The sequence below is a fragment of the Mobula hypostoma genome, chromosome 3 (genome assembly GCF_963921235.1).
Source record: "Mobula hypostoma chromosome 3, sMobHyp1.1, whole genome shotgun sequence".
Taxonomy (NCBI): Eukaryota; Metazoa; Chordata; class Chondrichthyes; order Myliobatiformes; family Myliobatidae; genus Mobula; species Mobula hypostoma.
The window spans coordinates 131,916,947-132,061,125 of NC_086099.1; the positions used below are offsets into that span (position 1 = coordinate 131,916,947).

At 41.6% G+C, this 144,179-nt stretch overlaps 1 protein-coding gene across 4 annotated transcripts; it reads left to right on the plus strand.

Moving 5' to 3' along the window:
- The first annotated feature begins 5,502 nt into the window (after positions 1-5,502).
- macc1 (MET transcriptional regulator MACC1) lies at positions 5,503-65,774 on the plus strand. 4 transcript variants are annotated; one of them, XM_063043750.1, is made up of 6 exons: positions 5,503-5,559; positions 47,325-47,442; positions 47,770-47,880; positions 48,593-50,655; positions 63,972-64,160; positions 64,256-65,774. In XM_063043750.1, exons 3-6 carry the CDS (start codon positions 47,781-47,783, stop codon positions 64,463-64,465), a joined length of 2,562 nt encoding a protein of 853 aa, XP_062899820.1. In that variant the 5' UTR covers positions 5,503-5,559; positions 47,325-47,442; positions 47,770-47,780; the 3' UTR covers positions 64,466-65,774. The 4 variants fall into 4 exon arrangements, with proteins under 4 accessions (XP_062899820.1, XP_062899818.1, XP_062899817.1 ...); XM_063043748.1 differs by lacking the exon at positions 5,503-5,559 and adding an exon at positions 5,601-5,772; XM_063043749.1 differs by lacking the exon at positions 5,503-5,559 and adding an exon at positions 28,439-28,462.
- Positions 65,775-144,179: the final 78,405 nt, after the last annotated feature.

Below are 144,179 nucleotides of genomic sequence, written 5' to 3' on the forward strand. Positions count from 1 at the left end.
TCAGGACTTCATCAAGGAGTCCAATCCTGAGCATGCATGCTTACCCACTGCTCTACTGAGCCGCTACCTTCTTGTTGTTCTCATTGCAGTCTTCCAAGATATTTTCAGGCTTCAATCTCTCACTGCTGCAGTTGAATGTTCCCACCTGCTTCAAAAGGGTGACAATTATACCTGAGGAGCAGGGTGAGCTGTCTCAATGACTATCGCCCAGCAGTACTCACATCCAACGTGATGAAGTGCTGGGAGGTTAGTGATAGCCAGAACCAACTCTTTCTTAAGCATGGACATGGACTCTCTGCAATTTGCTTACCCTCACAATAGGTCTACAGAAGATGCGCTCTCACTGTCTCCCTACTTGGCCTTGGGTCACCTGGATGTTAGCAACACCTGCTGTTTATTGATTATAGCTCAGCATTCAACACAATCATACCCGCAGTTCTAACCAACAAGCTCCAAATCCTGCATCTATGTTGCTCCCTCAGCAAATGGATCCTTGAGGACACCTTCAAAACCCAGGCCTCAAAAAGGCAGCATCCTTCATTAAGAACCTCCATCTGCCAGGACATGCCCTGCCAGTGTGGAATGCACTGCCAGCAGAGGTGGTAGAGGTAGATACAAGAGGGTCTTTTAAGAGACTCTTAGATAGGTACATGGAGCTTAGAAAAATAGAGGGCTATGCAATAGGGAAATTCTACGCTGTTTCCATAGTAGGTTACATGGTTGGCACAACATTATGGGCCGAAGGGCCTGTAATGTGCTGTAGATTTCTAAGTTTCTATGTCTGGTTAATAAGAATCGAGATAGCAGAGAAAGTAAGGAAGGGTGTTTCAAGGAACAGAGAGAATTTCTCTGACAGGATGAAATAAGGGGGCAGTGAAGATAAAACTAGGCTCCTTTGTCTGTTTGATGTGTGGCTAATGTTGTACAGACTGCCTATACAAAATAGATGGAAAGGGGGAAAAAAAGGATGGCGAAACTGGTCAGTTGTCAGACCAAAAGAAAGAAAGAGCAAGTTATCTAGAGTTGGAGAATTTGATATTGAGTCCTGCAAACTAATCTGTTAACCTTAAGTAAAGACATTTCACTTCAGAATCAGGAATTCTGGCCTGTGGGCACTTACTAAAATATTCGCTCATCAGGATTTCTGCAACACTGGTGGTAGTCACATTTTAAGCCCAAGTACATTGATAAGGGCAGGGGACAGGTCCCAACACCACAACATTGAAATACCACAGTGCTGAAGCAATTACTTTTAAGATAATAATGGTCAGAACGAAGTGCAGACATCCCATAAGAGTTTTGAGGGCGGTGGAGATTACACTAATATGGAGGGATGAGATCCTAGCCTAGAAGGAGGTGAGAACAAGGATAAGAATTTTAAAATAAAGTCAGTGCTTAACCAGCAATTAATGTAGGTCAGCAAAGGGATACTGGTATGAGTTAGGACATGGACAGTACAATTTTGGATAGCACAGGTTTATGAGAAATAGAATGGAAACTCAACAAGTAATGAAATGGAATAAACAAGTCTACACATAAAGTATAGATGATGGCTTAAACAGCAAATTATCTCTGAAAGTGCATAATGGGAGTAAGGTTACTGAAGAAAATGTGGATGATTTTAACAATGACCTGGTTACAGGATCCAAAATTTTATCAGGGTCAAATAAAATTCAAAACTGTGTATGATCTGGATCTGCTTCATTTAGTTGCCAAAGGATTAGGTGAGGCTGATGGTTGGGGCACAATAGTGACAAAGTGGAGCAATCATGACTGGGCAAAAATTCTTTAGCTCCATCTCCTAACAGTAAAATATAACAGTAAATATGTGCTAACCTCCAATTATCAATGCAATGGTCAATGATACAAACCTCATTTTCTTTGTTTCCTAAGAATATTTTCTTCTATCAATGATTTTTTAAATAATAATTTGGCTGGATATTGAAGGAGACTAGAAAATAAAAATCAAGAGTCATTTATAAGCTGTAAGAGACATATTGTCTTCTGTATATTTTTTCTAATGAGATAAAAGCCTCCCAACTGGTATGACAGTAATAAAATCATTTCCAAGTTTGTGGTAATATAATTACGTACATGGCAAGACATTAGTTTCCTTTTCTGGGAATCTAATATGTAACCACATATGAACTAAATTTAATTTAATTATCTAAACTAATTAAGAAATGGTTCAAAACAAACAACATGCTAATAATACAAACATTTCATTGTAAATTGAATTCCATAATTATCCATAGCTCTTGGTGCAGCTTTGTATCTGTGCAGGCCTTTGCCTCCTGAGTCAACAATAATTTAGGTATGACAATGATATAAAGGGACACTGAAAATCTGATCGAATGGTGCCACAATAGCAACTTCTCTCTCTCTGTGTCAGCAAAACTAAAGAGCTAATTATTGACTAATAAGGAGGCAAAATCTGGAGGTCACTGAGCCATACTCATCAGGGGATCAGAGGTGGAGAGGGTCAGCAACTTTAAATTCCTTGGCATTATCTTCTCAGAGGATCTTTCCCGTGACCAGCAAGTAAGTGCCATTACAAAACAAGCAAGAGAGTACTTCTGCTTTATTAGAAGTTTGTGCGGATTAAGCATTTCACCTAAAATTTGCCAAACTCCTAGAGATGCACCAGAGAGCGTATCTTTACTGGTTGCATCACGGCCTGGTATGGGAACACAAATGCCCAAGTACACGCCTTTTAAGGGTGTTGATGGGGTTAGCACATATCGCAAATAACTTAAGCAACTAACTTCAGCCAACAACCTTCAAATATAAATGTTAGCTGTAGATTAAATTTAAAATTCAGCTCTGAACAGTAGTTTCCTAAGAACCATGGACCACGTTTAATTGGAAGACCAGACAATGCTGATTTAAAATATTTGAGTGCCATTTTGGTGTCTTTGGGGCACTCTTTTCGTGGATGTTTCAAGATGTATATTGTATACATTTCTCTGACATTAAATGTACCTATTGGAACCTATTGAGATGAAAAGACAGAAATGATAGTGTGGTTAACCACGTTCTAGTCAAGTAATATGGGCAGCACATGGGAAGGACATACTGGAAGCATTAGCCTTGGGAGCTAATTTATTCAGGAACCATTTTGAGCTTCTCTTTGTTGAACTGACATAGTGATAGAAACGCATTACTCTCGAATCTGCTCAATAACTGAATAAGTGTCTTCAATAAACCAAAGGCAAAATTTATTTCTTTTGAGGTGGCAAAACATTTACTTTATTTTGGATAGTGTGCAGAATCTCTCCTGGTAAACATGTTTTACAGCACGAATAGTGTCAAGTTACTTATGTCACAAAGTCATACGGAACAGCACAAAAACCAAGACCATCTACATTATTCTCGTACTTACATCAGGTCTGAAGCCTTCAATAGCTTTGTCATTCAGTTACTTGTCCACATGCTTCTTAAATATTGTAAGAGTACCTGCCTCCATCACCTCTTCAGGTAACATAATCCAGACTCCAAGTACCCTAGTGTGAAAAAAAATCTCTCTGACCTCACTAAACTTCCTATCTCTTACCTTATACATATGCCCACTTGGACACCACCACCATTACAAAGAGATTTTTAAAGTCTTCCATGTCCACAGGACAAATAATTTTATATACCTCTATCAGTTCATCTACAGCCTCCCTTCAATAGGGAAAACAAACTTAGTCTGTGAAACATCAATTACTCGAACTTCTGGTAATGCCCCTCCTCTTCTTCACCAATCCTCATCCCCTTTTTCCTCTCTCACCTTATCTTCTTGCCTACACCTCTCTGGTGCTTCTACCTCTCTTTTCTTTCTTCCAGGGCCTTCTGTCCTCTCCTATGAGATTCCCCCTTCTCCAGCCCTGTACCTCTTTCACCAACTTCCCAGCTCTTTACTTCACCCCTCCCCCTCCCAGTCTCACTTATCACCTTGTGTTTCTCCCTCCCCTTCCCCCACCTTTTAACACTACTCCTCATCATTTTTTTCTCCAGTCCTACTGAAGGGTCTAGGCCTGAAACGTCGACTGTACTCTTTTCCACAGATGCTACCAGGCACGCCGAGTTCCTCCAGCATTTTGAGTGTTGCTTGGATTTCCAGCATCTGCAGATTTTCTGCTGTTCTTCCATCCAGTCTCTACTGAGAAATGCTCCAATCTGGGCAGATGTCCCAGTGAGTCCCCACTGCATATTCTCCAACACAATCATATGCTTTCTATACTGTGGCAACCAGAACTGCTCATAATACTCCAGTTGTGGCCTAAGCCATGTTTAATGAAGTCATAAGATTATGTTCTATACCACATGAAGACAAGCATACTATGAACCTGTTTTTCCACTTTCAGAGATCAGTAAACTTTTAACAGTAAACTTAAACAGTCTCTCTGTTCATCAACACTACCTAGGGCCTATTCAGTTACTGTGTGTCTACTATGCTCGGTTCCCCTCCCAAAATGACTCCCCTCATACTTCACATATAAGAACAAACATTGCTTGCTAACTTTTCTGATAATGGAAAATATAGAGCTAATGAGTACGTCTGAGGTTGTTCACAATTAATTTACTATTATTGCAACAACTTGGTTAAGCTGATTGCCCCTCAGGGGTTTTGCACAAGATCTAAATGAATTGACATTAGAAAATAAAATGTGCTCATTTTTAACCACGACTTCAGATTTTACCTTTTGCTTTGCTTTCCTGCCCCCACAAACCCCGTGCACAGAACCAAAATCAATGAAAGCATAACGAGTTCAGAAGGTTGAATAAACTGATGTTTCAAAATGTTTTTAACTAACGAAGGAAATATAGTAAATAAGTTATTTTTGTTTAAGTTTTAACAAGTTCTATTATCAACTAAAGGATGAAAGCTTTGAGAAGAAAATTTACAGCAATCCAGTCTTGTAGGCCATATTCAGGTCCTTAAGGAAGGAAAATGACATTATTTTGGATGCTTTAGGACTTCGGAAGATCAGAAAAGATAAGAATGGAACAGGATATAGGTTAAGACAAAAGAAAAGTAGATGCTGAAATCATGATGCCAAATTTTGAATAGGCTTACGAGGGAAGCGTTCAGGAAGATTACATTAATGTTTTAAAGTTTTGAACTAACGGACGTGTGGATAAGAAATCTGAACAAAAATTAACAAACTTTGCTACAACTCCACAAAGCCTGGCTGAGCTCACATATGCAGTAAAGTATAAAGAGTTACAAAGTGAATTACTTTAGTGTGGTCGCTGCTGGAGTGAAAAAATATATTTCTTTTTAAAATCCAAACTACTATTATTCCTTCTCCCCGACAGAACGACATATTTCATACAGTAGAGTATGTGACTCATCCTTGTTTCTCCCGACCATAATTGACTAGTGCCGATAATGTACTTCAGTGGCACGTAACAAAAGTTCTCCGATGCCCAGCCCATTTCCAGGTGTGTTACTACGTCGCGCAGAGGATCCTGGGATTTGTAGTTTGAATCTGACGAATGGCGATGCGGTTCCGCTCAGCGGATCAATGTGAATGAACTCTAAGTTCCACAATGCATCTGGGCGCGATGCAGGTAGGCAGGCGCCGTGAGCGGGGTGCGGTTGGCACATTCACCTGGATTTGGGTGCGTTCACTGTTGTCAGTACTGCGGTGAAACGAAAATCTGCATACCACGAGGAAATCACCATGGCGGAAACCACACCTTGAGGGACTCTTCCTCATTGAAGTGGAAAAAACATCGCGAGTGAGAGGGGGTGGGGGTGAACGATGGGGTTTTAGATGTGAGGTAAGTCCCGGGAAGCAGTCTCCGCGCTGCAGAGTGGTATTTAATCTACCAGAACACTGAGTTTAAAGTTAGTCTATGAAGAACTCTTTGTAGTAAGGAGAATGGTGAACTACGACATTGCTGCCTGCTTCTCGTCAATTCTATGTTTTTAACGTTGTGTTTGTGATCGGAAATTGATTTTAAAATATTCTATGTAAATTTGAAGTGAAAATTACTCTGGATTAATGACAGCTGTAGTGGTAACGAGGAGGCGATTAGTTCGGTTCCCTTTTTTTTGGACGTCTGGGTTTTCAGCCACTTTTCCAAACTTTCCTTTCTTGTATGTTGCCAAGATCGTTTTAAATGATTTGGGTGTTTTTTAAGATCTGAAATACAAAATGAAAGACTACCGTATTACTGTGCTGGTCGAAAACAAATCTCGTACTTTTTTCAGGTTATTACAACATGGCACGTTCTGTCAACAACAGGCCGAGTCACTTTCTGCTTTTTCTGTGAAGTTAGTAAATGAGGATGGATTGTATTGGAGTTCACTTTAATCGTGCAAGAGTTGACAATTAAATAACCGGAGATTTTAAACATTTGCATTGAAAGGAAAATTTATATATCATTTCAGAAAGTCCATCAACTGTTAGGCTTTTGTATCTAGCGGTACGGATGCCGTCTGATTTTATTTCCTAAGATATTTGTGTAGAACATCTATTTATCAATCAGGATGTGATGTAAGTGTAGAGGTATTGTCCAACAAGACGGACAAACTTGTACTTAATCCCTTTCTTGGATCTTGTTTTGTGCTATAGAAAGGAGGAGCAAGGGTAATTTAAAATTCATGACGTAATTCTGGATTATTCTGAGTTTATTACTGCTTAGTGTAGTTATCGAGGTGACTTTATTTTAGTACTAGACCAGGAATTTTGACATTGTGTTACCTCGTAAAATAACTTTGGTAAATTTCTACATGGAAGACAAAGTTCTGAAGTATTCAGGCAAATGTAGAACTTAGCCTGATTCCCAACTTTACACCGTCTAATTTCCATTATAAGTGCAGGAAATGTTAATTTGTATGTTTGTGTGGGCCAATAATTGAGAAACAGATAAATTAATTTCAAAATGTTTGCCATATTTGAAATCAAAACATTCACACCCATTTCTTGAATGGCATTGAAATCCAAGGGGAAAGTTGAAAGAAAGCATTCTGTTATAGAGGGTTCAGTCCAAACACTAGGAAGTTATTGCAGACAATAGGCAACAGTGTCAATCAAAGAATCAGATCTGCAAGAGATTTTACGTGATCTACTCTCCAGGTGTTAGTCTGTTGCTGCTCAAGCTAGGGTTTTTTTTTCCCAGTGCTTGTTCAGATTTTCTTTTAATGATTTTGTTTTTTCTCTCCTTTCAGATGATGCTAATCTTTGGGTGAAAAAAAAACTTTCAAATGCTTCTTCCAATTAATTTTTGGTCTGTGACCCATAGATATTGACCTGCCTGTCAAAGGAGTTAGTTTTCTTGTTTGCAGTTCTAATAATTGTGTTCCTTGTCTATTTTTTTTCCACACTGATCAACAGAAAAAACTCTTTTCATGGCAAAGTGAAAACAAATTTCTACAAATTGGTCTAAATTTATTATAATTATTAAACAAAAGTTGATTTCATAATTGCTCACCCGCTTGAAGTCAGTATTTAGTAGATGCACCTTTGGCAGTAATTACAGCCTTGAGTCTGCGTAGATCAATCTCTGTTAGTTTTGCACAACTGGACATTGCAAGTTTTCCCATTCTTTACAAAACTGTTCAAGCTCTGTCAGATTGCATGGTGATCGTGAGCGAATAGCACTTTTCAAGTCCAGCCACAAATTCTCAATTGGATTGAGGTCTAAACTGTGACTTGGCCACTCCAGGGCATTAACCTAGTTGTTTTGAGCTATTTCTGTGTAGCTTTGGCTTTATGCTTGGGGTTGTCTTGCTGGAAAACAAATCTTCTCCCAAGTCATAGTTCTCTTGCAGACTGCATCAGGTTTTCGTCCAGGACTTCCCTGTATTTTGCTGCATTCATTTTACCCTCTACCTTCACAAGCCTTCCAGGGCCTGCTGCTGTGAAGCATCCCCACAGCATGATACAGCCACCACCATGCTTCACAGTAGGAATCGTGGGTTTTTGATGTGCAGTGCTTAGCTTACCCCAAATATAGCATTTAGTCTGATGGCCGAAAAGCTTAATTTTGGTTTCATCGGACCAGAGAATCTTCTACCGGCTGACTTCAGAGTCTCCCACATGCATTCCAGCAAACTCTTGCCGAGATTTCATGTGATTATTTTTTTTAACAGTTGCTTTCCCTTTGCCACTCTCCCATAAAGCTGCGACTGGTGAAGCACCTGGGCAACAGTTGTTGTATGCGCAGTCTCTCCCATCTCAGCCACTGAAGCCTGCAACTCTTCCAGAGTTTTCTTCTGTTCTCTTGGTGGCCTCCATCACTTGTCCCTCCTTGCACGGTCGCACAGTTTTTGAGGACGGTTTACACTAGGCAGATTTACAGCTGTGCCATGTCTTTCCATTTCTTGATGATTCAATTAACTGTACTTCAAGGGATATACAGGGTCTGGGAAATTTTCTTGTATCCATCTCCTTGACTTGGTGCTTTTCAATACCCATTTCACAGAGTTGCTTCGAGTGTTTTTGACCTCGTGGTGTAGTTGTTGACAGGATACTGACTCACTAGTTGTGGTATATTTTTATTACAATCAGTTGAAATACCTTGACTGCACATAGGTGATCTCCATTTAACTAATTTGACTTCGAAAACCAATTGGCTACACCAGTGATGATTTGGTGTGTCATATTAAAGTGGTGGGAGGGTGAACACTTATGCAATCAATTATTTTGTGTTGTATATTTGTAATTATTTTCGATTACTTTGTAGAGATCTGTTTTCATTGTTACGAGAATACACATAAAATTAAGATGTTTGCTGGCCTGGGCTAGCATCAGTGGCATCAGCAGTTGGTCTGCCACCTGCCCTCAGGGGAAGGAGAGATAAGGAACAATGGAGCAGCGTCTGGAGATGTGTAATGAAGGGATGTGGGAGGAAGAGCTGTCTGGAGCGGCTCCCCCCTTTGAACCCTGAACTGTTTGAAGTGATGGACAGGCGATACCCCAGCAGGGGGATAAAAAGGGACAGGTTCGCTAAGACAGACACACACGCCACCCGAGGTAACGAGACCCTGGAAGCGGTACGCTTCTCACGAGTGGGTGAGAAGTGCCAGACAACGACCAGGGTGGAAAGGTACGATCAGCGGGAACCCGGTGTGTGTCCGCCCTTGCCTGGGTGCCGGGTTCACTGCAGAGGATCGACCGCATCTGGAGGAGGGGTCACAGTCGGTGACCTCAGGTGACATCACCAAGGACCTGCCCAAAAAGCTGTTTGTGAGCCATCTCGCTGGTCTGTGAGCCATCTTGCTGGTCTGTGAGTGAAGCCGTTCTGAATGATGAGTTGTTCCTATTCTATCTCTCTCTTCCCCCACATTGTCCACCGCCATGGCAACGATTACTGCGAACTGAACTACAAACTGGACTGAACTTTGAGTCATTTTGAAATTGGTCATTTACCCCTAGACAACGATAGAGCTTGATTGATGCTGTTATCTTAATTCTGTGCACATGTGTGGTTATCATTGTTGAATTGTTGCATTTATTATCCTTTCGATTAATGTGTTGCTTGTTTCTTTAATAAAACTTTCTTAGTTCTAGTACTCCAGACTCCAACTGAGTGATCCATTTCTGCTGGTTTGGCAACCCAGTTACGGGGTACGTAACATAAGTGGGGTTCTCGTCCGCGATTTTGAACGCTAAATTTGGGACGGAGTAAATTGATTGGGTTAAAATTCCCGAAAGAAAGAAAAGACAAACAGCAGAAATGGAGGTTGAGGAATTTATAAAGGCGCCGACCTTGGAGGCATTAGAGGATGCCAGGAAATCGGAATTGATAGCTGTGGCAAAACGGGTGAATCTTGCTAAGGTGAAGTCGACAATGAGGAGAGAGGAGATACACAGAGCTATTGTAGAGCACTATGTATCTAAAGGTGTGTTTCCCCAAGGTGAGCTGGGGGAGGTGTCTATTGAAAAACCTGCTGGAGACGCGGTACAGGTACAGCTTGAAAAACTGAGACTCGAGCACGAGTTCCGGGTACGGCAGTTAGAAAGGCAGGAGAAAGAGAGAGAGTTAGAAAGGCAGGAGAAAGAGAGAGAGTTAGAAAGGCAGGAGAAAGAGAGAGAGTTAGAAAGGCAGGAGAAAGAGAGAGAGGTAGAAAGGCAGGAGAGGGACAGACAGTTGGAGAGAGAAGAGAGAGAGAGGGACAGGCAGTTGGAGAGAGAGGAGAAACAGAGGGAAAGGGAATTTGAGCTGGAAAAGTTAAGGATAAGGGCCGAGCAGGGGCTCGTGCCGAACCAAGGTGGAGGGTTCCGGGCGACCCAGGAGGTTAGGCTGGTTCCCCCATTTGACGATACCGATGTGGATCGGTACTTTCTCCATTTCGAAAAAGTGGCCATAAGTCAGGAATGGCCGAGGGATAAGTGGGTTGTCTTACTTCAGAGTGTACTGAAAGGGAAGGCCCAACAAGCTTACTCCGCTTTATCCGCGGAAGATGCCCAGAAGTATGAGGTGGTGAAGGAGGCCATCCTCAGGATTTATGAGTTGGTCCCGGAGGCATACCGGCAGAGGTTCCCGAATGCGAGGAAGCGGTGGGACCGCACGTATTTGGAGTTTGCTCGTGAGATGCAAACATATTGTGAGCGTTGGTGCGCCTCGAAAGGGGTAGAGGGGGATTATGACAGACTGCTGCAGCTGATTCTGATTGAGCAGTTTAAAGGTTGTGTCCCTGAGGGTATGAGACCCTACCTCGATGAGAAAGAGGCAGCCACGTTAGCCGCAACTGCTAAGTTAGCGGATGAGTATGCGTTGACGCATAAAATGAAGTTTGCCCCGAGTAAAGGCTACCAGAAGGGTAGTCAGGACGGCGGGGAGAGTCCGCCGGAAAAGTCAGAAAGTAAGCCGGGGACTAGTGAAAAGGATAAGGTAGACCGGGAGCAGTCTGGTAGGAAGTCTCCTGGGGTCGTCTGTTATAATTGTGGGAAAGTCGGACACTTTGCGTCCAGGTGCTTTGCCCCAAGGAAGGAGACGGGGAAAGGAAAAGCGGAAATTTTGAATGGCTGTATTGAGCTGTTAAGCGAACCGCTAGGGAAGGACAGGTCTGAAAAAGTCCAGGAAGGGCGCGAGAGGTTTATCTCGGCCGGATTGGTGTCAGTGAAAAAGAGGTTAAAACCAGTTCCAGTGCGGATCTGGAGAGACACGGGAGCGTGTCAGTCACTAATACTGAAGAGTGTATTAGAGTTTAGCTCAGAGACCCAGACTGGGGAGGTAGAGGTCAAAGGTGTTGGGGAAGGGACAGAGTCAGTCCCTTTGCACCAGATACATTTACAGAGCAACCTGGTCTCTGGACTAGTCACGATCGGGGTGAGGTCCGAATTACCGATGAAAGACGTGGAAGTCTTGCTCGGTAATGACATCGCCGGAGGAATCGTGTTCCCAGTCGTGAGATTGACGGGTCAGCCTGCCAGCATGGAGGCCCCGCCCGCGATGGTGAATTTGGCTGAAACATTTCTGCCAACCTTGTATGAGACAGGGTGTAGTGAGATAAGAGGTAGTGAGGGAGCTGGGACGGACGTAGCAGTAGCCAGGAAAGAATTTGTGCAGACGCAGGAGCGAGACGAGGGGCTGATGGTTTTTGCCGAGACCGCTCTCTCTGACACAGCCTTGACAAGCTATTGTGCGGAGGAGGAAGTGCTAAGGAAGAAAGGGAAATCAAGTACAGCATCCGCAGATGAGGAGTGGGGGGTGGTGCAAAAGAGTTATGGGGATGAGGTTTTTAACATGGCCCACGAGGTACCCCCCAGTGGACATTTTGCGGTGCTGGAGGAAACAGTTGGTGGAATCATGAAAGAGAGTTACCGGCTGCCCAGGGGGAAAAATGTTATTGATCATGACCGACGCGAACTGAGACGGTCACCGGCTTTTGATATGCTAACAAACCTAGTCGGTGTTAGCGTGGAAATCAATGAAGCTAGGGGCCCCCTGCTAAGAGGAAAAAACCATTTTGAAAAGATTAGGATGGGATCGGTCAGATGGGAGAAGGCTATTGTTTTGGCCAGGTCTACTGATAAGGTCTCTCCCTTAATCCCCGAAGGAGTAATTAAACGACTCGCACCCATGTGTTTGATTGTCCCGAGGAAATGCAAAGAACTGGGACGTTGGGTTATGTCTGTTACAATAGGGCAGCCAAGTAAACAACACCCATATTTTTCGAGTAATTCAGTGACTAAAGGGCTGATGAACACAGAGGTGTGTATTGGCAATTTAACACGGCTGTCTGAAGCCAGTTTGATAGTGAACCTTGAAAAAAATGAATTCGGCCACACGAGAGTCACTTACCTGGGAATTGTGGTGACACAGGGGCAGCTGGCAGTGATGCAAGCTACAGTGCAGGCTATCGCTGACCTCCCAACCCCGACAGACAAGAGGGCCCTCAGAAGGCTCTTGGAGATGGTGGGGTACTGCAGGAAGTTTTGCAATAACTCTGCGGTCAATACCCGTCCCCCTCCTACTAAGCCCTTGCGAGAGAAAACTGAGCCGGAATGGGACGACCCTTGTTGTTGTGGTCCGGGACAAAACCAAATGAGAGGTTACATTGGTCGCAATTCATCAGTGTTTTTGGCCACTATGAAGTTTGCTGAGTTGGAGCCTGGTCTAAGGGATTATTAATAACACGTGTAAAAGGAACAGAAAATGTGATGACTGTCTGTCAAGGTGTGGACAGCTTCAAATTCTCTGTATTAGCTAAATAACTGTTAAAGATGTATATTGTGTATGTATCAGATAATGTAGTCCTGTTTGTAATTTTTACCTCCCGGTAAAAATCCTTAAAGGGGGGAAGTGTTACGAGAATACACATAAAATTAAGATGTTTGCTGGCCTGGGCTAGCATCAGTGGCATCAGCAGTTGGTCTGCCACCTGCCCTCAGGGGAAGGAGAGATAAGGAACAATGGAGCAGCGTCTGGAGATGTGTAATGAAGGGATGTGGGAGGAAGAGCTGTCTGGAGCGGCTCCCCCCTTTGAACCCTGAACTGTTTGAAGTGATGGACAGGCGATACCCCAGCAGGGGGATAAAAAGGGACAGGTTCGCTAAGACAGACACACACGCCACCCGAGGTAACGAGACCCTGGAAGCGGTACGCTTCTCACGAGTGGGTGAGAAGTGCCAGACAACGACCAGGGTGGAAAGGTACGATCAGCGGGAACCCGGTGTGTGTCCGCCCTTGCCTGGGTGCCGGGTTCACTGCAGAGGATCGACCGCATCTGGAGGAGGGGTCACAGTCGGTGACCTCAGGTGACATCACCAAGGACCTGCCCAAAAAGCTGTTTGTGAGCCATCTCGCTGGTCTGTGAGCCATCTCGCTGGTCTGTGAGCCATCTTGCTGGTCTGTGAGTGAAGCCGTTCTGAATGATGAGTTGTTCCTATTCTATCTCTCTCTTCCCCCACGTTGTCCACCGCCATGGCAACGATTACTGCGAACTGAACTACAAACTGGACTGAACTTTGAGTCATTTTGAAATTGGTCATTTACCCCTAGACAACGATAGAGCTTGATTGATGCTGTTATCTTAATTCTGTGCACATGTGTGGTTATCATTGTTGAATTGTTGCATTTATTATCCTTTCGATTAATGTGTTGCTTGTTTCTTTAATAAAACTTTCTTAGTTCTAGTACTCCAGACTCCAACTGAGTGATCCATTTCTGCTGGTTTGGCAACCCAGTTACGGGGTACGTAACATCATTTTGACATGAAAGTCTTTTTCTATTGATCAGTGTCAAAAAAAAAGCCAAATGAAATCCACTGTGATTCAATGTTGTAAAGCAATAAAACATGAAAACCTCCAATGGGGTTGAATACTTTTTATAGGCACTGTACCCATGTTTTGAAATTTTTTGTGCTTGAAACTTGTTTGCATTAATGCATTTGTTTCACTGATTGTAGGAAGAAGCAAATTGTTGCATAATGATAATTAAATTATTTTTGAATTATAGTTAGGGTAATGCAAGCGGGCTTTTTCCACTGAAATTGGGTGAGGTGAGAACCGAAGGTCATGGATTAAGGGTGAAAGGTGAAATGTTTAAGGGAGGCATTGGGGGGAACTTCACTCAGAGGGTAGTGGAACAAGCTGCCAGCAGAAATAGTGGATGCAGGTTCATTTTCAATATTTAAAAGAAGTTTGGATAACTATATAGATGAGAGGAGTATGAAGGGCAGCTGAATGGAATGAGGCAGAGTTATAGTTCAGCACAGACTAGATGAGCTGAAGGACCTATTTCTGTGCTGTAGTGCTCTATGACTATAAAAACCTTGTGGTCTCGTTTTCCCTTGTTTCCAGCAGATGTATTGAGCAGAACCTACTGAATCAGTTGAGCGAACTAAGTGATTATGAATTTTTAAATGTTAATGAACTGAACACAAAAGCAATACTGGTTTAAGATTCATTTTGTTGGGATTAGTCATTGGTAAATTGGTCAAACCCCTCAGTCAAAGTTGTCAGATTATGCTGTTGAGGAAGAGTCTTGAAATTGTTCTCAGATGTTAGGAGGTTCATTTAAATAATTGAGTTACTAAGAAACTTTGAGTTTCTTAGAAATTGGTTTCTAAGACAGTGAATATTGTACATTAATGGGGGAAGGGGTTTTGTGAAGCCTTTAAGTCACTTATTTTTATTAAATTGAGTTGTTCTCAGCCAGAGAATTGAACAGCTGTGTTAAAAGCTTGCTCACAAAGGCAAACGTTTCATTTTTGTACCTTAAGATAGAAATGTATGCAAGGTTGGTAATATAACAATTATTTTTATGATCAGTTTCCTGAAAAATCTGATTATTTAAGAGATATCATTGAGATTTGATATTTGCTCATTTACTTGCTACTGTCCAGATGCCATAAACACAGGTATCTGGCAGATTGATTATCCACTAAATGGTTTTGCAACCTCCCTCATGTAAAAAGGTATAATCAGTTAGAAATTTGCACCTACCTTGATTTTGCAATTTACATTCTGTTTAAGGGTTTAGTATTTTAAGGAAGAAATTCTATCATTATAACACATGAAACATCAACTTATAAAAGTTTGCTAATTATTCTTGATTAACTAACTGCACAGAGCGTTTCATTTGTCATTTCTGTTAAAATGCAAAATGTTCAAATGACATTATTTGATTTTGTACTTTATCTATTTTGAGACTACTTACAGAAAATAAACACTTAGACTGCCAAGTTAATAGTCATCAAAATGACACGGCAAACTCTGTAATGTGAAAATCAAACTACAAATATTAGAAAACTGGAGCAAAAGGTGGAGAATACAAGAAATAGTCAGAAGGCAGGCAAGATCTGTGGAAAGAGAAAGAGTTCATGTTACAGGTCATAAACCCTCTGACAGAGCTTTCATCATTTTCATTTGGAAATGTTTATGTTGTGCGTGAGAAAGTCGATGTTCTGTTCAGCACTTGTATCGTTTTAACATTTATTTTGTAATTCTGTTTGTTGTGGGTTCGTAGAACAATCTCACCAGTGTAAATGTAACAAAGGTACCATATACCTAAAGCAATGGTACACAGGACCATACTACTAACACAAATATCAATATTTACTAACAAAAATGTATATATTAAATTGCATGGACATCTGTCACAGAATGACTTGTGAGCTCTGGTACCCAAGCCCACGAAGCCCAAACAACTGTGTTCTATTTGTATCTACATTTCGTGATCAGAAAATTCATTGAATAGCTACACATACCTAGATGTTTGGAAATGTATGTTCTTCATTTGAACATTATGGTAATTTAACATCAGATTAGAATGTGGAGATTTGTTAGTATAGGTTGAGTGCCCCGATCTGAAATTCCAAAACCTGAAAAACCTCCAAAATCCAGATTTTTTAAAAAAAAAGTGCTGACATGACGTCACAAATTTAAAATTCCACAAGGTGCTGGGAACTGCGCGTCCCAGGCGATGCACAGTTCTCTCCACACCACACAGTTCTAAGAAGTGACCTCAAGTATGTAGCAACCAAAAGTTAATGAAAAATAGAAAAACGTAGCATGGAGCGAAAAATGAAGAATCTCAGTCTTGTACCAGTGATCAGTCTTGTACCAATTCACCAGTGCCAGTGATCATAAGCTGCTTAACTGTATGCTGATCATGAAACAAGCAAAGATCTCTCAGGATGAACTGACAATATGAGGTAATTATTTCATTCACAAAATTATTAAGAATATTATACAAAGCTACCCTCCGTTCATAGTTACTATGGAACAGGTGGCTGTTTGGCTTCCTATCAGACACAGATTTCAGTCACAGCTTTGGAACCTGGTAATGATACAGTTGGGGTTAGTCATTCAACCTGGTCTGTGGAGGACCCAGCCCCATCACATAAGACTGTGCTCTGGCTGCAGACTGTGCACTCTGAGCCCCACACCTGCTTTACATATGCTGCATATGTGATGTAAGTTGATTTTGTGTTTAGACTTGGGTCTCATTCCCAAGATATCTCATTATATAGACACAAATGCTCCAAAATCTGAAACACTTCCGGCCTGAAGCACTTTGGACAAGGGATGCTCAACCAGTGCTAGAAACTTAACGTACACAGCATAAAAAGAGAATAGATTTTCAATGTGGCTTGCAAGATGATTTTTTAAAATGAGTGAAACACAATCACCATAGGCTAATAGCGTATTTAGGAGTGAAATAATCCTGTGCAGTGGGCTTAGAATTGAGCCACGTCATATTAAAAAGACATGGTCTGACAATTGGCAGATATCTTTCATGCCACAAAAAATGCCAAACAATGACCACTTAACAAGAGATTTCAGGCATTGACCCTTGATATTTAAAGACACATTATCACTGAATTATTACTATAGGAAAGATGTATTAAACTGGAAGGAGTACGGAAAAGACTTGAGGGTATTGCTGGAACTAGAGAGACTGTGTTATAGGGTTGTTGGACAGGTGAGGACTTTATTTTTCTCTTAGATTGTAGGAGAATGGTGGTGGTTTATAGAGGTGTATAAGATCATGAGGGACAAAGATAGGGTGAATATACTTTGTCTTTTTCCCAGGGTTTGGGACTCAAGAACTAGAAGGCATTGGTTGAAAGTGAGAAAGGAAAGATTTAATAGGAACTTGAGGGGAAAAGTTTTTTTTTTACAAAGAGTGGTATGTCTTCAACTCCAACTATGTGCTTCCTTCACATCATTGAATTTTGCCCTCACCTTTAATTTCAACCATATGTTTTGGTCCTCTTCACCTTTTTATGTGTGTCATCAGTAGTTATAGAATTTTCAGCTATCTCCATCTCGCAACAATTCTCAAAGACTCGGCCCTAATTCCATTTTTATAAAACTTCTTAATCCTGTCTGTTCCCCATCTTGTAGTTTTGTCTCAGTTAAAATGTTTTAGGACAAACTGTATGTTTAATCATCCGTAAAAATATAAAGCAACACAGACAAAATGCTGAAGGAATTTAGCAGGTCGGCAGCATCTATGGACATGAACAGATAGCTGACATTTTGGGCTGAGACCCTTCTTCAGGACTGAGAATGAAGGGAGAAGATTATCTTGGTCCCTGTCCCATTGCTTGTTGACAAGTTGATTCCCTATTGATATGTCAGTCTGACTTATGGTCTTGCAATCATCTTTCTCCTTTTCACTTTTCTGATAGTGAAATTGAGTTAAAGATTCTAAGGTGCTCTTAATATAGTGAGAAGTTTTAGAAATGTTTTTGTTTAGTTACAAATTATCCATTAGAAGAGATTGTGAGAATTAACTGAGATATTGAACTGCATCTTGCTCCCAGATAGTTATCAATAGTTTCAAAGGGAACTGCAGGTATTTCTGAATGGCAGAAAATCTAGGATTTGACACATGCAGAGTTAAAAACACACGTCAGAAACTTAATGAAGGACAGATACCTTCAATTTTATCAGTGCACTTTCTTGCCATGGAAATCAAGAACGTCGCTCTATGTAGCAACGCTGAAGGCAGGGTTCTTTATTCTTTGCATTTTTTGCCAAACTTTTAAAATATTTTTCAATCAATAAATGGGGTACTTAAATTATTTTACAATGTGTCTGAATGTCAAAGAAAGGATTTTGACTCTCAACAGCTTCTATGAATGATTTGGGATTGGAAGTTTAGTTCACCAGCAGGCCTGGATCAGTAATTTCTGATGCATTGTTACCGTAACCACATTGATAATACAGCCCAGCACTCAACAATGGTAACTATTTTGTATAACTTGAACTGACTAATATATGGTTGCAATTCTGGGACTGTCAACAGTGATAGGGAAGCATAGTAATAGCATAAAAATAAAAATACTTGGACTAGTGACAAAATCATGAACGCATAAAAGGTATTTGAGAGTTCTTCCATGCCATTCATCCCCCAGCTGATTGGTTGTAACAATAAACAGTTTAACCAGCATAATATTAGAGTGGTAATGGTAAAATAATTAGTACTAAAAGTCAGTGTTGACCTTCATAACTTGCATTGTATAAATAAAGTCTTCAATATCCTACAACAAACAACATACTGCAAACTGAAAGACTACTGAATCTGAAATGTAAAGAATTTGCAGGAAACATTCAGCACGTTGAACAACAGTGGTAATTGGAGAAATCAGAATCAGGTTTATTATCACTGTCATGTGTTGTGAAATTTGTTAACTCAGCAGCAGCAGTTCAATGCAATACATAATACAGAAGAAAAAATAATGAGTAGATCAATTACAGTATACATATTGAATAGATTAAAAATCATGCAAAAACAGAAATAGTATATTTAAGAAGTGAGGTAGTGTTCACGGGTTCAATGTCCATTTAGGAATCGGACGGCAGAGGGGAAGAAGCTGTTCCTGAATCGCTGAGTGTGTGTTTTCAGGCTTCTATATCACCTACCTGAGGGTACAGTGCAGATTGCTACAATTTTTATGAGTAGTTCCAGTACATTTGGTTTATATCCTTTGCAGCATTGTGTTCTTGTTAATCTAGAGTACAATGTGGTAAAGGATGTTTCAAGTAAAATTTGTGCATGGAAAATCTGGCACCCAATATATGCATATCAAAGGTCAAAGAATATTAACATTACAATGACAGGAAACATGTATGTGGTATTGAACAGGGCAAAAATATTGGTTATACGCTGCAGATATCTTCAGTTCGTCAGCATGGTGATTGAGGATAAATGATGTCTACATTTTAATTTGAACAAATGGTAGCACTTCTGGCAATCCATGTTCCTTTAATATTATATAGGAATATCCTCCAATAGTTTGTTCATATCTGCAAAGGGGGGATTAAACCAATTTTCAGTTAGGCATGAGGCTACCATTCAGTCATGACCGATTCCTAAAAAGAATCTGGTTACGAGCTTGACTTAAAACTTTGCGATTGAAGGACACAGTCTTGACTGTTTTAAAATATAGAGCAAAGAGAAATCTATCGTTAACTGACAGCTCCATGGTCTGAGTTACTGCTGTAAAACAACAAATTTTATGACATATGTCAGTGATAATAAACCAGATTCTAATTCATAGGTTAATTGGTTCTTTCAGCACAGCTAGTGTGACGTAGGAGTGTTTATCACAAGCTCCACAAGTAAGCTTTCAGCCTTTTGCTCAAATCGCCCTTTTATCCTGTCTCTCAGAATTGTACCACAGAAACCACCCTTGTTATGTTGCCGTTGGTAGGGTTGCCTCATGCCACTTGGTTATTCTCCCAAAATACAGATTAGGTAATTCAGTCATTTGCTGGGCTGAAGTCTATAGCAAAATATTTCAATGAAATTTTATCATCAAATGGTTGAGGCTTCTGTTTTCCTGTTCTGTTATTCTAGAAATACTCTTGGTTAGGCAACACTGAAGGAGTGTGAACCAGTCAATGTTTTGAGTTAAAGGCTTTTGATCAAAGCTGGTGCCATCTAACTTGCTGGGTACTCTCAGCATTTTCTGCTTTTATTTCCAATTTCCAGCTTTTGTAGTTGCTTCCTTTCATCTGTCCTTTGCTGATCTTCCACATTCTTCAATTAATAGTTACAACCCAGGAGACCATTCATACCCACACAGGGTCTTTATAAGAGCAAATTTATGGTTCCACACACTAGTGTATTCTTCATAACCTTATCACTTTTTTCCTCCATGTATTTATCCCATTCCCTCTTTAAGGTTGCATTGATCAGAAAGCATTACATTGGGAGGTAAAAAGGTATTCCTTTATAACAGGCATATCCCTTTCCTTTATTCCCATGTTATCTTGTATTCAACTTCTTCAGTTGGTAGAACCTCATTATTTCACTAGATCACAAGTTGTTCCATTAGATCTTTTGTCAGCTTTCTCCTGTCCAATTTATCCCTGAAACTGTAGTTTTTAACCTCAGGAATTACTCTCTTATAATTCTTCTTCAATGCTCACTTCAATGCCTTCATGTCCTTGAGGTCAATGTCTTATAGTGTTGCATTATGTTAGGATTTCCCCCCAGAATTCCAGATTAGGTTATCATTTTTGATATTTTAGCAGGAATTTATTTGCTTCAAATGCTAATATTGGGAAGTTTGAAATAACCATCATCCTTTTTGAGAAATTTCCCCACTGGATTTTGCTCTACAAAAATCCATTGTTGTTTTATCACTAAATTGGAGTTTACAAAAACGTGCTTTCAGTTGGCAAATAGTGCTTATGAATTCTGGAGGTTCAGAGCGACTCAAATGGGTAGGGCAGCTGCCATGTATTTTAAACTGATGTAAACAGCTTTAGGAGTCACAGATAAGTTAAATGGAATGAGCAGGCAGCTGTTTGAATTGTCTAAACTTGCTGGTGTGTATGGTGTTTTTTTTGTAATTTGATATGAAACCAGATATCTAGTGCTATTTTCCCTGTCTAGGCAAATGCCTAGGAGAAATATGAATAAGGTTAATACATTGAGTCCTTGTTATCTGTGAAGGATAAGATGCTTTCCCTAGATAACAAAAATGCGGATATGGCTAATTGCTTCTCCTTTGTACTTCTAAGTGTAAATGTACCCTATCTTGTCCCAAGGGCACATAATGAACATATTAAAGCATTGAAAGGCCTAAAAACAAATGAAACTCACTAACCAACTGTTTGGAGTGAAATTTAGTTCAAAGGCAGTGGTTGTGATTTTTAAGGTGCAGCTGTATAAACAAAAACTAGTTTCTATTGGAAGGAAGCCACTTGACAAAAGTGGTCTGGAAACTAGTCACCATATTTAGACAGAATGTATACATGGCAACAAATTTATTTGTTCAATGTTGTTTGAGGTAGATACAGGAGCCAACCTCAAGTACACAGGACTACAAATAGCAAAGTGGAGTTATTAGTCAACTTAATTTTGCATAACATTCAAATTTGCTGGTATTGTCTGACACATTGGCTATTTGCATTTACTTTCTGCATTTCTTTTCTGTTGTTGGTTTGCCTTATCACTTTATTTGATTGCTTCTGCGATAATGTTTGCGATAATTGCCTGTAATTTGCAGGGTTAGCTCTATTAAAGTGCATCCATCCTATAAGGCAATCATTTTTTTTAAAACAAACATTACAGCATCATAGGCTACAGCATGAAAGAAAGCCAATTAATCCATGAAAGCTTCATGGGCTCTGGACAAGAACAATGTAACACTCTCCTCATGGTGCTGCAAATGTTTCTGTTCTAATATCTTTCCCATTCCGTTTTGAACAGCACAATTGAATCTGCCTCTGCTGCTCCACCTGATGATGCATTTCACATCTTAGACACCCATTATTTTAAGCTTCATGCCATGAAGTTGCTCTTCATCTCCTTTTCATAGATTCTTCACAGTTTTACATGCATCAGCAATTCCTGTTTATCCTGCTTTGTTCCAAGAAAAAACAAGCCCAGTTTCTCTGCACCCAACAAACACAAGTTCTTCATCAACACACACAAAGTGCTGGAGGAACTCAGCAGGCCAGGAGAGTCATAGATGCTGCCTGGCTTGCTGAGTTCCTTTAGTATTCTGTGTATGTTGCTCAGATTTCCAGCATCTGCAGATCTTCTCTTGTTTGTGACAAGTTCCTCATCTCTGGGTTAATTTTAAAAAGCCTCTTCTACACCTTTTATATGACCTTCACATCCATCCAGAGCTTTGGCAAGCAAAACAGAATTCATTTGTGGCTAAACTAATATTTTAAGACCAAACATACAAAATTGAGTTAAGATCATGACTAATCTGATTGTCACATCATCTCTATATGCCCGCTTATCCATGGGAAAGGTTCAACTAATCAACTATCTATGTACCTTTTGCCTTCGCAATATCCTAAAACTCTTGATTCCTCTATCCTTTGAGGAAGGGTTCATTATACTCTTAAATCTCTGAGAGAAAAAGAAAATTCACTGTTTCTGTCATAGACCTTTATCTTTAGGTGGTGACTCCCAAGATCTAGATTTTCTACGAGAAGGAAGGTTTCTTGACACAGTATGTAGACAGGCCGACTAGAGGCAAAGCCGTACTGGTTCTTGTGCTGCGAAATTAACCAGGTCAAGTGTCAGATCTGTTGGGTCAGTGTATTGGAGACTCCCTGACCTTTACCACAGCCTCGGAGAGGGAAATGAGCAGAGGTATGGAAAATATTTAATTGGAGGAGGAGGAATGATAATATTATTAGACAGGAACTTGGGAGCATAAATTGGGAATGGATGTATTTAGGGAAATACATATTTAGAAATGTAGAGATTGCTTATGGGGTTCTGGATACGTTTGTCCAATTGTGAAAGAAGTAAGGTCGTAGGGTGAAGGAACCATGGTTGACAAGAGATCTTGAATATCTAGTCAAGAGGAAGAAGGAAGTTTGCTTAAGGTTTAGGAAACAAGGCTCAGGCAGGGCTCTGGAGAGTTATAAGGTAGACAGGAAGGAGATGAATAACGGTTCTTGAGCAAGAAGGGGGCATGAGAAGGCCCTGGCTAGTACAAATAAGGAAAATACCAAGGCTTTGAAAATATGTACGTGAAGAACAAGAGGATGGCTAGAGTAAGTGTAGGAACTGATCAGCGATAGTGGAAGAAACATGTGCCTGGATTCAGAGGACGTGGGGTGGTCCTTGATGAATACTTTGCTTCAGAGTTCACCAGTGAAGGGATCCTTGATGTTTGTAAGATCAGCATAAAGCAGACTGATATATTAGACCACGTTGACATTAAGAAAGAGGAAGTGCGGCGACTTTTGAAAAATCCCTGGGCCCAAGTTACAATCATCTCATAGGAAAGGTGTGGAAGCTTTAAAGAGGGTGCAGAGGAGATTTACTAGGATGCTGCCTGAATGAGACAGCATCTCTATGATAGGTTCAGTGAGCTAAGGCTTTCCTTTGGAGTGAAGGAGGATGAGAAGTGATTTGATTGAGGTGTACAAAATAAGGGGCATAGATCAAGTGGATAGCCAGAGATGACTTCCAGGGCGAAAGTGGTTAATGCAAGGATGCATAATTTTAACGTGATTCAAAAAAGCATAGGGGAAATGGCAGAGTTAAGTTTTTAACAGAGTGGTTTGTGTGTGTAGCTCCCTGCCAAATGTGGTAGTAGAGGTCAATATATTAGGGGCATTTAAGAAACCCTTAGGCACATGAATGATAGAAAAATTGTGTGCTATGTAGGAGGGAAGGGTTAGATTAGAGTAGTTTAAATGTTGGCATAATATGGTGGGCTGAAAGGCTTGTAGTGTGGTGTAATGTTCATGTTTAAAGAGTAAACATCCTCTCCACATTCAGCTTATCATGATTCCTCAAACTTTAATATTTAAGTGAAAACTCCTGTCATTTTCCTCATTCTAAATTCCAGTAGATTCATGCAGATGCTCCCTAACTTGCTGAATTGTTTTCCCATTGTTTCCGGTTTTCCATTTTCTGCGTTTATATCATGCTGTCTCAATTTTTCTTAGCATGGTTGTTAGGCTAACCGGGCAGATTCAAAAACCTTAACATTAATAGGCCAAGAAATTTGGTGTTGGTAACTTCTGCCCTTTAAGCAATTTCAACTCGCCTCACCACAAACTTTTTGTTTTATATGTCCCTCCTCTACCTTCTCTCTTACTGGAAATTAATTTCTAACTTTTCCCATTTCTGGCGAATTGCTGCTGACCAGGGATGTTGACTGTTTACATGTGAGCAGAATTAAGCCATTTGATTCATTGAGGCTTTGGTTTCAATTCAGAAAATTTTTTGATCTTAATCAATTCGGGTTAGCGATTCCTATTTTAGGTAACATATTTTTTCCTCCCTCTTTTACGGATCGCGCTTTTCAAACTTGGAAGACTAAGGGTATTTTACGGTTTTTGGATTTATTTTTAGATGGTTCCCTTATGTCTTTTGAACAATTATCTAATAAATATAACTTATCAAGAATACATTTTTTTAGATATTTACAAGTTAGAAATTTCCTAAGTACTATACTTTCTTCCTTTCCAATGCTTCCTCCTATATATATTTTAGATTCGATAATTAACCTTAATCCATGTCAGAAAGGTGCATCGGCTATGATTTATAATATTATTATGAAACTTAGGAAAGCTCCATTTGATAAGATTAGGGTAGATTGGGAACAGGAATTGGGGCTTACCATTTCTGTGGATGACTGGGGGCAGATTTTACAATTAGTTAATACTTCCTCTATTTGTGCTAAACATTCCCTAATTCAATTTAAAGTGGTTCATAGAGCACATATGTCCAAAGATAAGTTAGCGCGTTTTTACTCGCATATTAATCCTTTCTGTGATAGATGTTCGGGGCAGATAGCCTCTTTAACTCATATGTTTTGGTCTTGCCCTACTTTGGAAACTTTTTGGAGAGATATTTTCAATATTATTTCTAAGGTATTAAATATAGATATCTCTCCTCACCCTATTACTGCTATCTTTGGACTACCTAAAATTTCTAGTAATCTTTCCCCTTCAGCCCGTAGAATGATTGCATTTCTTACTTTAATGGCGAAAAGATGTATTTTACAACATTGGAAAGAGCTTAATGCTCCAACTACCTTTTTTTGGTTTTCTCAGACGATTTTATGTTTGAATCTGGAGAAAATTAGAAGTAACCTTTATGATTCTTCATTTAAATTTGAACAGATTTGGGGACCTTTTATTCGATATTTTCATTTAATGTAATATTTACCCTTCTTGTTTTTTCTTCACTGTTTTAATGGAGGTCGGGATTGAGGACGTGATTTTAAGTTTAACTCTGTTTGGTTTCAAGTTAGCCCATTGCTTTGCTTTGCTTTTAGTTAGTTGCACGGTGGGTTTTTTTTTTGGGGTTTTTTTTTCTTTTTTTTCCATTGATATATATAAAATCAAGTATACTATTATGTTATCTTGGTTTCTTATGCTTAAATTACATTGTTTGTAGTATTCTCTTTTTGGTATTGTTATCTTTTGGAATTTTATTATACTTTAACATTGTATTAATGTTTATATGGCTTACCTTTTTTGTATACTTACTCAATAAAAAGATTTAAAAAGAAAAAAAAAGAAAGAAAGAAAGATTCATTGAGGCTGAGTTAGCATCACATTCAACACCTTTCTCCTGTCTTCTCCTCAGACCCTTTGATGCCCTTGACTAATCAAGGACCTATCAGCCTCCACTTTAAATTTACCCAGTGACCTGGCCTCAACAGACGTATGTGGAAATGAATTCCACAGGTCCTCTGGCTAAAGAAATTCCTCCTCATCTCTGTTTTAAATGGATGTCCCTCTATCCTGAGGCTGTGCCCCATGATCCTAGACTCTCCCATTATAGGAAACACCCTCTCCACATCCACTCTATTGAGGCCTTTCAATATTTGATAGGTTTCAATAGGATCACCTCTCATTCTTCTAAGTTCCAAAAGTACAGGTCCAGAGCCATCAATCGCTCCTCAAATATTAATCCTTTTATTACTAGAATAACTCTTGTGAACCTCCTCTGGACCCTCTCCAATGCCTTATCTTTTCTTAGACAAAGGGTCCAAGCAGCTCACAATATTCCAAATCCAGTCTGACCGAGGTCTTATAAAGCCTCAGCATTACATTCTTGCTTTTAGATTCTAGTCCTCAAGAAATGAATGCTTACATTGCACTTGGCTTCCTTACCACCGACTTGACCTGCAAGTTAATTTTAGGGAATCCTGCGTGAAGGCACCCAGGGCAACTTACACTTGTGATTTCTGAATTTTATCCCCGTTCAGAAAAAAGACTACACCGTTATTCCTTCTACCATAGTGCATGACCATATGCTTCCCTGCACTATGTTTCATCTGCCACTACGTTGCCCATTATACCAATCTGTTTAAGTTCTTCTGCAGACTCCCTGCTTCCTCAACATTACCTACCCTTCCCTCCACCTATCGTCTGCACACTTGGCCATAAAGCCATCAAGTCCGTCATCCAAGGCATTGACGTATAATGTGAAAAGAAGCGGTCCTAACTCCGACCCTTGTGGAACACCATTAGTCACTGGCAGCCAACCAGAAAAGGTCCCTTTATTCCCACTCTTTGCTTCCTGCCTGTCAGTCAATTTTCCATCCATTCTAGTACCTTTTTTTGTAGACTCTTGTCTTGTTAATCTCTAACTGTACTACAAGATCATCTACCTTACTCTGTATACTGTGTGCATTTAAATATAATACCTTTGATCCTATATTCATCAGCCTTTTCAATTTTGACTCATGTTAAACTTCAATTCATTCCACTGGCTGCAATTTTGCCCTATTGTCTTACTGCATCTGCTTGTATGCCAATTGCCCATCCTCAGTCCTATCACTTCAGTTTCCATCTACCTGCCAAATTAATTTATCCCCCTCACCAACAGCTCTGGCAAACCTGCCTACAAGGATATTGGTCCTACCTTCCCTAGAAGAGATCACAATGATCCAGAAATCTGAATCCCTGCCCCCTGCATCAACTCTTCAGCCATGCGTTCATTTGCCCAATCATCCCATTCTTACCCTCACTGGTGTGTGGCACAGGAAGAAATCCAGTGATTACTACCCTATATTCTCACTTCAGGACCTCCTCCTTTTTCCTACCAATATCAGTGGTACCCATATGTACTACCACTTTCGATAGCTCACTCTCCCCCTTTAGAGTGCAGTGGACCTGATCTGAGACATCCCTGGCCCTGACACTTGGAAGGCAACGTGCCATCCACTTGCCTCTTCCATGTCCACAGAAATTCCTGTCTGCTCCTCTCGCTGCTGCACTCCTCCTCTTTCCCCCTTCCCTTCTGAGCCACAGAGCCAAACTCAGTGCCAGGCTGTACCCCCAACTGTATCCAAAATGGCATACTCATTGAGGGAAATGGCCACAGGAGTTCTCTGCACTGGCTGCCTGTACCCCTTTTTCCCCTCCTGACAGTCATCCAGGTACCTGCTTCCTGCAACTTGGAAGCTACAGGGAGATAGTCATCCCTATTTATTTTCCTGTATGAGCTGAATATCACTGAGCTATGGCTTCATTTCCTTAGCGTTCTCAAAGGAACTGTGGCTCCGTGCATTTCATGCAGATGAACTCTGGCGGTCTCCCCGAGTTCTCACATCTCACTCAAAGAACATGCCACAAACCCTGGATTTATTCTCACTGCACTAGATATGTACTGAAAGACAGAACTGGAGAAAAATAAAGCTCATTAGAAACTTACTTAGAACCTCTACCTGTTCTTGCCCAAGCCTGTTAGGCCAAAGCCTGACCACTCTAATATTGTCCACTCCCACAGTGGCTTCTCTTACAATGGTTACTTTGGTTACACACCACCTCATATATCATTATGATTCCAGGTCGCCATAAAGTCCCAAAAGGCCCTGAGCTCTTTTTAAAACTCGTGCCGCCTCAGCCAAACAAGTTGATTTGACTCATTGATCAAGATATAATGCCTCCAATAATTTTCCTCATGTGGCTATTATCCTAATGGTCTGTAGTTTGCTGCTTTCTGCCCTTGCCCATTTTGAGTTACTATAATTTGCTGTTTTCCAATCAAAAGGAGCTTACTCCATTTGTAGGGAATTTTAGAAAATTGAAGACAACTAATCAACTATCTCACTAACCATTACTGTTAAGACATCTGGATGATATGTATTAAAATTTGGAACTTCTCAGTTCAAAGCTTCAATAATTTGCTCAATACCTCTTCCTCTTTGATTGGAACTTTTCCTTCATCCTTCCTTCCGATTCTTGTATTATAATTATTTCTAAGCTGTATATCCTCTGTAGTGAAGATGAATACGAAGTATCTATACTTCATTTGCCTTTTCCTTATTTTCCATTATAATCCAGGTTCACTTTCTATATGACCACCATTTATTTTGTTTATTTTTCTTTTTTTAAATGCCCATAACCCCCATCTGTTTTTCTATTTCTGTGCAGCTTTATTTCATTCTGTTTTTATTATTAATCTTATCATTTGCTGCTGTGTTTTTTGTATTCACTCCAATCTTACGATTTGCCACCTGCCTTGGTGCAATTATCTGCATAATTATGCTGTATTACATATTTTCATTTTACTTTGGAAGTGCGATGACCTTGCAGGGTTGCAGACATTGGAGGTATTTTAATATTTATAAATGTCATGATAGGATTTTCTTTTCTTTCTTGATGGAATTTAATTTATTCTTTCTATTCTGAAAGATCTACTCTACAAGTTTTTCCTGTTCATTTACAGTGACTGATCCCTTAACCTAATTGGAACGGTCACTTTACTGAGGTCTGCTTTCACGTTACTGAGGATACCTTTATTTAATTTTAAAATACTGCTCTTGGATTGCCCCTTTCCAGTCAGATCCTTGCTATCTAAGAAAGACTTTCGGACTGATGGAGCTCGTTAACAGTGGTTGGCAGTTGACCTAGAAGAAGGAAAACTCTGATCTCAAACCTCCACTGCCTTGCGGCGATACCCACTCACGGGGAAGGCTTCAAAGATAAACTCTATGGGGAAAAATCTGGAGTTCAAGTCCCTAAGGCAATCCTACCTTGGGTTCACAGCTGACTGGCAACTCCTGTGACGCTGCTGGTACCAAACTGTATTGGATTCTGCTGTTCTTTTGAATTTATCGGAAGCATGGAGGGGGGGAGCTTGCTACATGGTCAACAGCTTGCTCTCCATATCGTACTGCTCAGGCTTGCATATCTAGACAGTTATGACTTATGATGCAACATCCATGGTCGACCCTGGCCAATGGAGGACTTGCTCAATCACTCAAGAAAGCCTTCACAATGAAGTCATTCATCAACCCCATCACAATGCACAGCGCAAGATCTGGTACAGCCTGCTCTTTACTTTTTCCAGACTGCTTTGAATTAAGAAATTTCTCAAAAGCACTTGATGAGCTCCACATCTACTGTATTTTCTTCCTTGCAGAGTTTTCCAGCTTTCCCATCATTTTCTGACTTTACTGTTTTTCCTTCCTTTATCCTTTGTCGTACTATGTGATCCGGGTACCATTCATGAAAGGTCATCAGAGCTTTTGTTCTGTATTTATAATAAAAAGATCAGTATCCCAGATGTTTTCTAACTACTTTCTCAATTTTCCCTTCCAAAATGGTAGTCTTGAACCCTTTAGAAAAGTCTTTTTCCCCTCTGGTTTATATTTCATCTCATTATTACTAAAATGTAACATTGTATTGTCTGTGTTAATCTTCTGCCATGCATTTGCTGATTCTGCCAGGTGTAATCCCTTGAGATCCATTACTATCCTTCTCGCTATGCTTCCACATTTTGTGTGATTGGCATATTTTAAGGATTTTGAAAGCTGTATACCAATGACTCAAATTCAAGTGCAATTCATTAATGTAATGAAAATCAGTGGTCTTTGAGGTGTAGTAAAATGTATGATTATACATTTGCAGGAGTTGCATTGTTTGCGAAATTAAAAAAAAATCCCCTGGATCTTGCATTTAGTTTTGAACCTGCTGACTTTCCTTCAGGGATCTGGATATTTGTATTAACCTGGTTAAAAGCTCTAACCTTGTATGATTGTAATAGAGGAAGAGTATTGACTTGGATGCTTTAATCTTTGTATATTAAATTTTCGATTTGAGAATTCATTATCTGTAACATTGTCAGAAGGATATGTTGCATGATGGTTTCATTGAAACAGGCTGATCTTTAATCTCATTTTGGATTGTCACTTGCAGGGTTGTTTCATTCAGTCACAATTCACCTCTATTTCTGAGAACTACGTTAGACAGCTGTAGACAGAGGGGAAGTGTATTCACAGACATTGTCTACTTAAATCTGCAGAGGTCAGTCTTATTTTAGTTAGCTGTCAATTTAAATAAAAATTTTGGATATTAATTGCCTTATCATAGTCAGGTAAGTAGTGATCAAGTGCTTTTGGGAATTTAAATTTGTCCATGCTTGGAGAAAGAAGTTAAATGTTTATGTGCTTCTCCAATATAGACAAAGTATTTTTAGACAATTATTGTGCTCATTCTTTGCACTTGCATACATTACTTTTTTTTTGAAAGCAGTAAGAAGTCTATATAGTTGCTTTGTGGCTAAAATCTTGATATAGCAATGTATCCTATAGTGGCCTTGAAGAAACTGGTAATTTTACATGAATGAATTCAGTGGTTATTTCAGAGATTTGACTCAAATGTTTTTAGAAACAATGAGAAATTGTATATTTATCTTTTCAGGTAAATTCTGCATGTTACTAAAGCTAGCTTTCTGTAGACTAAGTGGTTCAGTGATTTAAATGAAGTGGAATGTATTACATAGCTTGTTAAGTCTGGGAAATAAAGCAGAAAGTGAAGCAACAGGCTTAAAAACAGTCTATATTGATTTAGCTGTTCTTTATTCAGAAACCAACATTTTTCAAATTCCTATAATTGTGTGCAACAGATGTGTCATTGTCATAGATTCATTCAGACAAAAGATATGGGAACCACAATAATCATGGTACATCTATTCCTTTAACAAGACATTGAATACTTCTCACTGAATACTCTTTACATCGAAATTCAGTCGACTGATTTATCTGTCCTTTTTTTCTCCCCCGCAGCTGTTAACTTTTCATTGTGTTCTCCAAATCCATGCCCATGTAACGACATACTGAATGCCACTATCTTTTGTGCATGCAAACAACAGCTTCTAATTTCAACCCTGAAATGCTGAGTTATATAAATGGAATGTACAAAATCAGCAGCATGTGGAAAAGCATTTCTAAAAACTTTTTTTAAAAAAAAGCTGAATGCCAATTTGATTAAATGCTGGAGACCTGAAATTATGCAAGTTACTGAACTCTTCCCCCTTCTTTTCCAGTCTTGATAAGGAGACTCAGCCTGAAACGTTGACTGTTTATTCCCCTCCATAGATGCTGCTTGGCTTGCTGAGTTCCACAGCACACATGTGTGTGTGTTCGTGTTCGTTCATATTTCCAGCACCTGCAGAATTTCTTGTGTTCCAAGTGTATAATAATATTGTTTTGGTCAAGATGGTGCTGAGCTGCAAATAGGGTTGCCAACTTTCTCAATCCCAAATGAGGGACAAAAGTAGCAGTCAAATACAGGACACTTGTGTTTACCCCGAGAAAGACCACCATGACCATGAAGCCTTGCGCATGCATGATGTGCACATGCGTGTACGTGTCGATTTTTTTTTCTACAAATCGGATTTGGCTTAATCTTCCCGATTCTGATACACTGTATGTACATTATTTCTACTTTATATAGGCTATGTATTTATCATATCATTCCTGCTTTTACTATATGTTAGTGTTATTTCAGGTTTTATGTGTTATTGGTATGATTTGGTAGGTTATTTTTTGGGTCTGGGAATGCTCAAAAATTTTTCCCATATAAATTAGTGGTAATTGATTCTGCGCTATACGCCATTTCGGCTTACGAACAGTTTCATAGGAACGCTCTACCTTAGCGGGGGAAATACAGGACACGGGTGGTCCTGTATGGGACAAACCAATTTATCCCAATATATGGGATGTCCTGGCTGATAATGGGATTGTTGGCAACCCTAGCTGCAGACTCTGTTGAGATCATAACTTAGACTTAATTGTTTGCTAGGCTTATAGGGATGATTTTAGGGGTATAGAGGAGAGTTAGGTTAAAGTTTAGGAACAGGGATGTGGGGAAGGTAGAGGTTAGGCCAGAGTCTAGGCCTCCACTTTGCACTCCACATTAGAAAGCCAGCGATGTAGACGTATGGCAAAGGACATCCATAGGTGGATGTCGGGCTGGCAAGTGCTGTGGACAGAGAACAGCGAGGACGAGGGCTGGTCAGTGAGACCCCCTGGTTGGTGGGTCCAGGGATGAGTGGTCCAGGCGGGCAGAAGGCATAAGGGACGTAACCACCTAGGTGTGCAAGTGGGCGAGTCAGGTGTTTGAGGTCTGGAGTTTTGGGTCCTTGGGCTCATTAAAATTGAAGACGAAGGTTGATCAGAAGTCCGGAAGTTGATGGCCAAAGCCTTGTGTCCACAGGTCCACTGGGGAAGTCAGAGGCCCGATGACTACAAGTCTGCTGGAGGCAGCCTGTCCTCGTGTTGAAGGACAGTCTGTGTGCATCAGTGGGCAGGAGGAAGGAAAGGGGCTTGTTTTGTTGTTTAATTGTTGTGTGTGTTGTTTTGCTGAAAATTGTGGGCTTGCTATGTTGGTGCCAGAATGTGTGATGGCACTTGCAGACTGCTGCCAGCACATCCTTGGGTTGTATTGCGAATGCAAACAACACACCTCACTGTATGTTTTGATGTATAGTACAAGTGATAAATCTGAATCTTGATCGTTATAAATGGAACTAGTTAAGAGGAGACATGGCAGACAGCAAATGCGGATGCTCCCAACACAATCATGGTGCACATTTTGTAATGCATATTTTGGAAATCAAACAAAATAATTTTAGGCAGTATTAGTGTTTTCCTTCCATTGCTAGTATTAGTACTTTAACTAAATTTTGGCTTGGAGAGAAACAAGTGATGCAGAACATTAAAGCTTTGAAACATTACTGTAGCAGTTCTAATGTGTATGAGTTTTTTGAGTAAAGGCGTTTGAAATGTGTATCAAAATACTTGTTCTTTTAATTGTATTGTGCACTTACCTCTTTGCTGGGACAAAAACAAAAGTCATAATTGGTGTTGTTATGATTCTCAGTTTCAAGTTTAATTATCATTCAACCATGCATAAATACCCATGAATACAGCCAGGTGAAACAGTGTTACTCCACGGACAAGGAGCAAAACACAGTACCAACACAAGGCACATGTTTATTATGATTATGAGGACATGCAGTCCCCTTTTATTGTCATTTAGTAATGAATGCATTAAGAAATGATAAAAATGTTTTTCCAGAATGATATCACGAAAACACATGTCAAACCAACTTAAAAACTAACAAAAACCACATAATTATGACATATAGTTACAACAGTGCAAAACAATACCGTAATTTGATAAGAACAGACCATGGCACAGTAGAAGTCTCAGAGTCTCTCAAAGTCCCATCATCTCACGCAGACGGTAAACCTCCAGCGCCGCCAACTTGCCGATGCAGCATCCCGGAAGCATCCGACCACAGTTCGACTCCGAGTCCGTCCGAAAAACTCCAAGCATCCGACCACCTCCTGACACCAATGCACAGAGCACCATCTCTGCCGAGCGTTTCGACCCCGGCCCCGGCAACAGGCGATACACAAAGCCGAGGATTTGGGGCCTACGTCTCCGGAGATTCTCGATCACGCAGTAGCAGTGGCAGCGAAGCAGGCATTTCAGAAGTTGCTCCAGATGTTCCTCTGCGCTTTCACGGCTGTCCCCATCAAATCCGGATTGATGCACGTTCATTCGGAACGTTCATTCGGGATGGCCGTGCGCGCTGCGTCGCGCCACCGTCTTCTCCTTCCTCCCACATATAGCACAATAAGATGTCGGTAAAATGCAGTCACACATAAACAAAATTGAAATCCCAAGTCCTTGAGTCCATAAATGTTGCAACAGTCTACAGCCAGAGAGAGCAGCATTGACTCCAGCATGCCGGTGGAATGCACCAACTCTGCCTCAGGCTCTCCTGGGCAGCTGTAAACAGGCGACACCAAGGCTTGAGGCCTAGTCCTCACGACTACTACAGATCCCCTGCCGTCTGCCAATCTCCTCGAGCTTTAAAGAAAGCAACCTCAATTCTTTGATTTCTCCCCATAATGGAGGCCCTGATTGATTGTAAATAGGAAATTTACTCAGATGAAAACTTTTCCAAGATCACTTTCTCCTTCCTAAATTGTGATGCAAAGAATGGTCCCACTGAACCAGACATCCCACCTCTCTTGGAACTTCCGGGAGTCTCCCGCATATGAATAGTGGCTCCCTGATGCCCACAAATTATATACAATATCACAGAAATCAATTTTTTTGAGAGCGAGCGAGAGAAAAGCAAGAGAGTGCGAGAGCGACCACGAGAGAGAGCGCACGCGAGAGAAAGCAAGCGAGAGCATGTGAGTGAGAGCGAGCGAGAGAAAGCGAGCAAGAGCGAGAGGGAGAGAAAGCGAGCGAGAAGGCAGGCGAGAGCGCGCCATGGCAGAGTGTTCCAAAAAAAAAATAAAACGTACATCACTCGGACCCCAGACTACACTAAAGTGTACCCCTGCCTAATAGGGGTCAAAATAATGACAGTGTTGCTCGCTGCACTGTTTGCAACAGTGACTTTTCTATTGCCCATGGTGTGTTAAGACTGTAAAAGACAAGTTGAGGTGAATTTAACAGGTGTCATTCGTTCATTAGCATAGCTAACATTATTTAAACTAGCTGGCCAGCTGCTAAGGAGCTACTCTATTGCAGACATCCCACCTCTCCCGGAAGTCTCCCGCAAATTGATGGTGCTACCTCCCTGAGATGAGTGTTTGCAGGGTGGGATGTCTGCTGAACTAAATGACTGATTGACTTAGTTTAGCAGGACAGCTATGTTATTTTATTCAATTTCCTATACTTAATTGTGTATCTTTTTGAAGTGCTTTATCATCTTGCTACAGTAATTTTGAAAATCTTTAAATGTGCAGTATGTGATTGCTCTGTTCCCCACTTTGATCAAAATAATGTCATGTAAATTTTGAATACATTTGAAACAGAAGGTCAGGCAGCACCTGTGGAAACAGAATCAATAGTTAATTTCAGGATCAAGACAGTTTGTCTTCAGCCTGAAATATAAACTGATCACCTGTTTCCCTGAAATACCCAGCAGTTCAGTGCAGTATTCATGAAGCTAAAATTTACTGGGAAATATAGGCACTTAGTGCCATCTGTAATTATTTCTCTGCACAACTACACTCAAGAACAGAATTTTCATGTAAATATTGCCGCCGCCTTTTCAATGAGTGTGCTGTGTTCCGTAGATTCTGTATGAAGTTTAACTACATAATCCATTTGCTGCAATAGCTTTTTTTTAGTGTACTGAACCTCTGCTACTTTATATCAGGCTTAGCATCAGAAAAGTTTATCAGTTCCATACTTCTGAATATCCGGGAATGAGGCCATGGCTTAAAGGTTCTGCCGGAGATTATTGAGTGTTTTATGGCCAGGACTTGTGTGCATGTGTGTGCTGGACATGTGATACCATCAGATCGCTCCAAGTCCCACCTCTCAGGAACTTGTACCTATAGATGGGGAAGGAATTGATCTATAAGACAGCTACACATGTTAGAATCTGATGTCTGTGGTTTGCCATACAGAAAGTTATGGCTTGTAACATCTGCAAAATTTGAATGAATTTTTGTTTGTCTTGGGTTATTCATAGACTTTTTTAAAAATGTGATCTTCATACCATGCCAGTGGCAATCTTTCTGCATATTTATCCCCATTTAAAAAGTTATATAGTTTACCCCAAATATCTGCTAAATATATAGCAATTATTTAGTTTTAAGATTCCTTTCTGTAACCAGCCGTTAGTCTCTGCATGGAGCAAAATGTTTGGAGACTATGAAGTGACAATATATAAAAGTAAAAATATTAGTCATGATTTTTCTTTGTAATTTGAGTATTTAATGGTAAATTAGAACTAGTAAAAATCATTGGATGAATATGATTAAAAGTGCAGAAAAGTGGTAGCATAAGTTTTGCTTGAGTGTTTAATCTAGTTGAATTTTCTTTTATTTATGAGAATATATCAACTGTAAGGATTTCTGATGAGCTGAACAACTCTGAGTATTACAATTTTTGGCTTGTTATTCAAAAGTAAGCCATAACACCACAGGCTGAAAGGCTTAGTGGAAAAATACCATTGTTATTTTGCAGCTGGCTAACAGGAGGTCCAAGATAACACAGCAGAAGGTTCTAAAGTGCAACTGTACATAATTTTAATAATCTAGCAGACCCTTCTCCAGGAACACTTCTATACTTGTAGAGAGAAAATGCATTTCAACATCCAAGTGAATCTTTAACGGTTTCAAATGCCCTTGTACTTAAATTGCATGATTGTTTGATTACTCAACTGTTGAATTGAACGGGTGCAGACTCTTTTAAATTTCTGCTCCTTGGGCTTAAAAACAACATGAGTAGACAATGCTATCAGCTATATCTTTGTGCATTGTGTTGCACATTGACCAGTTAGTCAGAGCAAACAGGCTTCCAATGTCTTGCATGCATGGAACTTGGAATGTGTTTTATGTCTAGGAAATGGATAAATGGTCAGTGAAGGTGGGGCGGGGGGGGCGGGGGGAGATAAAAAGGTAAAGCATATTGAGCAAAGTCAGAATCAGGTTTATTATCACTGACCTATGTTCTGAAATTTATTGTTTTGCGGCAGGTAATATAGTGCAATACTTAAAACTATTGTGTTACAGTAAAAATAGTGCAAAAGAGGAATAGTGATGTAGTGTTCATGAATTCATGGATTGTTCAGAAATCTAATGGTGGGAGTGGGTGGCGGGGTGGTGGGGCTGAGGCTGTTCCAAAAATATTGAGTGTTCATCTTTAGGCTCCTGTAACTCCTCCTTAATGGTACTAAGATGAAGAGAACATGTCTCAGATGGTGAGGGTCCTGAATGATGGACGTTACTTCTTGAGGCACTGCCTTTTGGAGATATCCTGGGTATGGGGAGGCTTGTGCCCATTATGTAACTAGCTGAGACTAAAACCCTCTACAGCAGGGGTTTCCATCCTTTATTATGCCTTTGACCATTACCATTAAGCAAGGGGTCCGTGGACCCCAGGATAGGAACCTCTGCTCTACGGCCTCTTCCGATTTCTGTGCGTGGAAGCTACCACACCAGGTGGTGATGTAACTGAGTTAGAATGCTCTCCGTGGTACGTCTGTAGAAATTTGTTGGAGTCTTTGACATACCAAATCTCCTCAAATACATAATGAAGTATAGTCACTAACATGCCTTCTGGATTGCATCATTCTGCTTGATCCAGGATTGATCCTCTCAGATGTTGACACCAAGGAACTTAAAGCTGCTCGCCCTTTTCACTACTGACTCCTCAATGAGGACTGCTGTGTGTTTTCATGACTTTCTCTTTCTGAAGCCCACAATCAGTCTTTCGGTCTTGATGGCATTGAATACAAGGCTATTACTGCAATGCCACCCACACAGCCGATCTATGTCACTCCTGTACACTTCCAGATCACCATCTGAGATTCGGCCAGCCACAGTTGTGTCATTGCTGAATTTATAGATGGCATTTGGGCTATGTCTAGCCGCACAGCCATGAGTATAGAGAGTTGAGCAGTGGGCCAACTATACATCCTTGAGTTGTACGTGTATTGAATGAGGAACTTAATGTTTTTAACTGGCAGGAAGAATATGTGAGAAAGGTGGTGTATGAAACAAAAATTATGGTGGTTAGACCAGAAAAGTTGCAGCTAGATAAGAAGTGTTAGAGATCAGGCAAATGTTGAGTTTAAAAGGATAGGAGAAATCAGAAACATACATCAAAGTTGCTGGTGAACGCAGCAGGCCAGGCAGCATCTATAGGAAGAGGCGCAGTCGACGTTTCAGGCCGAGACCCTTCGTCAGGACTAACTGAAGGAAGAGTGAGTCCTTCAGTTAGTCCTGACGAAGGGTCTCGGCCTGAAACGTCGACTGCGCCTCTTCCTATAGATGCTGCCTGGCCTGCTGCGTTCACCAGCAACTTTGATGTATGTTGCTTGAATTTCCAGCATCTGCAGAATTCCTGTTGTTTGCGGAGAAATCAGAATGCTGGAATTGAATCCTGAGGCTACCAACTATGAACAAAGGTTACCGTGGAATTGTGTTGAAGCAGCATCATTCAAAAGCAAGACAAAAGATCAAGTGAACTCATTGCTTTACTTGGAACGACTGTTGGGTTCCCAGTATTAGAAGATTAGAAAATTGTTGACAAGAACATGCCCTTTGGCCCAACAAAGCTTGCCAAATTCCTATTCACATAGTGTGTTGAAATAACTATCAAGTTTAAATTTGAAAGTCTTTAAGGTACTACTCTCAACAGCACAACTAGGTAGTTTGTTCCATGTGTCCACCCACAACTTGCTGTGTAAAGAAATGCTTCCTGATGTCTGTCTGAAATCTCTCTTTAACCAGTCTCCACCTATGGCCCCAAGATCTTGTTGATGGATTTATTTTGAAGTAGCTGCTAGCATCCTCGTTACTTGTACCCCTAATGATTTTGAACACTTCTATCATGTCTCCTCTCATTTTATGTCTACTTGGGTTAAAAAGGTTTAATCTTTCTTCATAGCTTGTACTCTGTAGACCTGGAATGACTCTAGTCTTCCTGCTCTGAACTCTCTCCAGTGCCTTTACATCCCTCATGAAATACGGAGACCAAAGTTGTACACAGTATCAAGGTGTGTCCTCACAAGTGCATTATTCAGCTTGAGGAGAATGTCTGTAAACTTGAACTCCAGTGAGGGCATTATATGGTCCAACCATTCTATTGGTCTTCCTAATTGCTTGTTTGCATTGTTTAGATGTTGAAAGTGATGAGATTGCCGGGACACCTAAATCCTTCTCATACAGTGAACTGTCCAACTCAATACCCCCAATTGTATATTTATATCTAATATTTCTACTTCCCATATGTAATACTCTACATTTACTTTGAATTTCATCTGCCATTTATCTGCCCGAATCTGGATTTTGTTTAGATCTAACTGTATTGTTTCTGCTGCCTGAATGTTATCAGCCCATTCCCCCAATTTTGCAACCTTTACTGACTTATTTGTTATGAGTTTATCCAAATAATTAATGCAGATTAAAAACAGCAGCGGCCCTAGAACTGCGGAGCCCGACTTATAACATCTTCTAGGTGTGAAAATGATCCTCTCACCATAACTGGTTTTCTGTTTTTGAGCCGAATCTGCACCATTTGTACTCCTTATCCGGAATCCCTACCTCCTGTAATTTGATTATTAAACTCTTGTAGGATTCCTTGTCAAAAGCCTTTTGAAAGTCCAAGTAAATGATATCAACCGCTCTTACTGTTTTTATGCATTTTAGTTGCCTCCTCATGGAACTCTAGCATATTGATAAAACATGATTTCCCCTTTCTGATCCCGTGCTGGCATTCTGCTAACATGCCTGTTCTTATCAACTGCTTTTCCATCTCATTCTTTATTAATGTTTCCATTATCTTACCTACAATACAGGTTTCCCCTGCAATCCGAAGGTAGAGCGTTCCTGTGAAATGGTTCGTAAGCCGAAATGTCGTAAAGCGAAGAAGCAATTACCATTTACTTATATGGGAAAATTTTGTGAGCGTTCGCAGACCCAGAAATAACCTACCAAATCATGCCAAATAACACATAAAACCTAAAATAACAGTAACATATGGTAAAAGCAGGAATGATATGATAAATACACAGCCTATATAAAGTAGGAATACTTTTCCACAATCATTACTGAAGTGTTCTCCATAGCGAAAATCTCACGCAAGCGCCATCGGCAGAAAATGTCACGCAAGCGCTCTCGGCAAAAACACTCTCTCCAGCAACCTTTAAGCTATGAAGCTGCCAAATCATACCAAATAACATGTAAAAATACACAGCCAGTATAAAGTAGAAATAATGTATGTACAGTATAGTATCACTTATGGGAATCGGGACAGCGCCGAGCACACTGATGACGGTGTGTTAGACAAAGTTGTTGGAGTTTGGGTGGTGCAGTAGCCCCTCACCCTCCAGGCCGTTGAGCGATACATTGCTGCGAAGAACGCAGGGGTCCAGCGGTAGCTGGGAGGAACACAGCACATCTTTAAGAAAAAAGCCAAAACAAACATGCTAATTAATTAGGTGCCGCCCGTAATTGTCGGCCCAGATCAGTGCCAATATCTGATTGCGTCGTCTATGATCTGGGCCGACAATTACGTGTCAGCGGCACCTAATTAATTAGCATGTTTATTTCGGCTTTTTTCTTAAAGATGTGCTGTGTGCCTCCCAGCTACTTTTGCATTCTCCGTGAATCGGTATCTGTCCGTGGCCTGGGGGTTGGGGTGGTGGGACACTGGGGTGTCATCTCGTTGCCTGTTTCCATTAGAACAGGCAACTCATCTCCTATGACTGCCCGCCTCGATGTCGAAGGTCGAGGTTTGTCGTCTGCTGTGGCTGATATGGAAGGCTTGCTTGACTGCTGAGCCTCGCGTATTTTTCTATCACACAGTTCTTTAATAAGGACTCAGACCCACCTGTAAATATCTCCTAAACCGACGTACCCTTTCAAAATTAAAGTCGTACTTTATCATTACTCATTTGGTTTCGATTGTTAGCCTTTTTTCTTCCAATTGCATCAGCTCTTCATCTGTCAGTTCTTGGTGATGGGATGCCAAAACCTCTTCAACAACATCTTCGTCAACTTCCACAAGCCAGACTCACGTTGTCCTTACTTCGTTCACCACGATCAAATCGCTTAATTATGTCTAGTATTACCCTAAGTGTAACACCCTTATGAGCTCTTTCAGGCTTTTCCGATACCATAGAACTCATCTCGCAAACAGCTGCTCATAGGCTCGTGTTTAAGCAATGCCGGCGAGAATCCAGGGGAGAGCGTCTGCTCGGGGCACGTTGCCTTTTATCGTGTGCTGAATTTTTTTTTTCGTAACAGTGAAAACACCTTCTGAAAGCGAAAATAGGGTACTAATGTAGGTCTTTCGTAACAGTGAGGTTTCGTAAAGCGAACGTTCGAAAAGCGGGGGACACTGTACACATTAAGCTTACTGGTCTATAGTTACCAGAGTCAGTGTGGCCACCCTTCTTGTATCCTGGGAAAATGCTAGCCCATTTCCAGTCCTTTGAGATTGCACCAGTCTTCACTGACTTTTGAAAAATACAAGTTATGAGTTTGTATATATAATCAGAGACCTTTTTGAAGAACCTTGGATATATAGAAACATAGAAACATAGAAAATAGGTGCAGGAGTAGGCCATTCGGCCCTTCGAGCCTGCACCGCCATTTATTATGATCATGGCTGATCATCCAACTCAGAACCCCGCCCCAGCCTTCCCTCCATACCCCCTGACCCCTGTAGCCACAAGGGCCATATCTAACTCCCTCTTAAACATAGCCAATGAACTGGCCTCAACAGTTTGCTGTGGCAGAGAATTCCACAGATTCACCACTCTCTGTGTGAAGAAGTTTTTCATAATCTCGGTCCTAAAAGGCTTCCCCTCTATCCTCAAACTGTGACCCCTCGTTCTGGACTTCCCCAACATCGGGAACAATCTTCCTGCATCTAGCCTGTCCAATCCCTTTAGGATCTTATACGTTTCAATCAGATCCCCCCTCAATCTTCTAAATTCCAACGAGTACAAGCCCAGTTCATCCAGTCTTTCTTCATATGAAAGTCCTGCCATCCCAGGAATCAATCTGGTGAACCTTCTTTGTACTCCCTCTATGGCAAAGATGTCTTTCCGCAGATTAGGGGACCAAAACTGCACACAATACTCCAGGTGTGGTCTCACCAAGGCCTTGTACAACTGCAGTAGTACCTCCCTGCTCCTGTACTCGAATCCTCTCGCTATAAATGCCAGCATACCATTCGCCTTTTTCACCGCCTGCTGTACCTGCATGCCCACTTTCAATGACTGGTGTATAATGACACCCAGGTCTCGTTGCACCTCCCCTTTTCCTAATCGGCCACCATTCAGATAATAATCTGTTTTCCTATTTTTGCCACCAAAGTGGATAACTTCACATTTATCCACATTAAATTGCATCTGCCATGAGTTTGCCCACTCACCCAACCTATCCAAGTCACCCTGCATCCTCTTAGCATCCTCCTCACTGCTAACACTGCCACCCAGCTTCGTGTCATCCGCAAACTTGGAGATGCTGCATTTAATTCCCTCATCCAAGTCATTAATATATATTGTAAACAACTGGGGTCCCAGCACTGAGCCTTGCGGTACCCCACTAGTCACTGCCTGCCATTCTGAAAAGGTCCCGTTTATTCCCACTCTTTGCTTCCTGTCTGCTAACCAATTCTCCACCCAAATGTTGTGTGGCCCTGGAGATTTATTAACTTTTAGCCTTTTCAGCTGAAGCAGAACCTCACTCACTATGGTTGGAAATGAATGTTCTGAACCATGTCATCTTTGAATTAAATAGAAGCATTGAAACAAAGTTCTGGAAACAGCCTTTGAGGGTCTGAGGCAGAAGACTAAAATTTTGGCAAGATTGACGAAAAATTGGTTTTGGTTATAGTGATATGAAACTGAAGAAGATCACAGTGCATTCACAATATGATGCCAGTACCACAGAAGTATTTTTAAAGACGTGGTGCATAATGGCAAAATCTAAATTCTAATATTTCCATTCATGGAGGAGAACAGCTTAGAAACATAGAAAACCTACAGCACAATACAGGCCCTTCAGCCCACAAAGTTATGCCGAACATGTCCCTACCTTAGAAATTACTAGGCTTACCTACAGCCCTCTATTTTTAGAAGCTCCATGTACCTATCTAAAAGTCTCTTAAAAGACCCTATCATATCCGCCTCCACCACCGTTGCCAGTAGCCCATTCCACGCGCTCACCTCTCTGAGTAAAAAAAATTACCCCTGACGTCTCCTCTGTACCTACTCCCCAGCACCTTAAACCTGTGAGCTCTTATGACAATCATTTCAGCCCTGGGGAAAAAGGCCTCTGACTATCCACATGATCAATGCCTCTCATCATCTTATACACCTCTATCAGGTCACCTCTCATCCTCCGTCGCTCCAAGGAGAAAAGGTCGAGTTCACTCAACCTATTCTCATAAGGCATGCTCCCTAATCCAGGCAATATCCTTGTAAATCTCCTCTGCACACTTTCTATGGCTTCCACATCCTATCTGTAGTGAGGCGACCAGAACTGAGCACAGTACTCCAGGTGGGGTCTGACCAGGATCCTATTGATGAAAGCCAATACACCATACGCTGCCTTAACCACAGAGTCAACCTGTGCAGCTGCTTTGAGAGTCCTATGGATTCGGACCCCAAGATCCCTCTGATCCTCCATGCTGCCAAGAGTGTCACCATTAATACTATATTCTGCCATCATATTTGACCATGCTTAAAGAAGAATCAAGTATGTGCAATTTACATGGGATTCAAAGTTGTACTGAAGAACACTGGGGAAAGAAAGGCTTCAGAGGTGATAAGCCAAAGGATTTTAACAAAAAAATGATGAGGGCAGGTTTTGAAGGGGAATCTGAGAGCACAGCTCAGGGAGAGGCACAAAGTAGAGTTCAGGATTTGCTTGAAAGGGGTCTTAATTATCTATATCTCATTTCTCTAAGCTTCCACCTTTCTTGAATCTCGGGCTCTTGTAGTCCTCATGCCCTTTACTTAATTCTGTTCATCTTGTTACTTTATATACGTTATTGTGACCAAACTGGAATCAAGCATGAAAGGTAATTGCAGTGAGGGAAGTCAACTGCAAAAAGCCACAAATATCTGAATGACGTTGCAAGTCTTTCCATGTATTTATTTCAACATCACGCATGCAGCCCTTATTTTTCCAATTAGTCACACTTACTGAAGCTTAAAGGTGAAATCAAGTGGCTTCAATGCTTGCACCAAAAAATAAGAAACAAACTACACAACAGATTGATGAAGAGAAGTGAACTAAGAGATTACCAGTATGGCTTTTTCTTGAACACAAGATATGCTAGTATTATTTGTTGATATTCAGTATAATGGACATCAATATGTGTTTCCATGCTGAGTTTTTTAAAATTTTATTCAAGTCCATCCAAGCCATTAAACCTCTGCCACAATGATTCCTCTACTTTATATATCATTGAGGAAGCCCTGGTATTTAAGGAATGTTTCTCTTTAGTGCTTAGGAGGGCATTCATATTACAAAGGAGGGGATTTTGGCAGCCTTACAGTAAATTAAGGTGGATAATCTTCAAGCCTGACTGTGTGCATTTTTAGATTTTTGTGGGAGGGTAAAGAAGAAAGTGTAGGCCTTTGGAGATATTTGCTTCATTGTTAGCCACTGGTCAAGTTTCTGAAGACCTGAAGATAGTTAAGGTTGTTCTGTTGTATATGATGGGCAGAAAGGACAAGCCATAAGCCATAGGAGCAGAATTAGACCCATCGAATTTGCTCCTCCATTGCATCCTTGTTTTTTTTTTAAATTCCCCTTGACTCCATTCTCCTGCCTTCTCCTCGTAACATTTGCTGCCCTTACCAGTCAAGAACCTATCAGCCCCCACTTTAAATATATCTAATGACTTGACCTGCACAGCCGTCTGTGGTAATGAATTCCATAGATTCATCACCTTCTGATTAAAGAAATTTCTTATCCTATTCAGTAGGATTCAATCACATTCTCCACACCCCCCCATTCCTCTAAACTCCAGTGAGTACTGCCCTTGAGCCATCAAACACTCCTCATTCGTTAACCCTTTAATTTATGGAATCATTCTCATGAACTCCCTTTGAATTCTCTCCAATGCTAGCACATTCTTTCTTCAATAGGGGACCCAAAACTGACTTCCTTCAGACTCCGTACTTCCTCACCACCACCTGCCTTTCCACCATTTTTTGTCCTGTCTGCAAATTGGCCATAAAGCAATTAATTCCACCATCTAAGTCATTGACCTATAACATGAAAAGCAGCGGCCCCAACACCAACTCCTACCGAACACCACTAGTCACTGACAGCCAACCAGAAAAGTCTCTCTTTATTCCCACTCTCTTGCTTCCTGCCAGTCAGCCGATGTTCTATTCATGCTAGTATCTTTCCTGTAATAACAGTGGCTATCACCTTGTTTATCAGCCTCATGTTCTGCACCTTGTCAAAGGCCATCTGAAAATCCCAGTAAACAACATCCACTGACTCTACTTTGTCTATCCTGTCTGTTATTACCTCAAAGAATTCCAATAGATTTGTCAGGCAAGATTTCCCCTTAAGATAATTATGACTGTTTTATTTTATCATGTGCGTCCAAGTACCCCAAAACATCGTCCTTAATAATGGACTCCAACATCTTACCAACCACTGAACTTCTGTCCATTAGATTTGGGTTCCCCTACCATAGGAGAAAATTTCCATCTGTCTGATCTATGACAATATAAGGTCATCGCTTATTCTGTTATGTTCCAAAAGAATAACGACCTAGCCTGGAATGAGTTGCCGGAGGAAGGGGTTGAGGCGGGTACAATAGTATAATTTCAAAAGCACTTGGATAGGTACATGAGGGATAAGGCATAGACAGATGTGGGCTGAATACAGGAAACTTGGGCTAGCTGGGTGGGCTTCATAGTTGGCCTAGACTTGTTGGGCCAAAGGGCCTGTATCTGTACTGTATGCTGATGACTATTATCACATGCTTGTGGATGAAACCCACCCTGTATGAAGCATCATCATAAGCACAGAAAAAGGGCCCCTTAGATGGCTGTCTAAATGCCAACCATCAAGCATACAATAAGACCCTAAAACTTAGAAGTGAAATTAGGCTATTTGGATCATCAAGTCCACTTCGCCATGCGCTTGTTTCTGATTTTAAATCCTCTCAACCCCATTCTACTGCCTTCTTCCTGAAACTTTTTAACATCCTTACTAATGAAGAACCTTTCACTCTCGCGTTGCCTCCACAGCAATGAATATGTCTGTCAAAGGTCTAGCAATCCTCTCTTGCCTCCATCAGTTTCTTGGGTGAAAGCAACAATGGAAAGCAGAGGGTGGTTTCAGGTGGAGCAAGTTCTTCCTGGTAACCAGTGGTGTTCTGCAGAGATTTGTTCTGGGACCTGTGCAGTTTGTAATTTTATAAATGACGTGGATGAGGAAGTAGAAGGGTAAAATCTTGGAATCCACATCCACTGATCCCTCAAAGTTGCTGTGGAAGGTGATAGGGTTGTGAAGAACGTGTATGGGGTGTTAAGGCTGATTTATACTTGTGCGTACTAGCTTGCGCCGTAGCCTATGCAAGTGGGCTACGCCGTTATGAGCATTTATACTTGTGCATTGGTGTGTCTGCGTTGCTGTGCAATTCGGGCACGTCACGCATGTGTATTCACCTGCCTGTGCGAGGCTTCATGGTCATGGTAGACTTTCTCGGGGTAAACAAGCTTAAAGTGAGCATCTTTTTTCGTAAAAGTGAAATGTGTCCTCCATAATTTCGGTGGTCTGTAAAGCTTTATGGAAAGCATTTCAGCCAGAGTTCCTTCCCTGCCCTTCAGTCGCCCAATGGGAAGCTATTGCAGTGTAGGAGGAAATGCGATGCTACCAAACGGACCAATCACAGTTGTTGCAGTCTGCGTTGCCTTGATGCATAGTTACATTTTGGGAGAGGTGCATATCAGGCTACGGTGTAGGGATCTGCGTAGGCACTGCGTAGGGTTCGCAGCTGCGTCGTACCTATGGCGTCGATTTGACGCACAAGTATAAATCACTCTTCCTTCAGTCAGTCCTGACGAAGGGTCTCGGCCTGAAACGTCGACTGCACCTCTTCCTAGACATGCTGCCTGGCCTGCTGCATTCACCAGCAATTTTTATGTGTGTTGCTGTGTTTAGTCTGGTTGCCTCATTATAGGAAGGTTGTGGAAGTTATGGAGAGTGACATACTAGATATGGAGGCTTGTGGTGTGATACGTAAAGACAAGGGAGACTCTATCTCTGTTATAAGTTTGGGGTAAGGGCAGATGTGTGGTGAATGGAGGCGAGGGCAGCTTCAATGGGGGAAAACCGTATTCTTTGGGGGAGGGGGAAGAAGAACATCTCTGAAATGGAAAGCTTTATTCTGAGAACGGGTGTGGTGGAAAAAGGGACTGAGAGACAGGAATAGCATTTTTACGAGTGACAGAGTGGGAAGAGGTTATAGTCATTTCCACAAATGAATGAATAAATGGAGTGTATATTATATACAGCCTAATGTGTTTGTTTAATTTTTTTTTAAGTTTGTTTTTAGTTTATTAAAAAGCAGAGTTTTTCCATATGGATGTGTTGTGTACTTAAAATATTTAATAAAATATCATAAAATGATCAAACAGATCTTGTGTCTGCTCTGTAGGTAACTTAAGTCCAAGACTGTAATGAGTGGAAAAGCCAGAAGATCATTAGCTGCCCTGTTTCCGTGCCCAGTCGTTCATTCACAGCTATCTTGACTTGCTGCGCAGCAGATAGATTTGGTGAGGTCATGTTTTAATCTCTGGTATAAATACTGGTACATGCAGAATTCAGAAGTTATGCCATTTTGTTCCAGCTGTTTGCTCATGTACTTAACAGATACGTTAATATTGTGTGAATCATCATGTGAGTCAGTTTAATTGATCTCTAATGGTATGGTTTGAAATTTTTGACTGTTTTCATTAAAAAGAGTAACTTAACAGCAAATTTGTTATACTAAAAGTAGGTTGTCCTGTTAAAGATATTTTCAGGAATATAAAACATTTGGCTAAATATCCATTTTTTTCTATTACAATAAAAATGCTTATTAGTTTACCCTTTGTTAACAGAACCAATCAAAATGGCTGTCAGAACACATTCTCCTAGACATACACGCAGTAAGTCTGAAGGAACGCTAATTGACCTGGATGAGAGCCCGTCAACTCGCATGTTTGTAAAAGGTACTGAAACAATTACACTATATGATAAATTATTAATGTAGTTCTGGTTTACCTCTGGAGTTATATATATATGTCTGTGTGTGTGTGTGTGTGTGTGTATGTATGTGTGTGTATATATATATATATATATATATATATATATATATATAAAAAAATTAATTGATTCATTTTCTGTTGATTAAATATCTAGCTGCAGAAAGTTAAATTCCTGCTTTTTTTAATTATCAGGGGCAATGCATACCAACCTGGTAGTGGGATGTCCTTATGTGTTTGGTTTTTCTCCCCAACATCTCAGGATCTGCCCAAATGCTGATTTTATTTTTGTTACCCTCTCTAGGACTTGGGCAGATGCTGATGACAGTCTTGCTGCAGCCTGAGATTGATGGTCCCATCACTGGTGAACCATCGCCAAATTTAGTGGTGATCTGCAGCTCCCTAATCTAAGTAAGGAGTAGGACTCTATTTTCTTTTGATAGGTACTCCGATTACAATGTATGGTCTATTCATCCTGATAGATCAGGGCGGTTAAGTTTCTGTACCCTGGGCAAGAATCCAAATACCCTTTTTGTAATAAAGAATTGGGAGTTTGTGGGTGTTTTTTTTAAATAAATGATTGTCTTGTTTGCATTCATATTTTTCTTTTGGCATCTGACACTTTATTACTTATTCATGTTTTTCTTCTACATTTTATTTCCAACCTTATCCTCTGTAGAAAATAACAATCTTCTAGGAATTTCAAAAGGACAAGAATCTAATCTACTACAAGACTGGGATTTGCTAGTATTTGACCAGCCTAACCATGCTGTTACTCAGAGCACAAATCCTTTTTGGAATGGTCTGTCAGGATCAAACCCATTTTTAGATGATATTGCCAAAGAAAGTGATGATAATGTCGTAAAGCCATCATCTGCATTAAATGAGAATGCACTGGGTTTTGAAAACCCAAGGACTACAGAGTCCATTTGCTCCTCAGCTGATGAATTGGATGTTGACAACCTGATCTATATTGGAAGACCATTTGCAAAGCAGCATGGAAGGTGGAAAAGTGCTTCAGATATCTTGGATTTTTCAAACAAAGAAGATGTTCCTCAGAATAATCGTCCATTAAGTGAATTTATTGCCCCAAATTTAGAATCTTTTCAAAATGATAGAGAAGCTTACAAAGCGGCATGGTTGAACCATAGACAATTAACTAGATCATGCCTTGATTTGGACATGGTGAGTCAAAATCCTGGATGGGGGCAGACTCAGGCTATTGAAACATTTATTGTCTGTAAGATAGACCATAAAGGGGGATCACTTCATTTGCCTGAATCAGATGTAAGTGTCCATGTACCTGAAGGTCATGTTCCACCTGGTGAAATCCAAGAACTGGCAATAAAGGCCTTGCTTGAACCACCTCAGTTGCTTAACAATGATTTTTGTACAACAATTGGGCCATTACTGGAGATGAAACTAAGCAATTTCAACACTAAAGGTTCTATTTCTTTAGAAATGAAGGTGACAGCCGAAGTGAAAACTGATCCGATGAGTCAAGTTATGACTGACGTTGCATGTCTTTGTAGTGATGCTAAAGAGGGCCCTTTTGAGAAGGTGCACAATATTTACATATACAAAGATGTTATGCAAGTAAAACTTGAAAAATTGAGTCCTTGTATGTATGTTGTACCAGCGGTTGAAGCAAGATGTATTCATCCTTCAGCATTGACAGTATGGGATTATCTTGACAAAATGATTACTATTGGTGTTTATGGCCCCAAACACATTCATCCAGTTTTTACTGCAGTTTGCACAATCTTTTGTCACAATGAAATCCCACAGAGACTTACAGATATGAAAAGAAACAATAAAAACTTACCACCGGTTGTTCTTCAACTTTGGGGAAAGCATCAGTTTCATTTAGAGAGACCACAAGATCTTCAAATTTCTGTTATTCCCACCGAGGCAAAGTATGAAGTACAGGAAACTGATCAGACTATGCAAGTTGATAAATCTTTGCTAACATTGGGCAAGACAATTCGAAAGCCATTCTCGTTGTCTATGTGTAAAACTGGAGAAGTTAATTCATTTCAACTTGTTATTCAGGTTAAAGGTACCAACCTCGATCTTATAACACAGTTCAGTATCCAGACACCCATGCCAACAGGCAAGTCAGGTATGAAAAGACGTTATCAAAAACGGAAAGAGTCACCAACACATAGCACTTCACATGAACCTTCACCTGTCAAGCATCCTGTATTTAAGGACAGAGAGATCAATATTATTAATTATGGAGTGGCACTGAAACCTGTGTTGAGACAACCAAAAATTGAATACTTATTGGAATATTTTAAAGGTGACACTATAGCACTTCTTGGGTTGGACAAAGTCAAAGTAATAGGTCAAACCAGGATCAAGGAATGGTATGTTGGTGTCTTGCGTGAAAAGGTTGGCCTTGTGCATTGCAAAAATGTGAAGGTGATTTCTAAGGAGCAGGTCATGGACTATTCAGAAGCGAAGGTTACAACCAAGATTCTCCTTGATCAAGTTACCATTCCTTTTAAAAGATTGACATATATGTATTCATCTGTCCGTGAAATCATCACAGAGAATATTACTAGTTGGAAGCCATTTGCTGAAGTGCTTGGATACACTGATCTCCCATTGGATATAGACCCCAGGACTCCAGTTGAGAGCGAATTGGAAAGAGTTGCATGTATACTGGAGAAATTAAAAGAAGACTGCCACGCTAGTGGTAACAAGGTAAAGAGAAAGTTTCTGCATGAAATTGTTCTGGTAAGTATTTTTAATAAGTTTGTCACTTCATTGCAGCTGGCAGCATGTTAGGTGCAACTTTAGTTGGAAATACTTAAGTGGTTCAGTCAATGGTAAAGGTTGCATGATATGGCATTTTGTGGCTATCCAAGTTATTTTTCCCAAAGCGAATTCACAAAAGTAACCGGTTTGCTCATTAATCTTATTGCTGCTTGTGGTACATTGCTATGTGGGGAAAATAGCAATCGCATTCACTTAATAGAAATAATTCAAAGGATAAAAGATTACCTATTTAAAACTGAAGAGTTGTTGAATCACGAAGTGTGTTCATGGTTCAGAGATGTTTTGGACTGCAGAAAAAGAATAAATGTTATGAAGATGAGTCAGGTCAGTGGAATTGAGACCAGCACGTCTATCAGCCATAGTAATAAATGGCAGCGTGGACTGAAAGGTAAGAGAGCCTGCCATTCCTAATTCTCATATCTTTGTGTCAGAGGAAGGTAGATAAGACCATAAGACATGGGAACAGAATTAGGCCACTTGGCCCGTTGAGACTGCTTTCGATTTCAATAATGGCTGATTTATTATCCCTCTCAACCCCACTCTCCTGCATTTTCTCCATAACTTTTGACACCTTTACTAATCAAGAACCTGTCAACCTCTGCTCTATGCATACCCAATGACTTGGCCTCCAGAGCTGTCTGTGGCAGTGAATTGACGGATTCACCACCCTCTGGCTAAAGAAATTCCCCTGTGCCTTCTGGTCCTAGACTCTTCCCTCATTCTTCTAAAAATCCAGTGAATACAGGCCCAGAGCTATCGAATGTTCCTTGTGCATTAACCCTTTCATTTCCAGAATAATTCTCGTGAACCTCCTGAACCCTCACCAGTGCCGTTATTTCTTAGATAAGAGGCCAAAAACTGCTCTCAATATTCCAAGTGCATTGTGACCAATGCCTTGTAAAGCCTTAGCTTTACACCCTAGCTTTTTTTGTCCTTAACTCAAAGATGGCATATTGGTATCTTTGCTGATAATTAGCTTGAAAATGAATTAGTGGAAATAGAAAGTAGATTTAATGGTGACATATTTAAGTAACCATAATAGAAATTATTGCAAATGAATGTAATACTACTATTATCCTTTAAATTAATGTGGGATACCTTTTTTAAAAAATGAATGGTTGAGGTCTGCAGTGTTCTGCCAGATGTCATAATGAAGGCACATTCAATTATGAAATTTATAAAGAAACTGGATTAGTATCTGAGAGGTTAAAATTTGCAGGGCTGTGGAAGAGGGCAAATGATTGCGACCAACTGGAATGGTCTTGCACAGAGTTGATAGAGACATTAGGCCAAATGGACATCCAAGCTGAAAGATTTGAGATTCTGTGAATGGTTATCCTTTGAGTGAGAGCTCCAACCTTTTTGTTATTTGCATTCTTGCACTTTGTATTCATGCTATTTGTTTCGTGCAATTTGTTCACTACGAGGTAAAATTACTTTGACCGAGCAACCTTTGGGTTAAATATTCTGTTATTTACCAAATCACTAGGGTTTTGCTGGGCTCTGTTTTACCAACAAAACACTTCCTGAATATAGTGTATATTCCAAAATATACAGTACACTAAATTTGCTAATGAAAATGGTTGAGAAGGGAAACTGTTCGTTCATGTTTTAGAGTTGTTCGTGTTTGAACATGGGCATATTTTAATTTTGCCCAGTACCACAGTTCAATTTGGTTTAATATATGATGAATTCTTTCGTGCCATAATGTAGTCATGCATTTCAAACACAATAATCACTGAGCTGGTGAAAAATACCATCTGATGATAAATGAGAGAATTTTGTACTTAGTACTCGAGGCAAGTGAAGAACCTGTCTAGGCTCAAGATGATGTGGTTAGTTTGGTATGCCCATAGTAATGTCTTGCTCAATGCCTTATGATTTGCCTGATATCAGAAATCTAACGTTAAGATATCTTAATCAAGAAGATTTTTTCCCCCAGAAAAGCCATATACTCCAATAGAACTTTCTGTATCACCTCGGAAAATTTCTAAATTCTAAAATTTGATAACTTCTGATGTACTAGTTGCCAACAGCAGATTTACAAGTGTTGAGAATTTAAACAGAATCTGAACATGGGCATTTTACCTGCATTATCAAGGCTTATTTGTTCAAGTTTCAAAATGAGCTTGCATGAGGACTGAGTTCCTTTCAGATATTTCAAAAATAGCAATTGAAGATAATTAAGCATGAGTGGATTCAACTAATTTTAACCATGCTGCAGTTTCCAAATACTGTCTTGGTCTGTATCTGTCAATCACAATCACAACAACATGGATTTCTTTAATAATAAAAGCCCTTAATGTTTAATACATTCCAAAGCAATTCATTGGAGCAAATTTGTTTTAATAAAGTTTTAAAAGAAGAGAAAATGAATGCAACATTGGAAACACTGGTTGAATTGTATATGGTACTGCTCACTACACCATAAGAAAAATGTGCTTGTGCTAGAGAGAGTGCAGAAATAATTCACCAGGATGTAGCCTGGGTTAGAGAGCTTCAGTTTTGGGGGGAGAGAGATTAGATATGTGGGCTTGCTTTCCCTGGAACAAAGGAAGTGGTGGGGTGACTGGATGTCATGTACATCAATAGGTAAGTAATCAGAATCTTTTCCCATTGTTAAGAGTATCAAAAATGGGGAGCATAGATGTAAGGTGGGAGTAATGAGATTTAAAGCTGACTTGAGGGGACAGTTCCTACAAAAAGTGGTTGCTAACTAATTTGTTGCCAGAGGAGATGGTGGATACAATCACTAAGGGATATTTAGGCAAGTACTTGAATGGACAAGTCATAGAGCCGAATGGATCCGATTCAGGCTGCTCGTGGGATTAGTCAAGGTGAGTATAAAGGTTAACATAGAAGTAGTAGGCCAAAGGATCCATTTCTATACTGTACAATTCTGATTTAAAGAATAACTTTCCAAGTGCAGTATTTCGATTTGCAACTCTATGCCCTGCATCTTAAACTAGCAATGTTCAAGAGAAAACTTAATTTTATACAGAAGCACTCACATCTTTTTAACGAGTTCACTGTTAATACTGGAACAAGAAATGTTTATCTTCTACTTCTTGCAACCAGCAGTGTTATGTTTATAATTTATCTTATGTTGATGTTTGGATATGAGACTTAACGAATTGATGGCAATTGATGTACTCTGTTTCACTTGATCCAGTCCAGTCACAGGCAGGTAAAGGGCAATGTTTGATTTGTAAACAAAAGTTAAAAGGAGGACCAGAAAATTATTACTGACTGCTTGTAGATACTTCAGCTAATTCTGGTTAGCATGATAAATTTCCTTTCTCAGCTTTCAAAGTTGCATGTTGGGTATTAATCAATTGTACTTTGTTTCCATGATTTGTTCATGTTTATATGTTATATGTTCAGCCACAAAAACAAAGTACTGAGTAATCTGGGGATGTATTACTAAATGAAGAGATTATTTGACAAATGAAGGTGTTGGATAATGTGCAATTTGACATTGATTGTTGACAGTACTCTGTTAAACCAAACTAAGTGTGATTTTTCCACTTGAGAATTGATCTTGGTGGTGGGTGTGTCAGTACTGATGACCCTACCTGGACCATGAATATATTCACCAAACAAAGATTCTCCACAACAGACATACCTATATTGATCTAAAGGAAGTAACATTCCAACATGAGTTCAAAACTCTATCAAGAAAACAATCATTGCAATATTTGCATGCATATAGACTGAAGTTGATCTAGAAAGAGGGATGTTTGTATTTGTATAGAAACATAGAACATAGAAAACCTACAGCACTATGCGGGCCTTTCAGCACACAATGCTGTACCAAACATGTACGTACTTTAGAAATTACCTAGGGTTACCCATAGCCCTCTATTTTTTTAAGCTCCATGTACCTATCCAGGAGTCTCTTAAAAGACCCTATCGTATCCGCCTCCATCACCGGCAGCCCATTCCATGCACTCACCACTCTTTGCGTTTAAAAAAAAATCTTACCCCTGACATCTCCTCTGTACCTACTTCCAAGCACCTTAAAACTGTGCCCTCTTATGTTAGCCAGTTTACCACGTTATCATCCAGATCATTGATGTAGATGACAAACAACAACAGACTAGCCCCAGAACTGATCCCTGTAGCACATCATGAGTCACAAGCCTCTAGTCAGAGAGGCAACTATTCCACTACTACTCTGTGGCTTTTCTCATGAAGCCAATGTCTAATCCAATTTAGTACCACATTTTGAATGCCAGGCGACTGAATCTTCTTGACCAAACTTTCATCTAGGACTTTGTCAAATATCTTGCTAAAGTCCATGTATACAACATCCACTACCTTGCCTTCATCCACTTTCCTGATAACCTTCTGGAAAAACTCTTTATAAAATTGGTTAGACACAGGACAAGATGGCACAGGGCAAGCATTGGTGTTCTGTCGGTTGCAGGAAATTGTTCCAAAAATTCTCTTCAATATACCTCTTTTGGGAAAAACCAGGACACCTACTAACGAGGAGGAACCCATTGCTACTGCCTGTCTTCCGTACATTTCCATGGTTTCTGGAAGGATCGCCGGGGTCCTGAAGAAATACTGGATTAATACCAGCCACAAACCTGTAAAGAAGTTCGAGTCACAGCTTATGCAGGTCAAAGATGACCTGAGACTCACATCAGTTGGCGTTTATAGGATTCGCTGTGAATGCAGAGCAGTGTATATTGGCCAGATGGAATGCATGGTGGAAACCTGCATCAAGGAGCACAGGAGGTCTATCCATTTGGGTTACTTGGAGTAAATTGGTGGCAGAACACTGTCTTTGCAATGGCTATAGGATTGACTTTGATGGCGCAAAACTACTGTGCCATGCCAACGGCTTTTGGGTCCACTTGGTGAAGGAAGCCGTTGAAATAAAATGAGAGAAAAAGAATTTTAACAAAGACAAAGGTCTCACTCTAATTCGGAACTGGAATTCGATTGTAAACAAGCTAGGAGAGTGGAAACCTGATTGGATAAGGAGTAACCTATCAAGCAGGATGGAATACAGGGGTATAAATACCACTGGACTAGACTTGCCCAGGTGACATCCCTGAAAAAGATACTTTTTTCATCAAAACATCAGTTATAATCGATACCTGTACCCGGCTGGAAGCCCGAGGGAAGTTTATTCGGCTCTGGAATTAATTTCACTGCAGTCTGCAGTATGTTGTTTCCTGTCAAGCAATGTACTTGAAAATCAACTCAATGATCTTCATACCTCAGGATGGGCTGAAAAACCCTGACCAATCAGGCACACCATCTTTAAGGGTTATCGCCATGGCTGAACGCGAGGCAGGAGGGGGTGGCGGGTGGGGGAAGAAATGCGAAACCAGGCTGAAACAGAGATGAGGCATTCTACACAGGATCTCATTGGAAAATGTGCAGACACTGGAGAACAAAATTGAGGACCTGAGAGCAAGACTGCTCTATTGAAGAGAACAGAGAGCCCGTCTATTGGATGCTTTATTGAAGCATGGCATTCTCTGGCTACGCCGGTTTCAGCAGTCAAAGCAGAAGAAATCTCAATTTTCAGAATGGACTAAACTGCTGATTTGGAAAGGTGTGTGTTTTATAAACTCTCATTGGTGCTCTGATGTGACAATTTTGTCAAACTTGTGTTCTCCCTAACTTGAATACCTAATGTTCGAATGCTGCTTATTCTACTTACCAAGGGAATTCTCGTAATCCTGACTGCAATTTGCATACCATCAATGGCCGACTAAAATCAAATGCCCACGCCACTGCATGGTGCCCTATCTAAGCAAGAAACAGCCCATCCTGACACATTGCAAATCATAGACTTGTTTGAAGGAAACCCTGCCCAAATACCACCGTTGTGCTAGGAAGTTTGTGAACCCTGTAGAATTTTCTCTATTTCTGCTTAAATATGACCTAAAATGTGATGGATCTTCACTAGTCCCAAAACTAAATGAAGAGAACCCAATTAAATAAATAAAACAAAAAACATTATAGTTCATTTGTTTCTTGAGAAAAACAATCTCAAGAAACAAATGTATTTGTTGGAAAAAGTATGTGAACCTTTGCTTTCAATAACCGGTGTGACACCTTGCACAGCAATAACTTCAACCAGACATTTCAGGTAACTGTTGATCAGTCTTGCACATTGGCTCAGAGGAATTTTAAGGCATTCCTCCTTACAAAACTGCTTCAACTCTGGAACTGCACCCCAACGAAGAACTAAATGAGAGACTATGCCAAGTCAGCATATGCAAACTGGCAGAATTCTTCATGTGCACCTGTTTTAAATTTAACAATATGCTTTACAAACAGCTGAAAGGGACACCAATGGTTTCCTCCATTTCTGGATTCATAGTAGAAGCTGTCATACAAAAGTTAGAAAAGGCAGTGTTGCCAATTATAAACTCTAAAATTTGGATGTGTTACATTGATGATACCTTTGCAATAGTAAAAGACAGAGAAATTGAAAGAACTTGTAAACTGATCAATGGTGTGTTCAACGATATTAAGTTCACAATGGAAACAGAAACCAAGGGGAAACTAGCATTCTTTGGACGTGATTGTTAATAGAAACAGACAGCACTTTGGAAACTTCCATTTATCATAAGGAAACACGTCCAGATCAGGTCCTAAATTAATACAGCAACCCCCCCAAATGCACACAACAGTGGTATCGAAACTTTGTTCCGAAGAGCAGAGACGCACTGTGGCACAGTGGAACTAAAGAATAAAGAGGAGAAAGATATCTTTAAAATATTTGTATGAAAAGGATGCCTGCAGAACTTCATACAAAGATGCCTATGAGGTCGAGAATGCACCAACCAAGAAGCAACCAAATAGGCGGAGTGGAAATTCTGGACCAAACTTGAATCAGTGAGGGATGTTCAACAGTTGTGGCAGGGTTTGAGTGCTATCACCTCTTATAAAGTTAAATCAAGGGACATGGGAGACAGAAGGGCTTCACTTCCAGATGAGCTCGATGTCTTCTATGCTCGCTTTGACCATCAGAACATGGAGGTGCCATTGCAAACTCCCAAATCCTCTTAGATTTCAGTCTCTAAAGCGAACATGTGGGTTGCCTGCAGGAGGGTGAACCCACAAGAAACATCCAGACTGGACAGGGTATCTGGCCACACACTAAAGACCTGTGCTGATCAACTGGCTAGAGTGTTGACAGACGTCTTTGACCTCTTGCTTTGGCAGAGTGTGGCACACAGCTGCCTCAGGCAGGAGCTCAGGATGAATATCACTCCATCGCACTGGCATCCATCGAGATGAAGTGTTCTGAGAGGTTGGTAATGGAAAATTTCAGCTTCTGCCTCTGAGGCGACTTGATCTGCTCCAATTTGCCTACGGGAGCAACAGCCCCATAGCAAATGCCACCTCCTTGGCTCTTCACTCAATCCTGGAACATCTGGGCAGCAAAGATGCATACATCAGGATGCTGTTTATTGAATGCAGCTCAGAATTCAATACCATCATTCCTTCAGAACTAATCAATAAACTCCAAGACCTTGGCCACAATACCTCCTTGTACAATTGGGTCCTAGATTTCCTCACTTGTAGACCCCAGTCAGTTCAGATTAGGAACATCTCCTCCACAATTTATATCAACACGTGCAACAATACTGCGTGCTTAACCCCCTGCTCTACTTGCTTTACACTTAGGACTGTGTAGTTACGTACAGCTCCAATGCCATATTCAAGTCTTCTGATGACACCACTGTTTTTGGGCTGAGTTATAAGTGGTGGTGAATTAGCATAGGAGAGAGATTGAAAATTTCGATGAGTGGTATCGTAACAACAACCTCTCACTCGAGGTCAGCAAGGCCAAGGAACTGATTGTAGGCTTCAGGACAGCGAAACCAGAGATCCATGAGCCAGTCCTTATCAAAGGTGGAGAGGGTCAGCAACTTTAAATTCCTAGGTATTACTATTTCAGTGCAAGTGCAATTGTGTAGAAAGCATTGCAATGCCTCTACTTCCTGAGAGTTTACAGGGATTTGGCATGACATCTAAAACTTTGATGAATTTCTATAGATGAGATCTGGAAGATTATAAGATTATAAAGCTAGCAGGAAGGAGCTTAAGAATGAAATTAGGAGAGCCAGAAGGGGCCATGAGAAGGCCTTGGCAGACAATATTAAGAAAATCCCCAAGGCATTCTACAAGTATGTGAAGAGCAAGAGGATAAGACGTGAGAGAATAGGACCAATCAAGTGTGACAGTGGAAAAGTGTGTATGGAACCGAAGAGATGGCAGAGGTCTTAATGAATACTTTGCCTCAGTATTCACTACAAAAAAGGATCTTGGCGATTGTAGGGATGACTTACAGCGGACTGAAAAGCTTGAGCATGTAGATATTAAGAAAGAGGATGTGCTGGAGCTTTTAGAAAGCATCAAGTTAGATAAGTCACTGGGATCAGAGGAGATGTACTCCGGGCTACTGTGGGAGGTGAGAGAGGAGATTGCTGAGCCTCTGGTGATGATCTTTGCATTATCAGTGGGGATGGGCGAGGTTCCAGAGGATTGGAGGGTTGCAGATATTGTTCCCTAATTCAAGAAAAGGTGTAGAGATAGCCCGGGAAACTATAGACCAGTGAGTCTTACCTCAGTGTTGGTAAGTTGATGGAGAAGATCCTGAGAGGCAGGATTTATGAATATTTGGAGAGGCATAATATGATTAGGAATAGTCAGCATGGGTTTGTTAAAGGCAGTTGTGTCTTATGAGCCTGATTGAATTTTTTGAGGATGTGACTAAACTAAACTCTTTGGGTCCGAGGCCATAGGATACTCAAAGCTGCTGCACAGGTTGACTCTGTGGTTAAGAAGGCATACGGTGTATTGGCCTTTGTCAGTTGTGGGATTGAGTTTAGGAGCCAAGAGGTAATGTTGCAGCTATATAGGACCCTGGTCAGACCCCACTTGGAGTACTGTGCTCAGTTCTAGTCGCCTCACTACAGGAAGGATGTGGAAACCATAGAAAAGATGAAGAGATTTACAAGAATGTTGTCTGGACTGGGGAGCATGCCTCATGAGACTAGGTTGAGTGAACTCGGCCTTTTCTCCTTGGAGGGTCAGAGAATGAGAGGTGACCTAATAGAAGTGTATAAGATGATAGGCATTGATCGTGTGGATAGTCAGAGGCTTTTTCCCAGGGCTAAAATGGCTAGCACGAGAGGATACAGTTTTAAGGTGCTTGAAAGTAGGTAAAGAGGTGATGTCAGGGGTACGTTTTTTACGCAGAGAGCAGTGGGTGCGTGAAATGGGCTGCCGGTGATGGTGGTAGGAGTGGATGCGATTGGGTCTTTTAAGAGACTCCTGGATAGGAACATGGAGCTTAGAAAAATAGAGGGCTATGGGTAACCCTAGGTAATTTCTAAAATAAGTACATGTTCAGCACAGCTTTGTGGGCCAAAGGGCTGTATTGTGCTGTAGGTTCTCTATGTTGTGTGTGTGCTGGAGAGAGTGTACTGACTCTCGGCATCACAGCCGGTATGGAAACATCAATGTACTTGAACAGAAAACCCTATTAAAAGTTGTGGACAGGGCCCGGCCAATCATGGGTAGAGCCCTCGCAACCATTGAGCTCTTCTAATGTATAGGAAACATTGTTGATGGAAAACAGCATCCATCATCAGGGAAACCCCACCACCAAGGTAATGCTGCCTTCTCACTGCTGTGTTCAGGTACAAGAGCCTCGGGTCTAGTTCACCAGATTCAAGAACAGTTGCTCCCTCTCGACCATCAGGGTCTTGAAGAAAAGGAGATAATTTCACCCTACTTCATTATTAAAATGTTCCACAACCCATGGACTCACTTTCAAGGGCTCTTCATCTCATGTTCTTCATACTTAATGCTACTTATTTTGCACATCTTGTTGTCTTCTGCACTCTGATTGAATGCCCAAGTTGGGTGGACTTCCATTGATCCTGGTCTATTGATACTATTTCATTGATGCCATTCTATAGATTTGTTGAGTATGCCCGCAAGAAATGCATCTCAGGGTTGTATATGGTGAGATATATGTACTTTCACTTTGACACAAGCTTCCACACGTAAAGCCACGTTAATTGTCCCTAATCAGTCCCTGTCTATCCGAATACTTGTATATCCGGTCCCTTAGACTATCTTCCAATAACTTATCCACTATTGTTCTCTTGATCTCTAGCTTAAGGTCCTATAATTTCCTGTCCTATTCGGATGACCATTCTTAAACAATGAACCAACATTAGCTATCCTCCAATCTTCTGTCACCTCAACAAAGATGTTCTAAATATCTCTGCTAGGGCCCCTGTAATGTCTGCACTAGCCTCCCAAGGGGTCCAAGGGAGCACCTTGTTGAGCACTGGGGATTTGTCCACCCTAATTTACCTCAAGAAGCCAATTACCTCCAGCTCTGTAATCCACATATGATCCATGACCTCATTGCTGCTTTGTCTCACTTCTATAGACTGTGTCCATCTCCCAAACTCCGATAGATGCAAAATATCCATATATGATTTCCTTCATCTCTTTTGGCTTCATGCGTGGATAACTGCTCTGACCTTCCATAGGACCAATTTTGCCCCTTGCTATCCCTTTTCTCTTACAATATCTGTAGAAGCCTTTGAGATTATCCTTCACCTCGTCTACTGGAGCAAGCTCATGTCATCTTTTTCCTTAAGTATTCCCTTGCATTTTTGTACTGCTGAAGTAATTCATTTTTCTCTTATATGTGCTGTGCACCTCCTTTTTGTTAATCAGGGCTTCAATATCTCTTGAAAACCCAGGTACCCCAAACCTTTAATCCTTTGCTTTTATTCTCATGGGAACATGTAAACTCTGTATTCTGAAAGTTTCACTTTTGAAGGCCTCCCACTTACCAAGTACACCTTTGCCAGAAAATATCTTGTCCGAATTCACATTTGCCAGACCCTTTCTAATACCATCAAAATTGGTCCTTCTCCAATTTAGAATCTAACCCAAGGAGCAGACCTATCCTTCTCCATAACTATCTTGAAACTAATGGCATTATGATCACTAGATGCAAAGTGTTTCCCTAAACAAATATCTACCACCCACCCTGTGTATATTTATTGATTAAGGAAGCTTTCTTGAAAACATTTGACAAACTCTACACCCCACATCTACTCCTTTTACAGTAAGGCAGTTCCAGTCAATATGTGTAAAATTAAAATCACCTACTATAACAACCTTCTGTTTCTTGCAATAGTCTGTGATCTCTCTACAAGTTTGCTCCTCTAAATCCCACGGACTGTTGGGTGGTCTTTAATATAATTCCATTAACATGGTTATCCCTTTATTCTATAGTTTTACCCAGCTCTGCTGTCTGAGCACTCCCATGACCTGACTAGTAATGTCACCCTTCCCCATTTAGTCCCTCCCACTCTTGTGTCTAAAACAGCTGAACCCTGGAACTTTAAGCTGCCACTCCCACACCCCCCTGCAACCAAGTCTACTTAATTGCTATAGTGTCATAATTCCACGTGCTGATCCATGTACTACTGCCATAAAGCTAATGAATTTCATGACATATGCCGGTGATATTAATTCTGATTCTGTGCAGCACTAGTAAACGTTTTTGCAAGGATATTTGTCCCCCTCCAGTTCAGGTGCAAACAGCCTCTTTTGTACAGGTCCCACCGTCCCTGGCAGAGAGCCCAATGATCCAAAAATCTGAACCCTTCCCTCCTGCCCCACCTCCTTAGCCACGTGTTCAGTTCTATGATCTTTCCATTTATGGTTTCACTAGCACGTGGCATGGGTAGCATCCCTGGACATCCTGTCCTTTAACTTAGCACCTAGCTCCCTGAACTTACTTTACGGAACCTCATCAACCTTCCTACCTATGAATTTGGTACTGATATGTCGCACAACCTCTGGCTGCTTATTCTCTACTTAAGAATGCTATGGGCTTGATCCGCAATGTACCATTCCAAAATCTCGCTCTTGTCCACAGAACTGCCTGTCTGTTCCCTTAACCAGTGAATCTCCTATCACTACAGCTATCCTCTTCTCCCACCTTCCCTTTTGAGCCACAAGATCAGACTCTGCCATAGACCTTTCCTCTGCTAGGTCATCTTTCTTCACCCCACCTACCCACCCACCCAACCCCCAACAGGTCCAAAGTGGTTGTGAGGGCACTGGACACAGGGCGGCCTATCCCCTTCCCTGTCCTCATGGTCACCCAATTCGCTGTGTAACTACCTCCCTGTATGTCCTGTTGATAAACCCCTCCGCCTCTACTGATTGTGGAGTTCATCCAGTTCCAGCTCCCTTGCCTTAACACGTCCTGAAAGAAGCTGCAACTGAATGTACTTCTTGCAGGTGCAGGTATCAGGGACACCATAGGTCTCCCTGCCTTTCCACATCCTGCAAGAGGAGCATTCCACTCTCTCCTGCCTGGCATCCCTACTGCTCTAACTCTGTAATGAGGGAAAAAAATCTACCTACAGCCCTCTCTCCGAAGCTCTGAGCCAAGGCTTGAACTCCCCACGGTAACACTGGCCCACGCAAACAATTGCCCCTCCACTTAAACCTAACTTTCTGTTGGCCCTTGCCAAGTGCCTAATTATGCACAATCCAACATCTTGGGAACTATGGTGTGCACAATGTCCCAAATGACCCCTTTTGCTTCTTTTGAACTCGCTCGCTCTCCCTCCACGCAGTCCAATGTCTCCCCAAGAACTGTGGTAAACAAATCTATCACTTCCATATCCTCCTGAATGAGGGGAAGGTCATCCAGCCCCAGTTCCCTGACACGCACTGTAAGGAGTTGCATCCAGATGCACTTCTGTCAGATGCAGCTATCGGGGCGACTGTCGTTCTAGCACTGCTTGCATGAAGAGCATGCACTGACCTGCGATCCATTCTCATAACTGCAGCCAGACACTAACAGACAAAAAAAGAGAAATGGACAGAAACCTCAGGCCAGTGAGTTCGCATCAGTTGTAGAGAAAATATTAGGGGCGGGGGAGGGGGAAGAATCCCAAGAGACTGTGATTGAAAGTGTATGCTGTGGAAATATCCATATGTAAATTAATAATTGCATTCCTTTGCACCTCCAAACTCTAAGAATCTGGAGTTCAATAAGCTAAATTAATTTGATTTGAACGTGAAAATAGACGATGTTGCTGTGATGTTTTCAGCTAAATGCACACTTTTCTTGCTAACCAGTGGTTGTGATTATAAACAAAGTTTTTGATCAGAAATCACAAAGATAAACAGACTTAAACTTTGTGCTAACTTATTTTGCTGATTGATGCTCTTTTGTTTAGGGATTGTTAAAACTAGATTACCAAGGGATAGTGGTTCGTCTTCTGCAGGATGTTGTTATGCTTTCTGCAGCCGTGGAGCTCGGTGTTCGTTGGAGGGAGCTGGCAGAAAAGCTAGCCAAACTCTCAAAACATCAAATAGATGCATATGAAGCGCCTCACAGAACTAGAAGTGGAGAAGTCAGTCAGGAGGTGGGATGCTGATTTTTGCAATTCTGTGCTATAGATTGTGCAACTATTACTACTTCTTCAAAAAAATTCATACACTATTTGTTTATTTTTTCTAGACCATGTGGAAACCTGCACATGACTTTCTTTACACGTGGAGCATAAAGTTTGGAGATGGATACCAAGATGTACTACAAGAACTACAAAATGCTCTGGATAAAATGAAAAGCCCAGTTACAAGGCATTGGAGACATCTAACTGGTGTGCTCATTTTGGTGAATTGTTTGGAAATATTAAGGGCCAGTGCGTTCCCCACACGTGAAGAGTAATAGATTATTTATTTAAATCATTATGAAATACAAACAATATCAGTTCTTAACCTCTGGAGAATGAGAAAGTTTATGTAATTGCTTGGTTGATGAATATGATTTAGATTTAGAGTATGAATAGGGTTGAGATTTTGGATACCTATTTGCCTGCTGTGACTTGAATGAACAGCTGAAAGTCATCAATTTTAAAAATTTAGTTGAGTCTGGTATTCTTAACGATTTCCAGTTCAACTTTCATGTAGGATGACATTTTATTGAGGAAGCATTTTACCATGCTTTGGAAAACACAAGGGAAAAGTGGCTATGTGCAATTCAGTTTCACTTTTCTTTTGGGCCAGATTTGCTCTTTAAAATTTACATTTAAATTCAGAAAATTACTATTACATTCAAATTAAACATTGATGTTCCTAATGTTTAAAGTAATGGAAGCATGCAAAGATCTTTTATACTGTACATGCATGCAATTGCTGGTCTTAAACAGGATGATCACCTAATCCACCTAACTCAAGTTCGCTTTTTTTTGCAATTTTACTTGATATTACTAATATGTTGGCTTTATATGTGTTGACTATTGATTTATATGTGCAATTATAGCTACTGTATGTATTCATTTTGATACTTACTCCCAATCAGGCCTCTACCTGAACTTGTTATAAATCTTTGGGTCATGAATTACCATGATAATCCCCTTGTTTTTTTCCATTGCATCCAGATGATTACTGCCAAAATATCTAATGTGCTGGATGAAACACACAAAAACGTGAATAGTGGGTTTAAGTTATTTCCCAGAACTTACTAAAGTAGAAATAAAATGCAAATTGAACTACAGGGAAAATGGAGATGTGGAGGACATTTGACAAATTGTGTTTTTTTTGGTAACTGCTTCCACCTTTACTGACATGCCCGATTTGTAGCATTTCTAACTGAAAAGTTGTCTGCCAATTGGCTATGCTGACTTTCATTAACAGGTGTGTAGGAGAATGGCTTAAAATCTTTTCAAAATAATTTGTGAAAGATAATGTTGTATTCATTTTTGTGTTCACCTATTTTATTCATTTTCCCTTATTCCTGGTTGTGCTTTAGGACAAGATTATCTACTTTTGAGTTTAATAAAGATAATGTATCTTATTATTAGAAAATATGAATATCAGAAATGTCTCATTTTTATAATATGTAAAAGCTATTTTGATGCACAACATACACAAACTGCATCTTACAGTACTAGGTATAACAGGACTTAATGGGGTTATGAATGAAACCATTTTTCATGCAGGTATTGGGCAAAAATGGGGCAATTGTAATATTTAAGTGTTGTTTATCAATAAAAGTTTTACAAATGAGATTTATCTATAATTTAATTGTCCAGATTAAACAGCAGCTAGCATCTCACCATGCTTATGATTATTGGAGTGAATTCTACAACAACATCATGTGATACACATGATAATTAAATACACATGTTGTTCCCTTATTCAAGAAAGGGAGTAGATATAGCCCAGGAAATTATAGACCAGTGAGTGTTACTTCAGTGGTTGGTAAGATAATAGAGAAGATCCTGAGAGGCAGGATTTATGAACATTTGGAGAGGCATAATATGATTAGGAATAGTCAGCATGGCTTTTTCAAAGGCAGGTTGTGCCTTACGAGCCTGGTAGAATTTCTTGAGGATGTAACTAAACACATTGATGAAGGTAGAGCAGTAGATGTAGTGTATATGGATTTCAACAAGGCATTTGATAAAGGTACCCCATGCAAGTCTTATTGAGAAAGTAAGGAGGCATAGGATTCAAGGGGACATTTCCTTATGGAATCCAGAATTGGCTTGCTCACAGAAGACAAAGTGTGGTTGTAGATGGGTCATATTCTTCATGGAGGTCAGTAACCAGTGGTGTGCCTCAGGGATCTGTTCTGGGGCCCCTTTTTGTAATTATTATAAATGACCTGGATGAGGAAGTGGAGGGATGGTTTAGTAAATTTGCTGATGACACAAAGGTTGGAGGTGTTGTGGATAGTGTGGAGGGCTGTCAGAGGTTACAGTGGGACATTGATAGAATGCAAAACTGGGCAGATGGGGTTCAACCCAGATAAGTGTGAGGTGGTTCATTTTGATAGGTCAAATATGATGGCAGAATATAGTATTAATTGTAAGACACTTGGCAGTGTGGAGGATCAAAGGGATTTTGGGGTCCGAGTCCATAGGACACTCAAGGCTGCAGCACAGGTTGAATCTATGGTTAAGAAGGCATGTGGTGAATTGGCTTTCATCAACCGTGGGATTGAGTTTAAGAGCCAAGAGGTAATGTTGCAGCTATATAGGACCCTGGTCAGACCCCACTTGGAGTATTGTGCTCAATTCTGGTCGGCTCACTACGGGAAGGAAGTGGAAACCATAGAAAGGGTGCAGAGGAGATTTACAAGGATGTTGCCTGGATTGGGGAGCATGCCTTTGAGAATAGATTGAGTGAACTCAGCCTTTTCTCCTTGGAGCAACGGAGGATGAGAGGTGATCTGATAGAGGTGTAAAAGATGATGAGAGGCATTGATTGTGTGGATAGTCAGAGGCTTTTTCCCACGTCTGAAATGGCTAACATGAGAGGGCACAGTTTTAAGGTGCTTGGAAGTAGGTACAGATGAGATGTCAAGGGCAAGTTGTTTACGCAGAGAATGGTGAGTGCATGGAATGGGCTGCCGATGACTGTGATGGAGGCAGATATGATTTTTAAGACAAGGGTCCCCAACCTTTTACGCACCGTGGACTGGTTTAATATTCACAATATTCTTGCGGACTGGCTGACGGGGGTAGGGGGAGGTGTTCAAGTTCAGCAGTGCATGACAGAGAATGAGGAAAGATGCAACAGACTCATATCGCCAAATCATATCGTTTCCTCGCGGCCCAGTGGTTGGGGACCACTGTTTTAAGAGACTCCTGGATAGGCACATGGAGCTTAGAAAAATAGAAGGCTGCGGGCAACCCTAGGTAATTTCTAAAATAAGGACAAGTTCAGCACAGTTTTGTGGGCCAAAGAGCCTGTATTGTGCTATAGGTTTTCTGTGTTTCTAAATGTGAAAATCCAGAATTTCCTGTCATAGATAACCTACTATTCCAGTGGTTGGGGAGGGGAGAGGAGGAGTGGGAGGGAGATATCTACTGCAAGTTCTTGGCCAGAAATGTTGATAATTCCTTTTTCCTCATAGCTGTTGTCAGTCACAAAAGATTAGATAAAATATACAACTTAAATTAAGGGTAGAAACTGTGTATAGACTGTAATAATAAAACACCGATGTAAATTTCGATGCTGATAGAAATTGCCACCGCATCATCAGATTTTGGAAGTGGCATTAGTGTTGCCATAGTACTGGCCAGCCATAGTTAGCAGTACCACCTTCACTACTGAATCAGGAGTCTGGGTTATTGTCAGCAAGTCACAATCAGAAATGACATCAGTCCACAAAGAAGAAATCTTCTCTCCATGCCCTTGTGCAGATTTTTTACCACTCATGCAATTAGGACAGGAATTAGACAAAGCTGTCCAGGTAAGCTGTTTAATGGAATTTAGAACATTGAAACAGGAGCAGTCAAATAGGCCTGTATTTCTGCTTCACTGCCCTTCATACATGTCTGATCACTTCCTTGCATTAACCACCTTAATATTCCAAATAAGCTGATTTGTTTCTTGAATATACTGATTGCACCTCCACAGCATTCTTGGAATTCTATACTCTTACACAATTCCAAATATTCACTCCTCTCCAAATAATGAAATTTCTTCCCTCCTCTGACAAGGGAAGTAATGGACAGTATAAAAATAAAAGAGAAGAACTATAACATAGCAAAGACGAGTGGGAAGCCGGAGGATTGGGAAACTTTTAAAGAGCAACAGAAGGTAACTAAAAAGGCAATACGCAGAGAAAAAATGAGGTACGAAGGTAAACTAGCCAAGAATATAAAGGAGGATAGTAAAAGCTGCTTTAGGTATGTGAAAAGGAAAAAGATAGTTAAGACCAAAATTGGGCCCTTGAAGACAGAAACGGGTGAATTTATTATGGGGAACAAGGAAATGGCAGACAAGTTGAACAGGTACTTTGGATCTGCCTTCACTAGGGAAGACACAAACAATCTCCCAGATATAATAGTGGCCAAAGGACCTAGGGTAATGGATGAACTAAAGGAAATTTATATTAGGCAGGAAATGGTGTTGAATAGACTGTTGGGTCTGAAGGCTGATAAGTCCCCGGGACCTGATGGTTTGCATCCCAGGGTACTTGAGGAGGTGGCTTTAGAAATCGTGGATGCATTGGTAATCATTTTCCAATGTTCTATAGATTGAGGATCAGTTCCTGTGGATTGGAGGGTGGCTAATTTCTTCCCTCTCTTCAAGAAGGGAGGAAAAGAGAAAACGGAATTATAGACCGGTTAGTCTGACGTCGGTGGTGGGAAAGATGCTGGAGTCAATTATAAAAGATGAAATTACGACACATCTGGATAGCAGTAACAGGATCGGTCTGAGTCGGCATGGATTACGAAGGGGAAATCGTGCTTGACTAATCTGGAATTTTTTGAGGATGTAACTATGAAAATGGACAAGGGAGAGCCAGTGGATGTAGTGTACCTGGACTTTCAGAAAGCCTTTGATAAAGTCCCACATAGGAGATTAGTGGGCAAAATTAGGGGACATGGTACTGGGGGCGGAGTACTGACATGGATTGAAAATTGGCTGGCTGACAGAAAACAAAGAGTAGCGATTAATGGGTCCCTTTGGGAATGGCAGGCAGTGACCAGTGGGGTACTGGGACCGCAGCTGTTTACAATATATATTAATGATTTAGATGAGGGAATTAAAAGTAACATTAGCAAATTTGCCGATGACACAAAGCTGGGTGGCAATGTGAAATGTGAGGAGGATGTTATGAGAATACAGGGTGACTTGGACAGGCTGGGTGAGTGGCCAGATGCATGACAGATGCAGTTTAATGTGGATAAATGTGAGGTTATTCACTTTGGTGGTAAAAACAGGAAGGCAGATTATAAACTAAATGGAGTCAAGTTAGGAAACCGGGAAGTACAATGAGATCTAGGTGTTCTTGTACATCAGTCACTGAAAGCAAGCATGCAAGTACAGCAGGCTGTGAAGAAAGCTAATGGCATACTGGCCTTCATAACAAGAGGAATTGAGTATAAGAGCAAAGAGGTCCTTCTGCAGCTGCACAGGGCCCTGGTGAGACCACACCTGGAGTACTATGTGCAGTTTTGGTCTCCAAATTTGAGGAAGGACATTCTTGTTATTGACGGAGTGCAGCATAGGTTCACAAGGTTAATTCCCGGGATGGCGGGACTGTCATATGTCGAAAGATTGGAGTAACTGGGCTTGTATACTCCGGAATTTAGAAGGCTGAGAGGGGATCTTATTGAAACATATAAGATTATTAAGGGATTGGACACGCTGGAGGCAGGAAGCATGTTCCCGCTGATGGGTGAGTCCAGAACCAGAGGCCACAGTTTAAGAATAAGGGGTTGGCCATTTAGTACGAGTTGAGGAAAAACTTTTTCACCCAGAGAGTGGTGGATATAGGGAATGCTCTGCCTCAGAAGGCTGTGGAGGCCAAGTCTCTGAGTGCTTTCAAGAAAGAGATGGATAGAGCTCTTAAAGATAGCAGAATCAAAGGTAATGGGGACAAGGCAGGAACTGGATACTGATTGTGGATGATCAGCCACGATCACAGTGAATGGCGGTACTGGCTCGAAGGGCCGAATAGCCTACTCCTGCACCTATTGTCCATTGTCTCTCTCCTGAAGGATCAAGGTCTGGCTCCTGCTTCTATACAGCTCATCCAGGAAAAAAAACATGAGCTAACATTTACTCTGTCAAGCCTTGTAAGAATATTGTATGGTTCAATGAGAAAACCTGTAACTTCTCAAAGCTATCAGATGTACAATGTTTCAGATGTGGTCTTGCCAGGGCTCTATACAACTGGTACCCTTGTAATCAAATTTCCTGCAATAAAGGTCAACATACATATTCCTCCTTACTCTACATACCAGTTAGCTTGTACTGATTAATACACAGGGGCACACAAGCTCTACTGCCTTCACATTGCGTACGTATAAAGCTGCTGGAAGCTGTCTTTGAGTTTTTAATGAGATCTTGTGAAACTGCAGAAAGTAAAATGTGTGTTAAATTCAATACAGAATCGTGTCTGTGAATCTATTAATCCTGTTGATTATTCTAGTAATCAGTGTTAACTAAGGTAATACACACATGCAGTACTCCATAACCATGTCATGGGGACAAGAGTAAACACATGGGTGCAACAATATCTTAAGGATTGATGATAAATATCAAAACTTCAAAATATATCTACTAAATGTTTACCAATATTACCAAAAATTTATGACCCATAGGTATTGATAGCACCATAGCACCCATAGCACCCATAGCACCAAAGCCATACTAATATCTGCTAATGACACCTCTGTCGCTGGCTATATCAGAGGTGGTGATGAATCAGCGTATAGGAGCGAGTTTGAAAATCAGATGTAGGGGGACCTGAGAATAACCTTTCTCATCCTGAGAGTGGTGAATTGCCGGAAGATACCTTTGGAGAAAGCGGTGGGAGCAGAATCGCTTAAGAAGTGTCCAGGCAGGCACTTGAAAATGATGGCCATGAGCCAAGGAATGGAAGATGGAATTAAAATGCATGATTGCACACAGGTTGTCATGCATGTGATGGCCCAAATGGCCTGTTTCCCTGCTGTATGACTCTACAAATAGTAAGCATTTAACTTTATTACTAAGTGATGTCAGCACAAAATGTTGATGGGATTAACTGAACACAATTTTTATATTCATAACATCTTTTACCATTATGTTTATCAACATAAATGGTGGGATCTTTCTTCATTTACAATTAAGGTATCTTTCCTTAATTCCAAATCACATATCCAAAACCAATGAAGGCAGTCTTGCATTTTGAATCAAATGGAGACAGCTTTCTTTATAGCTTGCACCTTTTTGTCAAGAAAATTAGTGGTGGTGTTTATATTTCTTTGTATAATAGTGAAAAACTTTGGAACGATAACCATAAATGAAAATAATATCAACAGTGTTACTAGCAATTATTTAATTTGTTTCCTTCAAATGCCATCAAATCGCTCTTTATCTAATGGGTCATACACATAGTGACTCTGTAATGTGTTAACATGATTGAGTGTCATGTTTCTTCTGTAACGACAGCTGCAAGTATGCTAGATGAACTTGACCGAGCTGTTTTGGATTTGATCCCTTGGGTAGTGTTAATTTTCTAGAATTTCCTGTTACATGAAGAATGCACCTGAATCAATATATTCATATGTCATTGATATGCTAATTTTAGTTTATATACATGGATAATATTCGGACCTCACAAGTTGAAGAGCTTTTACTACTGCCAAATAAGGAAATAACAGTTGAAAAATGGGACAATTTAATAGTTAGTATGTCATTCGACCATAAGACATAGGAGCAGAATTAGGCCATTCAGCCCATCAAGTCTGCTCCACCATTTGATCATTGCTGATTTATTATCTCTCTCAACCGCATTCTCCAAATAGAGCCAGTAGAAACTCCATCAGCAAGTTAGCAATCACAAAATATAAGTTACAAAAAAGTGCCAAGTTCTCTTAAGTACTGTATATTCTTCACATTTTTGATCATTTAAAAGTAAATAACACAGTAAATTTTAAAAATCCTTCTTTTCTAATTTAGGATCTGATAGCGCACGTGCATTGCCAAGTCATGTAAACAATATATTTAGTAAATGATACTGGAAGGAATTCCAACCCTCCATTCCATTTTGTCTTTTGTTGCCTGCCTGGTACAAAAAAGGGTGCTAGCAGTTGAAATGCCTTATTACACTTACCTCTTTTAACCTTGTTCCAATATATATATTCTCTGTTTAAAAGTTGAGATGTACACCTTTTAGATGGAGACAGCTTTCCATTTTAACTCTGCAGTTTGTAGAGATCTTAGTCTGTCCTAATATCTGTACTCTATGCTTATTGGAAAGACTTGACAGCTATTTTCTATAATGCTTTTCCACTGCAAACTTCAGACCTTCACTCTACTAAATGGGTGTACCAAATTTTACCAGCAAACAGCTACAAACCTGAGCTGAACCTGTGTCCGGAAAATGTGTAGGTGTTGGCAATGTAGAGAACTCTATTGGCTGTAAGTTCATTTAGGACCTGTGGTAAGGTCAACTCACCAAGCAGAATTTTACTGGTAACTGGCATCAGGGACTCAGGTGAGCAACTGTGTGACTGGAGAGAGTGTGTGGCAGTCAGAGCCTCTGTTGGGTTCTTAAAGGAACAGGGATTAGTTTGGGTTGGCCTTTGTGTATGGAAAAAGGTGAGTCAGAGTCTGGGCCAGTTGGGAGCTCTATGGGACAGGGAGCAGGTGAGTTCAATATCCTAGGGTGAGTACAGCAGGGAAAATAGTAGGGTGGCCCTGGAAAGGTAATGAGACTCTGCAGGATTGATACCAGACAGGGGTAGCTGGAGCAAACAGATGGGTAGCTGGACTCTACAAGGCAGATATCAGACAGGGGTAACTAGACTCCAGAGGGCAGATAGCAGTTAGGGGTAGCTAGAACTGCCAGAGAGGGGCAGTTGGACCCTGCAGGGTAGATACCAGATAAGGGTATCTGGCCTCTGCAGGGCAGATACCAGACTGGGGAAGTTGGACTCTTCAGGGCAAATACCAGACAGATAGGAGAAATCCACAGGACAGCTACCAGATAGGGGTAGCTGAAATCCACAGGGCAGATAACAGACAGCGGTAGTTAGAACCTGTAGGGCAGACACCAGATATGGGAAGTTGTAATCTGAGGGCAGATACCAGACAGGTAGCTGGAACTACCAGATGGGTAGCTGGGCTCTACAGGGCAGATACCAGACAGGTAGCTGGAACTACCTGATGGGGAGCTGGGCTCCACAGGGCAGATACCAGACAGCGGTAGTTGGAATCTGCAGGGCAAATACTAGACAGGTAGGAGAACTCCTCAAGACAGCTACCAGACAAGGGTAGCTGAACTCCATAGGGCAGATAACAGACAGCGGTAGTTACAACCTGAAGGGCAGACACCAGATATGGGAAGTTGTAATCTGACAGGGCAGATACCAGACAGGGGTAGCTGGACTCCACAGGGCAGATACCAGACAGCAGTAGTTGGAATCTGCAGGGCAAATACCAGACAGGGGTAGCTGGACTCTGCAGGGCGGATACCAGACAAGGGTAGTTGGAACTAGTTCAAACCCACATGAACCACAGGTTACAGGCTACAGTGAACTATAGTGAATCTGTGCCTGGCTACCAATGTGACAACTATCCCGTAAGCCAGGCCACAGGCTTACAATTGTACATATAAGGTAAAGACGGAACTGCAGCTGGATCATGTAGCACACAAAGTACTGAAACCTGATACTGCACGCAGTGTGGCTCACCAAAGTATGAACAGTGCATCCAGGGTAGAGATATAGGGGAAAACTTGATAAGAAATAATATGAGAATAATGGAAACTTTGAAATGGGGAGCTTTCATTCCAGGATAAGTGACTGCGTTGTTGACAAAAACTTGTAGTAAAAAAAATGTTTGTTCTGAGGATAAACCCCGAACTTTGTATGAATGCTTTCCATCTAGACTGAGGGTTGCAGGGGGAGCCCGGTATTACTGGAAAGAGGCACTGGGGAGAGACAAAAGGAAATGTTGTTTCAATGTACTGCTTGTTATATTCACTGAAATGAAGCGATGTCTGAGATAATCTCATTTGTTTTGTGCAATGAATAGAGGTCTATAGGACCGCACTCTTGCAGTCACTGCCACAGCTGTGCTTGTGTCTGTTCAAATAGAAATTCTTTGAGTATTCCTTGGAAGCCATTCTTCTCTATGTCATACTTTATAGCAGCATATCAGTGGGCTGTGGAATGAGTTCCACCACAATATGTTTACCACCCTTATGTATATCATAAAAATTATCTTTGTATCTAAACCTTCACCTCCCATGATCCAAGGACACAGATAAAATGTCAACGACATTTGAATCATATAAAGTATCAAACAGATGGATTTCACACAGAAGCCAGCCAAGTTAAAGATGGCAGATTTTCTTTAAAGTACTTTGGTCTGTTCAGTGTGTTTTTATGACAACCCTTTCATTTCACATGTACCAGGACAAGTACTAGCTTTTTATTGCAGATTTATTTAATTTGTTGAATTTAAGTTTTCTGCTTGTCATGTAGGAATTAAATTCATATCCATTAAATTATGTCTGCATTAAATTCATCTCTTTGGATCATGGCCTAACCATTTCTCTTACCAACATATTGGAGTACTCTAGGCAATGTAATTTTGTTTAGCTGGATGGCAGAGTACCTTGCTTCTTGCCGTTGGCCTTTCGTATGCCTGTGTTCTGGCATGCTTCTCACCTTCAGCATCGTGGCGAGCTCAAGCAAGTGAGTCAGTAAGTCTTCCCCTGGCAGTGCAGTACTAATTAACCGTATGAGTTCCTTTTCTCCAATACAGTGTCAGCCTGTGCAAATAGTGCTAGACCCATAAGGTACTGGGCCCAATAGTTCAGTGCAACAATATGGCTGCTCTACATTTTTTCACTTGACATACATTTGTGCTTATGTATCCTCATAGTATATTCAAGTGTTCCTGTGCAGTAGCACCCCCCCCCATACTAGATGCTGATGCAGCTAGTTAGAATGTAGATCTGTACAAATTTGTGAGTGTCTTTGGTGACAAACCAAATCTCCTCAAGCTCCTTATGAAATATAGCCACTGTCATGCCATCTTTGTAGCTGCACCGATATGTTGGGTCCAGGTTTGGTCCTCTGAGATAATGACGGCCAGGAACCTGAAATTGCTCAATCTTTCCACTTCATTTTTTTATATAATTCAAATTTTTATTATTATTTATTCTTATTTTACAAAGCAGCACAGCATATCTTAGAGCAGATACAGTACAACATATTTACACAGCCATCCCATGACAGGAAAACAAATAAAACTTAAAGAAGAACAGAAAGAAGTTCTAATTTGTTTTAATTAACATACAACCAAAATTGATCCCATGCATCTTGCACTTTGCTCTCACTGTTAAACCAGTTATACTCCTCGCTCTGGAATAATCCTGAGATATGCATTGGGAAAAGAATGGTGTACTGGAAAGAATGGAAGATTAAAGGTGTAAATACAGTAGGTGATCTCTAAGAGAATGGGATTTTTATGTCTGTCATCTGTGGATTTGCACAGGAAATATAATTTTGTAGATAAAGGGAATTTTTGGAAGTATTTACAAATCTTTCCACTTCTGATCCCTTTATGAGGACTGGTATGCATTCCCTCAACCTTTCTGAAGTCTGCAATCAGTCCTTTGAGTGCGAGGTTCTTGCCACTCAACACCACTCAAATAGTTAGTATATCGTGCTCCTTCATGCCCTCTCATCACCTTATTAAATTCTGCCAACAATAGTCGTATCATCAGGAGATCAATAGGTGACATTTGACCTGTGCCCGGCCACACTGTCATAGGTATAGAGAAAGTGGAGCAGTGGGCTACGCGCATATCCCTGAAGCACACCAGGGTTGATTATCAGCGAGGTGGACGTATTATTCCCAATCCACGTACGTTGTGGTATTCCGGTTAGGATGTCGAGGATCCAGTTGCAGAGGGAGGCACAGAGGCCCAGGTTCTGGAGCTTTTCAATCAGAACTGTAGGAGCGATTGTGTGAAACGCTGAGCTGTCGTCAATAAACAGCATTCTGACATAGGTATTTGTATTGCCCAGGTGATCCAAGACTGTGAGAAGAGCTAATGAGACCACATCTGCTGTAGGCCTATTGTGGCAGTAGGAAAATTGCAGTGGGTCCAGGTCCCTGCTGAGACAGGAGTTAATTCTAGACTTTACCAAGCTCTCAAAGTACTTCATCACCGTAGATGTGAGTGCTACTGAACGATAGTCGTTAAGGCAGCTCATCCTGCTCTTCTTGGCCACTGGTATAATTGAAGCCCTTTTCACTTCTGACCAGCAGTCAGAGATTGAAAATGTCTTTGAACACCCCTGCCAGTTGGTTGACACAAGTTATCAGAGCCCTGCCAGATACTCCATTGCCGTCTGTCACCTCGCGAGGGTTCTCCCTCTCAAAAGACAGCCTGGTGTCGGCCTCCAAGACAGAGGTCACAGGGTCACCAGGTGCTGCAGGGATCCTCATGACTGTAGCATTACTCTCCCTTTCAAAGCGTGCATAAAGGATGTTGAGCTCATCTAGAGCTAAGGCATCACTGCTATTCAGGATGTTCCGTTTTGCTTTGCAGGAAGTAATAGACTGCAAACCCTGACAGAGCTGACGTGTGTCCGATACTGCCTCCAACCTCATTCGGAATTGTTCCATTGCTCTTGAAATAGCCTCTGCAAATCGTACCTGGTTTTCTTCTACACACCTGGGTCACCAGACCTGAATGCAACAGGTCCAGCACTCAGCAGACTGAGAACCTCCACAGCTTCATCCACAGCTTTTGATTTGGGTATGTACAGTATGTTCTCGTAGGCACACACTCATCCAGACAAGTTTTAATGAAGTCAGTGACAGGTGTGGCGTACTCGTTCAGACTCGAAGACGAATCTATGAATACAGTCCCGTCCACCAATTCAAAGCAGGCTTGTCAGTGCTCCTGCACCTCCCTTGTCCGTACCTTCTTGGTCCTCACTACCGGTGCTGCAGTCTTCAGTCCCTGCCTATACTCAGAGAGTAGAAGTACAGTCAGGTTAGCAGACTTTCCATAGTGTGGGTGTGGGATAGCACGGTAACCTCTCTTGATTGTGGTGTAACAGTGGTCCAATGTGTTATTTCCTCTGATACTACAAGTGATTTGTTGGTAATAATTATTGAGAGATTTTTTTCAAACTGGCCTGGTTAAAACCCCTAAAATAATGGGGAAGGCATCAGGTTGGGCTGTTCCATGCTTGTTGATTATGTCACTCAGTTCGTCTAGAGCCAGTTTGACACAGGCCTGAGGTGGGATGTACACCACCAGCAAGATGATGGCTGAAAACTGTTGCGGCAGATAAAATTTACAACACTTGATCATGAGATGTTCCACTCAGTAAGAATGGTGAAATATTGAGCTAAGTGTTCATTTCCAGCTAAGGTTGTGTTTTTGAAATTTGATCAATGGTTGGAACACGTGTGGAGAATTAAAGTTGCTAGCTTTATGGTTACTAATAATTGCCACCTAATCTTTAAATATCAGGCAGCACAATCCACAATCTCAGCATGGCAGTGACAAGGTCTGAAGAAATGTCATCTTGCCTGCTGAATAAAGTGTATTTTTGAAATTACTGTTGTCATAAGACAAAATGCCTGTGTCATGAGGAGACTACTATTGGGAGCATACTGCACTAGTCCCACTACCTTTTACATGCTGTCAAATAATTGATCAGGAAGCGTGGCTTGACAATGGGGAGAATATTTGGCTTGTTCAAGCTACTAAAGCATCAATTTAATCACCGAACACACAGGTTCAAAAGAATAAATATCACCTTTCCTTTGAATTGCAACAGGCTAAAACACTCCCTCCTCTAATATAGTATCCTTGGCAGCAGTGTTGAGCAGTTTGGTTAAGCAGGGCAATGTTGTAATTGTTTTATAGCTCTTAAAATCCTAGTCCTCACTCTTAATAAAATTTCTACTTTGTCTCCTCCCACTTCCTTCAAACAAAAGGTGTAGCAATGAGTGCTTGCATGGGTCCCAGCTATATCTGCCTGTTTTTTGGCTACATGAAACAGTCCGTGTTCCAAGCCTACAGTGGTAATTGTCCCACACTTTTCCTATGCTACATCGATGACTGCATTGGTTCTGCTTCCATGTGAACTTGTCAACTTCATTCACTTTCCACCCTGCCCTTAAATTTACCTGGTCCATTTCCGACACCTCTCTCCTCTTTCTTGATCTCACTGTCTCTATTTCTGGAGACAGCTTATCCACCAAAGTCTATTACAAACCCACAGACTCTCACAGCTACCTGGACTTAACTTCTTCCCACCCTGTTACTAATAAAAACGCCATCCCCTACTCTCAATTCCTCCGCATCTGCTCTCAGGATGAGGCTTTCCATTCTAGAATGAAAGAGATGTCCTCCTTTTTCAAAGAAAGGGGCTTCCCTTCCTCCACCATCAACGCTGCCCTCAACAACGTCTCTTCCATTTCACGCACGTCTGCACTTCCACCATCCTCCCGCCACTCTAGCAGTAATAGAGTTCCTCTTGTCCTCACCTACTAGCCCACCAGCCTCCGCGTCCAGCACATAATTCTCCAATACTTCCGCCATCTCCAAAGGGATCCCACCACCAAGCACACCTTTCCCTCCCCACCACTTTCCGCTTTCTGCAGGAGTTGCTTCCTCTACAAATCCCTTGTCTTTTCATCCCTCCCCACTGATCTCCCTCCTGGTGCTTATCCTTGAACTTATCGCTTCCCTCTGGTGCTCCTCCTCCCTTTCTTTCTTCCATTTCTTTCACCAATTTACTTCCCAGCTCGTTACTTTGGCATTAGTGGTGGACCAATTGATTCAAAGAGAGAGTGATCTTCACACAGGTCGGGGAGAAATGTTTGAAAAAGGAGCATTTCATGGTGCTCGGCGCATTAGCAGCAGACTAATCGATTCGAAGAGAGAGTCGCTTTGCACAGGTCGAGGAGAAGTGTGCAGACGCAGAGCTCATCATCGCGCAAAGACACCGAGAAAGCTCCAAAATAAAAGAGAGACACTATCTAGCGAAGCGGTCGTTGAAGTTGTGCAAGTCAGAGTAGTAGGGCTTTGGTTTATCGGGGCTTTGGCGAGGATGGGCCTAGGCAAGGTAGGATACTTCTTTTCCCTGCTCTAACAAGAATAGTGGGTATGACTGTGAGGCCAGTTTTCTGTTCTGGGTGTCAGATGCGGGATGTCTGGGAGACTTCCAGCTTCCCTGATGGCCACATCTGTGCCAGTTGTATCGAGCTGCAGCTCCTTAGAGACCGAGTTAGGGAACCGGAGTTGCAGCTGGATGACCTTCAGCTTGTTAGGGAGAGTAAGGAGGTGATAGACAGGAGCTACAGGCAGGTAGTCACCCCAGGGCCACAGGAGTCAGATAAGTGGGTGACCATCAGGAGAAGGAAGGGTGGTGGAGAGCACCCCTGTGGCTGTCCCCCTTAATGATAAGTACTCCATTCTGAGTGCTGTTGGGGGGTGGGGTGGGGACTCACCTCAGGGAAGCAACAGTGGCTGCGTCTCTGGCACTGAGTCTGGCCCTGTGGCTCAGAGGGTAGGGAAAGGAAGAGGAGGGCAGCAGTAATAGGGGACTCTATAGTTAGGGGGACAGATAGGCAATTCTGTGGGTGCAAAAAGGAAGCAAATATGGTAGTTTGCCTCCCAGGTGCCAGTGTTTGTGACGTTTCTGAGTGTGTCCACAATATCCTGAAATGTGAGGGTGATCAGCCAGAGGTCATGGTACATACATAGTTAGAAAAAGGGTGGAGATCCTGAAAGCAGAATACAGGGAGTTAGGAAGGAAGCTGAGAAGCAGGATCTCAAATGTAGTAATCTCGGGATTGCTGCCTGTGCCACATGACAGTGAGTACGGGAATATAGTGAGGTGGAGGATAAATGCGTGACTGAGAGATTGGAGCAGGGAGCAGGGATTCAGATTTCTGGATCACTGGGACCTCTTCTGGGACAGGTGTGACCTGTACAAAAAGGACGGGTTGCACTTGAATCTGAGGGGAACCAATATCCTGGCGGTGAGGTTTACTAATGCTATTGAGGAGGGATTAAACTAGATTTGCAGAGGGGTGGGAACCGAAGTGAAGAGGCAGAGGATGGGGAGGTTGCCGCACAAGTAGAAACAGCTTGTAGGGAGTTTGTGAGGAAGGATAAGCAGATGTTAGAGCAAAGATGCACTCAGCCTGATGGTTTGAGTTGTAACTATTTTAATGCAAGAAGTATCATTAACAAGGCGGATGAACTTAGAGCGTGGATCAATATGTGGAACTGTGACATTGTGGCCATTACAAAGACTTGGATGTCTCAGGAGCAGGAATGGCTGCTGAGTATGCCAGGCTTCAGAAGTTTTAAAAAGAACAGAGCAGGAGGCAAAAGCGGTGGGGCATGACATTGCTAATTAGCGATAGTGTCACAGCTGCAGAAAAGGATGAAGTCATGGAGGGATGGTCTACTGAGTCAGTGTGGGTGTAATTCAGAAACAGGGAAGGGGCAATAACTCTACTGGGTGTTTTTATAGACCCCTCAATAGTAACAGGGATATCAAGGAGCAGATAGGGAGGCAGGTTCTGGAACAGTGCAATAAGTGACATCACCTTAGCACAAGAGGTTTAGACGGGGTGGAGTTTGTTAGGTGTGTTCGGGAAGGTATCCTGACGCAATATGTAGATAAGCTAGCTGGAGGAAAGGCTGTACTTAATCTGCTATTAGGAAATGAACCTGGTCAGGTGTCAGATCTCTCAGTGAGAGAGCATTTTGGAGGTAGTGGCCATAACTCTATCTCCTTAACCATAGCACTAGAGAGGGATAGGAGCAGACAATGTGGAAAAACATTTAATTGGGGTGGGGAGAAATATGATGCTATTAGGCCGGAACTTAGGCTGAGAAGTGGCAGACTGGGGCGATATACTGTGTCCGGTGCTCCCGATGTGGCCTTTTATATATTGGTGAGACCCGACGCAGACTGGGAGACCGCTTTGCTGAACATCTACGCTCTGTCCGCCAGAGAAAGCAGGATCTCCCAGTGGCCACACATTTTAATTCCACATCCCATTCCCATTCTGACATGTCTGTCCACGGCCTCCTCTACTGTGGAGATGAAGCCACACTCAGGTTGGAGGAACAACACCTTATATTCCATCTGGGTAGCCTCCAACCTGATGGCATGAACATTGACTTCTCTAACTTCCGCTAAGGCCCCACCTCCCCCTCGTACCCCATCTGTTACTCATTTTTATGCACACATTCTTTCTCTCACTCTCCTTTTTCTCCCTCTGTCCCTCTGAATATACCTCTTGCCCATCCTCTGGGTCACCCCCCCACCTCCTTGTCTTTCTTCCCGGACCTCCTGTCCCATGATCCTCTCGTATCCCCTTTTGCCTATCACCTGTCCAGCTCTTGGCTCCATCCCTCCCCCTCCTGTCTTCTCCTATCATTTTGGATCTCCCCCTCCCCCTCCAACTTTCAAATCCCTTACTCACTTTTCCTTCAGTTAGTCCTGACGAAGGGTCTCGGCCTGAAACGTCGACTGCACCTCTTCCTATAGATGCTGCTTGGCCTGCTGCGTTCACCAGCAACTTTGATGTATGTTGCTTAAAATAATATTGACTTGCTTTATGCAAGCTCGAGAAAATCTGCAGATGTTGGAAATTCAAGCAACACACACATAATGCTGGTAGAACACAGCAGGCCAGGCCGACATTTTGGGCTGAGAGCCTTCGTCAGGGCTTGATTTGCTTCAGTTTGTTTTACTGTTTACTGCTCTTTATAGTTTTTTTATAGATATTTAGAAACCTCATTATTTTTGAAAGCTTTTTCGCTTTACTGAATTTTTATATGTGCCTAAGAGTTTTGCACAGTACTGTATATAAATATACATTATATATTTACAGATATGGGAAGAGAACTGGTAGATGGAGTTTAATCTAGGCAAGTGTTAGGTCAAATAAAAGAAGATATATGTGTTTAATGGTAGACCACTTAATAGTTTTGAAGTACAGAGGGAACTTTGGGTTCATGTCCACTGAAAATGGTGATGCAAGTGGATAAGGTAGTTAAGAAGGTATATGGAACGCTTGCCATCTTTGGTAAGGGTGTGGAGTATTAGAGCAGGGAAGTTGTGTCGCAGCTATATAGAAATCTAGGCAGACCCTATGTGATGTTGAATCAGGTTCGTGGGACTGGCAAGTGAGACAGGAAGTGCACTGACTTTGAATAGGTATATTAATCATTTATTTATAAACAGTAAAAATTCGACCAAACATTCATGTTTCCCAAGTTACAGACACTACAAAGTCTGGGGAGAAAGACAAGTTGGGGGGGGGGGGAGGGAACCCAGAGGATGGGCAAGGGGTATAGTCAGAGGGACAGAGGGAGAAAAAGGAGTAACCCTAACCCTTGCCCATCCTCTGGGTTCCCCCCCCCGTCTTTCTCCCTGAGCCTCCTGTCCCATGATCCTCTCATATCCCCTTTACCAATCACCTGTCCAGCTCTTGGCTCCATCCCTCCCCCTCCTGTCTTCTCTTATCATTTTGGATCTTCCCCCTCCCCCTCCCACTTTCAAATCACTTACTAACTCTTCCTTCAGTTAGTCCTGACGAAGGGTCTCGGCCTGAAACGTCGACTGTACCTCTTCCTAGAGATGCTGCCTGGCCTGCTGCATTCACCAGCAACTTTGATGTGTGTCGCTTGAATTTCCAGCATCTGCAGAATTCCTGTTGTTTGCGTTTTAAAAATCTCTTCCATGTGCTATTTTATATACCCAGGATATTTGAAACTGGGCGGCAGGCAGTTATCGAATGGGAAAGACAGCTGCAGCTTCTAAACTAACCGATCAGAATGGAAGTGACGTTTGGCAATCAGAATAAGGCACCGCCCCACCACCAAAGGACACTTATACACTTCGAAAGTTGCAAACCTGATCATCTAACCCTCAGAGTGGTACGATTCTCACGAATTCCCAACTGAGTTATACATAAATCACAAGAGTGCAATACCCAGTACCGTAAACCCAATAGTCTCCTCCCAGTAGTCCACCAGCCTCCCTGAGTCCCAAAGGGACACCACCCCACCCTGGAGTATAATAGCCAATGAGCTGGTCCTCCACTTAATTTTATACACTGACCGTGAGATATGATCAACCAGGTGAGTGATATTCAGCCCACCAAGATTGTACAAGTAGTACAGGAGTTCCAGTTCGAATTCGAGTTCGACTTCGAGTTTGACTTCGAGATGGAGTTCGACTTCAAGTCCGAGTTCTAGTTCGACGTCGCGTTTAACTTCGCATTCGTCTTCGAGTTAGAGTTCAACTTCGATGACAGTACAAGTGCCATCTTCCTTGGTGAGTAGGTAACCCAAGGTACCAGTTCCTGGGAAATCTGGCTGTACCATCCTGAGAACAGCTAACATTTAAAACACCCTTCCTTTGTATAGCCCTTCTACTGTCCAGCATGGTCAGGGTGTTCATCCAGGGCACTCGGGTGGCATACTTACAGCACCACATAACCACCCCACCACTCTGTGGAACCACAGGGAGGCTTAGGAACTGCATATCCAGTAAGTGCAGTTCAGCATCTAATGAGTGCCCAGCTTCACAGCAACATTTGGCATAAGCAAAACCATCCCAGGACAGTGTTCCTGCTCACACCTGCCATCCAACTTGCCCCTTGTATCTGTACACAACATACCAACTGCACCAACACTCTGTCAGGTGGGGAAATCACTAGGAGTCAGCACCTTCCAATTAAACAAATGATATGTAGAGAACTACCGACCCCCAAAGTACGTACTCCACCAGGGCTATTAAGACTCATGTCCCTTAAGGTTGTTACCATCCTCTGGGTCAAGATTATCTGGATTAAACTACTCCCCCCCAGGCCCCTCAAAACAGAAAGCCAAACCTGAGAAGCCAGATAACATCCCCCAAAAGTCTTTTCTTGTAATGAAAGGGACCAATACCAATGGCTTCCCTTCTGTGATGTAGTAAGCAGTCAGACCCATTGTTTCAGTGGTGCAAATTTGAACATCATCTCCAGGAATGTATCATAGGATATCCCACCACAAATCAGTGTCCACTATTTTGCCAGTCTGTAATGCAGGAAGATACAAGTGCACTCGCGCCTGATTACTTACTGGACATTTAGAAAACAAAACAACAGAACTGCAAGAATTGCTCTCCAAATGCACAATTCCCTCTGAAATGTGGGCATCCCATATCCAGAATAAAGTTGCCCAAATTGCTACCAAAGTTCAACTCAAATTTCATATGGCCAGTATGAAATGAGTCATCCCTAATCAAATTATATGGGAAACAAGTAACAAAGTAACATGTTAAGACAATAAACACATAACAGATTTAGAAAATGAGAAACAAGTAACTGATTAAATGAACATAAGAAACAAAAGAACAGATTAAACATAAACACAAATCACAAAGCCCAGGCATACTCCTCTTCTTTATAGCTACCTATGGAACTACAAATGCTTAAAACAGACAGTTAATATCTCACAGAGAAATGGTGCTTATCAGAGAACAACTGATATGGAACAAGCAACTGGGTGGGACCCAACACATTCACAGAGTCACTTGAAGGCAAAGTCCTCTCACACACACACATGCGCAAACTGACGTCTCTGGCCGCACCTCACACATTCAGATCATTCACACTCTATTTACAGAGAAGAGGGCTGCAGGTTGAATAACCACCTCCCCTCCCCACAATAATGAGGCACAAATGCACTAACCAGCCTCTTGATTCACACTGCTGGCGAACGTTAGCCGAAATCCTTTGCAGGGAACCCTGAATGGAATGCAAGGAATCTTGCAAAGGACAAAATGAACCTTTTTCTGCAGAGGACTTGAAGAAAGACCCTTCCCCCTCAACAGTCTCTCCCTTTTTGCTTTTCTGTACAGAAGTTCCTCTGCATTGCATAGTAGGTGGGAGTAGGAACCCCATTTACCTGCTCCTCCGGAACCCCAGCTTTAAGCAACACTTGCTGTACTTATAAGATGACCAACAGCTGGTGCTATTAAAGACAACGCTACCATTTTTATTGGGAAAATTGCCACTGTAACCATGTGTCCTACCATTCCAGAAGTTAATTCAACATTCTCTAGTGGGCTACCACTATCGCAGTATATTTCTGTGATAAGAGCACACTGGCATAGAACTTTAGTATTCTCCTCAGTGCCCCACTCTGCTTGGGGTTTTAAACTCTATTCAGTAAGAGTGGGATATCTAAGTTTAACTGTTGCAATTACCCAAATCCATAGTGATGCATTCTGTTCAGGAGAAACAAGCAGTGTTCTCGGGGTATTATTGAACATGTGTTGGGATAATAGGCTCCCTTAGGCATCTATCTCTCTATTAGTTAGGCTCGCTCTGGTAGCTCCCTCATCCCTTTATCTCAATAACCACGTGGCCAAAGACTCCCTAGCCTTTCGCCTGTACTTATCCCCTGAATTTGCCAATTCCTTAGTAGAGAATTCTCTGAGCTCTGTTGTTTCAAAGGTGTCCATTACACCAACCCCCACACATTCCCGAGCCTCCTCTCCCTCCCCCCACCCCCCCCGTGATGAAGAAGCTGTAGGCTGATGACCCCACAGCAGGGGTAATCATTGGCCTGGCCCATACTGTTTTGGACACACAAAGGCGTGGGCAATCATCTCAAGGATTAAACTGAGGGTTCCACTCCACTCCCTCTCTTTAGTTTTCATCATCCCAATCTCCCAGCCCCACAGTAGGATCATCACCCTGTCTCAACGTGGCTCGAACCTTAACGGGATCAGGCTCCCAAATGACCTCTAAATTCTGTACTTTCATAAGTCGACATTTGTATCTTCTAACTTTATAGCTCTACTGTGAGCCATCAATAGTGATTCACTCAGAATACTATAGCGCTGACTGAGATCCTCCAATTCATTCTTAAGACTCGCTATCCTTTTATACTGGTGTCTTATAATTGTTATAAACAGCCAGAAAGCATCCTGCTGGCTCTCTTTCCCCATGGGAAAACCCAATGATTTAAATATAGGAAAAACATGATGTCCCATTTCTACCCTGGAAAAATCTAACCGGTCAAACCAATCTACAGGCATTCCATAACCCATCAGCAAGACTTCCAAAGCCTGCACTATTATCTGTCCAGCCTGGGACTCTGCATCTCTCAAACGGAGTGTCCTCTCTTTTAAATAACCTCCTTTTTTTCTCTCTAATTACTTCCAATGCACGCGTATGTTTTTTGCATTTCGGCTCAAAAAGCCGTACCCTGCTCGCAGCGCCAACTGTACTGTTGAATTAGATTCATGGGTCTGGCAAGTGTGATAGGAAATTCACTGACTTTGAATAGGCATATTAATCATTTATTTACAAACAGTAAAGATTTGACTGAACATTCATGTTCCCCAAGTTACAGACACTACAAAACCGAATATTCAACAAACATGCATATATTCAACGATCATACTTAGTTAAAAGTGCATGTAGAGCATACCTTCTCAATACCTTAAACAAAGGAAGAAGAGAGCAAATCCTGTCTGTCTGTCTGTATCTTGTTTTACGACGGTTGGCATCCAGCTTAATGGTGCATTACCGCCACCCTCTGCTCCAGAATGTGCACTAGACATACATTCTAAATCCCTTCACCCAATCACACACACACACACACACACACACACACACACACACCTACACTTCACCCTCCCATCTTTGACCATCCTAGTATCCTATTCCTGTTTATTCGTCATATTCTATAAAAAACCCCTGTACCCCTTAAAAACGCTAAAAATACCCGGACTTGTGCTCTCTCACCCATGCCCAGCAACCCTTTTAATTCCATGTGCTATTTTATATACCCAGGATATTTGAAACTGGACACCAGGTATCTATCCAATGGGAAAAACAGCTGCAGCTTCTAAACTAACCAATCACAACAGAAGTGACCTGTGACAATCAGAATAAGACACACCCCCACAGGCCACTCTACTTCAACAGCAAAAAATCAAATCAAATCAAGTTTAATTATCATTCAAGCCAGACACAGATACAGCTGAGCGAGAGCGTTCCTCTGGTGCCAAGATGCAAAAAACATACACGTGCATTGAAAGTAATTAGAGAGAAAAAAAAGAACGTAGTCACGCAAGAAAACACATTTTCAGTCCAAGACTCTGAGAAACAAGTCCCGTGAACTGATGGTTCTTGGCAGTCTAGCCTGTAATTCCACAGATCCAACACTGGAGGGCAGCACCAACAGGAGAGGCTATCCCCAACTGAGCACAAATGCCACGTTACACTGTCTTCAGCGTCTCCTCCTCACCTGGACTGCAGCCACAGGCAAGCCCACGGCTTAAGGCCTAGTCCTCACTACAACAGAGGCGACACTGCTGCCGTGCCTCGTGTACCTGCACCAAACAAGGGAAACAGGCCTGCAGCAATCAATGCCCAACAGGGTCTTTTGATCACAAAAGAAATGTCCAAGACAGTCACTCACGATTTCTCTGCACACAGCCTTCTTGAACCAACTCCTGTGCCTTCGAGTTACCTCCTCTGAATCCAACCCGACTCTCCTGTCAAGGCCCACCAGCCTGACTCCCCTTCTCTGAACCACCATTGGGTTCTTACGAAATCCTGGCCAGCTACTCCGAACAATGAGCAGCTCACCGATACGGTAGACCTGCTGTACTCATAGTTAGTGGACTCCAGTATAGACTTACAACAAAAAAAAACACATTTACTAAAGTAAACAGCATCTTTGGTATGCCACCAAGAGGCAGCTACGTCTACACACACCACCATCTTATCGGAAGTTCTGGTTGTCCCATCAAAATTGGGCCTATTATCAGTGTCTAGATGATGAGAATTTTGTTGTTTTGGGGAAGCAGTAGAATACAGTGACATAAGATTACTAGCAATTACAAAATAAATAAATAGTGTAACATAAAAGGAACAATGAAGTCATGTTCAAGGACCATTCAGAAATCCGATAACAGAGGGGTCTATTATTCTGGTCTTAAATCATTGCACATGGGTTCTCAGACTGCTGTACCTCCTCGCTGACAGTAATAACAAGAAGAGGGCATTTTCTGGATGGTGAAAAATCAATGAGGCACCGCCTCATAAAGATGTCATCGATGGTGAGAAGGATTATGCACATGATGGTGGACATCACTATAGGAAGGATATGGAGATTGTGAAAATGGTACAGAATAGGTTTACCAGGATGCTCCATGGATTAGAGGGAATGAGCTATATATAAAAAAAAGTTGGACAAACTTGGATTGTTCGCACTGAGGTTTTGGAGACTGATGGAGGAGGGTGGGTAATTTTATTACAAGAGGCATAGATAGGATAGGTATAATCCTTTCATGGGAGTACAAAACATCAAACACTGGAGGGGGCATACTTTTAAGGTTTGAGGGGCAGAAGTATAAAGGCAAGTTTTTTATGCAGGGAAGGGTAGATGTCTGGAATGAGTTATAGATTATAGAATAGTACAGCACATTACAGGCCCTTCGGCCCACAAGGTTGTGCCGACCCTCAAACCCTGCCTCCCATATAAGCCCCCACCTTAAATTCCTCCATATACCTGTCTAGTAGTCTCTTAAACTTCACTAGTGTATCTGCCTCCACCACTGACTCAGGCAGTGCATTCCACGCACCAACCACTCTCTGAGTAAAAAACCTTCCTCTAATATCCCCCTTGAACTTCCCACCCCCTACCTTAAAGCCATGTCCTCTTGTATTGAGCAGTGGTGCCCTGGGGAAGAGGCGCTGGCTATCTACTCTATCTATTCCTCTTATTATCTTGTACACCTCTATCATGTCTCCTCTCATCCTCCTTCTCTCCAAAGAGTTAAACCCTAGCTCCCTTAATCTCTGATCATAATGCATACTCTCTAAACTAGGCAGCATCCTGGTAAATCTCCTCTGTACCCTTTCCAATGCTTCCAAATCCTTGCTAGAGTGAGGCAACCAGAACTGGACACAGTACTCCAAGTGTGGCCTAACCAGAGTTTTCTAGAGCTGCATCACTGCATCGCGACTCTTAAACTCTACCCCTCGACTTATGAAAGCTAACACCCCATAAGCTTTCTTAACTACCCTATCCACCTGTGAGGCAACTTTCAGGGATCTGTGGACATGTACCCCCAAATCCCTCTGCTTCTCCACACTACCAAGTATCCTGCCATTTACTTTGTACTCTGCCTTGGAATTTGTCCTTCCAAAGTGTACCACCTCACACTTTTCTGGGTTGAACTCCATCTGCCAATTCTCAGCCCACTTTTGCATCTTATCAATGTCTCTCTGCAATCTTTGACAATCTTCTACACTATCTACAACACCACCAACCTTTGTGTCGTCTGCAAACTTGCCAACCCATCCTTCTACCCCCACATCCAGGTCGTTAATAAAAATCACGAAAATTAGAGGTCCAAGAACAAATCCTTGTGGGACACCACTAGTCACAATCCTTAAATCTGAATGTATTCCTTCCACCACCACCCTCTGCCTTCTGCAGGCAAGCCAATTCTGAATCCACCTGGCTAAACTTCCCTGGATCCCATGCCTTCTGACTTTCTGAATAAGCCTACCATGTGGAACCTTGTCAAATGCCTTACTAAAATCCATATACATCACATCCACTGCACTACCCTCATCTATATGCCTGGTCACCTCCTCAAAGAACTCTATCAGGCTTGTTAGACACGATCTGCCCTTCACAAAGCCATGCTGACTGTCCCTGATCAGACCATGATTCTCTAAATGCCCAGAGACCCTATCTCTAAGAATCTTTTCCAACAGCTTTCACACCACAGACATAAGGCTCACTGGTCTATAATTACCCGGACTATCCCTACTACCTTTTTTGAACAAGGGGACAACATTCGCCTCCCTCCAATCCTCTGGTACCATTCCCGTGGACAACGAGGACATAAAGATCCTAGCCAGAGGCTCAGCAATCTCTTCCCTCGCCTCATGGAGAAGCCTGGGGAATATTCCGTCAGGCCCCGGGGACTTATCCATCCTAATGTATTTGAACAACTCCAACACCTCCTCTGCCTTAATATCAACATGCTTCAGAGCATCAACCTCACTCATATTGTCCTCACCGTCATTCTCATTCTCATTGGTGAATACCGAAGAGAAGTATTAATTGAGGACCTCGCTCACTTCCACAGCCTCCAGGCACATCTTCCCACCTTTATCTCTAATCGGTCCTACCTTCACTCCTGTCATCCTTTCTTTCTTCACATAATTGAAGAATGCCTTGGGGTTTTCCTTTACCCTACTCACCAAGGCCTTCTCATGCCCCCTTCTTGTTCTTCTCAGCCCTTTCTTAAGCTCCTTTCTTGTTTCCCTATCTGATCCCTGCTTCCTAAACCTCATGTATGCTGCCTTCTTCCACCTGACTAGATTTTCCACCTCACTCGTCACCCATGGTTCCTTCAACCTACCATTCTTTATCTTCCTCACCGGGACAAATTTATCCCTAACATCCTGCAAGAGATCTCTAAACATCGACCACATGTCCATAGTACATTTCCCTGCAAAATCATCATCCCAATTCACACCCGCAAGTTCTAGCCTTATAGCCTCATGATTTGCCCTTCCCCAATTAAAAAAATTCCTGTCCTCTCTGATTCTATGCATTTCTATGATAATGCTAAAGGCCAGGGAGCGGTGGTCACTGTCCCCCAGATGCTCACCCACTGAGAGATCTGTGACCTGACCCAGTTCATTACCTAGTACTGGATCTAGTATGGCATTCCCCCTAGTCAGCCTATCCACATACTGTGACAGGAATCTGTCCTGGATACACTTGACAAATTCTGCCCCATCTAAACCCTTGGAACTAATCAGGTGCCAATCAATATTAGGGAAGTTAAAGTCACCCATGATAACAACCCTGTTATTTTTGCACCTTTCCAAAATCTGCCTCCCAATCTGCTCCTCTGTATCTCTACTGCTACCAGGGGGCCTATAGAATACTCCCAATAGAGTAACTGCTCCCTTCCTGTTCCTGACTTCCACCCATACTGACTCAAAAGAGGATCCTGCTACATTACCCACCCTTTCTGTAGCTGTAATAGTGTCCCTGACCAGTAATGCCACCCCTCCTCCCCTTTTTCCGCCCTCTCTATCCCTTTTAAAGCACTGAAATCCAGGAATATTGAGAATCCATTCCTGCCCTGGTGCCAGCCAAGTCTCTGTAATGGCTATTACATCATAATTCCATGTATGTCTCCAAGCTCTCAGTTCATCACCTTTGCTCCTGATGCTTCTTGCATTGAGCTACACACATTTCAGCTCTTCTACCTTACTGTCATTACACCGTTTATTCTGCTTCTCTTTCCTCAAAGCCTCTCTATATGTTAGATCTGGCTTTACTCCATGCATTTCTTTCACTGCTCTATCGCTCTGGGTCCCATCCCCCTTGCAGATTAGTTTAAACCCTCCTGAACCATGCCAGCAAACCTACCTGCAAGTATATTGCTCCCCCTCGAGTTCAGGTGCAACCCATCGAATCTGTACAGGTCCCACCTTCCCCAGAAGAGATCCCAATGATCCAAAAATCTAAAACCCTGCTCACTGCACCAACTCCTCAGCCACGCATCCAACTGCCATTTCCTCCAATTCTTACCATCTCTGTCACATAGCACTGGCAGCAATCCTGAGAAAGCCACCCTTGAGGTCCTGTTCTTCAGCCTTCTGCCTAGTTCCCGAAACTCACACTTCAGGACTTCATCCCTCTTCCTGCCTATGTCATTGGTCCCAACATGTATCACGACTTCTGGTTGCTTTCCCTCTCGTATCAGGATGTCATGCACCCGGTCAGAGACATCCCGGACCCTGGCACCTGGGAGGCAACAAACCATGCGGGTGTCCTTCTCACGTCCACAAAATCTCCTGTCTGCTCCCCTGACTATAGAGTCTCCAATGACGACAGCTCTCCTCTTCTCCGTCCCACGCTTCTGCACCACTGGGTGAGACTCAGTGCCGGAGGCCCTGCCACCGTGGCTCACATCTGGTCGGTCGTCCCTGCCAACAGTATCCAGGACGGTAAACTTATTATTCAGGGGAATGGCTACAGGGGTGCTCTGCACTACCTGTCTGCTCACCTTCGCTTACCCCCTCTGACTGTCACCCAACAACCTGCTTCCGACAGCCTAGGTGCGACTACCTCCCGGTAGCTCTCATCTATAACTGCCTCATTCTCCCTTATGAGTCGAAGGTCATCCAGGTGCTGCTCCAGATTCCTTACATGGTCTTCCAGATTGCCCAGCCGTATGCACTTCTAGCAGATGTGACTGCGGGAGAGGGGCTTTCCCCCAAGACTGCCACATCTCACATGACAGGCACATCACCGTCTCAGGAGACATTGTAAAGACTAACTGCGAGCAAGCTTGTCCTCTGTCTCTTCTCGTCGAAGCCTCTCGAGTCAAAGCCTCAAAGCTCCACTCCTTCTCCAGCCCACTCAATCACTGGCCACTTTCCACTGGCTGCTTCTCTTGAGCTATCCCTCTATTTATCTGTTTGAGCTTTTCAAAATGTTTGGTCACCTGACCTCGACAGCCCAATCAGCTGCTTTCTGCTGAGTCTGAGCTATTCAAATCTCGATTGACTTGGTTGCACAGACCAACTGCCAAAACTGCCAGAATCTCTCGAGTCAAAGCCTCAAAGCTCCACTCCTTCACTGACCCACTCACTCACTGGCTGCTTTCCACAGCAGTAGTAAGGGAAGGACGCAGTCTGGTGGAGTTTAAGGTGCTTTTAGATTGACACGTGAGTATGAAGCAAATGGAGGGATACACTTGATACATGAGGAGAACACTTAGTATAAATTGGCACCAAGATTGGCACATCATCATTGGCCAAGTGGCCTGTCCAGTGCTGTACTGTTCTGTGTTCCAACCGGTCGAGCAGTGTCTGTGGAGGAAAAGGAACTGTCACATTTTGGGCTGAGGCCTTGCATCAGGACTGAGTGCAGAAGGAAGACAGTCAGTAAAAAGAGGAGGGGGGAGGAATGAGTCAGGGTTGTAGGTGATGAGTAGGGATGACATGATGGGTATAAGGAGCCAGGTGAAGGAGCTGGATGGGCAAGGGTGGTGTTGGGAGACAGTGGTGTTGTTTGGGTAAACAGCTGGAAGTCGATAAGGGGGGAGGGAAGATCATTGATAATTCCAGCATCTGCAGTCTCTTGTATCTCTGATTTTTATATGACCTTGGCCTTACACACATACGTACATCCTGTTGATACAGAAACAGAAGGCAGATAAGGCTCTTGCCAAAGCATATAAGATGTGGGAGCTCATGTTATAACTGCTGAAAAAGCTGTATTAAGGTCACAGGTATTATACAGAACGCAGTTCTCTTTACTGTTAGCGCAACGTGATGCTTCCAAAGAAATAGAGGAAATCGGCAGGAATATTGTCAAGAATCAAGAAATTTAGGTATCAGGAAAACTGGCTTGGCTGGGGTTTAAATCTTTGGATTAAACCCTAGAGCAGGGTGAGGGGAAATGGAGTGGGGATTACAGGTGGAATTTGGTTTCTATGATGACCTAGAGGCCTAGACAAAATGAACAGGAAGGAACCATGTTTTAAAAATGTATCTCTACAATACCCAATAGACTCCTGTTGTTATTCAGAGTAATCTTATCTCGACCTAGTATCAAATGTTTAAACACGTCTCAGTAGGAGTTAATGCCAGTTTGTTATTTGAGAATTTTATTTATTGCAAGAATTTCATGTGTTAGTGTCTGGTGTGTTCCCTGTCTGAAAAACCCTAATGCAGGGACTTTCAGTCTGCCTCCGCCACAAAAGGTACTCGCTGCACACTCCTGCTTTTCAGGAGAATCACAGAGTATAATTGACAAAGCAGAGAAATCTTACATTTTTGATCAATTCCACCTATGCACTCATCCCAAAAACAGCAGTTGGGTGCAATGTGAGGTTTCAAATGTATAAGATCATGTAATACACTTCTGTCCTTACAGATCCCTGCCGGATAATTTCTCCCAATGAATGCCCTTTGCGTAAGAGAGGCTGCTTCTCTGATGTACTGTTCTTCAGAAGGTCTATTTCAGTAAAAGAGCATATGGATTTAAGGAAGTTGGCAGAGGTTTGACAGAATTTTGATTCAGAATGATACAACTCTAAAATGTACTGCTTCTAGTGGAAAATGAAGTCAAAAAACTTATCTCATTTAAAATGTACCTGGAGGAGCACTTGTGGTACTTGATATGTGAGGCTAAATCCTAGACCATGATGTGGTAGTAGCTTCAATATATTTCCATTGACCAGCCTGGCAAATTGATTCAAATGGCTTCCGCTGTGCCATAAATGCACGGGTAGGCAGAGGGGGAGGTGTGGCTTTATTGGTAAGAAATGATATTAAATCATTAGAAAGAGGTGATATAGGATCGGAAGGTGCAGAATCTTTACGGGTTGAGCTAAGAAATTGCAAGGGTAAAAGGACCCTGATGGCAGTTATTTATAGGCCTCCAAACAGCTGCAGTGATGTGGACTACAAATTACAACAGGAAATAGAAAAGGCTTGTTAGAAGGGCAGTGTTATGATAATTGTGGGGGATTTTAACATGCGAGTGGATTGGGAAAATCAGGTCGGCACTGGATCTCAAGAGAGAGAATTTGTAGAATGTCTGCGAGATGGCTTTTTAGAACAGCTTGTTGTTGAGCCCACTAGGGGATCGGCTGTACTGGATTGGGTATTCTGTAATGAACCGGAGGTGATTAGAGAGATTGAGGTGAAGGAACCCTTAGGAGGCAGTGATCATAACATGATTGAGTTCACTGTGACATTTGAAAAGAGGAGCCGAAATCTGCTGTGTCGGTATTTCAGTGGAGTAAAGGAAATTACAGTGGTATGAGAGAGGAACTGGCCAAAGTTGACTGGAAAGGGACACTGGCGGGAAAGACGGCAGAGCAGCAGTGGCTGGAGTTTATGCGAGAAGTGAGGAAGGTGCAAGACAGGTATATTCCAGAAAAGAAGAAATTTTCGAATGGAAAAAGGATGCAACCGTGGTTGACAAGAGAAGTCAAAGCCAAAGTTAAAGCAAAGGAGAGGGCATACACGGAAGCAAAAATTAGTGGTAAGACAGAGGACTGGGAAGTTTTTAAAACCTTACAAAAGGAAACTCAGAAGGTCACTAAGAGAGAAAAGATTAACTATGAAAGGAAGCTAGCAAATAATATCAAAGAGCATACTAAAAGCTTTTTCGAGTATATAAGGAGTAAAAGACAGGTGAGAGTAGATATAGGACCGATAGAAAATGATGCTGGAGAAATTGTAATGGGAGATAAGGAGATGGCAGAGGAACTGAACGAGTATTTTGCATCAGTCTTCACTGAGGAAGACATCAGCAGTGTTCCGGACACTCAAGGGTGGCAGGGAAGAGAAGTGTGCACAGTCACAATTACGACAGAGAAAGTACTCAGGAAGCTGAATAGTCTAAAGGTAGATAAATCTCCCGGACCAGATGGAATGCACCCGCGTGTTCTGAAGGAAGTAGCTGTGGAAATTGCGGAGGCATTAGCGATGATCTTTCAAAAGTTGATAGATTCTGGCATGGTTCCCGAGGACTGGAAGATTGCAAATGTCACTCCGCTATTTTAGAAGGGGGCAAAGAAGCAAAAAGGAAATTAAAGACCTGTTAGCTTGACATCGGTGGTTGGGAAGTTGTTGGAGTCGTTTGTCAAGGATGAGGTTACAGAGTACCTGGAGGCATATGACAAGATAGGCAGAACTCAGCATGGATTCCTTAAAGGAAAATTCTGCCTGACAAACCTATTACAATTTTTTGAGGAAATTACCAGTAGGCTAGAGAAGGGAGATGTAGTGGATGTTGTATATTTGGATTTTCAGAAGGCCTTTGACAAGGTGCCACACATGAGGCTACTTAACAAGATAAGAGCGCATGGAATTACGGGAAAGTTACATACGTGGATAGAGCGTTGGCTGATTGGCAGGAAACAGAGAGTGGGAATAAAGGGATCCTATTCTGGTTGGCTGCCGGTCACCAGTGGTGTTCCACAGGGGTCCGTGTTGGGGTCGCTTCTTTTTACATTGTACATCAACGATTTGGATTATGGAATAGATGGCTTTGTGGCTAAGTTTGCTGATGATATGAAGATAGCTGGACGGGCAGGTAGTGCTGAGGAAACGGAGAGTCTGCAGAGAGACTTGGATTGATTGGAAGAATGGGCAAAGAAGTGGCAAATGAAGTACAATGTTGGAAAGTGTATGGTTATGCACTTTGGCAGAAGAAATAAACGGGCAGACTATTATTTAAATGGGGAAAGAATTCAAAGTTCTGAGATGCAACGGGACTTGGGAGTCCTTGTACAGGATACCCTTAAGGTTAACCTCCAGGTTGAGTCAGTAGTGAAGAAGGCGAATGCAATGTTGGCATTCATTTCTAGAGGAATAGAGTATAGGATCAGGGATGTGATGTTGAGGCTCTATAAGGTGCTGGTGAGACCTCACTTGGAGTACTGTGGGCAGTTTTGGTCACCTTATTTAAGAAAGGATGTGCTGATGTTGGAGAGGGTACAGAGAAGATTCACTAGAATGATTCTGGGAATGAGAGGGTTAACATATGAGGAATGTTTGTCCGCTCTTGGACTGTATTCCTTGGAGTTTCGAAGAATGTGGAGAGACCTTATAGAAACATTTCGAATGTTAAAAGGCATGGACAGAGTGGATGTGGCAAAGTTGTTTCCCATGATGGGGGAGTCTGGTACGAGAGGGCATGACTTAAGGATTGAAGGGCACCCATTCTGAACAGAAATGTGAAGAAATTTTTTTAGCCAGAGTGTGGTGAATCTGTGGAATTTGTTGCCATGGGCAGCAGTGGAGGCCAAGTCATTGGGTCTATTTAAGGCAGAGATTGATAGGTACCTGAGTCGCCAGGGCATCAAAGGTTATGGTGAAAAGGTGGGGGAGTGGAACTAAATGGGAGAATGGATCAGCTCATGATAAAATGGCGGAGCAGACTCGATGGGCCGAATGACCGACTTCTGCTCCTTTGTCTTATGGTCTTATGGTCTAAATGTATGTTATTCAAAAGGCTGCAATACCTTTGTGGGAAGCTGACACTGAGGTGGACAACAATGCCTTTGCTTCATCATAGACAAGAAAATCTGGGAAACTGTACTTTATGTAGTGCAGCAAACAACAAAAAAAGGATCCAGGATCGAAGCTCATAGTTGCCAGATACACATGGTTGAAGAAAAATTAAACACAGACTCAAGAGAGACTGGTGACATTGGAAACCTGGGGAATTTTTTTTCTTGAGAGATGCAGAACTCCAGTCAGGGAGCATCTGCAGAGGGAGAAGACCAGTGAATATTTTGGGTTAAGACAGAAAAGAAAGAGCAGAGGTCAAGATAAAAGGATAGGGGAGGGGGGAGGATCACAAGTTGGCAGGTGACAGGTGAATCCAGGTGAGGGAGGGAAGCAAGGTAGGGGAGAAAGTGAGTTTTATGTGAGAAGTGTGGAGATGACAGGTGGAAGAGGCAAAGAACTGGAGAAAATAGAAGCTAATAGAAGAGGACTGTAAAAAAAGGGAATAAAGAGTAGGAGATGGGGAATCTGACGGAGAAATGTTTTTGGTTAGTATATTTGGTAAGTGGAGGGCTTTGAACCTTGCTTTCAAATGCAACATAATTGCTTGCTCTCAGTAAGAAAGTAGACATAAGGCAATGTAATAAAGATCAGATTAATGACAAGTATTCACTTTGAAACATTTTAAGCCCTGAATACTTAGTTTGGTTAAATTGATTCCTCAAATTTCATGTTTAATTGTGTGTACATACCTGTCAAGAATCTATAATTGACTCTAAGGGAATGCTTTATTTTATGGAGCTTACACATGTCACTACATCCTTTCTGAAGTTTGTATCTGAAACGTAATGCTTTATGATGCATTTTGTTTGACAAATTAATAAATGCAGTTATGGTAAATTTTGTTGCCCATTGAAAGAAATGGTAATACTTGGTGATATTCTCAGTGGAATTGCTAGGGCACCTTGATTATTTTTCCATGGGAACTTCTATGGTTAAGCAAAAGGGAACACCTGTACAGATGCAGTAGGTTTTAGGAGAAACCAAAAAAGCATCTATTTTCTGGGACAATTTTACCTGGAGCTGTGTTGGTTGTTTTCTTTATATTAGCCGAATTTTAGTATTCTATAACTCTAATTGCTGATTTTTTACATATAGCAATGGAAATAAGGTCCTTATTGAAAGGGGTATTTTCAAAGACCTGTCACCAAACTGCTGATTTATCTTCTTAGAGATGCTGAATTATTTCAATGCTTTCTGTACACCAGTGGATATTTGCATCAGATTCACTTTGACAAACTCAAGAGTCTGTTTACTTAGACAGGTTAGTGAATAAATTAAAATGACAAACTTATTAACCAGCATATTATGTTTATTTTATTTTTAACCCATTTATCAACAAGTACAAAGCTTTTCAGAAGAATTGTTGTTCGGGTAAAGCAGTGAGTGGCATTGGTACTTCCAGCTACATTACCAGGTAAGATAGCTTGACAATGGTTAAAAGCAGTTTTTCCACTATATTGGTAATCTTATTCTCTCCTTATTGGTGTCCACATATACATGAATTTAGCTGAGGTCTTTAGAAAACCTTCCTGCTAAATTCCCCTTTGTTCTGAATACAAATATCATTTTGCTTTATTTCATATTTTTTAATGTTCACAGCTTATGGTATTTCAATTTCTACCTTAATCTCTTGTGCATGACCCTATCATTATTATACTTACTGTAATATGTTTAAGCCATTTGTTAATTTTTTTAAAATTAAATTCCTTGCTTTAAATTCTGTGGCAATTTGCCAGTGTGATTGACTCCTTAGACTGCCTATCGCTTTCAGCGTTTTAACCAATCAGTACTGTCCATTTGCTGGTTGACAACAGCTGATGCGGGCAAAGGAGAAACCACTTGACAAGGATGGTAGAAAACTGGGTCTTTGCTCATTTCTTCACCAATGACTCAAAAATCCGGGCCAGTGTGTCAGATCTTCTGCCAACTCTGAGATACCAGCTGCATTCCCTTAGACCATAGTTTATTGCTGCCTGGTTGTAGGTGATATTCTACTCAGAGGTTGGCTCCCAGTCAGCTAGCATGGTCCAGCAGAGTGTAATGTAGAATAAGGCCTCTTTCAACATAAAATCTGACTGCACTTAAAGAATGATCTTGACATGCATTGAAACCTATCCCACTTACCAGCCGTCAAATAGTCATTCAGATTTTATGTTTGTAGCATTCAAATATTCAAAAATTCTCCAACATTATAAAGTAAAAATAAAATAATATTATTTAAGTATTAAAGCAATGAGAAATATTAAAAGGAAAAGAATTAAATTAAAATATACTTTACTTCTACTTAGTAGTTCTTTTTTGCCATTAATTTTTAAGGGACTTTTACTTATTTAGTGGGATACAGCACAAAATAGAACTTTCAACCACCCAGTAATCCCTCAATTTATTCATAGCCTAATCATGGGACAAATAACAATGACTAATTAACCAGTACTACCTATCAACCAGTACATCTTTGGACTGTGGAAGAAAACCAGAACACCTGGAGGAAACCCATGCTGTCACTGAGGAAACGTACAAATTCCTTACAGGCAGAGGCGGGAACTGAACCCTGGTCCCCTGTATTGTAAAGCTTTGTACTAACCACTATGCTACCATGCTGTCCTTGTCTCATTTAACCTGGTGATGAATGAGTCCCAACTAGAGAGCCAGCAAGCAACAGTAGAGAAAATTCAGATGCCAGTTTGAACTAGCATTTGCAAAGAACTTTGGGAAGACTTCTACAATAATGCACAAATAAATTCCAGCTATAGTTGGGCAACTAAGCAGAAGTTTTCCCCCTTCATTACGAGTTGTTTTACCCACATTCTCAGATTTGTCCCAACAATACATTAACTCATACTGAACTACGGTATAATAGACTCAATAGTCTTTTAGTGCTTTATTGAGGTCGATATCTTAAATTATATTTGAGCCCAAGTAGTAAAAGCAAGCAGGTTATTTATCAAGCAGAAAATGTAAACAGATTAATTTAATTACAACTTAGTTTAATTCTGTTACTACCATAATAACAAGAATAAATAACAATCTGTGGAAAGTTTTTCTCTCCTCTGCCAATGCCAACAGAAAACCCTTAATTTTTCAGTTATGTTATTTTCCAATACCTGCAGTATTTTGTTTTTGTTTAAGCATCTTGTCATTTAGCAGGCATGACAAATATAACAGCTACAGATAAAGCAATTTGTATAAAATTAGCAGGCATCATAAGGTATAAAATATTATAACCTTTGTACTCTGTTTAACTTAAACTTGTATACTTCATTAGGAGTTTGAAGAGATGGCAACAAATACACTCAAATACCTCTATAGTTGTACCACGGAGAGCATTCTGACAGGCTGCATCACTGTCTGGTATGGAGGGGCTACTACACAGGACCGTAAGAAACTGCAGAAGGTTGTAAATCTAGTCAGCTCCAACTTGGGCACTAGCCTATAAAGTACCCAGGACATCTTTAGGGAGCGGTGTCTCAGAAAGGCAACGTCCATTATTAAGGACCTCCAGCACCCAGGGCATGCCCTTTTCTCACTGTTACCATCAGGTAGGAGATACAGCAGCCTGAAGGCACACACTCAGCGATTCAGGAATAGCTTCTTCCCCTCTGCCATCCGATTCATTAATGGTCATTTCAGCTTTGGACACTACCTCACTTTTATTAATATACAGTATTCCTGTTTTTGCACATTAAAAAATCTGTTCACCTTCGCGCACCTCTTCATTGTTTGCAAAGATAGTTTACCACAACTTACCACAGGAAAGCGTTATTAATAAACTGTATAGATATATTTCTTGCTTTATGATCCACCACTTAGCTTAATTTTGTCCAATATTAAAATATGTTTTTCTTATTTGGTGTCATAATAATCATGTAATCAGAGATTAATACATTGACTATGGGAAGGAGATAATATTGTCATTAATTCAGCCACTTGAAAAGCACTTTTCCCGATCCATTGTCGTCATTATATATTATATTTATATATATATATATATATATATATATATATATATATATATATATATATATATATATATAGCCAAGTGGTTAAGGCATTCATCTAGTGATCTGAAGATCGCTAGTTCGAGCTTGGCTGAGGCAGCGTGTGTGTCCTTGAGCAAGGCACTTAACCACACATTGTTCTGTGACGACACCGGTGCCAAGCTGTATGGGTCCTAATATCCTTCCCTTGGACAACATCGGTGGCATGGAGAGGGGTGACTTGCAGCATGGGCTACTGCTGGTCTTCCATACAATCTTGCCCAGGCCTGTGCCCTGGAAACCTTCCAAAGCGCAAGTCCACGGTCTCACAAGACTAACGGGTGCCTATATATATATATGTGTGTGTGTGTGTGTATATATATATATATATATATATACACACACACACACACACACATATATATATATATATATATATATACATATATACATACATGAATCCATCATAAATGCCCAAACCATGAAATTTCAAATAGTTTGAGAAATCCTTAACAACACACACAAAATGCTGGAGGAACTTAGCAGGGCAGGCACCATCTATGGAAAATAGTAAGTAATCAATGTTCTGGGCCAAGACCCTTCATCAGGACTGGAAAAAAAAAGAGAATTCAGAGGAACAAAGCCTTTGCTGTTTCTCATCTACTGTATATCAATGATGTGGATGATACTGTGGTGAACTGGATCAGAAAATTTACAGATAACACCAAGTTTGTGGTATTGTAGACAGCGAGGAAGACTCTCATGGCTTACGGAGGGATCTGGATCAGCTGGAAAAATGGGCTGTAAACTGGCTGATGGAATTTAATGCAGACAAGTGCAAGGTTTTGTACGTTGGTAGGACCAACAGGATAGGTCTTACACTGTGAATGGTGGGCCATTGAGGAGTGTGGTAGAACAAAGGGATCTGGGAATACAGGTCCATAATTTGTTGAAATTGGCGTCACAGGTAGATAGGGTCGTAAAGAAAGCTTGTTGCACATTGGCCTTCATCAATCAATGTACTGAGTTCAGGAGATGGGATGAATGTTGAAGTTGTATAAGATGTTGGTGAGGCTTAATTTGGAGTATTGTGTGCAGTGTTTGCCACCTACCTACAGGAAAGATGAAAACAAGGTTGAAAGAGTACAGAGCAAATTTATATGGATGTTGCCGGGTCTGGAGGACCTGAGTTATAAGGAAAGATTGAATAGGTTAGGAATGTATTCCTTAGAATGTAGAAGATTGAGAGGAGATTTGATAGAGGTATACAAAATTATGAGGGATATAGATAGGGTTAATGCAAGCAGGATTCTTCCACTGAGGATGGGTGGGACTACAATCAGAGATCATGGGTTAAGGGAGAAAGGTGAAAAGTTTAAGGGGAACATGAGGGGAAACTTCTTCACTCAGAGGGTGGTAAGAATGTGGAATGAACTTCCAGCACAGGTGGTCCATGTGAGTTCAATTTCAGAGAAGTTTGGATAGGTACATGGACAGTAGGAATATGGAGGCCTTTGGTCCAGTGCAGGTTTTTGGGAGTAGGCGGCTTAAATGGCCTCAACACGGACTAGATAGACTTAGGGGCCTGTTTCTGTGCTGTACTTCTCTATGACTCTAGATCACCTTAAACCGGCCCACCAAGGTTTGGAGGATTCTATCACCATGCTCTTGCCGTCATGACATGACCAAGAGCATATCAACACACCTCTGGACAAGCCAGAGGCACCTGCATTTCCTCCATCCATGGAACATAGGACCAGAGCTGGGCTGCTTGTCGGAGCTCTGAACAGGCTCACAATGCTGATTTCAGTGAATGTTGGGGGTGGGGGGCTGTGTAGGGTATTGTAATTGGTGGAATTGTACACAATTCACAGCTACCGACAGTGGGTTGGGGTTCACTTTAAGAGGCTGGTCTGATGTGATGCCATAATTATGTAAAGGACTTTAACGTGCTTTCTGTTCAGTTTTTGGTGTTCAATAAATGAGTTGCTATGGGTTTTCCTAAGCATAAAACGCCTCCACTGTTTTTATTTGTGAAAACCTACACTGTGTTGGTCAAACATTTTTGCTGTGGACTACGTTAAAAAGTGTTACTGTTGAGTAAAACAAAGGTTTTGTGGAATGACATATCTTTAAAGTAAGCAACCCAGATGTACATTAGCCTTCAGATGGGAATTCTGAACCAACATATGATGACGGGGAAAAATGGTTTAATATCGCTGTTATCTTCTATGCTAACTGTTATTCCAACAACTGCATTCAGCTGTTAACAGGAGTTTAGCCAACAAATCTTCATCTTTAGTGGATATAAGCACAGAACAAGAAGTAGAAAATTAATCTTATTTTAATTAAGACATGAAAGAGAATTGACTTGTTTAAAATCATAGATGCAGAAAATCGGAACGAAAGGCAGAAAATGATAAAATGCTCAGCTGGTCAGTCAGCATGCCCAGAGAAAAACTGAGTTGTGTTTTATATTGACCTTTCATCAAAAATGAGAAAAGCTAGAAATTGTTTGTGTTTTAAATTTCAGAGAAGAGCAAGGAGTGGAGAGATCATAGCGAGCACCCGTGATATGGAGAGGACACAAGAAAGACTGCAGAAATTGGAATAAAGAAATGCATAAAAAATGCTGCAGGAAGTCAATACCAATGAAATTCTTCATCAGGACTGGAAAGAAAGAGGGAAGAAACTGGAATAAAAGGATGGGGATGTAGGAACATAAGCTGGCAGGTGATATGTAATCTCCAGGTGAGAGAGGGAAGGTAGATAGGTGGGTGGGATAGAAACTTACATCAGAAACTGTGAGGTGATAGGTGGAAGAGGCAAAAAGCTGAAGAAGAAAGAATCTGATGGTGGACCATGGAATAAAAGGAAGGAAATGGGGAACAAGAGAGAGGACAGTGTTGGTGTAGGCAGAAATGCAAGCTGGAAAGAGACGAAATGATGGGACCAGAAGGGTAAGGGAAAACAGATGGGGGGGGGGTTTAGAAGTAAATAATTACTAGAAGTTAAGAAAATCTGATGTTCATGCTGTCAGGTTAGAGATTAACCAGACAGAATATGAGGTGTTGTCCCTTTAACTTGCATCTATGCTCAAGTTGATAGTAAATTGCACCATAGATGGACATGCCAGTGTGGGAATAGGAAGTGGAATTGAAATGGGTGGCCATTTTGGCTGTTACAACAGTTGGAGTGAAGGTGATCGATGGAGCAATCAGTCAGCTTGCATTAGGCCTTACCAATGAAGATGAGGCTGCCTCACCTGGAAGAACTGTTTAGGGCCATGAATAGTGGTGAGGAAGAAATATAGGGGCAAGTGTGACACTTAGACCAGTTGTAGGGTTAAGGTCATGGAGGCAGTGATCCCTACAGCAAGACTCAGCCCGAAATGTCGACTGTTCAGTCTTTTCCATAGATGCTGTCTGGCCTGCTGAGTTCCTTCAGCATTTTGTGTGTGATGTTCAGAGTGCATGGGGTCTTTGATTATACTGGCTGCTTTATTAATTAGAAAAAATTATGATGAGTCTATAGAGCAGAGGCTGGTTCCGTGATGTGCTGAGCTCTGTCCACAACTCTCTGCGGTTTCTTGCAGTCACTTGCTGATCAATTGCCACACCAAGCCATTATGAGTCCAGATGGGGCAGAGCTTAGGAGGAGACAATGGTGCCTAATGGCGACTCCTTTGCTTTCATCTTCAGAAACAGCTCTATTTCCATCTTTAATATCTCTATTATTCCCTTTCAGGGTTCTTTATTGGTTCCAAGTTATCAAATATCTTCTATACATGTAATTGCTATGTCTTATAACACTGGTGCTGGCATGCTTTTTTAAAGAAACATGTTGTGAAGAGTTAAATTCTATCAAATCAACCTATCCTAGAAAATTGCATCAATCTAAGTTGGAAAACTGTAGCTTATGCTTACTCTCATAATTTCCATAATAATACTCAAGAATAATCAAAACATTGACGGTTTATTCCTCTCCATAGATGCTGGCTGATCTGCTAAGTTCCTCCAGCATTTTGTGTGTCTGTTACTCTGGATTTCCAGTATCTGCAAAATCTCAAGTTTACTGTCAGACAGTGCCATCAATAGTAAAGCATCACCAAAATGCTTTATCCAACGTAACTGCAATGTTCTATGTATTTTTGACTATTTACTTCAGAATCAAAACCGGGTTTGATATCACTGGTGTTATGTTGTGAAATTTCTTGTTTTGTGGCAGCCGTACATTGCAATACATAATAATAAAAACTAGAAGTTAAAACTAGAAATATATTTAATTTTTTAAAAGATTAAATAAGTAGTTCAAAAACAAGAGGAAAAATACTGAGGTGGTGTTCATAGGTTGGCTGTCTATTCAGAAACCTAATGGTAGAGGGGAAGAAGCTGTTCCTGAAACGTTGAGAATGTGTCTTCACTCTCCTGTACCTCCTCCTTGATGGTATCAATGGGAAGAGGGCATGTCCTAGGTGATGAGAGGTCCTTAATAATAGATACCACCTTTTGAAGGTGTCCTTGATGCTAGAGAGGCTAGTGCCCGTAATGGAGCTGACCGATTTTACAACTTTCTACAGCTTTTTCTGATCCTGCACATCCATACCAGACAGTGATGTGACCAGTTAGAGTGCTTCCCATGGTACATCTGTAGAATTTTGCGAGTGTTTTTGGTGACATACCAATTATTCTCAAACTCCTGCTTCTGCTGCATTACAAAATTTAAAAAATGGCTGTTTGCAATTTCTTGGAGGATATTTGGGTAATTGACTTGCAGTGATGAAGTCCCTGTAATTTACTGCTTAACATAATGTGTTGTGTGACAATGTTACAGACAGCTCCAATACTCCTTTTAGCTGTTGTACTTTTTAATAATGTTGTTTATTGGCAGTAAATTTCTGTTTTTTGCCATAGTGACAGTAAATGTGAAAGCATGTCATCACAAATCAAGCTTACTGAAAGGGTTTGAAAGTGAAGGGAAACTACACCTGGAGGCACAAGTCTCTCAAAATTTGGACTCAAAAATATCAACATATATATTGGTTATAATTTTTGTCATTGTTGAACACATTGCCTCTAGCTTGCAGCATTTATTATTTTTGGTGCAAATAAGTCAGTATTAATTAGATCAGGATCTCTAAACAAATAAAATCAAACTAAATAGACTTGAGCATGGGGAATAAATAATGGGGATATATATATATATATATATATATATACAAATAATATGAATAATCAAGAGTCTTCTGTCTGGTTGCATTATTGTGTCACATGGAACCCGCAAGGCAGGACCTTACAGAAGTCAGTAAAATTGCCAAGAGGATCATCGCGGTCTTCCTCCCCTCTATTTGTGGCATTTACATGGAGCGTTGCAGATTGAAGGGCCCAAAGCTGAGGATCGCTATCATCCACCCCACAATCTCTTTGACCCACTACCATCAGGAAGGAGGCACGGAAGCATCAGGACTAGCACTGCTGGAGTGAGTAACAGCTTCTTCCCTCAGGCTGTGAGATTAATGAACACTCTGCCACCACCAGGGTCTCCTCACCAGGACAGCGAGCTGTTTACTGTTTACCTGTGCTGCTCACTACATTCATTTTGAATGATATATTCTATTAACTTATTTGAGGTACTATTTTGTTTAATATGCTGTGTTTGATATGATTTGTGGATGCGTTGTGGTCCAGAGGAACGCTCTTTAGTTTGGTTATGAGTGTATTTGTGTATGTATATGTATATACAGGGCCTATAAAAAGTATTCATCCCAGAATTTTTCATGTTTTATTGTTTTACAACATTGAATCACAATGAATGTCATTTGGCTTTTTGACGCTGATCAACAGAAAAAGACTCTTTCATGTCAAAGCAAAAGCAGATTTCTACAAACTGATATAAATTAATTACACATATAAAACTCAGAAGAATTGATTGCACCCCCCCCCCCCCGCTACCTTTAATATGACACACCAAATCATCACTGGTGCAGCCAATGGGTTTTGGAAGTCACATAATTAGTTAAATGGAGATCTGTTTTTGAAGACCTATGTGCAGTCAAGGTGTTTTAATTGATTGTAGTAAAAATACACCTGCATCTGGAAGGTCCAACTGCTGGTGACTCAGTATCCTGGCAAAAACTGCACCATGAGGAAAAAAGAACACTCTGAACAACTCCGTGAAAAGGTTATTGAAATGCACAAGTCAGGAGATGGATACAAGAAATTTTCCAAGTCACTTAATCCTTCTTGGATTACAGTTACGTCAATCATCAGGAAATGGAAAGAATAATCTAATCTAATCTAATATGGCACAGCTGTAAATCTGCGTCGAGCAGGCCCTCCTCAAAACTGAATGACTGTGAGGGGACTAGTGAGGGAGGCCACCAAGAGACCTATCTGAATTCTGGAGGAGTTACAAACTTCAGAGGCTGACATGGGAGAGACTGCACATACAACTGTTGCTCGGGTGCTTCACCAGTCGCAGCTTTATGGGAGAGTGGCACAACAAAAGCCACTGTTGACAAAAAATAATCACATGAAATCTCTGCTGAGTTTGCCAGAAGGCATGTGTGAGACTCCGAAGTCAACTGGAAGAAGGTTCTGTGCTCTGATGAAACCAAAATTGAGGTTTTTGGCCACAGACTAAATGTTATATTTGGATTAAACCAAGCACTGCACATAATCAAAAACATGCCATCCCTACTATGAAGCATACATCATGCTGTGGGGATGCTTCACTGCAGCAGGCCCTCGAAGGCTTGTAAAGATCGAGGGTAAAATGAACCTAGAGGAAAACCTGATGCAGTCTGCAAGACAACTGTGACTTGGGAGAAGATTTGTTTTTCAGCAAGACAATGACCCCGAGCATAAAGCCAAAGCTGCATAGGATTCACTTAAAAACAACAAAATTAATGTCCTGGAGTGGCCAAGTCAGAGTCCAGACCCCAATCCAATTAAGAATTTGTGGCTGGACTTGAAAAGGACTGTTCACTTACAATCCCGTGCAATCTGACAGATCTTGAGCAGTTTTGTAAAGAAGAATGAGGAAAAATTGCAGGTCCAGATGTGCAAAGCTGATAGAGACCTATCCACACAAACTCAAGGCTATAATTACTGCCAAAGATGCATCTACTAATAATGACTTGAAAGGGGTGAATACTTATGCAATCAATTATTTGGTTTTATATTTGTAATTTTTTGATCACTTTGTAGAGATCTGTTTTCACTTTGACAAGAAAGAATTTCTTATACTTTTTTGTGCTTTCCTATTAATGCCAGGTGAATTTAAGCATTGTTTTTCATCATTTTTTTGGATTGTGGTCTTTATTAAAACAGTAAGCAGAAGAAATATGAGTCCAATTTAATTTTCAATTGTTATCTTGTTTTAACTTCCATTGTCTATATTTTTCAATAATTAAATTAGCTTTGAAAGCTTTCTATTTAATTTTATAAAGGAAAACAGATACAGAAATATGGACTTTACAAGTGGATTTCAGAAAACATTTGTGACCAGTGATTATTTTCTATTCCCTCCTGTTGCAGCTAATTTGGAAATTAATATTTTGACAGTGATATTCAGTTCATAATATTGTGATCATAAGTGCTTTATAAAGTTTTGTAATAGGTTGAAACGTAAGTACAGTATGATGCATTACCTGGTGAGAGGAAATCAATCTTTGTTCTTTAGCACCATTCAGAAAAAATCCACAATTTCTATTTGACAGATTGTAAACATTTTTTTACAGATAGAACTTTATAAAACAAATAAAGATTTCAGTGCTTTAAGAAAAAGAGTTTGATGATAGCAGTCAGGAACATTTGTTGGTCATAGCGAAGAGGCACAGGTTCCCCAATTACCATTAAACATGATGTTGACACTTGCACATAGATCTGTAGAAATTAAGCATCCAAAAACAGCCCAATATAAGTCCTCGTAAATGTTCTATGACAATCATGAAAAACCATGATTCTGGGCATCTCCGTTTCAAGGCAATATATTTTCAATGGTGTATTTTCTGGGATCCTTGCCTATAGTGTGAAATGCTGAGTACACTCATTGAGACACATGCCTTCAAAAATACAATGGCTTGTTCAAGCAGATCTTTCTGATGGACTGCAGAGTTTTAATGAACAATCTTGAAACCAGGGGGCAGTCAACCATATGACACTGTACATAAAGGGGTAGCTGATTTAATACAACAAAGAGGTTTTTTTTTTAAACAAATACCACAAATACTGCAAAAGGAAATTAAACCTGGTGGTTCCTGTAAGCCAGGGGTTACATGGCATAAAAAAGGTTTGAAACGTCTGCTGTAGGGAGTAGCTATTCATCTAGTTGGCAAATTGTTAATTATGTTACCTAACTCTTAACAATCAATCCTACTCTATGAAAACCAACACATCATATCATCCATCATGATCCATGGCACTCTCACTCTCATCTCAACTTTCCCCTCAAATGGCAAAGAACCTTCCAGCTAATCTTTGATAGCCATTTCAAATCCACTGTGACAGCAAATATGCAGGCTGGACTTGGCTTTACACTGGATTCATCCAATTTAGTTCTTGTGCTCCACCAGTGTGCAAGATTCTAAGGAAGAATCTTGACTGAACAATGTCTTGGACAAATCAGGAATAAGCCCTCAACAAACCATCTGTTAATGTGCCGATTCTGATATCAAATAATTTCTCAGGAAGTGAATGTTGCCTGGTTAAGTTTTATTTCACACATACAAAATAAATGTTTATGAGATAGGTATGTAAAATGAGCTCTTTGATCCTGCAGACTGCAAAATTACCAAAAGCCTTGGAAAGGGTTTCCCAAATGAAGCATTTTAGAGTTAAAATATATGATCATTGCTCCTTGCTGAACTTTATACAAATGTAGACAACTAACCTTGTCAAGTACATTAGTTTAGCATATCATATGTCCTTTAGTGTTTGAGTGCTGAGATTTGCAGGAATGACAGAATATCCAGACAACAGCAGATTTTAATCTATGTTTCTCTTTACAGCAAATTGCTTAAGGCAAAAAAAATTTGCAGTTTTGCAAAGGCTTTACTTAAGAGTTTTGAGTGAATTATTATAATTTTAAATATGTTGGTTTATAATTCATAAAGGCATCCTTGATAGTCTTTTGGAAAATTAGTTTTATTACTAATTCAGGTATGATGGACTAAATGGCTACATTCTGTACCCTTAAAGTTTTCACCTTTCTCCCTTAATCAGTGACCTTTAGTTGTAGACTCACCCAACCTCAGCGGAAAAAGACTGCTTGAATTTACCGTATCTATACCCCTCATAATTTTGTATACCTCTATCAAATATCCTCTCAATCTTCTACGTTCCAAGGAATGAAGTCCTAACTTATTTAATTTTTCCTTGTAACTCAGGGCCTCCATACCTGGCAACATTTTTGTAAATTTTCTCTGTATTCTTTCAACCTTATTTACATCTTCCCTGTTGTCCAGCTTGAGGAGGAGGATTTAATTGAATTGACTTTATTTCTTACATTCTTCACATACATGAGGAGCAAAAATCTTTATGTTACATCTCTGTTTAAATGTGCAATGTGATATTTATAGTAATTTGTAATAAATAGTAGGTGCAACAGGACAGTCAATATAGCATAAAAATACAATTGTATCAACATGAATTAATCAGTCTGATGGCCTGGTGGAAGAAGCTGTCCTGGAGCCTGTTGGTCCTGGCTTTTGCTGCGGTACCGTTTCCCGGATGGTATCAGCTGGAACAGTTTGTGGTTGGGGTGACTTCGGTCCCTACTTATCCTTCAGGCCCTTTTTACACACCTGTCTTTGTAAATGTCCTGAATAGTGGGAAGTTCACATCTACAGATGCGCTGGGCTGTCTGCACCACTTTCTGCAGAGTCCTGTGAATGAGAGAGATACAGTTCCCATACCAGGCAATGATGCAGCCAGTCAGGATGCTTTCAATTGTGCCCCTGTAGAAAGTTCTTAGGATTTGGGGACCCATACCAAACTTCCTCAACCATCTGAGGTGAAAGAGGCGCTGTTGTGCTTTTTGCACCACCCAACCAGTATGTACAGACCACGTGAGATCCTCGGAGATGAGTATGCTGAGGAACTTAAAGCTGTTCACTCTCTCAACCCAAGATTCATAGATGTCAATAGGGGTTAGTCTGTCTCCATTCCTCCTGTAGTCCACAACCAGCTCCTTTGCTTTTGCAACATTGAGGGAGAGGTTGTTTTCTTGACACCACTCTGCCAGGGTGATGACTTCTTCTCTGTAGGCTGCCTCATTACTATTTGAGATTAGGCCAAGGTATGTTCAAGAATTTAAATTTGCTGACTTTTGAAGAGATAGATGCATGCATCCTTAAAGTTCTGTGTGTTACTCTGTATTCCTGTCTTACTGATAGAGCACCAGGAAACAGACCAGCATGTACTGAGAGCAATGAACCACACAGCCCTTCATGTCTGCTTTACAAGCCAATAAGGTCATGTCTGATCTGATTATATCCTCAGATCCGCAATCCTGTCTACCTGTGATAACCTTCCATCCCTTTGATTTTAGGAGTCTATCTACTTACACTCTAAAAATATTCAAAGACCAAATTTGACGTAACGCATTCCAAATAGTCCTTACCCTCTGAAGGAAATCATTGCATTAGATGATACATTATATTTCTTTATATTTAAACATTGACCTTTAGTTCTCGAACTTACCACAAAAAGAAATATCCTCTCCTCATCCACCCTGCCAAGTCCCCCTTGGATCCAATGTGTTCTAATTAAGGTTGAGACCCTTCATCAGGACTGGAAGAAAAGATCAGAAGTCAGTGTTAGAAGGTGTTGGGGGGGAGGAGAAGTACAGTGGTAGGTGATAGGTGAAACCATGGGAGGGGTTGAAGTAAAGAGCTGGAAGCTGATTGGTAAAAGAGATAAAGGGCGGGAAGAGTGGGAATCTGTAATGAAAGGGTAGAAGACCACAGGAGAAAGGGAAAGAGGAAGAGAACTGGAGGGAGGGGATAGGCAGATAAGGAAATGAGGTGAGAGAGGAATGGAGAATGGTGATGGAGAAGGGGGATGGGTAATTACTGGAATTTTGAGAAATCAATGTTCATGTCACTAGGTTGTGGGGCTACCCAGATGGAATGTAAGATGTTGTTCCTCCAACCTGAGTGTGACCTCATTGCATTTGCAAAGTAGGCCATGGACTGACATGTCAGAAATGGGATGGGAAGTAGAATTGAAGTGGGTGACCACCGGGAGATCCTGCTTTTTCTGATGGGTGGAACATAGATGCTCAGTGAAGCAGTTTCCCAATCTATGTAGGGTCTCAGTGATATACAGGAGGCCACACTGGGAGCACTGGATACACTAGATGACCCTAACAGGCTCACAGGTGAAGTGTTGCCTCACCTGGAAGGACTGTTTATGACCCTGACTGATAATGAGGGAGGTGGTGTAGGTAGGGTCAGGTGTAGCACTTGTTCTGCTTGCAAGGATAAGTACCAGGAGGGAGGGAACGAGTGGACATGGGAGTCTTGTAAGGAGCGATCTCTGTCGAAAATGGGGAAGAGGAAAGAAAAATGTACTTGGTGGTGGGATCCCATTGTGGCCTCCTGTAGATCAGCGAGACCAAACGTATATTGGGAGACTGCTTCACCAAGCACCTACAATCCATCCACCAGAAAAAGTGGGACCTTCAGGCAGCCATCTATTTCAATTCTACTTCCCATTCTGACATGTCTGTCATGGCCTCCTCTACCCTTGTGGTGTGGCCACACTCAGATTGGAGGAGCAACACCTTATATTCCATTTGGGTAGCCTCCAACCTGATGATATGAACATCGATTTCTCGAAATTCTGGTAATTGACCCCCCCCCCCCGAAATTCTGGTAATTGACCACCCCCCCGCCACTTCACCATTCCCCATTCCTGTTTCCCTCTTACCTTATCTTCTTACCTGCCCAACACCTCCCTCTAGTTCTTGTCCTCCTTCCCTTTCTTCCATGGTCTTTTACCCTCTCCTTGCAGATTTCCCCTCCTTCAGCCCTTTATCTCTTTCACCTATAATCTTCCCAGCTCTTTACTTCACCCCTTCCCCTGGTTTCACCAATCACCTACAACCCTGTACTTCTTCCTCCCCTCCCCCCACCTTCTTATGCTGACTTCTCTTTTTTTTTCCAGTTCAAATGCAGGATCTTGGCCCAAAACATTGACTGTTTACTCTTTTCCATAGATGCTGCCTGACCTGCTGAATTTCTCCTGCATATTCTGTGTGTTGTTTTGGATTTCCAGGATCTGCAGAATCTCTCGTGCTGTGCAAAGTGTTCCAAATGTGGCATTTTCAATGTCTTGTGTGACTAAAGCATAGCATCTCTGCTTCTATTTTCAGTTTACCTCAATAAGCTTCTGTCAGCTTACCTAATTACTTGTTATGCTTGGCTTTTTGGAAATGTAGACTCGGATTTCTAGATCCAAGTGTTCACAAACTCTGATATGTTATTCTCACATTTTTCTGTCTATGTTGATTTAGAGTAACACCATTGGCTCAGATTCTTACAATACTTGTATATATAGCCAAATCAAACAGGCTTTTGAATGTAGGTACTTGTTAACTGCAGTTCAGTCATTCAGTGAAGTGTGGTTGTGAGTCTGCAGTGGATTTACACGTTCTCTACATTTTTCAACAGTTTATCGTTAAAAGAGAATATGAGATGCCTGACAGTCAAAATGAGCATGAAGCTGACATTCTGCAAAGAGAATATAAACCAGAATGTCTTGCAGTGTTTTCATTGTAGAAAAAGTTAGCTTTGCTTTAATAAGAAGTACTAGTATAAAATATTTTAAAAAGCATGATCAACATTCTTGCTTCTACAAGATTAACATTGCCTGCAGCATGCAAGTCAAATGTCTGTCACATAACAGGATTTTTTAAAACGAGCCGTGTCTTGATATTTCTGTGCAGCCCCACTTCTTTAAAACTGGTGTCATTTAGAATTATGTGTTTAGTCACTGATTTAAATTAAACTGGATCTATTTTAAGTTTGTAATGACAGAGCAGTGAAACAGACTCAGGTGACTGGTGAATCTACCACTTCAATTACTTTTAAGATCACCCTGGATGCAACATTCCAGTTGAACAACAACCAGACTGAAAAGAGCACATAGATTAAAGTAACTAGCTGTATACTGAAAGGACATTTTTCATCCATACGAGACCTTACCATGCTTTTAAAGGAATGCCCTTTTTATGGCTTTTATATACTTTTTAAAATACTTCTTGATACTTTTCATATACTGTGTTTTTTATACTTTGTAAAACTTCATATATATTTTAATACTTTTTCTGGTTTAAAATGGTGCTGCTGAAGCACAGTGATGACCTGCTGGCAGCAAACGCAGCTATCAACTATTTATTGCACACACTTTTTCACAAAAAATGATCACTGAAATCAATAGCCTGTAACATGCAGAGAAATACAACTGGTAGAGAGAAAGTCTTTATTTGGGACATACACAAGTTGACAGCCTTTGTAGTCTCTCTCCTTCTTGAGAGATAAAGACTCCCCCCTTCCCACCCCCTTGACCCAACATTACAGCACATTTTTATATATTAGAGAACAAAGGGACAATTTCTATAGTTACAGTACTTTCATAATGCTTCTTTTAAGTTACATGTAATTTTTCAAATACCTGAATCTTCCCACAACACACCCAAAACGAGTGTTAATTATCATTGTCTCCAAGTCATATTCATGTCTATTCAGACATCTCAGTTAATTGGGTGTTTTCTGGTCTGCAATTTATTCTAAAATGCAGCTTCAAGAAGTTTCAAGCTGCATTTTAAATTCAACCTACAATCCATATTCAGGTCTGAAGACAGGTTGTTGTTGAAAATAATATTTGCTATATTGCATACCTCCAGAATACGCTCCAACATCCCCTCCTCTCGGCCCTCATGGACAAAAATAAATTTGTTCCAGGAAATGAAGATCTAATTTAATAGATGAGAAAAAATCCCTGTTCTTCGGACCCCTTTCCCCACTTACCTACCATATCCCTTTGTGTATCTACATTTACACTATCATCCCTAACGGCTACCCTGACATTGAATTTCATCTGCCATTTCTTTGCCCATTCTCCTAATCTGTCTAATTCTTTCAGTAGCCTCTTTACTTCCCCTTCAGCTATCTTCATATCATCTGTAGACTTTGCAAGAAAGACATCAATTCCATAATCCAAATGACTGACATTTAAATCTGATGTATAATGTAAAAAAAGGCCCAACACAGACCCCTATGGAACACCACTAGTCACCAGCAGTCCTTATATTCCTGCTCTTCACCTCCTGCTAGTCAGCCACTGTTTTATCCTGTAATACCATGGGCTCTTATCTTTTTAAGTAGCCTCATGTGTGGTACCTTGTCAAAGCCCTTCTGTAAATCCAAATAGGCAACCTTCCCCTTTAGCCAACATGCTTGTTATTTCTTTGAAGAAGTCTGACAGATTTGTCAGGCAAGATTTTCTCTTGAGGAAACCATGCTGACTATGGCTGATTTTATCATGTGCCTCCAAGTAACCTGAGATTTCATCCTTAATAATTGACTCCAACATCTTCCCATCCACTGAGGTCAGACTAAATAGCCTTAGTTTCCTTTCTTCTGCCTCTCTTCCTTCTTGAAGAGTAGAATGACAGTTGCAATTTTCCAGTCTCCCAGAAGCATTCCAGAATCTAGTGATTCTTGAAAGATCCTTCCTAATGTTTCCACAATCTCTTCAGCCACCTCCTGCAGAACCCTGAGGTGTACATCATCTGGTCCAGGTGACTTATTTACCTTCACACCTTTCAGTTTCCCCAAGAACCTTCTGTCTAGTTATGGTAACTTCACACACTTCATGACCCCTGACACCAGGAATTTCCACCATACTGCTAGTGTCTTCCACAGTGAAGACTGATGCAAAATACTTATTGAATTCATCCACCATTTCATTGTCCCCCATTACTAGCTCTCCTGCATAATTTTCCAGCGAGCTGATATCCACTCTCACCTCTCTTTAACACTTTATGTATCTGAAGACTCTTTTGCCATCTTCTTTAATATTATTGGCTAGCTTACTTTCATCTTCCATCTTTAACTTCTTAATGACATTTTATTTGCCTTCTGTTGGTTTTTAAAAGCTTCCCAATCTCTAACTTCCCTTTAATTTTTGCTCAATTATATGCCCTCTCTTTGGCTTTTATGTTGGCTTTGACTTCTCATGTTAGCCATAGTTGTGTCATCTTTCTTTTAGAGTATTTCTTCCTCTTTGGTATGTATATACCTGTATCTCCTGAATTGTTTCCAGAAATTCCAGCCATTGCTGCTCTGCTGTCATCCCTGCCAGTGTTCTTTTCCAATCAATTCTGGCCAACTCCCCTATTGTGCCTCTGTAATTCTCTTTACTCCACTGTAATACTGATGCATCTGACTTTAGCTTCTCCTTCTCAAATTTCAGGGTGAATTCAATCATATTATGATCACTTACCCCTAAGGGTTCTTTAACCTTAATTTTCTAATCAATTCTGGTTCATTACAATACCCAATCCAGAACAGTTGATTGTCTAGTGTGCTCAACCATGAACTGCTCTAAAAATCTATCTCATAAGCACTCTAGAAATACCCCATCTAATTTAGCACCAACATGTCTTTTCCAATCTACCTACATATTAAACTTCCCCATAACTATTGTAACATTGTCTTTTTGGCATGCATTTTCTATCTCCCATTGTAATTTGTAGATCACATCCTTACTACTGTGTGGGTGGGGGGGGGTGTGTACAACTCCCATCAGGGAGAGGGGAGAGGAGGAGGAGGAGGGGGAGAGGGGGATGAGGAGGGGGAGAGGAAGGGAGAGAACAAACACACGTATCCTAATAATCATACAGCAGTGAAGCAGACTCAGGTGGCTGGTGAATCTGACACTTCATTTACTTTTAACATCACCGTGGATACATCATTCCAATTAAAAAAAACAACCACACTGGAATGAACCCATAGGTTAAAGTAACTAGCGAGACACTGAAACACATTTTCATCCTTTTGAGATCTTACCATTCTTCTAAAGGAATGCCCTTTAAAACTTTTATATGTTTTTATACTTTTACTGTTTCAGATGGTGCTGGTGAAAGAAATGCAATGATTACCCACTTTATTACTCACACTTCTTTTTCAAAAACGATCGCGGAAATCAGTAGCCTGTAAATTCCATTTTGGAGATGAGCTTTGGAACTGCTTGGACAACCTGGCATTTTTGTAGTGCAAACTGAAGTCTTGAAGGTGCAGGACAGTAGTGGTGTGCATACACGGGCCAACTCGAGTTGGCGGGCACCGGGCCCCTATCTGAAAGCGAGGAACGACCCGCTGTCTGGTTGATTTAAGCGTTGGGCCAGATTGAAAAGGACAGGTTTTCGGCACTGGAGGCAAAGGGAAGGCTGTTGTTCATCTTGCTGCTCACGAGGTCTACTCATCTCTGTGCCAAACTGAGGCTGTGACCTACAACTAATGGGCTCTTGGATCGGCTAAGGATTCACTTTTGTGAACTTCAGTTCTGAATGCTATTTGCTTACTTTTATTGTTTGCATGATTTGTTTTTTTTCTACACGTTCTGTGTTTGGCGGTGTTTTTGTAATGGGTTCTATTGGTTTCTTTGTTTTGAAGCTGCCTGTAAGAAGACTAATCTCAAAGTTGTATATAGTATATCTCTTGGCACATTTTTCATTTTTCCAATTGCTGATATATTTTTCCACTGCAGCTTAATACTTCTGACCATTATATACTACATCACATGAAAGACAACTGCTACTTTTAATGCAGAATTAGAATAGGCAGTCTAGAACCAATCCCTCTTGAAGGGTTTGCCTTCCACAGGAAACGAAAGTTCTCAATTGCATTTCAAGGATACAGTTTCTTTTAACTATAGTTCTGTCTCAGTTGATGTTAGGATAAGTGAAATCTCCATTTTTGTTACCTTGCCATTCTTCCTCTTGTAGAATATTTGCCTACATGGTTGCCTTTTTGGGGGAGGGTGCATAGCTCACACTTATCAATACGACAGATTTTTTTTTGTTCCTCTGTACCTTTGTATCAAAAGGTTCAAATAGTTCCATTTATTATCAGAGAATGTATACAGTATACAACCTGAAATGCTCTTCATCAAGACTGGAAAGGACATCTTCCCTCTTCTTTTCCTCTCGATGAAGGGTTTTGGAATGAAACATCGACTCTTCATGCCTTTCCATGTATGCTGCCTGACCTGCTGTGTTCCTCCAGCATTTTGCTGTGTTACACCATGAATAACCCCACGTTAATCCCATTTTTTCATGCTGTTATTCTCTTTGCATTCTCATCAACTCGCATCAGACAAAATAACATCTGATCAAAGGGCCTATGAATAGGGGATAGGCAGGTGGGGTTGGGGTGAGTAGGAATGATGTAGGAGGACAGGGCTGATATAAGGCTAATTAAAACATGGAGGCTGAGTGGTGTCGGGGATTGATTGATCAATTTTTTTTTATTATTGACTGATTAATTTTTTTCCTCAGGTTGTATCTGTTTCCTGACATTTCTGGTTTGCTTGTTAATTTTCCGGCTGCCCCTAATTAGAACCTTGCACACTTCCCATTCCTCTGTAAGCAATGGCACTGCTTACTGAACAGTGAACTTATCCTACAGACACGACAGGCACCACAGTAACGTGGCAGATAGCACAAGGCTCTTATAGCTTGGGGCACCAGACTTCAGTGTTCAATTCCAGCTTCCTCCGTAAGAAGTTTGTATGTTCCTCCCGTAGGCGCATAAGTTTCCTCCGGGTGCTCCGGTTTCCCTCTCACAGTCCAAAGACGTACAGGTTGGTAGGTTAATTAGTCATTGTAAATTGTCCCTTGATTAGGCTAGGGTTAAGTAGGTGGGTTGCTGTGTGGTGAGGCTGATTGGGCCAGTAGGGCCTGTTCTGTGCTGTCTTTCTTTTAAAAAGTAATAAACACCATTGCCGTTATGAAATGGCTCACTCTTTTGCAAGGATATATTGTCGGACATCCCTCATTGCTCTAAACCCTTCAATCCCTGTGACTGCATGGGCTTCCTCCGGGTGCTCTGGTTTCCTCCCACAGTCCGAAGACTTGCTGGCTGGTTGGTTAATTGATTATTGTAAATTGTTCCATGATTAGGTAAGGGTTAAATCGTGAGATTACTGGGCTCGAAGGGCCTATTCTAGGCTGTATCTCAATAAGTAAATACATTTTTAAAATTGCAAGTTTCCTTTGACTTCCTGAGACAGTTTGCAATATAATACTTTTTTAGATGTTATTATGGTAATGAGAAAAAGCACAGCAATCAATTTCACAACCAAACCCAACAAGTGAGTGTGATAGCACCCATATAAACTATGTCATTGAACTTTTGGGGGTTCAGGACACAGGAAAGAGCCACACAGCTTTTATGTCCACTGAGGTAATAAGAAGAGAGCCTCAGGTCCTTCAACTGTGCAGCACCTCCTCATGGTGAGTCAGCCCAGATTATGTCCTCAAATTCATGGTCTGCAACAGGAAGATATAATTGGACCTCCAGAGACTGAAAGGTCTCAGAATTGGACTTGTGGGGATAGGGAGTATGATCAGAGATTGGGGGGCGGGGCGGTGCGGTGGAAGAGTATTGGCGTTGGCAGTGGGGGGTGTGGAAATAACACCATTTTTTGTAATTTATTTTTTATTGAATTTCAGCATCAAACAAACATTTCCATAAGATGTATTTCAGATACTGTACATATAAATCATATAATCATATTTGTCACAAATCTCCACATAATATTTATCTGAGGTATACACTTGTAGAAAGGAGAGGAAAGAAAGAACAATTGAAAGAAGAAAACTATGTACAGAGTAGGGAGTGATCTTTTTTTTTACAACGTATTCATTGACTTGTGAGAATAAAATCAGGCCTATGAGATGTTATGTAGTTAAACCATTTTTTCCAGCATGAATAAAATTGTTCCAACTTATGATTAACAGATGCTGTTATCTTCTCCATTTTGTATATGTCCATTGTAATTTCCATCCATACATTTAAAGTTGGGCTCTCCTGTGATAACCATTTCCTGGTTAGGGTCTTTTTACCAGCCACCAGCAGTACGTTCATTAAATATTTATCTCTTTTCAACCATTCTTGAGGTATATATCCAAAATATATGGTCTTACTCTCTAAAGGTATTTCACATTTAAAGATGTCTTGCTTTGGTGCATCTTGAGTTTATTTCTCAATCCAAAGCTTATGGTCACAAAACCTACTCTCTTGCAGATAGCCTTGAACATCCCACTGATTCCTTCACCTATAACCTGCAGAAGGTATAATTAAAAGCACCAATAAACAAGCACATCTTTGGAAAGCAGGTGGAAAGCAGAGCATCCTACACAGGCACAACTGGAGTTTAGGAATTTAAGTTTTCAGGCCATCACTTCCTGCAAAGTGAAACCCAACATCATGAATGGCAATGATGCTTGACTCCCAGACGAGCTCAATACATTTATGCTCACTTTGAAAGGGAGAATAAAACTACAGCTATGAGGATCTCACCAGCACCTGGAGACCCTATGATCTCTGTCTTGGAGACTGATGTCAGGTTGTCTATCAAGCGGGTGAACCCTTGCAAAGTGGCATGCCCCGATGGAGTAACTGATAGGGCTCTGCAAACCTGCGCCTGTCATAAGGGGGTGCTGAAAGCGGACCCAAATGCAAGACACAGACACTGAAGTACTAGGAACAGGACTCAGTATGTCAAGAAAGCAAGGGAAGAAAGGATACTGTACATTGACACAGGCACTGGACGAGACTAGGATGCAGAGCCTGGGCTAGGACATGGACAAGAAACACGGAACCCAGACAAGGAACTAGGAACAAGGAGCCTGGACTAGGGACATGGGACTCCGGAACTAGAACCTGGACAAGGACCCGGAACCTGGGTCTTGGTTAGGACTAGGAACCTGGGTCTTGACTCGGAACCGGAATCTGGGTTTAGGCCAGGACAAGCCATGGATACAGGACAGGGCGTGAGACTCCTGGACAGGACAAGAACACAAAGCCTTGGTCTTGGAAGACAGGAACTATGGAGCCTTGGACTTGGAACTCAGGAACCTCGGAGCCTTGGACTTGAGAACCATGGGAACCTAGAAAACAGAGCCGGGACCCCTCCTTAGGAGCAGGATATAGGGCCGGGACTTGTACACAGCACACAGAGACAGGACCCCCTCCTTGGGAACAGGACCAAGGGCCGGGGCTCTTTCTATACACAGGACATGAAGAGACAGCTCTCCACTCAGGGTAGCGGCAAACAGCCAGACATACCCAATGGAGGCGAGGATATAAAGAGACGGTTCCCAACACAAGGTAGCAGCAAACAGCCAGACCTACCTAGTGAAAGTGAGGACACAGAGACAGTTCCCAACTCAAGGTAGCGGCAAATAGCCGGACCTACCTAGTGAAGGCAAGGACACAAAGAGATGGTTCCTAACACAAGGAAGCGGCAAACAGCCGGACCTACCTAATGAAGGTGAGGACACAAGGAGACAATTCCAAACAACGACAGACTGTTCCTTATCTTGACACAGCAAGGCTCTGGTCTTGCTCCGGTGGTTGAACTTGACGGCGTTACAGGTGAGGATGCAGGCAAGGTTGCAGGCAAGGCTTCAGAAGGAAGGGGAAGGGAAGGGAACAGTTCAGCAAATGAAGTTTTTTCTTCTTCTTCTTGTTCTTCTTCATCTTGTTTTATGGCAGTTGGCACCCAACTTAATGGTGCATTTCTGCCACCTTCTGCTCCGGAGTATGCAATGGACTTACATACTAAATCCCTTCACCCAATCACACACACACACACACACACACACACACACACACACACATACCCTAACCTACACTTCCATCTTTGGCCATCCTAGTACCCTATTCCTGCTTATCCATCATATCCTATAAAAAACCACTGTACCCCTTAAGAAAGCTAAAAATACCCTAACCTGTGCTCTCTCGCCTATGCTCAGCAACCGTTTTAATGTGAATTCCTGCACCCCCTGTTCCCTTAGATTAATTCTCATCAACTATCTGTATCCCATTCTTCCTGCAACTCAGAACTACATGTTCTACTGACTCCTCTTCCTGACATTCCTCACACAATCCTGTCTGGTGTTTCCCTATCATTTTCAATGTTTTGTTTAATGCACAATGCCCCAGCCTTAAACTAGTCCACACAGTTTCCTCTCTTCTGTATCCACTACCTACCCTAGTACCTGCAACACTCTTCTGTATTTGATATAAATACCTCCCTTTCCCCTCCCTGTCCCATCTTTCTTGCAACATTTGGTTGATTTTTTCCCAGATTACACATTTAACCTCTGCTTTACTGATACTAATGTGCATTTCTATATTTTCTTTCTTTAACACCTTCTTTGCCAACTCATCTGCCCTCTCATTCCCCTTCACCCTTACTTGTGCTGGAACCCATACAAATTTTACCTGACCTCCCTGATTTGCAATTCTTGTGACTGACTGAAGGACTTCATAAAGTACATCTTGCCAACTGTTTGAGTGAAAAGACCTTAAACTTGCTAGAACTGAGAATGAATCTGAGCATATCAACACTTTGACTTGTCTAGCTTTCTCCACCCATCGCAACGCCACCAACACTGCCGCATCTCCACTGTATATACCGCTAACTATTAGACGTTCTTCTGCTGATTCCAATTTCTTTTGCTGGTATAGCCACCCCAAACCCCATCACTCCTGTTTCAGGTTCCTTAGCACCATCCGTATAAATCTGAGTATAATCACTATACTTTTCCATCACATGACAGTTAAATGCACTTACCAAATCAGTTTTATATTTTCCTATCCCTTTTACCTCTAACGAATGCCAGTCTACGTCAGGCCATATAAGCTTCCATGGAGCTACAACCGGATAAACTACTGAAGGACTTATCCTTAGATCAAACACTCCACATTCTTTAGCAATATCATTCCCTACCCGACTAAGGTTATCCCTCTGAAACCTCCCATTTTCCCAGCACTCCTGTAACACTTCTTTAGCAGGGTGAGAATCATTGTGCCCCTGCAAATTAACCCAGTAGTTTGCCATCAATTCTATCCTTCTTAGTTCCAAAGGCATTACTCGCATTTCTACCTGTAGAGATGATACTGGTGATATTTTAAAAGTCCCACTGCACACTCTCAAAGCCTGAGCCTGAATCATATCCAGTTTCCTTATAAGAGACCTAGCTGCTGATCCATATGCTATATTTCCATAGTCCAACACAGATCTTACTAAAGCCACATACATTCTCTTCAATGCTGAACAACTTGTTCCCCATTCCCTACCAGTCAAACATCTCATCACATTTATTAAGTTTTGACATTTCTCCTCAACTTTCCTGATATGGTCTGCCCATGTTAATCGTGAATCAAATATAACTCCCAGAAATTTAAATGATCCAACCCTTTCTAATTCAATCCCATACATCTAACTTCTTCCCTACCTCAATTCTTTTCCTGGTGAAAAATACAGTCCGAGTTTTTTCTACTGAAAATCTACATCCCCAATCATAACCCCACTCCACCACTTCATCAATTGCTCCTTGTGGTTTCCTGAATATATGCTCCATGTTCCTGCCTCTTTTCCACAAGGCCCCATCATCTGCAAACAGTGACCTACCTATATCCGCTGGTACCTTTGTGAAAACATCATTGATCATAATGATGAAAAGTAACGGGCTAACCACACTACCTTGAGGTGTGCCATTTCCCATGAATTACTGTTTTGATCATTCTGATCTAATCCGAACTTGAACTTTTCTACCAAACAAAAGATCTTTAATCCAATTAAAAACTCTCCCACCAACCCCCATCTTGTGCAGTTTAATTAACAATCCTTCCTTCCACATCATATCATAGGCTTTTTCAATGTCAAAAAACACTGCAACTACTGACTCTTTATTTGCTTGGGCCTTTCTTATTTCAGCCTCTAACCTTATCACTGAGTCCATGGAATTCCTTCCCTTCCTAAAACCACTCTGATAACTTAACAGCACTCCCCTTTTCTCAAGCTCATGCGATAACCTTTCTGTTATCATCCTTTCCATTATCTTACATATATTTGATGTTAATGCTATTGGTCTGTAGCTAGTGGGTTTTGACAGATCCTTGCCAGGTTTCCTTATTGGAATTACTACTGCTTCTTTCCATGCACTTGGTAATCTCCCCTCCTCCCACACTCTGTTATAAAAATGCAGCAACTTCAAGACCGCTCCTTCTCCTAGATTTTTTTAGCATAACATAGCATATCAGATCTTTCCCTGGGGATGTTGGTCTCAATCTCCTTATTGCTCTCAGCATTTCTGCTAATGTAAATGGATCATCAATTATTTCAACTGTTTCTTCCCTCCTGTTTAACACACCTGGGTGTTGACTCATTGTTCTTCCCCTTCTGCCTTCTTCAGACAAATTTTCTGAACTGTGTATCTGTACAAACGACTTGTCCATGATCTCAGCCTTATCCCTACTGAAGACTGCTGTTTCCTCCTCAGATATCATTACTGGATATTCCCATTCCCTTCTATCTCCCCCCATTCTCTTAATCATTCCCCATACCTCTCCCGCAGGTGTTGTTCTTCCTATTTTGTTGCAGAAACTCTTCCAACTTGCCCTTTTAGCTTGACGTATAGTTCTTCTCACCACTGCCTGCGCCTTGTTATATTGAATCAAATGCTGCATATTAAGGGTTCTTTTAACTAGCCTGAATGCTTTATTTCTGTTTTTTACAGCCTGACAACATTTCTCTGTCCACCATGGTACCAGTTTTCTATTCATCCTATTTTTACTCCTGGGTATAGATCCTTCTGCTGCCATAATAATTGCTGAAGTCACCTGACTGTTTAATTCATCTATATTTCCAGAAATGTCAATCCTTGTCAATGCTTCTTCACTCAACTTCTGGAACTAGCAAATGAAGCTGTCTGTCTGTATCTTGTTTTACGGCGGTTGGCATTCAGCTTAATGGTGCATTACCGCCACCGCAAATGAAGCTGAACCCAGGAGCTATTTATGTAGCCAGCCCAAAATGAGAATCAGTTGAGGCACCCTAACTGAACAAGGGAAAACCAGAAAACCTGGAATAAGGATCAATGGAACTGACCGTGAACTGGAATGCGGATTTCACGGACCGGACTATGACAGTGCCAACCAGCTGGTGGGGGTGTTCAAAGACATTTTCAATCCCTCATTGCTACAGTCAGGTGTTCTCACCTGTTTCAAAAGGGCAACAATAATACCAGTGCCCAAGAAGAGCAGGGTGATCTGCCTTAATGACTATCATCCAGTAGCACTCACATCTTTCCGGATTAAGATGGCGCTTCCAAAGACGTGCGACAGCTTACAGGCAGTTCGAAAGCAAAGGAATTCGATTTAAGGCATTAAAACACTTTATTTGAAGTAAATTGTGGTAAACTCTCACCTCAAACAATGAAGAGGTGAGTGAAGGCAAAGCAAATTGTTCATCCCAGTAATGACTTGGATGAGGGACTTAAATGCAGCATCTCCAAGTTTGCGGATGACACGAAGCTGGGTGGCAGTGTTAGCTGTGAGGAGGATGCTAAGAGGATGCAGAGTGACTTGGATAGGTTGGGTGAGTGGGCAAACTCATGGCAGATGCAATTTAATGTGGATAAATGTGAAGTTATCCACTTTGGTGGCAAAAATAGGAAAACAGATTATTATCTGAATGGTGGCCGATTAGGAAAAGGGGAGGTGCAACGAGACCTGGGTGTCATTATACACCAGTCATTGAAAGTGGGCATGCAGGTACAGCAGGCGGTGAAAAAGGCGAATGGTATGCTGGCATTTATAGCGAGAGGATTCGAGTACAGGAGCAGGGAGGTACTACTGCAGTTGTACAAGGCCTTGGTGAGACCACACCTGGAGTATTGTGTGCAGTTTGATCCCCTAATCTGAGGAAAGACATCCTTGCCATAGAGGGAGTACAAAGAAGGTTCACCAGATTGATTCCTGGGATGGCAGGACTTTCATATGATGAAAGACTGGATGAACTGGGCTTGTACTCGTTGGAATTTAGAAGATTGAGGGGGGATCTGATTGAAACGTATAAAATCCTAAAGGGATTGGACAGGCTAGATGCAGGAAGATTGTTCCCAATGTTGGGGAAGTCCAGAACAAGGGGTCACAGTTTGAGGATAAAGGGGAAGCCTTTTAGGACCGAGATTAGGAAAAACTTCTTCACACACAGAGAGTGGTGAATCTGTGGAATTCTCTGCCACAGGAAACAGTTGAGGCCAGTTCATTGGCTATATTTAAGAGGGAGTTAGATATGGCCCTTGTGGCTACGGGGATCAGGTGGTATGGAGGGAAGGCTGGGGCGGGGTTCTGAGTTGGATGATCAGCCATGATCATAATAAATGGCGGTGCAGGCTCGTAGGGCCAAATGGCCTACTCCTGCACCTATTTTCTATGTTTCTAAATTCGCGAGATGTGCCCTGCTGATGCACTGAAAAATCGATGCACTTGGAGTTGGAGCCATAGTGGTTGGTTTGAAGGAATTGGAGGGGAGAAGATGGGACAGAGGAGTTCCAATGCTCATCCAGCTGGCCCGGGTGCGAGGGTGGATCATTCTAAATATCGACATCAAGAACGGCTTCCTCGGCAGCAAAATCTAGGTCCGAAGTGAATCACTGGGAGGTGTGTTCTAAGCCGAGAGTGATTCGCCATGATGGGTCTGGGTCCTAGTGTGAGATTCAGACAACTTAAATGTCGGCTCAGATAGTCGGTGGCTGCTCTCTCCGTGACGCTAAGGCTGTGAGACTGCCCCTGGCTGCTGTACTTCACGTCTGTGAACTTTGCAGCAATTTGTCTTGCTAATGTGATGAACTGAACACCGCGGCCTACTCCAAGTTGCTCTAGGGATTCGGATCTAAGGACTCAATTTGGTTTGGAATACCGTTGTTGTTCGCTTCTATTGTTCGTATGACTTGTTTTCTCTCTCTCTCTTTCTCTGTGGGCATTGGGGGTTGGTCTTTTTTTTAAATTAGGTTCTTTCAGGTTTCTTGCTTTGCGACTGCCTGTAAGCAAACAAATCTCAAAGTTGCATTATTTATACATTCTTTGACAATATTTACACTTTGAATCTTTGAATCTACTGCGAAAAAGTACTTTGAGAGATTGGTTATGGCTAAAATCAACTCCTGCCTCAGCAAGGACCTGGACCCACTGCAATTTGCCTGTTGCCACAGTATGTCTACAGCAGTCATGATCACAATGGCTCTCTATGCAGCCTTGGATCAGCTGAACAATACAAATACCTATGCCCGGATGCTGTTCATTGACTACACCCAGTGTTTAATACCATCTTTTCTACAGTTCTAATTGAAAAGCTTCCAAACTTGGGCCTCTGTACCTCCCTCTGCAACTGGATCCACGACTTCTTAACCAGAAGACCACAATCTGTACGGATTGGAAATAACATCTCCACCTCCCTTGACAATCAACACTGGTGCCTAGCTCACTGCTCTACTCTCTCTATAGCCATGACTGTGTGGCTAGACATAACTCAAATGCCATCTCTAAATTTGCTGACAATACAACCATTGTTGGCAGAATCTCAGATGGTGACGAGACGGCGTCGGGGAGCAAGATATTCCAAGTCGTTAATTGGTGTGACAACAACAACGTTGCACTCAACTTCAATAAAGTCAAACAACTAATTGTGGATTTCAGAGAGAGTAAGATGAGGAAACACAAACCAATCCTCATAGAGGGATCAGAAGTGGAGAGATTGAGCAATTTCAAGTTCCTGAGTATCAATATCTCTGAGGACTTTACCTGTACCTAACATATCGATGCAGCTATGAAGAAGGCAAGACAGTGGCTTTATTTCATTAGCAGTTTGAGGAGGTGTGGTACGTCACCAAAAGCATTTGCAAATTCTGCAGATATACAGTGGAGAGATTTCTAATTTGCTGCAACGCTGTCTGGTACAGTGGCGGGGGTTGCTGCACAGGGTCGAAGTAAGCTGCAGAGTTGTAAAATTAGTCAGCTCCATCATGAGCATTAGCCTTCATAGTATCCAGGACATCAAGGAGTGGTGACTCAAAAAGGCAGAACCTTTCATTGAGGTCCCCTGTCATCCAGATCATGCCTTCTTCTCATTGCTACCATCAGGAGGAGGTACAGAAGTCTGAAGGCACACACTCAATAATTCAGGAATAGCTTCTTCTCCTTTGCCATTGGATTTCTGAATAGACGTTGAACCCATGAACACTACCTCAGTAGTTTTCCTCTTTATTTTGAACTACTTATTTAATTTAACTATTTTGTATATATTTACTGTAATTCACATTTTTCCCTCTATTATCATGTATTGCACTGTACTGCTTCTGTAAAGTGACCAAATGTCACAACAAAAGCTGATGGTATTAAAACTGATTCTGATTCTGGAAGAGCTGTGCAGCAGCTGCGTGATCTATTTGCAACACCGTTCTGCCTTGCTGATTGTGGCTCCGATCACTCCAATACCAACAGTAAAGCATTATCATCCCAGGAGTGCCAGTGAAGGTTGCTTCTGGGACAAATGGGATCAAATGTCTCCACAATCCTTCCAAGGGGAAGCCATGCTGTGAATCACGTACTCTGCTGTGAGAACGATGTGGAAATGGTTATTGTTCTTCACTCTAGAGAAAGTCCATTTTTGATTATGTAAAGTTAGAAAGAAGCAGCAATTGAATTTCCATTCAGTCAACCTCCAGTGAAATATTCACAACTGCTTTCAGCAATGTGTTGAATAAATCACGTGATGATGTACATCACACAAAATGCTGGAGGAACTCAGCAAGCCAGGCAGATTTTGTGGATCTCTTTTCCATAGGTGCTGCCTGGCTTGCTGATTTCCTCCAGCATTTTGTGTGTTATTCTGGATTTCCAGCATCTGCAGATTTTCTCTTGTTTGTGATAATGTACGTTGTTGGCTCCCTCTAATTGTGGACCTCAGCAATTCCATTCATTTCCTGCTCTCTCTAATTCTGTTCAAGAATCAAATTAAATCTTTTCTGTCAATTTGTCAAGTTTCTCATAAAAACTGCATCTTTAAAACATAGCTTTACCCTTTCATCTAATAGTCAACAACTGCTTAACTGTTGTAACAATGGATTATGTTCTGGAAATCTTTCTAACATCTGTTTCATAACAAACAGTTGATGGATTGTGAAACCAACTTGCGCTTCATGCAATATTTTCTTTAGTACAGTGAAAACTTATATGGCAATCTCAGGATAGTGATTGCAGCTTTCTATCACTGCCTTTTTGTGAAGAATGCTATCATTATCCCTTTTCCACTATTGACATGTACTTTATGAAGCAAGTTTGTCACTGCTTTCCTCAGCACTCTGCAAAAAAAAAAAAATTGGTCATATTATTGATGTCAAGATTCCTGTACCCTTTCCAAAATACATAGTGGTTTGACTTCCATGCAATCTTTAGAACATCGAGCAGCCCAGCACAGGAACATACTGTAACTTTCGGCCCACAGTGGTGTTCTGAACCAGCTAAAAAGTAAATAATAAACAAAAACAAATCCCTCCTACAGACACCATGGATCTTCCTCACATCCATAAACGTCTCTTAAAAGCCTCCAATACATTTGCCTATACCACCATATCAGGCAGTGCATTCCAGATATTCACCACTCTCTGTGTAAAAAGTAATTACTCCTCACATGCCCTTTGAACCTAATACTGTACGTAATTAAGTGGCCACTGAGTGCATGGAGATATATCATGAAGATGGGCTTGAGAGCTTGGATGTAGAGAGGATTATACCTCTTGTGGGAGAATCCAGAACTAAAGGCCATTTAAAAAAAAATTCACTCATTTAAAGATAGGAATGACACAAGTCATTTTTCTCTTTGTGTCATGTTTCTTTCAAACTCATTGGTCTGTATATATTTTTTAAGGTAGAAGTAGATAGTATCACCAACACAACGAAACCTTCAGATGCTAGAAATGCAAAGTAACACAGACTACATGCTGGAGAAACTCATCACATCAAGTAACATCTATGGAAAAGAGTAAACAGTTGATGTTTCGGGATGAGACCCCTTATCAGGACTGGGAAGGAAGGGGAGAAGTCAGAGTAAGAGGGTGGGGGGAGGGGAGGAAGAAACAGAAGTTGGCAGGTGATAGGTGAAACTGGGAAAAGGGGAGGGGGGTGAAGTAAAGAGCTGGGAAATTGATTGGTGAAAGAGGTAAAAGGCTGGAGAAGGTGGAATCTGATAGGAAAGGATAAAAGACCATGGAAGAAATGGAAGGAGAGGATCACCAGAGGTAAGGAGATAAAGAGAAAGAGGGAAACAGGAATGGTGAATGGTGAAGGGGAAGGGCCATTACCGGAAGCTCGAGAAATTGATGTTCATGCCATCAAGTTGGAGGCTACCCAGATGGAATATAAGGTGTTGCTCTTCCGTCCTGTGTGTGGCCTTATCATGACAGTAGAGGAGGCCATGGATTGACTTGTCAGAATGGGAATAGGAAGTAGAATTGTAATGGGTGGCCAATGGGAGATTCTGCTTTTTGTGTCAGACAGAGTGTAAGTACTTGGTGAAACGGTCTCCGAATCTTCGTCGGGTCTGTCTGATGTTGGCGATGTTAGTGTCACCGGTACGGAGACCATAATCCCTGCTGCCGCCCACTTCGACCTCGATACTATCGGATGAACCCAGATTACATATCAGTACAAATCCATCCCCAGTTCCGATGGTGACACTAACATTGCCAACACCAGTTCCAATTCTACCGCCGCCAATGCCAGTTCCAATGACCCCAGACCCCTTCAAATGCTAATTGTGCAGCCTCTAACTTCGACTCCAGCCTGGATATTCACTGACAGCACCTCCAGGCTGAGTCTTTAGGTGCTGCTGCTGGAACCCCAGCCTCCCTTTGCCCCACCACTCCGCAATCCCATGTCTTTCAGGCGTCATCATCAACCCTGGGGTCCATAAAGCCTCCATCTCCCTTCCACCCCGCCTTCCCTGAACACCCCAACCTTCCCCTCTCCTCAAACACTCCCAACCCTCTTCCCTCCTCTGATCACAACTCTCACCCATGCTAGGTCTTCACAATTCACCCCCCTCCCACACACCACCCCGCCAATCTTCCCCTCTCTGAGGCAGAATGTTCTGTCTTCAGTAAGCGCCTCTCGTTTGCTTCCCTGTGTCCACACCTCAGTGAGTTCTGCGCCTGCCATGATGCCCAGCTCCACTTCTATTGCCTCTATCTCTATGCTGAGTTCTTTGGCAAGAACTCTCCAGCCCACACTGAAGAGCCCTTCTCCCATCCTGAAACCTCCTCTTCTTCCTGGACACCCCTCTCTGGTCTTTTGCTTGCTCTGGATCTTTTTATCACCAACTGCTGATGAGGCATCAACCTTCTTGACTATAACACTCATCTCTCCAATTGTAACCTTATTGCCTCTGAACACACAGCTCTCCACTTTCTCTGCCCTAATTCCAACCTCAACATCAAACCCTCAGATTAGAGACTGTGCTGTGGTAGTGTGGCAGACTGACCTCTACCTCGCTGAGGCCAGACGGCAACTCTCAGACACCTCTCCTTGACCAGGGTCCCTGTAAGGAGCATAAGGCCATTGTCTCCCGCAGTATCATCAATGTTATCGACTTTGGGATCTCCCATCCACTGCCACCCTTCTCATAGATCCCATACCCCAAACCTGCCACTTCTACATCCTACCCAAGATCCATAAACCTGACTGTCCAGATAGACACATTGTTCCTGCCTGCTCCTGCCCCACTGAATTTGTGTCTGCAAATCTCAGTTCTGTTTTATCGCCCCCTGTTTCAGTCCCTTCCTACTTACATCTTCTTGCTCTTTTCAATGATCTTAAGTTTCCTGGCCATGATCATCTTATTTTCACTAGGAATTTCCAATCCCTGTACACCTCTATCCCCTATGAGGAGAGCAATGAAGTTCTCCACTTTGTTCTGGATGACAGACCCAACTAGTCTCCCTCCACCACCACTATCCTCTGCCTGGCAGAACTGGTCCTTACACTCAATAATATCTCCTTTGGGTCCCCCCACTTCCTTCAAACCAAAGACATAGCCATGGGCACTCACATGGGTCCCAGCTACACCTGCCTTTTTGTCAGTTATGTGGAACAGCCCATGCTCCAAGCCTATACCGTCGCATCAGCTCAACTCTTCCTAATGCTATGTCAAGGACTGCGTTGGTGCTGCTTCCTGCACCCATGCTGAGCTCATCAGTTTCTTCAACTTTGCCTCCAATTTCCACTCTGCCCTCAAATTTGCTTGGTCCATTTCTGACACATCTTCCCCTTTCTCGATCTCCCTGTCTCCACCTCTGGAGACAGTGCATCTATTACATTTTTTATAAACCTACTGATTCTCACAGCTACCCGGACTATACCTCTTCCCACCCTGTTAATTGTAAAAATGCCATCCTCTTCTCTCTGTTCTTCTGTCTCTGCTCTCAGGACGAGACTTTTCATTCCAGAACAACTGAGATGTCCTCCTTCTTCAAAGAAAGGGGCTTCCCTTCCTCCACCGTCAATACTGCCCTCATCTGTATCTCTTCCATTTCACACACATCTGCCCTCACCCTAACCTCTTGCAGCCACACCAAGGATAGGGTTCCTCTTGTCCAAACCTACCACCCAACTAACCTCAGATTGCAGCACATAATTCTTTGTAACTTCTGCCATCTCTAACAGAATCCCACCACTAAGCACACCTTCACCACCCCCACCATTTTCTTCTTTCTGCAGAGATTGCTCCCTTGATTCCCTTGTCGACTCATTGCTCTCCACTGATCTCCCTCCTGGTACTTACCCTTACAACCAGAGCAAGTGCCACACCAGCCCCACCACCTCCTCCTTCACTACCATTCAAAGCTCCAAACAATCCTTCCAGGTGAGGCGACACTTCACCTGTGGGTATGTAGGGGACATCTGCTGTATCCGGTGCTCCTGGTGAGGCATCCTGTATATTGGTGAGACCGACATAGATTGGGAGATTGCTTCGCCAAGCACTCCTTCCTTTCCAGTCCTGAAGAAGAGTCTTAGCTTAAAACATCAACAGTTTACTCTTTTTCATAAATTGCTGCCTGATCTGCTGAGTTCCTCCAGCATTTTGTGCATGTTGCTTTGGAAGTAGATAGTTCATGATTACAAGTAGTTAAAAAAGATCAGCACGGATAGATGAGAAGGCAAGTTTGATGTTATAATTAAATAAGTCAATATTTTATTGAATAACAGAGCCACCTCTAAGGGTTAAGTGGTCTTGCTGCTCTTACTTCATATGTTGATTTGGGTCTATGGGGAAAATTCAAAGTCATGCTGTCCAGTGCACTGTCAGCACCAGGAGGTGCTGATCCTTGGCTAACCTGTGTAACCCAAGGCCCAGCTTCGTGAATGCATACCACCTGTTAAAACAAACTTAAACTACTTGAAAACAGGCCTACAGCTGCTAAAAGGGAAGTGCATAACGGTTGTCAAGAATTCATGAAATCAACCTCACACCACCCATAAGACATTGAGATACATCACAAGGTTTAAGAAGCAATGACTCACTGTTTCCCAATGCATTCTCAAATCTTTTGTGTCAGAGAATGACAGGAATGTTTCTGTTGTCTGATAAAGTAGAGAAGGTGTGGGAAGTGCAGTTCTGGACATCGTTTATGTTATCATTCCTGGTGACAATCCAGATATCCACTAAAGTGAACATTTCTATAATGTCACTCGTACTGATTCCCGACCTGCCCAGAGAAAATGAGTATAATGTCACTAGTGAGGAAGTAAAATAAATACTTCAAGACCACAGGAAAAAAATATTGGTAACATCAGTTCAAAGTTAAACCACCCTGTTTTGCATTTCATTTGTTATTGTTGTCTTTGTTCCTTTGGCTGGCATTTTCTCTTCATCATATTTGACAGGGCACAATGGAGAGTTTCCCTCCATCTTCATGATGGAGAGTTTCCCTCTATCTTCACAATGGAGAGTTTCCCTCTACCTTCATGATGGTGTTTTCCTCTATCTTCACGATGGAGAGTTTCCCTCTACCTTCACAATGGAGAGATTCCCTCTATCTTCACGATGGAGATTTCCTCTATCTTCACGATGGAGTTTCCCTCTATCTTCACGATGGAGAGTTTCCCTGTATCTTCACAATGGAGAGTTTCCCCCTATCTTCACGATGGAGAGTTTCCCTCCATCTTCACAATGGAGAGTTTCCCTCTATCTTCACGATGGTGAGTTTCCCTCTACCTTCCCAATGGTGAGTTTCTTTCTACCTTTATTATGTTGGAGTAGAATGAACGGTAGAGTGAAGCAAGTGGGTGTCAATATCAGAGATACGTGATGTTCTGACAATACTGCATCACAATATATAGGCAATGAAACTTGGGTCTATATTATACGAACTGACGAAGTTTACCAACTTACCAAGTGGCTGCATTTGAGTCATTCATGCTCACTATCTCAGTGACTCCTTAGTCCCTTCAACACACCCCTCCACCCTTCCCTGTCACTTGGTATATTCTTTTGTAACAGAAGTAACACATATAATATGCTGGAGAAACACACCAGGCCAGGCAACTTCTATGGAAAGGAATAAACAGTCGTCATTTCAAGCTTGTCCCCACACATCTTCCCTCACCAACATCCAGGGACCTAAAGCAGGTGAGGTAGAGATTCATATGAACCTTCTCCAACCTCACCTATTGTATTCTGTGCTCTTAATGAGGCCACCTCTATCTTGAAGAGACCCAGGATAAACTAGCTGATTATTTTGTGGAGCACCTGCACTCTGTCTACCATAAAGACCTTGACCTTCCAAAAGCATCTCCCTTCTACTCCCTTTCCCCTTCCCACACCAACCTGCCTATCCCTGGCCTTTTCCATTGCCCCAGTGAGGCCAAATGCAAATTAGAAGATCAACACCTAATAACTTACTTGGGTAGTCTCCAATTCAATAGTATAGATAAGGAATTTTTCAGTTTCAGGTTACCTTCAGTCCTGTGTTCCTTTCCTACTCCTGCCAGTCCACCTACATTCTCTCTTTCTGTTGACCGTTTCCATTTGCGTCTGCCCATCGCCCTCACAGCTGGGTTTCTTTACCCCTTCCTATCAGTTTCCACACCTGGCTCCATATGCCGCTTTCATTTTTTTGTCACTTATCACTCACCAGCTTCTGTCCACATGCTCACCGTCCTGCTTTCCCACCTCACTCCTTCGGCCTATGAGTCCTTACCAAATCTCACCCCCAATTTGGCTCCACCTGTTACCCACCAGCCTCTGACTTACCCCTCCATCTCACCTCTTTATACCAGTTGTCTTCCCTGTACATTTTCACTCCTGATGCATTGTCATAACCCGAAATGTCTACCATGCCTTTGCCTCCCTCGATGCTGCTTGACCTATTAAGTTCCTCTGGCAGTTTGTTTTTTTTCCCAGATTCCAACATCTGCAGTTTGTCTTGTTTCTCCAAATTTATAACACAGTTTAGTGATTGGAACAGTATTGACCACAAAAGTCACAGCCACATGTTTCCCTGATGGCTGGAATACAATGCAGAATCAGTGAAAATATCAGTATGATTAGTAAAAACTGCTGATTAGCTAATGTATAACACAGCCGTGGAAATTAGTAAAAGCTGTCCAGCAAAGCTGACACAGCCCCTGAAACTATTGGCAGCTCATGCATGCCTTTGATCTGTAGAGACAAATATGTGCAACGATTCCGAAACCTCAGCTGGCAGAGAAGAACATTCGATTGTTTGTTTTTATAAGGGAGGAAACAAAAGGAGGATGAAAGCCTGAAGGAAGAAATCTAAATTTTGATGATACATAAATCCCGGGTAATTAGTTGAAAATCTAATAATATTCTCATTGAAATTGCCTAACTTCGCTTTCTTTATGTTCCTTTATACTCAAGATTGATAGGTTTTTCATCTAAAAACAAGTAAATCAAAGTGACAAGTTAATTTTCAACAAACCAAGTGCAAGTTCACTATTGAATTATTAGTTTAATAGCCCGTCCTTTATGTTTTCCACCTTCTCCGAACCCAGTTGCAAAGCCATTTCACTTCCTGTAGTTTTGTTTCATTTGCCCCTTATAAAAATGCCCTCTTCCTGGTTCTCTGAATTTAAACTGATATTCTTCAATTTCCCCCACCAATCCAACTTGGCGATCTTCAATTTAAATGCTAGTCATTTTCTTTAGTTCAAGCTAATTACTTTTCTTTCCCTCCCCTCTCCAGTTATTCTACTTTTGCCACCAAGTCAGTGCTGAACACTCTAACTCACTTCCTTGCTTATATTTTGTTGTGTATGTGGCCTGGTTACACAACAATACTGTTAATAAAAATGCTGGAGATGGGAGCTAAGGTTCATGGTTCTTTACTGGCAAAAACCGAACTCGGCACACACGTACAGATCAATACGCGCCTAATAGCGCATGCAACAACGTGTTACTAAAACATAAAGTAGTCCCTTATTATACTGTAGGCTATTTGGTACACTCCTCCCCTTTTATTTTAATAGTGTATCAACTGTTGTTTTGTACTGGGGCACTATGCTAAAAAAATATACTTTATACTTTATTGTCGCCAAACAATTGATACTAGAGCATACAATCATCAAAGTGATATTTGATTCTGCGCTTTGTATGTTTACCCTTAACATACAAACACCTACCATTTGTTTACTTAGTAACTTAATAATATCAAATTATAGCAAAGTAAAGTACTAATGTCAAATTATAACAAGCCTTTTTTTAACTTTTGGTCTAAGACCCATTTATAACTCAAGTCTCTTTGGGGGGACTTCTTTAGATTGTCCAGCACTGAAGCAAATCTGTCTTCACTCTATTGTCTGGAATAAATTAAACAATCCACAAATTGGCAGGTTCCAGCCATAAACAGTAGTCACCTCCATCTTGCAAACATGACAAAAGCAAAGTGAAATCCGTGAAAAGGTGAATGTTATTCTTAAAAATATGTACAATCATCAAAACTGAGATAGTATTGGAAAGTGTCTTCAAATAGTGTGTTTTTCAGTCTGTCAATAAACTTGTTTGTTTTAATACGGCTTTCCATATAAAAGTCATGAGAAGTTGACCTCTGAGCATAGGGAGTTCAGAAGATGTGCGCCTCCAACTTGCTAAGAGTTCTTGGCAGCAGATCGCCTCCATATAATGAAGACTCCTCTGTGCAGCTGTCATAGATATATAAGCATCTTTGTACTATCACTTGTCTTCCTTACCCTTACCTCAGTTGTTCCAACTGAGCTAATTACACAGCCAATCTTTGTATTCTCCTTAGGTAGACTGACCTTTATGATACCATCTCTTATCGTAATATAACTTTCCATCTTCTATTCATGCTTCATATCTTTGTGCTGGTGTTTCAGCAGGAGTGCTGGGAAGATGCTCAGGAGAATTCAGAGATGCTGGTCTCTTTAGAGAATTAAGCTTATTGAGAGTTCGCAGATCTTCCATTATCTGTTCATCTGTTAACAAGTAACTTAACCGCGCAGGTGCAGGTTTTCGTCTTTTGTCTGTAATTGGAACAGGGTCATTTGGTCTCCTCCTTAGTTTCCTAGTCATTATTGGCTTTACTTCCATAGAATCTCCTGTGAGTTCCATTGTTATCTTCTCATTCTCAATCATCTTTTTTCTTTTCTTCTAACTCAATCTTTTTATCTTCAAATTCCTTCACTGCTTCTTTCTTCTCTTTAATATAATTCCTTTCCACTTGTTCTGTCTCCAGTTGCAGAAAAAGTTCCGCATTTTGTGTTTTTTCATTGTATTGTTGATCTAGTTTCTTCATCCTTTTCTGATATTCCTGCAAAGTGCCTTCCTATAACTGCTGTAGCTGTCTTTTGAGAGATGTCAATTTCTCCTGGTACATCTGCTCTTTTACTTCCAGGTAGTCTTCATCATCCTGCTTATTGGCAATATCTGTCTCACTTGCATCCTCTGTATCTTCATCTGAGTCACAGCCACGGATACTGCATTCGTCCTTTGTTGACACCGTCTAGCTTCTCCTCGTCGTTCTAATAGACAACAATGGGTGAGAGGAGAGCTGTAGATATCTTCCCCGCTGAGCTGCCCTCCTTTGTTGACACATCTAGTGCCTTGATGGTGTTCCAATCCAACAGGATTTTCCTGAGACATTCATGTCCCAGCAACGGTGGTCCTCCATTTTTCAGTACATAAAGGTTCAGCTGCTGTGTTTTGTCACTGTAGGACACTGTCACTTTAACTTTACCTTTGGGACTCACTTTCTGTCCTGTGTAAGTCTTTAGCAGTAGTTTAGTTTGTTTCAGAGGTATGTGAGAAAACAGTCATTTGTAGTCGTGTACAGAGATCACTGTTAAACCTGAGCCTGTGTCCAACTCCATTTTCTGTCTCATGCCCGCCACTTGTGGAGTGATCTATATTACTCTTCAGTCATCAGTCTCTTTCACGCTGTGAAGTTGCTGACAAGACAATTCACTTTAATCAGAGTCATTTTCATCAGAACTGCTTTCTTCCTAAGTATAGATAGGGTAAGTGCAACTAAAGTTTTTCCACTGAGGTTGGGTGAGACTAGAACTAGAGATTATAGGGTAGGTAAGGTGAAGTATTTAAGGGGAGCCTGAGGGGGAGCATCTTCTCTCAAAGGGTAGTGAAAGAGAGGAACAAGTTGTCAGCAGAAGTACTGGATGTGGGTTCAGCTTCAATCTTTCAGACAAATTTGGATAATTGCATGAATGAGAAGGGTATGGAGGGCTATGGTCCAGGTGCGGGTTGATGGGATGAGGCAGAATAACATTTCAGCACCAACTAGATGGGCCGAAGGGTCTGTTTCTATGTTGCTGTGTTCCCTGGCTCTATAACACATGAGAGAAGACTTCCACAAGGTCAGTGAGCTTCTTTGATTTCTGCAAAGCTTCTTCAAGCATAGAAATAAAGAATAATAATAGATATAACTTATTTTGGCTTTTTGAACATGCTCTGTTATTCAGTATAATAATGGGTGATCATCAATCCCAATCCATATTTCTGCTCTCTCATGACTGCACTTAATGCAGCTTTTGTTCAGAAATATATCTAGAACTTCCCTAAATATTTTGTGTGACGTGTCCTCCATCATACACGCCTTGGGTGAAGTATTCACAGGATCATCCCATTCTGTGAAGAAAACTTTCTTAACCTAATTCCTGAATTTCTTAAACCACATCCTGTGCTTCCTAGGCATAACAAATACCTTGCATCCATCCTCTTAAGCCCTGTCAGACACTTGTATGTTTCAATTATTTTTTATTATTGGGAATTAAAAATGATCTCATTGACACCTCTGACCTGCCTTTATTCAGCAATGACGTCTGACAAATAAAATGTCAAATCTCTTCACAACAAAACTTACAACTATCAGCAACAGAAATGCTCTTTTTTTTTCAAGGTCCTGTTCTTTCTGTGCACTCAGTTTGAGAGCTGATAAGGCATTATAACCTCCGATCTATAACCCAAAGTCATCTCATAATCTCACTGGACTACATGGAAACCCAGTAATAGGGAAGCGCATGCTGAAATTACCCGACATTGGTTAATACTAATCCCATGGAATATCAAAGCCAGTTGAAAATTAAATTGTAACATACCCAAGCAACTCATGTAACCTTTTCAAGTGTGATATCTTACTGCATGTATTTTCAATGAATGAGAGGGTGTTATTAGCAACCTACTCTGGACAAGGAAGGATTCTATGCATGTAATCCGTAGTGTACTGTCAATGTTTCTTGTTGCTACTTGGTGGATGCAATGGTCTTAATACGCTCTGCATAGTTGGCACTTCATTGATCATTACCTGATGCTGCTGACTCTAATATTATTCCATCTTGGACAGGTACCTGGACAGGAACAGTTACAGTGATATTGGCCAAATGAGAACAAATTGGATGGACATCTTAGTTGACATGGAGCAGTTTGACCAAAAGGCTTGTTTCCATGCTCTGTAACTCCATGACCTTATAAACCTGACATTTAATTGAGAAATTGTGTTTGATTTCTTAATTTAGTCTGCCATTAGACCATTATATAAATTTGGCCTGTATCAATAGTTTGTCATCCTTGTCTGCCAGATTTAAACTAAAGATGAGATAAAAATGCACAAGAGATTGCAGGTTTCAGAAGCAAAAAGACAAATGGCTGGAGGATTTCAATGGGTTTAGCAACATCTGTGGAGGCAAAGTATTGTTCAGCTTTTCATTTGAAACCCGACATCCTGATGCAGGCATTTCGCGTAAAATGTCAACCATGACTTTTTTGGCAGAGATACTGCTTGATCCTTTGAATTCCTCCAGAAATTTATGATAAGTTCCTACTTATTTTGGCGCAGTATTGAAAATAAAAAAAAACTATTTTGTGAAATTCCTGTTTTGAAAAAGGTGTAACCTGTGTGTTGACAATTATAACTTTGTGGAGTGAGATGGTTGGATCTCTACCAGCATTCATCACTGGTATGTTCCTATCCTGGGGAAGAGGACAATTAAACACAACCAAGGTAGAGGGTAGAGAGAAACCGAAAAGGAAAGTGCCAAATATGTGTTTTATAACAAGTCGAAGAATTAGGCCAAATGTAAACAGAGGAAGTGGAAATGAAAGTAAGTGATCAAACAATTATTAAGAAACAGCTAAGATAACAAGGAACCAAAAAGGTCTTTCAATCAGAAGGAGTTGTCAGAAGAGTGGTGGAACTCCGTTAGGGACCAAATAAAACAGATGACATGGCTGGGGTGCTAATTGGATATTTTGCCTGAACATTTATCAAAGAAGAAAATTTTGCCAAATTGTGGTTAATCTAGGAGATTGTTCATCAAAGGGTGAGATAAGATTAGATTCAGAACTGGTACTAGAAAGGCTGCCCCAATTTTAAAGCAGTGTAGGTGGTAAACATCCATGGGTACTGGGGTAAAATGGATTCAACAGACTTTTGAGGCCTAGAGAACTGGAAATGTGACACCCTTATTGAAGAAAATGGAGAATCAGCCTTCCTTGTGAGGCGGCGGGGATAAGCAGAGAGTTTGAGTTTATTGGATAACATCAACAATATGGAGGCAATATTTGAGAAAACAAATCAGAGGCTCTGGGAAGAAAAGGTAATTTAAAAAAATCTAAGACATGGAATTAAAGTAATATTTTTGTGCAACATTTTAGCCAAAGCTTAGTTCTCACATGTATTTATGAAAACAATTAATATTCAAACTTAATAAAGAAGCTTTGATAGAGCTTGGTACATCACTGCAGACAGATTTGTAACCAAAAGGCAATAGCACAATCTGCCCTCATTATGACAGAAATAGAGACCTTGCTCTTGATCATCCAGTTTGATATCCCCACTCACAACTCGCTGGAGGAACTCAGCAGGTCGGGCAGCATCCGTGGAAAAGTTCAGTTGACGTTTCGGGCCGGAACCCTTCGTCAGGACTGTAGAGGGAAGGGGCAGAGGTCCTATAAAGAAGGTGGGGGGGAGGGTGGGAAGGAGAAGGCTGGTCAGTTCCAGGTGAAAAACCAGTAAGGGGAAAGATAAAGGGGTGGGGGAGGGGAAGCAGGGAGGTGATAGGCAGGAAAGGTGAAGAAAGAATAGGGGAAAACACAATGGGTAGTAGAAGGAGGCGGAACCAAGAGGGAGGTGGTAGGCAGCTGGGGGAGGGGGCAGAGTGACATAGGGATAGGGGAAGGGAGGGGGAGGGAATTACCGGAAGTTGGAGAATTCTATGTTCATACCAAGGGGCTGGAGACTACCTAGACGGTATATGAGGTGTTGCTCCTCCAACCTGAGTTTAGCCTCATCATGGCAGTAGAGGAGGCCATGTATGGACATACCTGAATGGGCGTGGGAAACAGAGTTGAAGTGGGTGGCTACTGGGAGATCCTGTCTGTTTTGGCGGACGGAGCGGAGGTGCTTGACGAAGCGGTCCCCCAATCTGCGTCGGGTTTCACCGATGTAGAGGAGGCTGCACCGGGAGCACCGGATTCAATAGATGACCCCAACAGACTCACAAGTGAAGTGTTGCCTCACCTGGAAGTACTGTTTGGGGTCCTGCATGGTGGCAAGAGAGGAGGTGTAGGGACAGGTGTAGCACTTGTGCTTACAGGGATAAGTGCCAAGTGGGAGATCCGTGGGGAGGGGCGTGTGGACCAGGGAGTCGCGGAGGGACCGATCCCTGCGGAAGGCGGAGAGGGGTGGAGAGGGAAAGATGTGCTTAGTGGTGGGGTCCTGTTGAAGGTGACGGAAGTTGCGAAGGATAAGGTGTTGGATCCGGAGGCTAGTGGGGTGGTAGGTGAGGACAAGGGGAACTCTGTCCCTGTTGTGGTGGCGGGAGGATGGGGTGAGAGCTGAAGTGCAGGAAACGGAGGAGATGCGGGTGAGGGCATCATTGATGACAGCAGAAGGGAAACCATGATCCTTAAAGAAAGAGGACATTTGAGATGTCCTGGAATGGAAAACCTCATCCTCGGAGCAGATGCGGCAGAGATGGAGGAACTGGGAATAGGGAATGGCATTTTTGCATGTGGCGGGATGGGAAGAGGTATAGTTGAGGTAGTTATGAGAGTCAGTGGACTTGTAGAAGATGTCAGTGGACAGTCTGTCTCCAGAGATGGAGACCAAGAGATCGAGAAAGGGGAGAAAAGTGTCTGAGATAGACCAAGTGAATTTGAGGGCTGGGTAGAAGTTAGAAGTAAAGTCGATGAAATTGACGAGCTCATCATGGGTGCAGGAAACAGCACCAATGTAGTCATCAATGTACCGAAGGAAAAGTTGGGGAGCAGTACCAGAATAGGTTTGGAGCACAGACTGTTCCACATAACCAACGAAGAGGCAGGCATAGCTAGGGCCCATGCGAGTTCCCATAGCTACACCCTTGGTCTGAAGAAAGTGGGAAGAGCCAAAAGAGAAGTTATTGAGTGTGAGAACCAGTTCCGCCAACCGGAGGAGGGTAGTGGTGGTGAGGAACTGGTGAGGTCTATTATCCAGAAAGTAGCGGAGGGTTTGAGGCCTTCTTCATGGGGAATGGAGGTGTATAGGGATTGGACATCCACAGTGAAAATGAAGCGGTTGGGACCAGGGAACTGGAAGTTGTTCAAGAGGTGGAGGGCATGGGATGTATCCCGGATGTAGGTGGGGAGAGACTGAACTATGGGTGACAAAATGGAGTCCAGGTAGGCAGATACAAGTTCGGTGGGACAGGAGCAGGCAGAAACTATGGGTCTGCCGGTACAGTCAGGCTTGTGTATCTTGGAGAGGAGGTAAAACCGAGCGGTACGGGGTTTGTGCTTTGTGCTTTGTGCTTTTGTGCTTGATATCCCCAGTTTCCCTGTTATTTATATGATTCAAACAGCTTCTTAAAGTACCTTGTAGGACTATTATATGTTTCACAGTTATGGTGTTTCAATGATTTATGTGGCTATTAACCTGCACCACTGTTTAGAAGTGTAAAATGGAGGAAGATATCATTGTCTGGGTGGATTGAGATTACTTTGAAGTATGCAGCCAGCTGTATCTAATTAATTGTGCTGGCATATTAGCACATTTTGTTCCTCTACATTAAATATTATGTCAAATATTTAAATTGGTGTAGATCTTTACACAAAACATTCCTTTGAGCCTGCCTCTTTTAAACTCACACACTTACCTCCAATCTATGCAAATATTTTTTGG

What these genes read in the sequence shown, in the direction of transcription:
- macc1 (XM_063043747.1), top strand. Translation starts at nt 9,676, where the DNA reads ATGGAGGTTGAGGAATTTATAAAGGCGCCGACCTTGGAGGCATTAGAG.